Genomic DNA, 116,984 nt, shown 5'->3' on the forward strand with positions numbered 1-116,984 from the left:
AGCAGTTCGTGTTGCTAAAAACCTACTGACAGTCAGATAGATAGACAGACATAAAACAATTAAAAAATAAACAGGTGTACAAAGAAAGGAAGGAGATTAGCAAAGCATGAGAAAATCACAGGTAGGTTAAAGTGATTCTGCAAGATGTGTTTTGTGATTTTTTTATCAAACAAATGGTCGTATATGGAATAAATTAGGAAAGAGAAATGTTCCTTTTGCAATTGAGGCCTTGATATATACCAAAGTACACTTATTCACAGATTTACAAACCAATACCTGTCTATAGAGTAGGCTGATAAATCTCTTGGCTCATTGATTGTGTGTATAGTGAATACCAAGTCATGTGTGCTTGATCTGGGAAGGAGGAACAATTAGGTAATGTTATGACATGAATATGCAAAGATAACACTGAGTTAAGCATTACTGTAAGAATATTTGTTTATTTGGATTGTAGTCATAATTGTGCATTACCTTATCTCAGACTTAAAATAATAACATTCACTTACATATACAAGTAATTAATCAGATGAAAAAACCCTGTTAGGTTAACATCTCTAGAAACATTCCCAATGATCTTAATCGTTTATTTAATATTGTTCCACACACATGTCACTTAAAAGTCTGCTTCAGCTGTATTTGTAAAATTGGCTAATTTAAATATAATCACTTTCATGTCAATGTTAAAACAAACAAAAATAAATAAACCTGCATATTTTCTTTATGGGGTGCAAACAAAGGCGAATCTATAACAACAAGCCACTGTTTCATATTCACAGTCAAATATGTATGTTATTTTCCTGCAGATTTATGATAATAAACTACATTCATGTTGCCTTGTAACTCTGGCTTTTCCTATCTTACACTGCACATTTACACAGTCAAATATCTTTTATTACTGACAGGGGAAAATGCTAATGTGATTTGACATGTTATTTGATCTCATAGAACTATGCCTGTAGGGAGCTTTTTGATAGCTGACACATGAAAGCAGCAGTCAAGTTTATTACACAAGAGATATCTGTGCAATTAGCTTCACTGTGGATAGTGGCATATTTGGCCGACGTGCTCAAAATGTAGTTCCCGATTTAGAATATTTTCAATTCCATCAGGTAATCTGGGTTAAGGACTCTATATACCAAATATTTATAAATTATATGATAGACAGTGTAAAGATCTATGAAGAAGACTATTATATTACAGCCAATGTGTTGTTCTTTCTATGTTTGGTGGCTTCTTTCCTGAATTTGCAGCATCATAATCTAAATGCCAACACAGAGGGATGGGAAAGCAGGGGGCTTTGACCATTCTAGTCTACCTGACAGTTTGCCAAGGTAGGTAATGACAAAAAGTCATGCATGTAGGCAAGTATTGCTCCTGCTGATATATACAGATGGGTGACAAATTAAAGTAAAAACCTGAGCGGAGGAACATAACGAATGCAGATGCCTCCAAATAGGTGTACTGCATGATAAAATTAAGCAATTAACATCCTATCGTGCTCTGTGGCATGTATAAAAATGCTGAGCAGGCCCAGCTTACCTGGATTTTGGATCAAGATGGCAAGAGGAAAGGATCTAAGTGACTTTGAAAGAGGGGTCATTATTGGGGCACAAATGGCAGGAGCTTCAGTCACAAAAACTGCTTAACTGGCTAGTGTTTCAATAGGAACAGTGAGTAAAGTTACATCTGCATTTAGATCTATGGGAAAGACATCAGTAAATAGGGTTGGAAATTGGGGTCGAAAGCATACATTCGATGACTCTGATTCTTGAGCATTACTGTGATGTGTAAGGAAAAATAGAAGAGCAACTCTTCCCCAGGTGCCTGAGAATGTCAATGCAGGATGTGATCAGCAAGAACAGTCCGTTGAGAATGACACAGAGAGGGATATTATAGTAGGGCTGCAGTGCAGAAACCCCTCATTACAAAGACAAATGCACATTTGAGAGTTCAGTGGTGCAAAAACCATAGGCACTGGTCTACAGAGATGTGGAAAAAAGTGATCTGGTCATATGAGTCATCCTTCACCATATTCTCGACAAGTGGGCGAGTGCATTTGTGGCGACACCAAGAGAACGGTACAGGCCTGACTGCTTGACCCCTACAGTGAGGGGGTCCGGAGGCTCTGTTATGCTGTGGGGGGCATTTTCCTGGCATGGTTTGGGTCCACTTGTACCCTTATAGGGAAGGGTCACTGCAAATCATTACACAGTTATTCTGAATGATCACCTTTCTCCTATGGTGAAACATTTCTATCCTGATGGGAGTGGTCTCTTCCAGGATGACAATGCCCTCATCCACAGGGCACGAGGGCTCACTGAATGGTGTGATGAGTATGAAAATGATGTGAATCATATGCTATGGCCTTCACAGTCACCAGATCTCAACCCAATTGAACACCTATGAGAGATTTTGGACCGATGTGTTAGACAGCGCTCTCCACCACCATCATCAAAACCCCAAATGAGGGAATATCTTTTTGAGATGGTGAATGGTGATCATCCCTCCAGTAGAGTCCAGAGACTCGTAGAATCTGTGCCAAGAGTATTGAAGCTGTTCTGGTGGCTCGTGGTGCCCAACACCTTACTGAGACACTTTATGTTGGTTTTTCCTTTAATTTGTCACCCGTCTGTATGTCAGAATTATGTTTACAGAATTACTATAAAATAAAACGATAATATCAAAACCTCAAGGCACAAACTAAATCACTGTACTTTGCTACTAATTTCACCGGGCCTTAATGACCTTCTATCTAGTGTACCTTTTTTTGACACAACACAATATACATTTATTTTTGGTTAATGAGCTTCATTCTAACAGCATCCCCTAGCAATGTGCAGAATACAAAACCGGAAAGCAAAGCTCACGGGCATGGTGAAACTGTATTTTAACTAGGGAAAATGTTGTGCTGTACAAAAATATGTTTTCACTAGTCCTGCGTATTCAGCACGGGTTGTGAACATTGTGTGTTTGAACAAAAATACAAGCTGCATTACAGAAATTTGACCTTGAACTTGTTGACAAACTCAGAGTGTTCATTTGGCCTTCCGTCGCCCCATTGAGAGATAAACAAATACGTATTAACATTGTAAAGATGGGGTATACATACATGACTCAGTGACATCATCAGAACGCGTGACATTTAAGTGCTTTAAATTGAATTTAAACTGATTTACTCTTAAAAACACTGACATGTATCCGGGTGAGGTTTATCTTAGAGTTGACTGCACTCATAAATAAAAGTGTGATTTGGTACAAGATTTTAATTTATCATTCTTGGCCAATGTCTTGGAAAACCAATAAATCTGCATCTCTTGATGTAAGTATCTTTATGTGACATGTACAATACGTAGCTTTTGGCAACAGGATTGCCCACATTTATTATGGTCTTTGGACTTGGCCACTATTATTCAGCTTGGCTCGTCACTACGACCAAAATGCATCTGCTGCATTTTATATTCCAGAGAGCAAACATTGGGAGCTATTTTCAATGTGATACAGAACATGCTATTTACTCCATGAAATGTTCCAGAATGAGAACTACAAAACATATTCTGAAGTAAGAGCACAATAAAGCACAACCTTAACTTTCAATTCCACACTGAAGTTGTTTTTACCTTTTTTTGTGATCAAATGTTTATTTAAATAAGCGCAGGATTGTAGTTACAACAACTTGAACCCCACAGACCATCTCTCATCTCCCCCTCTTTAGTCTGTCCTAATTTTACCCAAGGGACCTTATATATATTATCATATATAGTGATACAAAATAAATAAATGTATAAATACCTAGAATAATAAATACATAAATAAACACATATTCAACAAGAAACAATGCCAGAATGTAAACAACGATGTGATCTACCAGGTGTGAGGTGTGAGTTCAAGAGTTCCATGGTTTTAAATAGCATGTCTGCTTGTGCTATGTCCATTGAGGAGTTTTATTTTAGTTTATCCTTAAGGAAATGCTAGCCCCACTTCAAATCACCACCCCATTTATTTTCTGAGCAGTAGAGGAAAATTGCATTGACAAATAACGTGCTAGAAACACTAGTGGCTTGAACTGTTTCCTGAGACAGGCTGCCACCTAGGGTACACAAGAGGTGGTCTACAAAATCTTTTAATGATTCCTTCTGTAGCTTCATTTATTTTTACATCTGAAATCAGACATTCCAACAGTTTGATCACATGTCTGGCAGCCTAAACAAATAAAGACCACTGTTCTAGAACACTCTGTGAAATAATTGCCTTGTTATTTGAACAACTTTCACATCCTTCCTTTTTAACAGAATCCCAATCCCTTTTTAGAACATCGAAAACATTTGCAACAAATTCCTAATAATCTCCACAAGATTGCGAGAAAGACAGCTGAAAACCTTAAGCTTTGATTTGGCTCCAGCAAAATATTGTCTATAAAGGAAATGTTCTGGAACCAACGGCAGCTAATATTATGAATCACCAGTTGCTTTTCTCTATATAATACATTGCTGATGAATGAATCATTGAATGTTGTTTTAAAAGGACATGATTAAGAATAGTTTAAGAACCCTTTTAAATAGCATTTAAATAGAGCATCTGTTCTAACTTTTCATGCTTTCATTTCTAGGTTCTCAAGTTTTAAAAAAGGATTTCCCAAAATGCAACCAGAAAGCCTTTGACAGGCAAGTCAGTCATTATTGTATTCCTATGTTCAATGACACTATGGAAGCTTTGAACTATGAAGTGAAATGTCCCTGGCCTACCCCCAAAACGTGAGTATGGTTTTTATCATTTGCATATTTTGCATTTATACAAACATATATGCACACATGATGGACAACCCAATATATCAACAAAGTTCCTGACACTTAACTTATGTATCAGATATTCCTAATTAAAAGCCTATGCTTGCTGACCTTCAGTATGTGTGTTGTTTCTCACAGTTCTTACAGTGCTTTAATGAAGTGTATGGATGATGCTGCCAGCGCCACAAAGTGCATAGACCCCCTGCTGATGAACACAATCTTCCTCAAGCTGCATCAGCAGTTTTTCTCCCTCTGTCCTTCCAAACCAGAAGACCCAGACCTTCACATCGTCTTACTGTTAGTGCTTCCTTGTGTAGTCAGCAGCCTTCTTTTCCCATTCTTTTGTATCTGCCTTATACTTAAGACCGCAAATGAAGGCTGCATTTAACCCAAAGCCTCTGACACAAACAAAGCACCCGGTCCTCTGCCTCCTCTTCCTCATTGTGGAACACTGACCTCATGTATCCTTTAATGACCCATCCATGAGCAAGGTACCTATGAACATTTTCTTTTAAAACAAATATATCTAATATATATATATATATATCTAATATATATATATATATATATATATATATACACTCACCTAAAGGATTATTAGGAACACCATACTAATACTGTGTTTGACCCCCTTTCGCCTTCAGAACTGCCTTAATTCTACGTGGCATTGATTCAACAAGGTGCTGAAAGCATTCTTTAGAAATGTTGGCCCATATTGATAGGATAGCATCTTGCAGTTGATGGAGATTTGTGGGATGCACATCCAGGGCACGAAGCTCCCGTTCCACCACATCCCAAAGATGCTCTATTGGGTTGAGATCTGGTGACTGTGGGGGCCAGTTTAGTACAGTGAACTCATTGTCATGTTCAAGAAACCAATTTGAAATGAGTCGACCTTTGTGACATGGTGCATTATCCTGCTGGAAGTAGCCATCAGAGGATGGGTACATGGTGGTCATAAAGGGATGGACATGGTCAGAAACAATGCTCAGGTAGGCCGTGGCATTTAAACGATGCCCAATTGGCACTAAGGGGCCTAAAGTGTGCCAAGAAAACATCCCCCACACCATTACACCACCACCACCAGCCTGCACAGTGGTAACAAGGCATGATGGATCCATGTTCTCATTCTGTTTACGCCAAATTCTGACTCTACCATCTGAATGTCTCAACAGAAATCGAGACTCATCAGACCAGGCAACATTTTTCCAGTCTTCAACTGTCCAATTTTGGTGAGCTTGTGCAAATTGTAGCCTCTTTTTCCTATTTGTAGTGGAGATGAGTGGTACCCGGTGGGGTCTTCTGCTGTTGTAGCCCATCCGCCTCAAGGTTGTACGTGTTGTGGCTTCACAAATACTTTGCTGCATACCTCGGTTGTAACGAGTGGTTATTTCAGTCAAAGTTGCTCTTCTATCAGCTTGAATCAGTCGGCCCATTCTCCTCTGACCTCTAGCATCAACAAGGCATTTTCGCCCACAGGACTGCCGCATACTGGATGTTTTTCCCTTTTCACACCATTCTTTGTAAACCCTAGAAATGGTTGTGCGTGAAAATCCCAGTAACTGAGCAGATTGTGAAATACTCAGACCGGCCTGTCTGGCACCAACAACCATGCCACGCTCAAAATTGCTTAAATCACCTTTCTTTCCCATTCAGACATTCAGTTTGGAGTTCAGGAGATTGTCTTGACCAGGACCACACCCCTAAATGCCTCTGTGTTTCTTAAGCCCACGCCTGAGATCCCCAGCACCGGGTCCAACCCACCACAGTGTCACGTGTATTAATGATTCAAGGGAATCTAAAATAAGTGTCACAATTATTGGCACCCTTGTTTGGAAAACATATTGAAAGGAATCTTATACCATTCCTCCAGACAGAATCTTTCCAGATCCTTAAAATCCAGGGGTCTGCGCTTATGGACTGCCCTTTTCAATTTCAAACCAGAAGTTTTTGAGTCCAGAGACTGTGATGACCATTGTAAAATGTTGATTTTGTGGCCAATTAACCATTTCCTTGTGGCTTTGGATGTGTTATTTGGGTCATTGTCTTGATGGAAGATCCACTTGCACCCAAGTTTCAGGATCCTGGCAGAGGCAACCAGGCTTCTGGCTGAAATGTCCTGGTACTTAGTAGAGGTCATAATGCCGTTGACCATAACAAGGGCCCCAGGACCAGTGGAAGAAAAACAGACTCATAGCTTCAAAGATCCACCAACATATTTTACAGTCGGTATGAAGTATTTTGGAGATGCCTTTATATATAATACATTTATGTACTTTCATATTTCTGCTTTCTTTAAAATCAAGATTAAAAACAGGTTTTATGAAATGCAGCAAAAGAATGGTCGTGAAAGGTATAGTTGAAACACAATAAATATTTATTTTGAAACTGAAAAATAACTAATTTACTTTACAATAGATTGTAAACCCTCTTTAGAATAACAGCAATTATAACTGCTATTTAAAATACCCAGTGGATAATATCATACTGTGTATTGCTAATCCTAATGTAATACAACTATTTTTACCATATATGACCCACACAAAAATGCATGTCTTTTTTCTGATAGAGAAAACACAAAATTCCTTGTTATGTGAAGATTGGAGTTGAAACAGCAATTCTGAGTGTCACGTGGGTCTTAAACGGTCCATTCTGACATTAATTAACTAACATATTGCATATATACACTTTCAAACATATAGAAGAAAAGGAAACTCCAAAATTTGTGTCATCTTTAAAAAAAAAAAAAAAAAGTCTTCATATACGTACTAACTCAGGGTTGTCTAAATTCTGATTTCAGAGGCCACAGTTTTCTACATTCCACATGTAACTTTAACTCAGCTGCTTAAATCTTGTATATGGGGTAAATTAACAGTTCAGAAAATAAACAGAGCAGCTAAATAATCCTACAACAACACTAAAGAAACTCTTAGGCCCTCAGAGACAGAATTTGGACAGCCCTGCACTAACCGATGCCGCAATTAAAACATCTGTGATTGTCACGGGGTTCAGAGCCCATCCAAAACCCATAGCAAAACATTACGATTTTTTTGTTTAGTTTTTTGTCAGAAACATACCGGACATTAAACAGGCAAACAAACATAGAAAACAAACATCCAAGTCTTGCAAATTCAAGTCCAGACATCTACATAGATCTATTGTCCCTTACAATAATGGAAAAAAGGAGGTTGGGTCTGCCAATGTTGCCGTTTTATGTTGTCAATGTTAGCAAAACAGAGCCGGTATAAGAATATTGTATTCTTGGATGGTTGCTGCTTTTTTAAATAGGTAAGCTGTAATTTGCTTTGTTTTTGCTCCAAAATGTGAGACACCAAAGACAGAAAGGGAGATGACCAATGCTTAAATCTGTATCAACTAGGAAGCTCAGGTATAACTCAGATCAATACTTCCTGTTTGGGGAAATACATGGTCTTGGTCTCTATGTAAAATTAGATTTGGGTTGTATTTCTCTTTCCAAATCAGTATGCATCTGTTCTGGTTCGCACACATAAGCACAAGTGCATTCTCAAACACAAAGATCTTTTGAGCTCCGCAGCGAGCACGAACGTCTGCCTTTGGAATGTCACATTTTGGGGCAACAACATGTCTGCTGCCATGGCAACTGCCAACACCAGACAGGCCAGTTCCATTGCCAGTAGTTGCCACTCAGACAGAGGAAGCCCAGTTGAGCTTTCCACTGTCAAGCGTCAGTTCATACCGACTTAAGTCAGTTCTTGCAATCGTGGATGGATGAAGCCAATATATGAGAGCACAGCTAAATGGGCACACCCAATTAAATTTGGTACTGCTTGGTTCTTACAATACAACATTCTTCCAGTTGAATATTCAGAAATGTGAAATCCCATAAACTCTGAAAGAAATCTAAATAAAACAACATTTGCAGATTAATCTCTGAAAGTATACATTCAATATGTCAAAGAACTGCAATGTAGTTGAGCTGATTGGTGAACTGCTTCAGAAATTCAGTACGTGAAAATATATTGCTGCTATGTATAAATTGCATTGCTTTATTCAGTGTTTAAAGAACATCAAATCAGTAGTGTTTTCCAAATGTGTTTATGCTAAAGATTCAGGTTAAATTAAGCAGCATGCTTTCATTGCTGTCAGATGTAATTATGTAATTAATTGATAATGTGTGTTAAGCTGATCAGATTAATGTTTTAATAAAATGGGAAATGTAGCAGGTGACTATGGAAGTTGGTTGATTTTTTACCACTGGGGGTCTGTATTTTAGATCATCATGTAAAGGAGCGACAGATAAATATTATGCTACTGTTTTCTCTTGCACAGAAAATATGAACAAAGACTCATGAAGTAGTTCAAAAGGAAAGATAGACAATTCTTAAGGAAAACCATACTTTAATTCTGAAGTTATGTATTTGTACCAATAATAAAATCAAATAAAATGGGAAAAATTTAGATTTGTTCTTGGGACTTACATAAGGACTTTTTTACAGCTTAAATATATTCTTCCCAGTATCAGTAATCAGTGCTCCTAATTTCTTGAACTGATCTGAGTCATGTTTAACAGTCTGGTTATGACACCTGGAGATTTAGGAATACATTAAGACATTGGATTTGTTTTTCTTAATTTACACCAATACTGAATTTAATGGCCAGCAGGCAAAGGTATCAAGATAGAATTAGACTTTATGGGAACTCAAACTGAACTCTCTTCTATAACAGCTGTGTATTCAACAAATGAATACAAAAAGCAATATCCTGGATAGAAAAATGTTAGAAATACAGACTCTTTGTACTACATTCGCATACAAACAAAGTATATAATCTAAACTTCCTGACAATGTCAGTTTGTATCAAAGAGGGCTTTTTATTGTACATAACCCCATTAGAAACACTTGCAACAAACAAACAGGCGTTTGTGCTGTGTACGGTGTAAAACTCTATTCTGCTACATTCCCCAGCTTATAAAAAGGAGAGTGACCTGCCAGTGTTACTAGACAAAAACCGTAACGATGAACCAGTGACAGAGTTAACAGGCTTAAGGTACAGCCTCCGTTTTGTAAAAGTAACAGGTTTATTTTTCTCTCAAAAAAGACTGTACAATTTGGCTTAAGTGGTCAATAAATCTGCCCTTATGTGCTACTGTGCCTTCAATAGGACCATTTAAATTGCATTATGAAACCAGTGTGAGATTACTGGCAGTCCAGTATAACTTTGCCACGATCTTGCCATTCTGTAAATGAACAATCTTGTGTTCTCATGAAATTCCATGTTGCATTTCTTAGGTCCATCAACATATTAAATTCTTATTTAAAGACAACAGCAAATCAGTTGATAAATCTGCATTAAAAAAAGGTTTCAATACACAATTATAAGACCAGTATTTCCAAGAATATATTTTTAGGCACAATTTGTAAATATTGAACACAATAGATTGATTTAAGCTGATTCCATTCCCTATGTTTTACATTGGGTAACTCCAATACATTGACATTAATGGTAAGTGATGGCTTTTAATTTATCATATCAAGTAGTATGTTTGCTTGGGTTTATGAGAACTTACTGATGACCACTATGCTGTCTAATATACCTGATCATTGTCCTAAACACAGTGCATGAATGTACTGCCATTTAAAATGTAATAAAATACAGCTGTTTTCATCAGAGCACTCAACATTTTAAGTTCCTATTGTGATTTACGAATAGACTGCCTGTCATTTTGTATCATATTCTTTCATCTTGAAAGAAATCAGGACTAAACAGTTGATAAATAACCACAAATCGCCATGGTTCTGTCACTGACATGACTAAATGTGTTCAGTGTTCAATAAATACGAAATAAATTATTCATCAAAGGGTAACAATAAAAATAATGGTAACACTTCATTTAAGTGGTCACTTTAAAACAAATTATATATTATAAATCAATCACGCAATTGTTTCTGTATTAAATTATTCCATTTCTACATCCAAAACATCATACATTATTCACTTTTATGGACTGTACATCGTAAAATCTACCTCATAAAAATATCTTTCTATACCTCATGCAGTTTTCAGTGCATTATATTGGGTCGACTGCATTCTACCAGGAGTTTGAAATGGACTGAACAATAATAAAATTCACTCAAGTAAATCTCTACCTTCAGCTGGAATAAGTATGTCAGCCACCCTGCTTCAAATGCAATGTACATAATATCATTGCATACTACATTTTTCTCCATACCGAAACTAGAAAGTTTATAATTGGTTACAGTGTATTTATGGCCACTGAAATGAAGTATTACCAGAACATGTATACTCAAGCTGGCAACACATACAGTACTGAATTAATAAGGTAAACTGTATATATAATACAGTTTCAATTTCGATTTTCGATTTTGAAAAATCCTCTATTTCTGACTGCCATCAAATGATCTCCTGGTCAGAGTGGACCTACTGGACTGTCTACATGCTTTAATTGTCTTCATTGCACTTGTGCCCAGTATGCATATGGAGTTTCCTTGGGATGGAAGTGGATTCTTTTTAGTAGTTGTGCACCTAGGAGTCTTCATTAGTCAGTCAAAGTTGCAACAAACATTTGAGGTGGAGGTTGACGTCCCTGGAAAAATGTTGAGCCGAAACCAGCGTTCTAGGCATTCAATGTCAGAACATCTCTCACACATACAGGTACAGAAGTGTACAAATATACAGTCCCTGCATTGGTATCACCTAATATTTTCAAACACACACAAATCACTTTGTCAGTTTGCTATCTCTTCCCCACCAGTGTCTGACACATACCCACATCCCACTAATTGTTCTCCACTGGTCTCTCTCCATTTGCTTAGCTGAAATGTGTTGCTGTGTTCACATTACCTCTGAAAGTTTGTTATAGTCTATACAGGCATGTGCAGCTCGTTGTATTCGTCCTGACCATCCTCATCAAAATTTGGAGAACCTTCATCGGAGTCCAGCTGAAAAATGAAAATATATCAAATCAGGATGAGCTTATCCTTACACCATATCACTTGCTTTAATTTAGTTTTCATCCCCAGAGGTTGTCTTTTAAATGTCTTTTAAATCTCTGAGCTCAGATGGGAAGTTCATGCAGTTTCAGCAGTTTCATACAAATGCAATTCATAAATCCAACACTCACAGCCTTAAGCTCTCTGTCTTCAAAGATTCGGGTAAGGATGAAGCGTCTGAGGGGGACGGTCATGATCAGGACAAAGGGAAAGGCCAAGGAAGCCACTGTAGATTTCACGACCCACAGAACAATGATGCACCCCAGCTGGATGCAGGTGAACAGGTTCATGCGCCGCGTCTTCACCTGCAGAGCACGGGACGAAAACATGGAGCTGCAACTCATATCATTTTGCTACATACTGTTTTACTTTCTGATCCGTTTATTTATTTTCACCAGAAACATCAAGTATGCAAACTACTCCAGTTTCTGGGGGGAGAAAAAAGATGGTCTGGGCACCATCTAGTGGATACTCCTAAGAACAAACGTGACTCTTCTACTAAGCACAGTGGAAGAAGATATCACCACCCTGACCTTGGCTGCTATGGGAGTAAATTGTAAACAAAGATGCCTTTAAAACCTTCATAATTACAATAAGGTAAACCACTGTGTAAAAGCAAAGGACCTGGCTATACTATACACATTGTGCACACACTATGATATAAATAAGAGCCTTATTAATCTTTTTTTAATTTAATTTTGCTGCTAGGATGTCGTCTGCTTCTATGACATCTTTATAGTTTATACATTTGTATTTCCTCAACGTTAATACAGACTACAGTTCAGAGGCACGTCTGGCCAGGGAGGAGCAATACCTTGGTGACGTAGATGTGGTCGGGATGGTGTTTGGACGGAGTGACCATAAGCATGATGCGTTCATAAAGCTGGATCCCCGTGAGGGAGGTGATACCCATGTACAGAAAGATCCCGAAGAGCACAGCCAGTGGGATCAGACGCAGGACGTCCGCCATGACAATAGAGAGGCCTGCGAGCAAAGCAACATGGCAGCGTTTTTAACTTTCTTGACTTTTCAGGCACACTTTTAACGTGAATAATTATGTCAATGTATAAGTGTCTAACTAATATAATAAAGTTCTGGGGTTAGTTTGAATTGGATCCATGTATTTGTTTTGCAATATTAGCAGTACAAGGGAATTAGGAGGAATGACTAGGCAAAAATAAGTACATAAATAAAAACTATTTCCCTGTGTTGGACTTGCTCCAGGATTTAATTAAGTTAATCTAATACTCTAATAGGCAAAGTCAATATTAGTTCCATTCATTATTGCCACATATCAACTCGTTTAGAATAACCTTTTGTGACTCATAATAGTTTATTTATGCATCAATTTCCCTAAATGTGAAAGGTCATTCAAAGTTTGCTCCATAACTTCTCAAAACAGATGAAAGCTAATGTATAATTAAACTCACAAGAGGACAAAACGATACTACTGGAGACGCAGATACATTCCAGTTTCATGCTGCAATGGAAACCTTATCCAAATCACATCCATCTGTACTGTCAGGCACAGGATTCAAGAGGGGTCTTACCCACGAGCACTGCCACCATCATGCCCGTCACTCTCTGTTCCTTCACCTCTCTGATTCGGGGTTTCTCCCCAGGGGCGGTTGCTTTACTCATCACTGTCAGGGCATTGACGTGAGTGACAGAGCGGACTGTGGCAGCTGTCAGCCAGGGCAGCCCAAAAAGGGGGCAGATCCCCCCCATAGTGACAATCAGTAGTAGATCCAGGTGGAACCCTGACCCCTTGACCAGACGGCGCTCCTTCTTACTGACAATCAGGCTAAACAGGGGTCAAACATACACATTTAATAGCCATGCCAGATCTTTACCACAAAACCTGAGTAAAATGGGATTGTGTTCATTTTTAAGCTATTCAAATTTGTCTGAGCTAAAAAGTAGTTGAAAAGGACTAATCAAGTACATTGCTTAAATTAAGTTATTAAGAGCTCATCTGGAATATATAATATTAATATGCAGTGTGGTAACATTGACATTAACAGAAGGCTTCGTGGAAAGCAGGGTTGTCTTATACACTCACGTGGTGATCTGAGTCTCCATGAAGATGAGAATGAACACCAACAGGGCTGGAATTGCAGAGGCAAACATCATCCAAATGGGGAAAGGCTGTTTGTTCCCCATTGGGTTAATAAACCACTCTCGCTTTTCTGGGGAGGTAACGGAGAAACCAGAGGGCACATTCAGCTTCTGTAACCAGAGAATAAAAAAATAAAAAACACACACAGTGTGACACCAAGTGGATGGATTAAACAGACCTAAACAAATCTACAGGATCTGGTCCTCAGGGAAGGTACTCTGTGTAGGAGATGTTGTTATTCTACATTTAAACATGTCATGTTAAGGAAAGACATCTTCAGTTTATTGTTTAGGTTGTGTAAATGGATGTGTGATTTTCAAATCAGTAATTGCTAGTCAGGATGTTTCAAACACTTTGTTTTGGAAAATAAATACCAGTTATCTTCCAAACTGGGGGGTTAATATCTTCATTGTATTTCTGATAATTTATTAAAACATTTGACATATTTATGAACATTGTTACCTGTGTATAAGTGTCTGTAATGGAGTAGTCCACAAACACCATAAAAAGGATTGAAATTGGGATTCCGAAGTCTCCAATTATTCTTCTAGCCTTAAATAGACCAAAAAATAGTTATGTCAAAAAAACATGATATTGTAACAGAAGAGGCAATAAACACTGCAGTTGTGAAGGACATGATTGGTGTCACTGTGACATTTATTTCTAGGCTATGCTGGAAGCACCACTGCAAATTAGGATGATCAAAAATAAGAATTTTCTAATCAATGTCTTTTCGGTGCAGTCAGAATGTGGAAGTACATTTTCCCAAAATCTGCATTGAGCTCTTCCAATGATCTTATGCAAGTTTACTTTTAGTTTCAAACATATGACCTTCTGCATTCTGATTACAAATCATACTGATGGGGAGAAGGCAATTCTACCACCCCTCCTATGAAAATGAGAAAACACTGTCAGTCCAATGCATTGGCCACCCTATCTGTTTGACCAGGAGAGAAATACCTCCCTACCTTCCCTCCCAGGAACCTGCTGTTTCTGAACTTCCTGAGGAAGAAGGCGATGAAGAATGTGCCCAGCATGAGCACCAGGGACAGCAGAGCGGTGTTGGGCTGCATCCCCACGAGTGACTCCGTGGTACTGGCCACCTGGGACAGGTTGATTGACCCCAGGGAAGACTGCGAGTTCGGAGGGTAGGAGCTCAACAGTGGGTGGTCGCTGAACACCTGCAAACATAACCTTACTCTGTAACAGCACTTTCTTCACAGCTGTGCGACTACATGTACATCACCACTGATACAATCACACAGGTGCATTAGATGTGAACCCAGCAGTGTCATTCACTGGATGACAATATCAACATGGTCTCCTAACAATATACTAGCATTTACCATTGAGAAACTAATGCAAACTAATATGAAAACTATAATAATAAAGGTATTTGCTGAAATATATAGTGAAATGAAATGCAAGCGACCAGCACCAGCACTTTACCTTGAAGAGTTTATAGAACGTTTCGTAAATGAAGATGAGGGAGATGAGGAAGGCGAAGACTTCCTGGGTGAAAGGAGAAATGTAGCGAACCAGGAAGCTGCCCTCTGCCGCCACAATGACAAACACGATGAACACCAGCCAGAAGCCGATCCACACACGGCCTGTGAGGTACTCAAAATCCTGGGCCTGGCAGAACTGAGAAAGGACAAACTCACTGCAGTTAACCTGAGTGAAGTAATGGCAGTTTAGATGTATAATACTTTGATTATTTAATTCAAAACTGGATCTCCAGTCTGCCAAAATGCAACAACCATTTAAAAATAATTAATAAAAGTACATGGCAGAACAAGATCATAATACAATATAATTGTGTAATATTTCAGCACACTTTCTAAAAACATACAAATATATTTGTGGTTCTGTATAATAGATTCAAACACGCTGTAGTTCTGGTCTTACTTTATAGAAGGCTTCCTCAAACACCAAGAGAGGTCCAGAGAAGCCAATAATCAGCAAAGGCTGTCCACCAAAGAGCGCGAACAGGACACCCAGAGTAGAGGTAGCGATAATCAGCTCAGAAACTCCCATCATGCCCTCTGTCTTTTCTCCTGGGTAAAGGCAGACAACCAAAAGTTGAACACCTAGACTTGGAACATGTACCTCCACTTATTACAGTCAATTTTTTCTAGTATTATGATCTCCAGATCTCCAGCTAAAGAATATACTAGATGCAGGTTTTTTGATACCTTGAGTCTGTATGTGTGTGTGTTCATTTTGGAGGAAATGTACAAATTCTAGTAACCATCCCTGCAATACAATTGTGAACTACAGGTGTCCCGACTCACCCAGTAGCCCTCCGAAGGTGATGGCAGGCGAGAGAGCAGCGAAGTAGATGAAGACAATGGCAGCCAGGCATTGTGTGTGAACAGCGTCTCGCAGGTCACTCAGGTAGCGGGGGTACCGTCGGCGGATATCGTGTATGAGCCCCCCAAAAGGGATTCCAGATCGCTTCAGGGGATCGTCCTCAACCTCCTCCGGCCGCTCCTCCACACTCACTTCTAAAAAAAAAAAAAAAAAACACACGCTTTCATACGTCGGGCTGTCCAAACTTGCTTTTCCTACAAACAAATGGATGCAAACACCAATATGTATCCATTTAGCTACATAAATTAAATTCCAAATGAAAAAAACAACATTCATATATATTTCCCACATATTGAAATATAAACATGGTAGTAGTTCTTAATGAAGTTCTGAACTATATCACTGATTCTCTCCTAGCTGTACTGCACACTCACTCAATCAATGAATAATAGAGCACGTGTCCAAGAACTCACCTTTTACCTCAGGGACAAGGCCAGTCGTCACATTTTGCCCAGACTTATTATTCTCCCTCTGCTTTCTCTTTCGCAGCATCTCTTTCTGGAAGGACGCAACGGACTTGAGCAGGTCCTTGCCTTCCACTTCAGAAGGAGGGATGACAATGCTACAATCTAAGAACTCATTAATACCATTCAAAAGGTCCTGGCGGTCGTCCGCAGAGTAGGCAGCTTCGTGGAAATGCTGTGGGAGACAAGGGGTTGGGTTTAAGTTGTTTTCGATCTACGGGGATATGAAAATGATTTAAGTAAATCCCTCAAATCATCCCGAGGACTCGCGGACCTTGTCAGACATAAGGGTAGAGATGGAGCGTCCGATTTCATGGTAGTCTATGTTGCACTGGCTGGGTCCCAACAGCACAAACATGAATCGGACAGGAATGGGTACCTCCAGGACCGACTCGAGGAAAACAGCTTCGTTGAGTCGCACAAACGCCATAGCTGGCTGCTCCAGAAAGTCAACACAGCCTGCAAGACAGACACAGTCAGAACACAGATTTCAGTCTCATATCACAGATAAAACATCCTATCTGAACTGTAACTGTGTGTTAATAAAAAGGGCTGTACACTCTGTTGTGGTACCGCAAAGTACAAATAATCACTTCCCACAACCTAATTCATGCAAAATGACAAAAAGGTCTCCTAAGCTCACAACAATATACATTTGTGCAACAAATTTATTAAAAAAAAAAAATCTTCAGAATGTGTTCACAGACTTTCAGGATTGAAAAATAATTCACAGGCACTGAACACGGTCTGTAGACTCCGTGGACAGGTATTGATTTTCCTGTTTACACCTATTCCACAAGAGGTTACAGCTTACCCACTAAGACCACTGTAGCTTCAGCATCGTCTGGTATCTTTTCCAGCAGTTTTATGCATTTGGTCTTATGCAAGTCTGAGCTATGATGATGTATTGATTTCTATGGAAAGAAACAACAACAACAAAAAAAACATGAATCCACTGTGCCTAGGAAGGAGCAATTCTATAGAGTAAATTTGGAGAGAGAAAGAGGCTGCAGTTCAGTAAAAGAACAGCAGACATCGGCCCAGACTCATTTGGCCAAAAGTAAATACAAATAGATTCTGAACACATAGGCATAGAAGCCTGGATTCTGTAATTATTATGATTTTATTGATTTCCACAGTCTTCTGCCTGTGATCTGGAAATAGCCACCAGTTCTTATGCCCGCCCCCCAAACAAACCCATATAAACTCAATTAAATGCTTAAAGATAATAATAATAAATTTTATTTATAGAGCTCTGTACATCAGCAACAATTAGTTCAGTTAATAATAATAAACAATTGAAAATAAAGACTAGACAATAAGAATCAAAACCTAATATAGAAAAGACAAAAGAAACCACAATTTTTGTTTAAAGAAAAAGGCATGTTTTAATTCGAGTTAGAAAGAAGTCTTTGATCATCGGACTGAAGTAGACGAAGAGACTGCTTGGAACTCAGATGCTCACTAAGATCATGAGGACCAATGGCATAAAGTACTTTAAAAACTAAAAAAAGGATAAAGGATTTTGTACTTAATCCTAAAATTGATGGAAAGGGATGTGAAGCCAGTGAAGGGAAGCTAATACAGGGGTGATGTGATCAAATGTCTTAGTTCCAGTGATGACTCTAGCAGCACTATTGTGAAATTATGTGCAAAGTGAAAAAATGAAAAAGTACCTCTTTGTTTGATTCCTGGGATTTGGTTTCATGAAGTTCGATTCTGTCCTCTCCGACCAAGGGCAGGCAGGTCTCTGGCGTGTGGTTGTGGTTGTGATGGAGGCTGGTCTGGACTGAAGTCATGCTGGAGCTCGAATGGTTGCGTGGGAAGAACCCATCCTTCTCATCATTGGGGTGACTGAAAACATTGTTGCAAGACACAACATTTGTTTATAACTGTACAATTTCATCCAGCTTACTTACTTACCAGTATAGTGTATGTTAAAAATTCCCCATGCATAAGGGAGTAAAACAATGCCTATTAGAATGACTTAATACCAATGAAAGTCCTTTTATTTTTTGGGGGCTTGTTCTAAGTCAGTAAGTACAATTATAGTTTTTGGTTTTCAATATTACATATGGAATATGGAAAATTACATCAGATGGGGACATGTCTCTGAAAACCACCATTCAGCACAACTCACAATGGTGTAGGCTGAGGTAAAAATAAATATATAAATACTACCTTTGTAATTTAGCTGCATGTTCACCTTTACATTTCAGATCAAATAATCTTAGTCATCACATGTCAGATTGAAACAACCCTCTCTGAATGAGAAGAAGCATCACCATCTGCTCCATCATACTGTTCGGAAAATGTCACAGCAAAAACACACCAATCCGTCAAATTGCCTTTATATCTCTGTGTATTGCAGCACCATGATTGAATGGATGATGTACGCCTGATAAAGCACAAAGCAGTAGTGCATTGCCATCTGTATTTTCTCCACTGTCCCCTGTTTTATTATGAGCTGTTCTGTGTGATTCTGGGTTTATGTCTGTTAGGATTTGTACTTGCTGGGCTCATTAAAAATAAAACTTTATAATGCCAGCAAGCTCACAGCTGCAGTAAAGCCATACTTTGTGCAGCAGTAAAAGGTAGCCAGCCTAGAATTATATAGTCAAAGCTACAGTACCATATAGACGTTAATCACTGCAAAAACTGCTAGCCAAATAATGACGTCTTTCAGATCCTCTGCAGCAGGAATGAATGCCAAATTGTTTGGATGGCAGTCTGAAGTTATATCAGGTAGTCCATTGTTCAGTTTTAAAAACTGCCACGAGGCATCTACTTTATCAATTTTGAAATACAATTTGAATTTAGCTGCCAAATATATCTCAAAGTGTAGCCCAGTGCCATTCGATGAACTACATAGTTTTTTTTGTATCGATCATTTGCTGTTTCGGTCAATATGAAGGTCGAGAAATACTCAAGAGTTCAATTAAAACTTAATGGCTTTATGCTGTTAAGTTTCAATATTTATTGAGGACAAAGTTAAATAGCTTGATAGCACACATTACTATTTTGTCAAAAAGCAATGCAGTTATTTGTATCTAATCTATTTCATTCCCACTAGCAGCATACAAGCTTTATGTGAAGGTTTTCAAAGGCTCAGCAAATGGAGAAACACACACATTTACTAGCCAGCTAGACAGTGTATTTTTAACAAACACTAAGTAGTCTCAGGTCATAATATTGTTATACAACACACAGCAGACTTGCTCAAATAAAAATGTACTATTTTGTCTAACATGGGTTAAATTCCCCATCTCCCTACTTAAAATTGCAAACCTGATACACAAAATGTTTGTAACAAAATATTTTGTCTATATCGCGGTCACAGTAGGAACACTGACTGGTTTAGATTTCACAGTGAAATTAAACAGGTGCAATTATAACAAAGACAACATGCAAGATTAAGCGTGTTAATGTTTGAACATGATACCATTCTGATTTTACAGGGAAGTCCCGAGGAGTTGCTAGAGTAATGGGTTGATGGGAGCTGGAAGGGAAAAAATCAGTAATTTGCCTTGGAAAGTGGATGATCTGTACACTGACATTAGCAAACAGACTTGGTAATGGTGATTGATATGAAATTGATGAGAACTCTTACGAAATCCATCAACTGCTAAAGCTATTTGTCGCAGCATCATTAAAAATATAAAAAGCCTAAGGTACAAAATAAGGTATGGTCTGTCTATACTGCAGCTTAAACACAACATGTTTTATTTACTGTACTGACATTGGAAATAATTCAGTTAATTGTGTTGCAGCATTAAATACAATATAATACTATATTACTTTAGTTTTTTAACATAATCTGTGATGTTCTACTCCACGCCTTAGTGATGCTGATTAAGAAGCTAAACAGATTCCATTCTTATGAAGATACTCACAAAAAGGTAAATAACATGTTAACATTTTCTTGAACACAGAGACAGCTGTTACTTCGTTATCCTCTTTCTGCTGTGTCTATGTTAACTCTGGTTTCACTGCCACGTTAGTGATAGTAGTATCTGTTTCTGAGGGTGCGTGATCTTTACCTGTGCTTCAGCATCAGAGCCCGCAAGACATTGGCTCTGTCCTCGGCCTTGATCTGATCAGAGATGATCATGGTCTCCACCACAAGGTGTGCGATACCGGGCAAGGTTGTCTGTTCGAGGTCAAGCAGGACGGCCCCTAGAGAAATTCAGAAATATCAAGCACTTGTGTAGGCCACCAGATTAATTGATTATCCTTGACTCCACTGAGTTCACCGACTTTAATATCATGCGATGTTCTCATAAAACAAAACAGCTTGAGGAACTAGCAAAAGTGTGGCTTAAAAGTAAATGAGAAAATGTTCAAAATATACTGAAGCCAATTAGTGAAGTATTGTGTGACACTAGATTTCCTCCCCACAAAATGTGCCCTTTTTGAGGAAAATTAAAGCCCAGTCTGTTGATCTATATTATCTGAAGTATGGACCTGAAAGAAGCCAATGTGACCAACAAGTGACACCCTATATTTTCTAATGGAAGTTAATCTTTGAAAAGAACACAGTGGGAATTCTCTCCATTCCTGTCCCATCAGTGTGCCCTTGCAACTTCACTAAGCATAGCAAATAAACGGAAACAACGAAGACAGCAGCTCATTCAGTCACAATTCTCTCTCACCGTGGGTGATGGTTCTCCTGAGTTCCAGAAGGCTCCGGAACGTGAGGGAGGCTACGTGTGGTTTCCCCCAGCGGTCCGTCTCCTCTTCCACATCTTCCTCAAACTTGATCCAGCGCGCCGTCTCCTTCCAGCGCATGTCCTGGTTCTTGTCCACGATCAGCTCATTCAGCTCCACAAACACCTGGAAACCAGCAGCCCAGACACAAAAATAAAAAAGTTAGAAATAGAAGAAACAGAGACTCAATTATTCTTCTCAGTTGTTTTAACTAATCTGAAGTTATAGGACAAGAGAATCTGACTAAAGGGGTTAATTAGATGAAGGTAAAAGTTTCCAATTAGTTATTTTAGGTTGAATTCAATAGATTTTTCCAAGAAACAGCTTGATGGGAGTTCTTGGATCAATAAGCAACTTTTAGATAGATGGTCATGAGGGGCTGAATGACCTCCTTGTGTTTCCAACATGTCATAAAGTTTTATGTCCAATATGAAATTGTATTGTTTGTTTTTGTTTATCAATATTTGTATTATATAAATTGAAGCAAGTGGAAACATCTTGGGGAGGCCTCCATCTAGTAGTGGATTGATGGTGATGGTGATATTTGTGTGTGTGTGTGTGTGTGTATTGGTTGTGAAGCTTGAGACCTAACTTCTCCTCACAGGGCTGACACGAGGCCTTGTTCTCACCTCATGGGGCTTCTTGTCAATCTTCTTCTTTTTCTTGAGGCTAGATGAAGAAGGGGAGCTGTTGCTTGTGCGAGTTATTTGGTTGCGAGATGGTTTCTTTACTAGGTGTCTCCGCACTCCAGGGTTATCTTCAAATCGGTGACCTTACAAAGAACACAGAGTGCAACTGAGAAAGAGCAAGAGCCACGGAGAAGATCCCCCAGATAAAAGATTTACCATTACATCATAATCTGGAGAGTCATTTGGATTTTCCTTACATATTCAGACTATGTAGGCTATTCACTGAGGAACGAATTCATTCAGGTAACTTAATATACATTGAAATAAAGCAGAAACACACATACACACATATATATATATATATATATATATACACGTAAATAAACACAGTACCCAAAAGTTAATTTACTGAGTGTCTCATACTTCATACTGAAGGTGCATTAAAGAAAAACCTTGATTTAAAAACAGTGCTGCATACAGTGATTCTTTGAAAAGCAAAGCAAAAAAAAAATCTGACTTCACTAACAACTATATAATTTCAGAAAAATAAAAGCTATCTAGCAGACCTTAGAATGTTATCTTCGGTTTTGGGTTCAAGGCTGTTTGAGGAGAATTGAGAATACATTATAGTCTAATGGATCCAAAATATGTTGTTACTGCACCCAAAATGTAATTAAAACAATGTTTCCATTAATCTCTATTTACACAACACTGAGCAGGGACCGGCATTGGCAATTTTCCAGGAATAAAACAGACCCAATTAGTGCTTCAACCCATCATGTTTCGATTCTGTTATCTCAGAGGCTATAATTGTGCCTGAACTGACTCAAGTCATTTCCTTTGACCATTGTGGTGCCTTTGCTATCCACACACATGAAATGGCCCTTGTAAAAAGTACCAGTGGATCAAGTAATGCTTTGAGATGAACCTAATGCAGACTGAAGTAAGAAAAGGATATTATTCTGACTCACCTTTTGTAGGCTCCATGGAGTAAGTTTATTCTTGCAAAGGCCCATCACTGAACACTTTCATTTGAAATATGCTCCAGCCTGACACATTTGTTAGTCCTGTATTTTAATATGTTCCTTTACAAAATTCATAAATATGTAGATTGAAGCTCCACAGTTGTATGCCTCTGTCTGTGGCAGTTACCAAGAGGCACCAACCTCTGTGGTTTTCCTTATTTCTACAGAACAGCTATATTTTTTTGTAATAGTTATCATGCCCTTACTTCCTGGAAACATTTTTGTTCCATTTGTAATTCATTTTTTACATCGGGCTTAACTAGACATGTAAGGGAAAAAGCCAAGTGTGGTGCAGATTAATGACAATATGGAAGCACAGTGCCAAACAGATGAAGTTCCTAGTGAAGCAAGATTTCATTACTAACTGATTAATTAAGAAATGCTGGGAACAAGGCCCCACTGTCAGGCAGAAGGTCCATGATAGTCAAAGTTCATGCAAATAGAGCAGTGGCTGAGGAGCAAGAATTATTGATCTAATACAAGAGTTCAAAAAGTGCAGAAGTATGATTTTAAATAATTCAGTTCAGTATTTATGGCCAAATAAACACTGGTTTCACTGAGTTTCCACAAACTAAGTCTCAAGCTGCCATACTCTGCAGTTAAGTGGTCTGTTTCGAGGGGCTCTCAAAAGCAACCCATGCCAGCCTGGCTTTATCTCCAGCTGTTTTCTGTTATCATTGAGACTGCACTCTATTTAATTGAAAGCGGTAAACAAAGTCTAGAAATAACTTGTTTTTGTAACTGTTGCCAATTCACTTGCTGTTTTGACCTCGGATCCATTTTTTGTATAGTTTTAATATGTGCTTATAGTTATTAGTGCTTAGTGATTAATTACATCTGTGCCAGTATCCATTTCATAGGAATACCTTGACATTTAAAACAGTAAATGTGAGCTCCAAATATAACAATGTAACTGTGAGAAAAGGATACACAATTAATTACACACAATACACTCAACATTGTGTCACATTAAAGCTTTCCCCTTGCTTAATTAAATACAAAAGGTTTGTGTCAAATTGATGTCTATAGACTATCTCTTGCACTAAAAAGCTAATTGCGCCTGAATGCATTTACTTTTTGAATGTATTTTTCCCCATTCTCATTTAACCTTGGCGTCAGCAGCAGAAGTGATTTCTGTGAGTGTTCGACAGATCACATGCAGAACACATCACATTGCTCCTTGTAAAGAACAGATCCAAACAGAGGTGCAGGACCTATAGACAAGTCCACACACTCACACTAATTGCCTGGTCAGAGGGGAAGCTGCCCACTGTTTGTCACCCTTCATACTAAGGGCACAAAGCAAGAGAAGAGCAGCCATTTGGGTTATCATTTCTTCCACTTCGTAAGCAAAACTCCCCATTGCCAAAAAACATTTAGTGGTTTTAAGCTATGCTGAACATGGAATATTATTAATCTTGAAAATTACAAAAAGTTATCAAAGGAAAAATTGTTTCTTTAGGTGGAAAAAAAGGCCTCATAAATCTGACCAAATGTGTCTTATTTAGTTAAGGAGTTAAGGATTAGACATCCCTTTTTTTTTCCCTTAATTAAGAGATACTGGTTAATGGAATACCTCCACATGGGTATAGTTATTGCTATGGGCCAAACCCAGGGCTATATAGGGACACCCTATTTTTTGGGGACAGGCACAGCAATGTAATTTTACCTGGGGCAGTTTTCGATTGTTGCAACACCAAAGCAGGGAATAGATTTGACATTAATTAACTAGTGGGTCCTTACATAATCAATGGCACAGTATGATTCACAATCCCCAAATCAATTGGCAATGTCAGGCCTATCTGTAGGGGGTAAATTATTTTTGTGCTTTTAGAGGCTACGAAGACAACTGTATTTGAAAACTATAAATCAACCATGAGAAGAAGAGAGAATTCACATCAAATTGATCTGCTGTGAGAACAAACTTTTGAGTAATTGTTCTTTCTCTATGAATAATGCAGTTTTTGTTCCTTGACATGTCATTTGAAGTATTTTAAAACAGATTCTAGTATTTCAAGAACAAAACACAAAACTAGATGTGTTTTAAATGTATTTGTTTCTTCTCTTTCTGAAATGATTTTGCAGGGTAACTATCTATAACTAGGTAGAGCATTGGGTGTAACCAGAAGCAAAAAAAACTTTAAGGAGTAGTTAAATCTATGTGGGTAGGATCATCATAACCTCATATTTAAGTACAAATCATGTGTCGAGTCTGAGCTGGAGACATCTTAAGTAGCTGCCTAATAGATACACCTTTCCACAGCTCAAGGAAAATCAGAGAGAACAGAATATTTTAATATTTTTTTGGAGGCATTCAGAAACTTAAATGTCAGTGCAAGGAGTACCTTAAAGGTGCAGTGGCCTATGTAAATGATCATCATAATTTCGATTTTCTTCGCTAATCCTAACTTACTGAACACCTTTCTCACAGCCAAGTCCCGCTCCATGCAACTTCATCAATATGTATTCAGAATCTAAAAACTGAACAGGAATAGTTTTATTTCTAAGCTCTCAGATATTTCTTGCCAGTTCTGTGATAAACATTTACTTTCCTACAAATAAATAAATAAAATCAAACCCAATTAGAACCCAAATCACACTCCACTCCCGTAATAAAACCCTCTGGAAATTCGATGCCACTTACGAGAGGTTAAGCCAGCGCAACCCATGTGTGCCCGAATAGATTCCAAAAGGTCATAGTCCTCCAAATCCAAGACAAACTCTTCAAAGTCTTCTAAGCTGTCTAAGGAGAAACAGCCATGCTCTGCCTCTTCTTTTTCATCTCCCTCGTCTCGGTTCCCACCCACAAGGGCCTCCCGCTCCTCCGTGATCACCATCATCCTCTCCCCTGGCACCTCCGCAGAGCCGCCGGCAGGTTGGGGGCAGGGCTCATCCAGCGTTCCGGCTCTTTGCGGACCCTCTCAGACCTGCAGTTGCCCAATTCTGGGATACCTGAAGCCGGTGTCAGCAAACAAAAAAGCCTCCGCACTCCATGAAGGATCCTTCTTTTGCCCTTAATTTAATCGTGACAAATAAATACTAACTAAAATGCAATGCAATATTCCCAAAAGTGCTCTTCAGGGAAACATCCAATCCTGCAGTCCCAGTGTGACAATCCTTTCCCTGTATGACACCCTGTTATTCAAAAGCCTAACATGCTGTAAAACCTCTCTGTTCAGACCTCTTTCCTGCTTTCTGCTTTCAGTCTGGTTTTGTGTAACTAAATTGAGCAACGAATGATAAGAATCTAAGATCGAAAAGCTGCTTTGTAAGCAGTGGACAAGAAAAAAAAAACACGTCTCTTCTTCACTTGAGCGTTAAATGTTTCTGCTGAGGCAAACCATCATCAAAGAACAATAACAACAAAAATAAAAGGTCAGGAGAAATTAATGGAAAAGTTGGCTGAACCCACAGGTTCCTCCCCACCGTCAGAATAAAGAGTACTTCCAGGTTGGAGAATTGTTAGGAATATAGGATTCACTGGCTGAACAGGACCTTTCTTCGTAGGTAAGACAGATCTGGAGTCAAAAATGCTGCAGACTATTACGTGAGCAGAACCAGACTGTTTGATTCTCTGCTGTTACAATGAGAAATGTCTGGTCAAAGCTGTGACTGATTTAACTATGACAGTGAAGTTAGTTTCTGAGTTGGCGGAGCTCTTCACACGACTGATCTGTTGTTTTTTCCCCCAGCTGATGTATTGGATTGCTGGATGCTTCTTTGTCCAGGGGGGCAACATTAATTTCCATGACGTTACTCATCGATCCAATCACAACCAGCAGAGCATGATTAAAAGGGACAAGGAGGATTTTGTTTCAGATACTTGACTGGTTTTTAAATAATGTATATGATGAATTCCGTGGGCATTTTACAGCTGACTGCAGTTAAAGCCTGTCACCTCATAGTTCAGAGAGGATCAGCTAGGCAGAGTGTGGAAAGGATGAGGGATTGGGCAGCAATGCCAGTGAAACCTTTGGCCAGTGACCATTTCCCAAGGAGGATCATTGTGGTCTAGGTTTACTATGTATATTTGACGACACCAATATACTTTTCTATGTAGTAGTCATAGCTTGCAGGTGTAGCCTATATTGTCTGGTACCAAATCAAAGTTTTATTTTGTTTTTCTTTTAGCAATATACAAGTTTAAAAGTTTAATAAGCATTATTAAACAGGATTCACTAAATCTGCAATTTCTGCTAAATGTTGTTCAAATGTACTTCCTGTTGCTGTTTCTCAACCTATTGAGGACTTGTGAACCTGTATTTGGGCATTTTATGACATCATAAGCCATCATTATTGTTACTTTTTATTTTCAATGCATTAGTTTGTCATGTCCATTTCAAAGTGTACAGAATAACAGTAGGGAAAGAAAAACTATTTAAAGATAATGAATTGGATTAGATACTTAATTTAGACAATGCTTCATTGAGAGATCTTTTATCAGCACAGTCCTTCAAGCAATCCTCCACACTTTTCAGTAGTTATTTTAGATTTGTATGTGAACTCTTAGCAAACTTGTATAGATTCTCAACTCAGATCACTAAGTAAATGTTACAGTAATGTATTTTAATGTAATGACACCAAATAATGGAAAAACTCTTAATATATTTTGGAGTAAAAGACAAAAAATATACTTTATAACATTGCTTCCCAAACTGCTTCCCAAACATAGCTTCACCGATATGATTTTGGTTTTATGTCATCTTGAACTAGGGGTCTCTATAATAAATGATGTGCTGAGTACCCCACCCAGCCAGGATAGTTGAAATTGCTTCTGTTTTGCAAAGATAGCTTCAATGCAACCACAGCCGTCACCGAATGCATGGGCTTATAAAGAGCCAAAAGAAAAGAGCAATACTGGTCAATGACTAGTGAACAGTTCTCTGTTACAGTAAATCAGTAAGTCTTTTTAAAGCTAGAAGTACACAAAGCGTTGACATTAACTTAGAGACATGCAGCTTCTTTGATTGATTTTGTTGGGGACTATGAAAAAAAACTAAACTTTCCCTATCGACTTTGTCACCACCTCATGAACACTACAACCAGCTTCACAAATCGACAAACAAGCAATGCTTTTGTTTTTTCCAACGGACTGTATTCTCATTTTATTTTGTTTTTGTTTCACTGTTTCATGGGTCACATCTGTATGTAAAATGTACCCTGAAAATGGAGGCAAGCCAGTGCAATGCAACAAAATCGGAAGCAAAATATGACCAGCATAGAATAAGTGATCTCTGTGACTAATAAAAATCCAATTTCTCGTTCCAGTCAAAAGCTCATTTCTGATTCAGCTGTGTCCAGTGTTCGATGATTTCCATGCTTTAAAAGCAGGAAAGGCCACAGGCAGAGTTGCTGGTAAAGAAAATCCATTAGGGTGGATATGTTAATTACATCAGAGAGAAAAACAACTGCAGTCCGGTCACCTCGGTTTAATCGCTCTAACAGGGTCCAGCAAATGGCAAAAATAGATATAGGTTTCTCAACAGGTCACAGCATACTGACAATAATGGAAACAGAACAGTTTCACCACAGCTGACTAGGGATAATATGTACAGTTCTGCTATAATTAGTACATTCATTTAAAGTTTTACTTAATGATACATGCTGAAATATAATTAATTCGGGTGAGGCTCATAGAGTACATGTAACTTCTTCCATTGATTAGTACACAGAGAGGAGTTAAATTTCCACATGCCTGAAAAGGGGGAAACATAAAATCAATTTGTCCTACCTTTACTGATATTGGCTGGTGGAGTGCATCAGCACTATTTACGGATATTTTCAATCTGGACTGCCAATACTACACATCCATTCACACACTCAGTTCAGAACCAGGCAATTAGCTTATTGACAGGACCAATATTGCTAAACATATGAATGTCAAATCAGGCAACTCTGATACAAATTAACAAAACTAAGTTCAAGGTAATTAACAAAACAACCACGGGAAAACACATTCATAGATTGTCTACTAAACTATCTTTGATTTCCAATGTGTTAAAACGTTGTGTAATATATAAATATATAATACACAATATTATACTGCATGTGCATTAAATATGAATAGTAATTCACTGAAATCATACTGGAGCACACTTCATAAAAAAAAAAAACACAGGTCTTCATCTCCAAACATCAGCCTAGCCTTATATAAGGGCATTATAAAAAAAAGGACAGAAGCGAGTGGTGATTGGATCATCCTCCAGAGCGAGACCTTCCGAGAGCCAGGGATTCTGGGAAAGTCACTGCAATGACGTTCCAAATACAAAAGGAATGTCACCCCTCTTTTACTACATCAAATGTTGGTCACCCTTAACAAAACACTGCCGTCTTGACATTATTCCAGAAAGCATTTAAATTGGTCATGGCTGATACATGATGGTACTTGTGCCTTATAATGTGCTGGAGTCTTTTCTTTAGAAACCTAAAAATGTCCCCCAGTGTAATTGAACACCAATGTGAGTGTCAGACCCACTTGACACCAGCTTTGTCGCCCTTGACAATGCAAGTAGGCAAGCTATGCTGCCATTTTTTACCTGATGTAACAGCTGGTGATGAACAACATCAGGTTCTCCCAGCGACATTCACATTATATCGCCACACAAGGCTCTCTCATCTAATGCTTACTTTTCATGTCGTCCAGGTCCGCGCTGGCCAGCATCTGGGCCTCAGCCTCATCTGTGGGGACTTTCTGGTAGACAGCAGTCTCCATGGCCGTCATGCTCCCGATGCAGATCCTTTCTCGAAGGTCATAGCTCGCTCTTTGGCCCCCTGTGAGCCGGTGAAGAGGCTTCCTCCTAAACCAGCCTCTCTTGGTCACTTCTGGGGGATCCAGGGGTCTTGAGAACCTACAACAAACCCAGAGTCACTGAATCAGCAATATAATTTTCACGAATACCAGATTTGTGTGTGAGCAAATGTTAATTCTGTGGTAAATTCTAAACTAGTTTTTTAAGGCCTTTTTGCACACTGGGTCCAATGCATTTTTACATGTGTGAAAAGACTAGTGTGTGCATTCCTATCTCACATTATCGTATGATGGTGATATGCCAATTTTGGAATCAAAACAAGTTCGATTCTATCCAATTGTACGTGCATTAAAAATGACATTGACCAATTAAAAACATCAGGAAGACATGTGGGTTGAAGGAAAAGTTTATCTGTGTATCTAACCATGAAGAATTGTACAACAGAGCAAATAAAGAATACAAGGACATCTAGAAGAAAGGCATTATATAAAAAGCTATCACTGAGGAGCTGGGAATGAAAGGTACCTATTGATGTAGCTAGAATTCTCCTAGAAAGTCTGGTTAGCATAGTGTAACAACACAAAGGTGACTCATGTTATTTATAACGATTAGCACTTTGTAATAAATAGTTTAATGTTGAACCATGCACTCTGCTTTTGAATCTTTATTGTGAGATGTAGTTAGTGTGCGATAAGGTTTTTCTTTTTACATATGATTGTAGTTGAGGAGGTACAGAAACAGTGGCGTAGCTTGCGAGACACACACAAGCACAAGCAGGGGGAAGGATGTGTACCTTGTATGGTTTAAATGGGCATGGACCACCCCCTGACAATGAGCTAGAGTTACAAATCAGCATTAGACTTGAGCAAGCAAGTATTTTTACATTTCTGAAATATTGTATGTGGATACAGACATTTAACCTATTCACATAAGCCCTGCTAAACTGTAAATAAGCATTACACTTTTTTTATGTGCAGACTGAGACGAGCAGATGAGACTGTATATTAGCTTTGAAGTAATTCAACACAATAACCAGCAGGTGGGGCTATACTCAATAGAAATAAATGTAAAGCAATTGCCTCACTTATCTAATACTCATTTTATATGCTTACAGACCTATAGTGCCAAACCAATAATATGGAAATGTCAACAGCTACTGCATATATTTGCACAACAGATATATTTTGTTTCTGGTAAAACCCTTAATAAAGAAGACAGCAACCTGAATATCTGTAATTTACACAACGCTAAGTATCAAATGAACGTCAAATATTTACATTATAACTGTCAAGTATGTGTTCTGAAGCAGCTGTGGTTTATGATGAAGCAAAAGAAAACGGGCCAGGAGTCATAATTTGTAGTTTTGTTTTTCCCACACATTTAGATCGACGATAGAATTCAACATGATATAATAATACAAACTTAATAGGCAATAAGGGCAAAGTTTTCTACTTCTATCACAATACAGCATCTCTAGAAAGAGTTAGTTTAATAAGCTATTTAATCACAGTTAAGCACGAAGAACATAAAAATACAGTGTTGGCCATTATACAACAAAATGGGGGATACAATTATTTTATTCATAGGTTGGAATGTATTTAATTACCTTACAAATATAAATTATAAATTGAGGAATTCCTACAAATGTTGAACTTTAAGCAGTGTTATCTCTAACATACGTCTTCTGTGAAAGTTGGTAACACATCACAAAGATCCCACTCAGTTATGAACTATTTACAGGAACAACTGGTTTCACTGCCATATCCTCTGGACAGAAGAATGCCTACCTGCTCAAAACCTCCTCCTCCTCCTCCTCCTCCTGTCCCTGGTCCTTGCCCTCAAGGTCTGCACTGCCACAGGGAACCTCCTTGGGGGTCGGGGGGCACTCACTCTCTATGTGGAAACTCATGAAGGGCAGGGGGGGTGCAAAATCGTCTTCGCTGCCGAGGCTAAACTGAAAGGATTAGATGCGTTCAAAGAAACCATCAAAGCTCCAGTTCAGTTGTTATTTTTTTCTCCAGTTTACAATGAAAAGGGACATATAAATGTGCACCTTTTCACAGTAAAAGGAGATGGTGGACAAAACAGTTACTCTGAGATAATGTGGGGATGCATCATCAGTCAAAATTGATCTATTCTAAGGAGTATATGCAGATTCTGAAGAGGCTGTTTTGTGGAGTTTCTGGGGAGTACGTTGTCTATGAGTCATGTCTGAATAATTACGAAGGTGAGCGCCAGTTTGAGACTGCTTTCAGTGAATGTTCTTTTTTTTTTAGATGCAGATTTATCCTGGCATACACAGCGACACCCTCCCAATCATCCTGAATTATCTGCTCGTTCATCGTGGGTATATTTTCCAGTCCGCTTGACGGTTGTGAAATTAATTCTATGGAGATGCACTCGCACACTCTCCCACATGAAAAAAAGTCTAGGTGATGCATTAAGAAGCCTTAGTTTACCTATGTAATCGTTAATAATGATTTAATATTTTCCAACAGTCTAACAGGTCAGCTCTCTTGACTTGCACTACATTTCTGAGCGGGCATTGAAACAAATATTTATTTTTGTCTCAGATGCCTATTATCTCATAGTACACACTTGATTTAAGGGGGTGGGGGGAAGTTGAGGCCTAATGAAAATTGATCCATCTTTATGACAGCTCCCCCCCCCTTCAAGCATCCGCTATATCCATTGTGTGGTTACTGTGGTCAGAGTTAAGATTACATTAATAATACAGTCATTGTATTGCACAAAAAGCAATTAGTTGTATTCTGAAAAGCTCCTGTAAAAGTAAATTATACTTGAGATGTATTTAACTGCAGTTACTGTAAATATGTTGAGTTTGTGCATTTTATGTTGATAGTTTTTGCCCCAAAATCATAGATGCCAATGTAAAAAATCAGAAGGGTATCAAAATACAAAATATTGGTTATTTGTCCCATCAGCCCCTACTTACCTTTGATTTGTCGTCTGCCTGTTCGGTGGGTGTGGCTACCTGGCCCTGCCCCTCCGTCTCAGACTCCGCCTCCTCCTCATCTACTTCCTGGATTGTTGGCGTGATGTCAGAGGGAGGGATGGACGTCTTTTTTTTCTTGCGTTTCTTCTTTTTGCGGCGATCCAGGCAAAACACCCTCTTCCGAAACCGTAGCGTTGGAGGGAGGTGGGTGGACAAGGGGTGGTGAGTGTGATGGAAGGTGTGACGGTGATCTGCGAGCAACACAGGCAGAAAACATGATCTCCAGGCAATGATCTTTTTATCATTAATAGTATCTGCCACTTCTGCCAGTGTTTGGGGGTATCATGTTCCTTGAAAAAGCTGAATTTTCTAAAGCAATTATGTAAGTGACATTTCCAAGGATTACCAAATTAAGCTAATAAAACTGCAGTAATAAGCTCTGTCTTATAACACGTACTCCTTGTATGGTTTGTTGATATGTTATTTGATAGTGGCCTATTTCCATTAATTAAATGTAAAGTCATGACAATGCTACAAAGCAAACCTTTATATTGGCTTTTTAAACCTCAACTTATTTTAAGTAATCAGTCTAGCTTTCTTAGGATTCTTTAGTGTCTAAGTTCAGAAATAGTTCACAATGTTCAGATATGTTTACTTCACTCGACAGACTTAGAACAATGCTTCATTACGATGCCAATAATTGTTTCTCAGTTAAGCGCCATGTCCTCTTTGACAGACTTCCTGGCTTTGGGAGGAATATTTTAATCTTACAATAATGTCCAAAAGAATACACTGCATTTATGTAATGCTTTACATCACAAACAGCTCTATAGTCAGTATAGTATGGGGTGTAATTTAATCTCTCTCTTAACTACAGCACCACAGCACATTTACTGATTAAAAAACTACAGGAAATATAAGCACGCCAGACTAGGAAGGCTACTATTGTCTCAGATAGTATCACGGCTCTTTAGTGACCAGAAATAGTCAGACCCTTTAGTTTATAGTTTAATCCATCACCTCCTAAAACCAACTGTCCCCTGTCACCAATTGATTATGTTTTGATGCCTCTTGTCCAAGTACTGATCAGGCATGGCTTGGTTTGGTGGCTGAGATTTGACAAGATCAGGTTTTCAAGGTGCTACAGGTCCCGGCAATCTATCAGCACTGTGAGGCAGAGCCAGCTGTTGTCTTAGTTTATTTTAATGCTATATTTGAGCTGGCCTATAAATACCTCAGTCGATAGGGAGATTCATTAATGTGGCAGCAGACAGATTCTTATTGAATGGGCACTTTTGATAAGGAGAACAGTTGTATTACTGGTGAGAAGATCAGTGGTTAAATGTCATGGAAAGTGTCAGATTACTGAGAAACATCAAACTGTGCTCTTCACCATGGCACAAAGAAAACATAGGGCAATCACCATTTCTCTATGCTCTCAAGGGTTTGGGGATTATGGTAAATGGTGGCAGTTTCCATGTCATGACAATGCCTCCCCAGCACATTCTGTCAATGCTACTTTTATTAACTTGTAAATGCAATCTATTCTGCTCACCAACAAAAGTTTAATTTAGATGCCAAGCATGCTAATGTTTTTTTGACTAAAAATCATCTGACATTTACAGAAAGACCTGAGGTCATGTATTATTCATTGTTTGTTAGGTTGAATGAAGAAAAAAACCAAAGGCAGAAGTTTAGATTTTTTAACCTTGGAAAGTTTTTTACCTCTCTGATTATACATTCTCCCCGACTATTCCCGAGACATTTTGATACGACTTCTCAAAGCATAATACGAATTAAAAACAGAACTGTGGGAATCTCTCTTGTAATGCGACTCTTCTCTTTGTTAGTCTAGCTGAAAAGGGCCCTTTCTTCTCAACGGGTGTGGTTAACACTTCGATATGTCTTAAAGTTGGGAAAGTGATACGTACACTCAAAGTCCCTCTCATTGTAGCAGCGGCCCATTTTCTCAGCGTTTCGCGAGCTGGATTCCAAAATGATATCCCCGAATCGTTCCACAGACAAGGCCTTCTCCCAGTTTTCTTCCTCCTGTCCATTCGAGGAGCTCTTCTCAACGTCATCTAGAACCTGGAGGGCACAACTGGAGGAGCTGAATGATTCTGCCAGGATGATAATAGTCAATAAATGTCATCATCGTTCAGTGTTCAATAATACTGTCCAGTAATCACAGTCCACTCTGCTAAAAGCCTCTGTCTGAAGTGCAGGATGGCCCTGCAGCTTGGTGGTTTAGCCAACCTGCTGTGTTAGAGATCCACAAAGAGGGTGGCATACACACTACACAACTAAGTGCTGCTGAAACAACTCAGCAGAGACCCTGTTTATGTATTGGGTGCCTGTGACACGCAGTTCAGTCAGTAAGGCCTGGGCCGTTTGCACTGCAGTATCATGGTGTGAAATCTAACTTGACAAGTCTACTGGGCTCATATGATATCATGTGATGCACCAGTGAGAAACAATTTCCAGCCCAGATCACTGGTGCATCACATGACATCATATGAGCCCAGTATGTCAAAGGGGAATACTATTTTTTAATAATTATAATTAACATACCAAGTAGTGCAGAGAAAGAAAATAAAAAATAGCTGATAATAAAGAGTATTTTCAAGATTGCATGTATTGGGTGATATCAGACTTGGTTGCATGTATAATGGTCCTTTAATAATCCTTGTTCATATACTGCAGATTACCGAGGACTACATGGAGGTACAGTACTTTGCATTAGTCATTGTAGACATCAGATCTACTGCCTGTCATTACTTTCTGTTGATCCCACCTGTCACAAGACATCTCCTGCCGCCCAGATGATTTACCCCGCTAATGATGCTACACAGCCTTCCCATCACGCTCACGAAACAGCAGCACAGCCTGCCGCGTGGCTCAGCCCCTCCCCATGGCACCCTGATAACCTTGTAGTTGGCTGCTTGTTTTGTGACCTCTTTTATGTGGGCTTTGAAGTGAGTGGCGTCAGTACCAGGCGCGGTGCCAGCGCGGGACCGGCAGCTCGGTGACGGCAGATAAAATGACAGGAGACAGAGGATGAGACAGAGGAAATGTCACTCTCCCAGCTGGAAAGCAAAGCCGGAGCCCAACCCCGCTTTGAGACCTTAACACCAGCTTTAATACAGAGTTAAACCACAATGATGCGGGTACATTATAAATTAACATAAGGGCTATTACTTTACAGGCATTTCCTAATTGAGGATTCTAGTGTTTTTCTCCACAGAAACACAGACTTATTAAAATGTTGAAGCTGTCCAAATAAGTTCACATTGTATCACTGTAAATTCATGTAGTCCTCAAAAAAGTTTTATCACCGCTGTACACTGACAAAGAGGATTGATGGCAACTTACGCACTGCTAAATTATCACAAAACTACACAAATAAAAAAAATGCATCCATCTCCTGTGAAATATTTTATTTATCTCAAACATTTTGATTAAAAAACTGCAGATTGGCATACTTTTCTCATTTCAAGTTTTATATAACACCATTCATTATAATTATATTAATGAGAAAAAAAAAAAACAATGTAAAAACAGGAATAGCAGTCTGCATTTTTGGTGTGTGTTTGTGTAATCAGACCCAGATTCAAACCAGCATCTTAGGCCCACCTCTGTGAGTCCCATCTGTGAAGCCCAAAGAAACTGAAAAAGCGGTCTCCCTGAAGGCCAGGTTTTATAGACTCCAGGGACTTCAGCGGAGCATCACTGTCACACATTGTTACACATCCTGTTCAACTGCCATTCTTAAACTGTGTGAGTCCAAGACCCCTGCAAATATGTTAACAACACCCTGTGAATGCCAGGGTTAAATTGTGACTGCATTTAGGTTCTCAAAATGATTATGTAATCTACATTAAAGACTTTTTGTTAAGATGCAAATGAAATGTGCAACATCATCTGATATTATCTAGGAAATCCCTAATTGCGATACACTTCCTGTGTAAATAGAAGTTCAAAGACCTTGAAATGTTCCCCAGCTCCCTTAAGCTGCCCTGGTTCAAAACATGACAAAACAAGAAAGCTATAGAAGTAAAATAAGTCTTAAATAAAAATGGTATTACTTTTGGTGGTTTTGTCTTTGTCCTTTTCTCTTGTCTAAATGGTTTCTGTTTTAAATAACTGACCTTTGGTATGAAAAAATCGACTTTTAAGTCAGTATCTGAATGTTAGCAGTGAACAAAATATTGTACTAGACTAATTATTCAAAATAGGCCTGCTACAAAGTAAGCTCTCCACTTCTCATTGCAAAGACAGACAAACTGTGATGTGATATTAAAAAATAGAACGGGATTGTTAAGCCTGCAGCAGGGATCCCATATGCTGCTTTTACAATACAGAAAAAGAAAACAACTGATCAGCACCCAAGTCTTATAATGGCCAGCACTCATTCCCCCGGCTGCAATTTTGTTTACAGAGGGTAAAAAATGTAATCTATTATCAACTGCGAAAAACAACTTAATTCGCAATAGTAATGTGGCTTCATCCTAGAGCCGAAGATTGCTGATCTCGTCCGTATTGTGTATAAATGTCATTTCTTACAGGAACTCTACTAGTGTGACTGCACAATAAATGAAGTCTAATAATGGCATGCATTTTAATTACAGAAACCATGTTCTGATTATATGATATGACCATAACTACAGATGTGCATCTTTTTTATCCTATAGCGATAGCAGGATTGAGTGTTTACTGTCAGTTTTCACTTGCAACTATTCCTCCACCACAATGATGTATAAAAAGGAAAACAAAATGAAATCATTAATTTCTCAATTGGGTTGTAGTTTGCATTATAGAAATGGTAATTCTGTTTCAAGCCCTGTGAATACATCAAGACTGCAGCTGATAACCCATTTGGCCTTTAGAGTCTCTCTGCTAGCTATATAAAAAAAGTGCTTTCAGTGAGAAAACAGAAAGGCTACACAGATGTGTTTGCTCCCTCTTTCTGAATGATCTGTGTAAACTGAAGATAAACTTGCAGACGTCAGTATGAGCAGCAGCCTTTGAGCCCTGAGTCCAAATTGAGCCTTTTTCAGCCCCTTCAAATTTCGATCCCACAAACTGGTCTTCACTTCAAAGCAAGAAGGGAAACTGTTGCTATAATTTCCTGTGAGTTATGGCTTATCTGGGTCACATCCAGTCAGTATTAAAGAGTAAACAGATTGCACATGATGCTCTGAGGGTAGTGTCATTTGGAGACGGGTATTGGACAAAATATTTACACACATTATTTGGTGTACTTTTAGGCTATTCCAAATTAGAGATTGTGTCTACATGAATAAGCTTTATTGGAGTTTGGATTCATGCAATCAACAGAAAGTATGCATGAATTAACATAAACTGCAAGTACTAGGACACATAACTAACATTCATGAGGCCGGTAGTAGCTTTCAAATGCTTTTGGGTCATAGCAATTCAAAACGGACCATTAGGAGTGCTGACAGTGTTGGCTCATCTGTGACACACTAGCATTCTTTGTTTGTTTGTGAAAACAGACACCGCTCAGTCTACCATAAACCATAACATTAAAACTAGCCTAGACCTGGATTAATCTGAGCAACACTGCTATCACTGAACCACAGTGACTGGACACTATTTAGCTGAGCCAAAATAATCCCATCACGCAACTAGCCTACATAGCAAAGGGCAATGAGTCAACATTATGGTAAAACAGCATAGGTTATTTGGGTACTAAGGACCAGTACCTTGATCCTTATGCTACTTTTTAAATTAATTCTTAATGAACCAAGGGAGGCTAAGAACCCTCACCTCAGAGAGCTCCTCCGTTCATCCTTAAATCTGTGCTGATGAAGCTTATTTGGACTGAAGTGCCCATGCAACCGCTTGCTTTTAGAGTGAGAGTAATACACATTAGGTGACAGCTAAAATCTGTGAGAAATGCACAACTCCGACAAGACCAAATTGTCTACATTTCCAAACTCATAAACCATAACAGATAGAAGTGATATTTGGGAGGGGAAAAAAATTCACAGAAACAACAGGTAATGGTGTGAAGCCTGATGTTTCAGCAACTATAAAAGCAGAGAAAAAGACCAAGCATGGAAAATCCCCAGAATTGAAGCACTCATAATATCAGCCTTGATTTGAGTCCTTTCCTCTTTAAAACCTGGTCAGCTACAGAAAGGCTGCTTTCCATTAGCGATAACAGCAGTTTGGGGATATAAAAAAAGAGAGAAAATGTGCAACACTGTTTGTCAAGTCATTAGCTAGTTAATGTAAGCTGATTCAGGGAACATCATTAAACACTGATACGTAACTGAGTCAACCGGAGAGAAGAGCCAAGAGACTCGTATCCAAGGCCTGCTGACTGATGTGAATATATATATTGTGTTTTTCATTAGCATTTGAAATACGGGGCCGGTGCAAAGGACCTGAATATTCCTAGAGAATGTCTGCATGAGTCATAGTCATAAAAAATAATCAAACATACACATGCACTTATTTTACTCTACAACATTTAAGGAAGACTTCATTATAAATATTTAATATGTAAAGCGGATTACACACCAAAATGCGACATATGCAAATGTACTTAAAACAAACTTAGGCAAGGCAGAGACTAACCTGCAATATAAAGGAAAAATAAGAATTTTCTTATTAAATGTGTTTTATGGCTCTGAAATTGATTGCCAGAGGCTGTTTCTAATGCCCTGGGAGATCATATAAAAGTAAGTCGAGATCTGGGAAGAAGAGCTGAAGAAGGACATGTGACTGAGACAATACGAAAAAATACACAACCATACGATTTTGTTCATTCACATGATAAAAAAAACTAGATTTCATTAAAAACATCCCTTCCTTTCTATAAGTACGCCTTTTGATAGATTAGCATTAAATACACCCAAAAGTAGAAGTTTCCTTTAAGATAATTGCCCATTAAGAGTCAAGCTTAAAAATGTAATAAGATATATTACAGGATTTTAAAACGTCCCCATGGAATAACTCTACAAGGTCTTATGAGGGCTAGAGCAGCATAAATGGAGTAACTTCATCTTATTGGATATTTTTAAAAAGTCTTCAGCCCAATAAAGAGCAATGCAACAATGCCACAGGGAATACTAATAGAAGAATGCAATCAATCAATCATGTCTCTTTCCCTTCAAAACCTGCATCTCCCTTCAGATAATCAGCTCATCTGGACAGAAACACTGAGAATCCAACATTATGGACAAGAAGTAGCATCATTGGATTATTCATTCATATAGGGAAATGGAAAAAGGTATCTGCTTTCCTCTTTCCACTTCCCTGATGGATAGTTTCTATTTTGCACAAATAGGAAATGTGTCCCATTGCAGAAAAAAGTGCTAGCCATCATTCCAGAATATTTAGGCTAACTGTTTATAAAAGGTAGTCTGTAATCTACATTTCTAACACAGTGTGGAGGAAATTAAACCATTTTCTAGTGAGGAACAGGCTTCTTTTTTATGACACCATAGCGTACAGTATATTTCCAAGCTCTTCTATGTCAGGAATTACCAAGTAAAGCCTTTTGAGAAATATCAGCATAACCAAATCATGCACAGGTACAAGATACTGAGAGGGGGGGAAATAATATGGGGAAGGGGAGAAGAATAACAAGACAAGAGTCATTGCAGATGTAAATTTCAAAAACTTTTGGGAAATGCAGGGTGTTTAATCTGAATCAAAATGTTTTCCCTTCATATTCTACTGTACAGTATATATATATATATATATATATATATATATATATATATATATAAATATTTTGAGATGACCTATAAAAATCATTCCCACTGCTGTCAGCTTCAATTTTGTGAAACGCAACAACATGTGTCAGGCAGCACCGGGCTGTGGCACCACATCAATAAGTCTCTTCTGCTGTGTCACTTCTAGATGCTTCCATTGCATTAAGGAAACAGTTCTAACTCTCTATATAGCAGTCCATTTTGTTTCTTTAAATGCCAGTGTTGGTCTCTGAACCTTTTGGTGTTATACAGCCACCTTATTTTACTGTCTATGATGTTGAAGAAATGTTTGATTTTGGTGATTCATGAATAAACTGTACTCCAGTTGTCAAAATCTGGTTGAAATTAAGTCAGAGTACTTTAAAATCATTTAGTACCACAAAACTGAATTCGCATTAGTTTAAAATCTGCTTTCATTTCTTAAAAAAAAAAAAAATGTTTTAAGTCTATTGATCAATTCATCATGCTGGATAAAATAATGTTCATTACTATCAAATTATGTATATTACCATACATAGGTTTACTCGGAAGTTAATGTAAATGTTTGTCTGCAATTATGTTATTTGAATGCATGGGTTTGCTGAGCTTTGTTATATTTGCCACACCTCCACCTTCACTGCTCCTATCCCATGTTGTTTTAGCAGGGTTCATTTGGCTGCTGTTTGAATATCATTTAGCCACATATTTGCCACCTCAGCCCTCAGTGCGCTCAGCTGTGTATGAATTAGTTCTTGGGGAATAAACTCATCACTGCGGGGCTGTTTCTGTTGTACAAGACAAAAGCACACAGTCTGCATGGCTCCCCTGCGCGAGAGCAAGCCTTACCTGTCACAGACACTAAAATTAGAGTGTTGTGCAAAGGGATGTGGGGCTTTGGCCAGTCATGACAATATGCTGAGCTTTTTTGCTGCACTGCATGTAACACAGACGTACTGAACATTTCTACTGTACTGTTAATATACTGAGCTTTAGACCTTATTTTATGACTATACAAAAACAACATAGCAAATTATAGAATATAGAATACACTATAAATATTAACAGAAAAGGTATTTGCGTTCTTTTCAAAGGCTATTTCTTACAGAGTGTACCATATTACAAATATCCAACCAGAAATTCAAGGCCCTAACTCAATTTGTCTTGTTCTCTTTCAAGACCTGTTAACATCATTTGAACCCTGGAGAAGAATTACCTCTTTGTATTTTGCCTTGCAGTTCATGTAGGCTAAGGTTACATTTAAAATGTATACTGCATGTTGGCAAAACAAGCTGCCATTGTGTCTCGGCTCGTTTCCTCCTCAAGCACAGTGGTTGTCAGATGGCAACGGTTTTCCTTAAGTCTTTTTTTTCTTCATTACCAGAATGATTAATAAAGATACGCTTTTCTTTCTAGTCACCACCCAGCCGCTATACGATCATGTGACTGACTGACATTCTGAAGACTCTGCTTTGATTTTCTTTTAAATCACCAGATCAATAGGAGTTCTGCTATTACTGTGTCTGCCCTGTTTTCTGCACAGATTAAGTTTTATGTCAGAAAATAATACATATGTCATAGTTTTTGTTTGTGATGATTTACTCTTTTTTTATTAAGTCACTGAATAATATGCTTTATTATTCCAGTATAATTCTAATATTTATACTCTTTTCACAACATATTTTGCCACCTTCTTCCCCAGAACACAACAGGGACACAACAAGGCAGTCCTAATCCACTCCTCTATGATTAAGCACATCAGCAGGCTATGGATTTTGTCCTAAAAACGACAGTAAACTCATACATTTGAATGCCCTATTTCCAGTCCCCAGTGTGAGTGACTTCCTTACGAATTTCTGCTGTGTCCCATGTGCCGATACATATTGCTCTATGTTCTGTGCCACTTTCAAGTTTGTTGACTTTCTGTTGTTGTTACACTTTGTTTCCGGATAAATATATTTGAATTCACCATTTCCCCTAATCTTTCCTAACATAAGTCATAATTATTATCCAGAAGTCAGTCTTTGTAGTACAACATTCATATATACATACACTTCCTTTTTTCAGCAGCACAGTAACCATCTTGTCTGTATTTCATGCCAAGCACTGCTCTGTTGCAACTTGGCACAGCAATTGGCAAAGTTTTTGATCTGCTACCCACAATACTCATGAGAGGTCTAATAACAATGAATCTGTCATCACTGCCACAAACACATGATTCCCAAAGTTTATTTCATCAGGCACCAATGAGCAGAGATGTTTACACCTGTTCCAATTCCATGCTATTCACTGACAGTACAATTAGACAGCACAGTCTGTTTTACATTATATTCCCCTGTTGCAGCACATTATTTGGTCAATTATGGACAGTTTCTTTTGCATGCGCCAGCTCTGCATGAGCATTTTTTAAATTGTACTCTTTGACACAGAGTTAATACTATTTGCAAGAGCAACATAAAAGAAGATGATCACTTATAAACAAAACCAAACCCAACAATCTGCTGCAAATTCTTATTCTGCTTAAGCTAAGGTGCTTTGCTTGTCAATACCCTTTGTTTGCAAAGCATGAGCTTGGTCTTTGCCAAGGTGGTACATTGACAGGTGGATATATGAGGCCTGGGCACTTCATCTCACTCCACCTGTTACTTCAAACTACGCTGAGCAGGGAAAAAGCAAGGGCACAGGGAACCTCGTAGGAAAAGTGTGCATTCTGATAGGCCGAGTGGCCTGTTCATTCATAAATAGTATAATCTTAAGAGTGAAAGACACACGAGTTGTAGCTTTAATGGGGTTTAAAATATGTGCATGTTCAGAAGTCACAATTCATCAGCAACTACTCAGGACTTGCTAGAAATGTACTGCACATCAGACAACTGTGTTGTTGCTTGTCTGTTACACCAATGCCACATGATGTACAGACACAATTGTCAGCATCTTTGAACTGTACAAGACAGTTACAGACCAGGTATGCTATTCAGGGTGCCAAACTGTCCCCAGACATCTTCAAAATTAATTTGTAATAATTTGTTCTTTGTTTTTCCTTGGGCTTCTTGTTGTATGAAGTCAGTAGAAGGCAAGCTGAATTGAGTATTGTTGTAAACAACATATCAGATCGATGTTACATACTTTCTAAAATGGATAGCTATCTGTTTTTGCTTTCAGAGGGCTGACAAAGCATTATTATGTTCAACACATAAAGGCACACCTTGTATTTAACTCCCCAAGACATGGCACAGCTGTACTGTCCTTTACTAAGCTGTTGCTAAGATACAGCATAGCAACCAAGTCTTACTAAAAGTATTAATGTGGTTCCTAATAATCAAATAAGACATTTATGCCCTTTAGATTATTTAAGATAACAATTATTTTGACAGAGACCCTTTGTCATGCATGAAAATACTATTTTAAAGTTCTAACCTTTGCACAGAATGTCAATTAGGCTGAGGAGATTAATAACCCCTATTTAAAAAAAATCCTCCAGCTTCATGGAATTGTCTGTCACTGATGTTTTAAACCAAATCTGGTTGAATAATTAGTCAATTAGTCAACAGGACTTAATTACATGAACCTATACAGGTAACTCTGTACAAGCTTACACAAACTGTGGCAATTTATTTGAGATATATTTATCTTAGGAACTATAGCAAAAAGGGAGTGTGTGATTTTTCCACTTAATTTAATTCTGCTTTCTTCATTCCCAAACTAAAGTGTGATATGTTTCTAATGAGTGCCTTACATCATAAAGGGTTTGTGAATTCTGACTCGTATTCACAGCTGATGTACCAGTTATATGATTGTTTTTCTTATCATGCTCACCCAGAGACAGAAAACAGAAACATAGTAGACAGCCTGAAGTGGCAGGGAGGTTCTGATACCTGATGCAGGTTGATAAACACATCACTCCCGGGGGCCGCACCTCCTGCCGCCATGCTTAGACAGGGGACACCAGGGGAAGCGCGGAGTCCTGGGATCAGCCCTTCTCTTTCACTGTTGGGTTTCCAGTGAACCTGTGGGGTGGCATAACCTGCTGACAGAGACAGACAGAGGTTAAATAAAACTTGCTTTTGTAGCTAGAGGTTTGGTGCCTTGAGTGAGAGCCTAAAAATCTCTCCATCTTTCTTTCTATGAAGAAATGACTTATTAAACCAAGGAGTATTACGTAGAGCTCCATTTCCACTCCAGCAGGGAAGACACACTAATATCACCCCCCACAAACACACACACCTCCCTTGAAAACCTAAACAGCTTTTCCATCACATAATTAGCTCAGATAAAGGTCTTATATACTCCTTGTTCTTTTCTTAAAATTGTTTATAATTTCATCAACATGTTTTTGTGTTCTAATGGATTCAATTATAAAAAATACATAAAAACATGGAAAATGTTCTTACAAACAAATAGAAAAATATGTAGTCCTAATCACAAAGAGGAGTTTTATTTTTTAGTGAAGCTAACTGTGCTTGTGACAAGGCACCATTGGTAGCATCCTAAGCTAGCCTTTAATATTACATCCTCTTACATCCTCTCTTTCCACTCCATTTCAAAAGACGGCATGGAGGAGAATGTAGATCTTTCAGTCGATTCATATTACTTGAGGTCTGGGCTCCTCAACTGAGCAGACTTTTAAACATTGTCCTATGTAATCACATTAGTTATTTCTGTTTTCTGCAAAGTTTTCCAGTGTTGTTATACATCCTAAACTAGAGCAAGCAAACAGCAGATGGGCACAGTATCACTTGAGAGTTTAGAAAGTGACTTTAGAACCTCTTAAATTTTGACTTGTTGATCTGCAAATTCAAGCAGATTAGTTTTGCACAAAATCAGCATCTTCAAGGCTGCCTATTCTAGCCTGTTTTCCAAAAACTGTTAAGACCACATCTGACTTTTTGGATTTTGCATTATGATTAATAAACAAATGCATCTTTATTTGACAGATCGTCATGTTTTTCCCATTTACTTACCTGTCAACAGATACCTTGTTGGGGTAACTGTACGGCATTGTTGCCAACAGCTGCTGTCACTATGCAACTAAAGCAAATGAGCTTAGATCAGTAAGTGACACTTCAGCTTCATTGGAGATACAACAAATACAAAAGATGCTAATGCAAACTACACACATCTTGTATTTGCCATGGCCATGGATTGGTAAGTATCCTTACTACGAGCAAACTTTGCTACATCCCATATCATTGTTGTACCAGTAAGTGCAGAGAACATATACTGTATAACAGATTATACCATATGTAAACATTTTAGTAAACCACTTACAGTATGTGCATTCTACTAACAGATGTAAAATGAGTGCAGTCAAGTGTTATATTTGAACCATTATTCCTAAATGTCCACAAGTGTTCGGTATCTATACCAAAATAACATTATAACTCAACACCTTATTAACATTCAATTATAGGCTTCTCCGTTCAAAGGAAGCTGCTTAATTAGTATTTTAATCATTGCAAACTGAGAAGTGGGAAGTAAATATCTACAGCATTGCACATTCTTCTTTCGAAATTTGACAGAAGAGAAAAAAATATTTTTACTCTGAAAAACGTGGGATGCTCATGATAAACTGCTTTTTAAAAGGTATATGTATTTTATGTAGCCTACTAGTACTACAAATGTTACCCATATGAAAAACCCATACATACAATAATGCGATTTGGTATATATTTGTAATTTAGAAAACAATATAAATATACACCCTATATTATAAATATGCCAGTTTTCCATGTGGGTAGAACATGGCTAAGAATAACCTGCTGGGAACTGTTTGTGCAGTTTATAGAAAGCCATTCTCCAACCCCTTCTACTGTAATCTGTCATTAGTTTTAAGTAGGAAAAACACCCATTAAAATTACCTTGCTACATCTGCTTCTTGAGAATAATGAATAATTCTTACCTTACAAAATTACAGTAGTCGATTGGTTCCTGCTTATAAAAAGCAACAGGTGTTTTTTCATCCTTTTATAAACGCATTACATAAACTACTTCTGGCAGCTAAAAAATAAAAATAAAAAGTACTGAGAAAGAAAATCTCTTGGAAATCATCCAGAATCTAGACACTAGGCTTTTAAACTGGTGGTCTATTTAACTTGTGTTCTATTATGTTCAGTTACCTTGTGGCTCATTAAACTTCATTCAAACAACGAGGTACAGAAATTAGTCAGAATGAATACTCCTTTGTTTCAGAATATTGTGCCAACCAAGTCACAGAACAACAACAGCTGTTTCTCCATTTGCTTTCTTAATCTTGTCATTGCCAGAGCCTGAAGTTATAGATTTCACTGAGCCATTAAAGCACTGCGAGCATAATTTACAGCTGCTGCCACAAAAAGTTTTGATGAGGATTTAGTCTGCAAGACTGATGCTAGCTTGCAAACAATGACCTTTGCTCACAGAGGGGAAGAAACATGGATTTATTGAAAAAGAAAGAAAATAATATTTCCTTGTTCAAACATTACTAAAAGAGCAGGACTTTTCAAGGTGCATTATTTTCCTGAAATCCATGTCAGAACAGATATGAATCATGAATTATGTACCAAGCTGGAGAAAAGTGATTGCAGCAGGAAATATTTTGAGTCATGCAATTGAAAAAGACAGACGTTTGATTTAATTTGGAATTGGAAACGCATTCGAAAATCTAACCAGCGGTACAAACTTCTTTGGTTATAAAGACTATAAGTCAATATTCAAATCAGGCTTTCTCACAAGAAACAAAAAAAATATATTTGTAGTGTTTTCGCGATTACTTGTATCATTCTGCATGTATCTGTCTCTGTCTCTGTCTGAAGCCAGAGATGCATCACAGATCATGTCACTTACTATTGTCAACACATCTGAGCAACTTGACAAATAATCACTGCATTCCATTAGAACACCAGAAGTGATATCACCTGAGTAAAGACAGATACAGAACATTTTTCATATGGATATCTGTGGTTACTTTACACACTGTGCTAAGATCGTAATAAGAGATAATACCACACAAATAAATGCAACAAACAACTCAAAAACAATCACACATAGGCAGGCATCCATTGACATTTACAGTAAGATGTGGTAAACATTGATAAGACATTTCATGCTTCCGATCCTTCAGAAGTTTCTTTGACTTTGGACATTCCTGTCTAGGACATGCATGCTCCGTTCAACGCTAACACAAGGCCAAACTGTTTTCAGCAGGACGACAACTAGCCACTTAACACAAAGAACTGAAATATAAACAAATTATTTACCGATCCCATCTGCCTATATAAAAATAGCAATTGTAGCAGTAGCAGTAGTAGTAGTATTTATTAGATCTTTTTCATACCAAGAAATGTTGTTTTTAACCCTACTTTTCAAAAATAAAGCTGTCACGTCTACTTGATCTACATCTGCTACTCCTAATCCCTGGCATGTGGCAAACAACAGCCCCCATAGAGCTATATAAAGCAATTTCAAGTATGCCTGAACTCCAAGATCAAACATCCTACCTTTTCCAAGAATCTACCAGCAGCTCCAACATTAAATCAGTGCTTCCCCACCAAATGTAATTCCTCATGGTGTATCCCCACTCACACTCAGAAAGGAGTCAAACTCCTACCCGAGCAGATCCTACAGAACTCCTCTCTCATCTCCAAATTGGAGAAGAGGGCATGAGAGGGCTGTTGCCCCTCATAGTCTCTGCAAAGTTTCTGGCAGCTGTGGAATGGCCTCTGTAATAATGACACAAATCACAGTTTGGCACTGTGTCGCTCGGCATGACTCAGACGCCAAGGATGCCAATTGGTGGTGGAATGAAGAACGCTGAAGAGACTCCTATAATCGCCTCACTTTGCTAAATGCCATTAGTAGATTAATTTGGTCAGACAATTGAGCCATCAAATTTAACTGCCTTTTCTCGTGTGTTTTTTCTGCTTAATTTAAAATTCTAGCTTTATAGACTTTGCTGAATCATCTTACTGAGGACAATAGATCCTATGACTCTCTTTTCACTTTGTACAGTTTACCTCCAGTTTACTCCGACTGAGTTTCTGCTTCCAACATAGGGAATTAACTTTCTTAAAATAATCAGTGGCAATAAGAATAAAAAAAGTTTCAAGTAATGTTAACACCAGGGGAACACTGTTACTACAGTCCTGTTAATGACATAACCTGTATTCTTCTAAAGTTTATGTTATTTTCCATGTATCATCAGGAGCAGAAAGCAACCACACAATCATTCCCATTTGTTTCCACGAACCAAGTAATGCTATACCATTGGATTTCATCATTTGAGATCCAGTCATTTAGAGTGCAGATGTCTGTTTGGCACACTTAAATTCCTATTAGCAGCTATTTAGAAACATAAAGAAGCCTACAAAAAATAAACTCTATTGTGCCCCTTTGCTTTTTGGGCCGCATTTGGTTAATACTAATGTTATTAATGTAACTCTGGACAAGACAGGAATGATTAAACTAATCTTATTGGAAGTTGGACTGGCAGGGCTGAGTGGGCAGTGTCAGATGAGCAAGCTGTGTCACTTTATGAGTTTTAATTAACACACACTTCATGACATGACAGCTTTTTTTTTTATCTTTGGGTTAGTCATTGCAGATATTGACTGTAATATTTTCGAGAAACAGTATTAGCTCCATTTAACTTAGAATAGTCTAGAACTTTATGTCATAAAAACATGGAGATGTACGAGACACACAATATTCTTCACATAAACACCAAATGTGTAATGCTTCTATAACTGGAAGTTAAAATGTTCACTTCCATGCTAACTGATAACAAACTATGCTAACTGCACAGAATCTCCGAAGCAGTGTTATAGCAGGTGTTACTACTGATCGCACCACAAGTCTCTCCTTACATGTATGAAAAAAATACCTCCAGCTTACAAACTTTCAAACTGCATGTTTTCTCAGCTTCACTACAGAATATTGAAATCTAGGTAAAATGGCATAGATGAAGGTTTAGTGATTAATTAAACAAAAACCACAATCAACCATCAGTTATTTCTAAAATAAGTTACCTATACCTTTGTCAGCAGATTTGCACAGCTTACCTTACATTACAAAGTAAGTTATATGACTCTATGGGACTCACGTGGTACTGAAGTGTACAGATTTAAATTCAGGCTGAGCCACTTGCTGTGCCAAAAAATGTCTATGTATACTCAGGCAAGCATCAATAGAGCGAGGCAAGCTGTAATTCCTGCCACAGATGCACTCGTTTAACAAATCACTTTTTAACCTATTACCTTCTTTACTAAAATGCAGAATGAACGTTCCCCTCCATAGTTTATTTTCTGCTATTATTTCCATCTCCATCTCTTTTTTTGGCAGGGCAGCATGTCATCTACAGGTTAATTAGCTGGAACCCCATTATCTAGTAGCTGTGTTTGACAAAGGATCACAGAGATTCATGCATTTCTTCTTCAGAAACATCATTTTAAAAGGGGTTTAATGACATTCAGGGGGATAAGCCTTATTCTTGAAGTTTCATTTAAACAACACGCTTGAGGGATTGCAGTGGTGACCTGTCACCAAGCATGTTTTTCTATAAGCCTCAGGCACCAACTCTGTAAAAATATAACTAAGTAGTCATACATACAAATGTCACTATTTTTTTATTAAAAAAAGTAAAATACTGAAAGAAAAATATAATGCGTAATGCACCTGATTTTTATTTAGCCTACACTTTGAAATCTTTCTAAAAGTTATCTTGAGGCAGCTAAATGATTGAACTCTTCCCAAGAGCTTAATGAAACTTAAGAGATCCTGAGAAAGTGATCCCTTTGGCATTTATAATCATAAAAATCACAATACGCAATGAATACAGGTTGTTTGTGAGTTTGGTTTAATTTATGTTACTAAGTACTAATTTGTACTACTATTATGACTATATTATTATTATTATTATTATTATTATTATTATTATTATTACTGATGGCTAAGTCTCCATTAATACAGTCATGTATTTTCATAATAACTGCTTAGTCACTGTACAAATTATCTGTAATTATCATTCAAATGGAAATGAATGGATTCAAGAACAAACTAAAATATGTGACATCATTGAAAGAGTGAAAATGTTAAAATGGTAATGGGCCGGACACACTGCAAGAACAGATCAAAGACGGACAAAGGAAGCTATTGAATGGATACCAAGAGATGAAAAGACCTAGAAGACGACCACATAAAATAGGGGAAGATGAAATCATAAACTTTGCAGGCGTGACATGGAAAAGAGAAGCAAGTGGAAACATCTTGGGGAGCCTTTCATCCAGCAGTGAACTGATACACAGCTCTGGCAAAAATGAAGAGACCACTCCAAGTTCAGAAATCAATGTCAAGTGGTCTCTTCATTTTTTCCAGAGCCGTATAGGCTGATGGTGATGCTGACATACATTAAACTAAATTCGTGGCAATATATTATTCTTCATTATCATCATCATTATGGATATTATTACTGTTGCTATCACTTTATCTTACATTAGATTACACTATACCTAAACCTGGGGTAGACTCAATGTGTCCATTATATTTGGCTCCTGTACACCTGGTCAGATTTGCGCTCCTCCAGATGTTCCCAGACAGAGCTCAGACAAACGAAAGGTGTAATGAGCCACATGAATAACACGTCAGTCTATGGGTCTAATGCGAACAGTAAGCATTTACACCACTGCCTTCACGGAGAATAAACCTTATTACGCACAATCTTAGTTTCAGTTTTCCTTCCTGTAAATGGAAAGACTAGATACATATGGATTCATAATTGCACTAAGTTACACTTAACACATCTTACGCACAAGTCAGACACGGATCCTACATATGTAATGCCCTCTGCGCTGCTAACCTACTTTCGATCCACGTCCTCATCCCCGACATTAACCCCGCATCCATCCGGCAAGGCGACGTGTCTTCATCCTTGTTTCCTTTGTTCCGAGCCCCCCAAAAAAGCGCACCCACTGGCGGACTGTCCCCCCGCGGCACACGTCTTGCTGGACAGGCGCACACACGGGGGTGTAACAGGCTTATTGAGACACAAACACGAAGCAGCCGCGCTTCCCGACGCCTGGCACCAAATCAGCCTTAACGCACCGCCGCCGCCCCCGCCGCACCGAGCGCATCACCTGCTTACTATTCCACAGGCATCCCGCCGTATACTGCCAGCGTGCGTGCCGTGCGGGGAAACCAGTTGCAATGCTCTCTTCTTCATCCGAATCATCATCCTCTCTAAAAGGGGGATAAAAAGGTGAGACCCCCCCCCCCCCCTCCCTCCCCATGTATGTTGTGTCCCCCTTCAGCTACAACAAGACACCCTGCCAGTAGAGACCTTGCCTTGGAAGAAAGCGCTTCCTCCGTTGAGGGAGGCAGCATGCCCCGGCTGAGCGAGCTGGACAGCCGCCCTGCACCGCTCTGCTGGGGGGAGCTTTGCGAGGCTTGTTCCCCTCTCCCTGACGTTGTGCGCCGGGGGGGTCAGTGACCGACTGAAGTGAAGTCGCCTACCTGTGCGCTGGGAGAGCTGTCCGGGTGGAGGGTGTGCGCAGTCTCCGCCGCCGCCGCCGCCGCCGCGATGCTCCACACTGCCGCCCCCCCGCCGCTCCGGCCACGTGACGCCGGGCCCACCCTCCCCTCCGCACGCGCGAGACGAGCCCGGGGCAGGGTGCGGGGCGGGGTGCGGGGCAGGGTGCGGGGCGGGGCGGGGTGCGGGGCGGGGCAGGGTGCGGGGCGGGGCAGGGGCAGGGTGCGGGGCAGGGTGCGGGGCAGGGTGCGGGGAGAGGAGCCGGTCCTACATTGCCTCCCTACAATCCTATGTGTGATGCTTTTCCCTGCAGAGTCTGACAGACTGAAATCAAGCTGTTTTGCAAAGCACACATCCTGAACCAGCTTGGACACTTGTGCCAAATGCACGACCTGGGCCAAGCCATTTCTAAGCAATGAGGGCAGTTTCATTCTGCAACATTTGGTAATAGTTGTAATATAGAATGATACCGATCAGGTTACCGTGGCAATGCAAGTCTTGTGTTTGTGGCACAGAGAGAAAAATTGCGACTGTGGCCTTCCTACTGCCCTCTGCTCTGTGACAGGAGGGCTGTGCCGGTGTCAGATTGTTGGTGTCGATATACCGTTGAAGAATCGATATTACCGTGTGGGGGCGGGGCTATTCTGAAAAAGAAGTAGGAGGAGTCAAACAAACAGTTGCTACACCAAAACAAAATGAAGGTAATATTAATCGTTATTAATAAATACACAAGACAAACAGAATAAAATAAAGATTTAAAAGAATGTTGTGCCAGTTACATTGCAAATTGTTTTCTTAAGTGTTATGACTTAAAATCCCGACTTTAAAAGGAGCATTTGAAGTAGACTTTTTAGATTCTGATACATATTTTAAAGAAGTATATGTTCATTAATCCGTTTGAATGTTTTTAAGTGTTACAAACGTGTGATTTCAGTTATGATTCCGTGCCAAACATACCAACATGACAGCGGGCTTTAATGATGATTGCAATGTTTCACTATTCGTTTGAAAAACACTATATAAATGGAGAAGGTACCTGTCCATGTGTTATGCACTTTTCATCACGAGTTTTTAATTACAATCAATAAGGCCACAGACAAAAGATTTTCATCAACAAGTTTTCTTTTGGAAATCACCACTTAAGCTGTGCAAATAGCGCTATAATAAATCATACATTACACAGTCAGTACGTATTCACATACAAATTACATAAATAAAACCTAAACAGACTATTAATAAGTCATACTTAACAGATACAATAAGTATTCAATTCAGTAGCTATAAATGATATTGCACCGCGGTGAGGCGGTATACCGTTTACCGACACAGCCCTATTTGATATACAAGTCCTCTCATTCTAAAACTACCAACTTCTGCTCACATGTTCCTCTGCTCTCTGATCACCCTTGGCTGGCTTCTTGGTTATAGTCGCATAGTTTCACACTCGTTCTCACCAACTAGAAGTCACCTATTCCTACTGCACCTGTGGATTATGTGACCCAACTCTCTGCTGTGCGACCTGTAAACTGTAATCACCAGAACTGTACTGCTTTTTATGTATTTGTTTATTATTTATTTAGTAGTCGTAGTAGTATTCATCATCATCATATATTTCTGTATAATGTCAATTTCCATTTGAATGTGTTTATTTTTACTTTATTTCACAAGTGTACAGAAATCATAGTTTACAATTTTGCACTTGCAACACTGCATCTATCTCACTCTGTCTCTGAACATGCACAGTTGTTATATTTCAGTATAATTTTTAACTAATGAGCCAAAATGTGTCTCATGAATACTGCAGATAATAAATAAATAAATCTGCAATTGATAAACATTAAAGGGGCTGTTATGGAGAGGAATGGCAACCCCATTGCTTCTGTGGCTGTTGATCATACATTATTAATATTATGTAGAAGCAATCTGTGTCTTCATGACCCATAATACATTAGGGGACATGTATGGACACATTTGGAAGGAAAGGTTTTTCGGGGAGGGGGGGGGAATGTGAATCTAACGGCTATGAGAGCTGATCTTTCTAACAGAATTGTAGTTTCTCAAATGCACAGAAATGGCATTGTAAATCTCTCCTCACCAGCTGTGAATCATTTTCACCTCATCTGGGTCGTGCACTCAGGCACACAAAAAATCAACACAAGAAAAAGACATAAATGCCCTACAATGCTTTCATGGGCAGATAGGCAGGGGTCATGAAATCAGATAAGACACAACGCATTAGCCATTTCTGTAGTTCCTTTAATGCACTCAAATATTCAGCTTTGTAAATAATTAAAAAGATATGCTCTTCAAAAATGCTGTAATTGGAAGATTCAGAGAGCATTTTCCCCAGCCACAGACACTCACCTGTTTTCTCCTAAATACTCACTTGCTTTAAAAAAAGACAGACACATATCTGGGACAACATCCATCTGGAAGTCAAGTCTCCCATTCATGACATTAGCAGGTTCTGAACCAGCCCCTGTGTTTCTGCAATGTGACCCAGCCAAACCAATCCAATTGCTGCTCCTGGATGACCGAGAATGGAGTTTAAATAAATAGTTTAAGCAGAGTATTCCATTTTCCAGTTTATATAATTGACAATTCTGCTTTGAGAACAAAGATCATCTGTTAACTTGTACCCAGGTTCAAAAATAATGATTATAGCTGACATTAGGGTACAGTTTACACCCCATTTACAATACCACACAATTCTCCCTGTTTCATTTTTATGATTGTCACTTGTGTTCTTTAGGTTTCTTACAGGGACTTCCTTTTTTTTCCGGCACCAGTTTCATAATACCAGTTTGAGTTTTCATTTATTCAAGAAAGTAACATAAACTATGAACTCTTTCTTTCTATCAAAATAAACAGTCACTTTTGTAAATGTGGTTGCCTTTTAGTTGCCTTCACCTACTACACCACAGTGAACTCTGTAGTAAAGTTTAGTATACAGCAAAAACAAGAAGGGTACTTCCTGATAACAACTTCCCTTTTCTCTTAGTGTAGTTCATGCCCTCTCTCATGAATTTAACATTAGCAAGACACTAATTAAATATTTCTCTCTAGATAATAATAATAATAATAATAATAATAATAATAATAATAATAATAATAATAATAATAGATTATCTAACTGTTAGTTAATCTGACAAATTGTATAAACGTATAATGCTGTGCAGTTTGTATTATTAATTGGTGTAAAACATTTAAATTCATATAGTATGTTTGGTAGATCACCTGGAGTTTTAATTTTAATTTTGATATACGCATAAAACACATTTCATAAGCCAACGAGGGCATATCGTTTCCCTATATTCCGTTTATGAATGATGACCTTTCATTTTCATTCAGCTGTAATATATCATACCACTGAAATACAGAAAAATGAGAATAAACATTTTTTTATTAAAACAAAATCGCTCATGCATGCGAGAATCTCCCTCACATTGCAAAATATATATTACTCAGTATGTAAATAGAAAAATAAATACAGTATACAAATAAGAAATACATAATCATTACATTTTTTAGTTTATAATATAATTTATTGCGGATTTAATTGTTAGATGTAATACATTAATTACATTATTTTTATTCAATTTTATAATTACATTTAAAAATGATTGAATTAAAATGGTTTTATTGATTTTGGATTCTGATAGCCCTGATAATAGTACTTCCATTTGACCTCCGCACCACGAGAGGGCGCTGTAATTGTTCAGCCCTAAACTGAAAGACTAAAGGTAAGTTCATATTGTTTTCTACATTTTTATATAAAGAATGTCATTCAACGAATTAAATAAAACGAAAGGATAAGACTAATACACGGCGAGGCTAATTCGATAACTCTGTATGTATGTGTTGTATCGCATATCGTGTTGCTGAATGCACGGCCAGTGAAGGGTTAATGTGAGCAGGTCGGGCGGTCTGTGTCCGGAAGTGAAGGCCGGCTCATGTGACTCTTAAAATGTCAACAATTTGAAGAAGGGAAAGTTAAGAAATCGGTTTCCTAACAAGGTGCATTATATGCATCGCAAGTGGAATAGTATTGACTGGAGGGAATATCTTTTCACTTTCCGGCGGCTTTAATACAGGTAGGCCAAGTCGGTAATCGGAGCAATGCAGGTGGTGTTCAAATAGGACATGAAGGAAAAAATAAGTGTTTCACAAGCGATTGAAGATGAATGTGTTGAAGATGACCGTGTTAACGAAACATATGATGCGGATATGCATTGTTTCAGTTGTCTTTGAAGCCAGTGTTGGCACAGATAGCAAACGATTTTAATAGTTCAACATCAATATCAAAATAGTCAACTAATCAGTAGCTACAATACGTATAAAAACAATATGCTGTGGGGTTTGATGCCTGAGCCTGACAGGGAGTCGTTTAAATGCCCGATCATAGTCTCTGGGTTGCAAAACAAGTCCACGACTTTGCCAGCTGTTTTTCACTTGTTGTACTTGGCAAAGCTTTGTGGGCTGCCCGCGGTACCAGCCAGGATGAAGACCTCGTATGTAATAAAGTCAGGGGCAGCTGCTCATTTAATGTGAAATGTGTGTATGTGTATGTATTTTCTTTTTTCACACAGAATGCTAAAATCTGCATGTAGTTTAGCTTTATATATACAAAGATACGGTTCTGTGGCTAATTATGACTGCTTTAGTTTAGCAATAACAGTGAAACTATGGCATTGCAATATTCTGATCTCTTGGTATACATGGCTAGGGAAAAAAAAAAAACTATATTCACACACATATGTATTTATCCTAATTGTTTTTTGTTGTTGTTTTTGGCTGTTGACAACATTTTGATGTCTTTACATGTGGTGTCAATAAGCATGCCTTGCTGTTCATCAGTGTAATAACAGATTATGATGTCAGTATTCCAGCCTAATTTAGCAAGTAAACTTCATCAGGCTGAGACTGATATAGACCAAGTCAGGTTATACATTTCTGTTGTAGACATAATAAAGAAATCCCTGTATGCTCTGGTGGCTGCCTGCCGACACCATTAATAATAGAACAATAGAAAGCTATTAAATTATATTCTGAAGCAAAATGTGCCTGCCTTTGATGCAGAGCAGTTAATTAAATCAACATATTCAGGGGAAACAGCGAGGTTTCGTTTTAGTGTAGTGACAAGCTGTGGCAGCTGCAGTCTAATGCTCATTTAACCATGGATTTTTGCTTGTGTGTGTCTGTGTTTGTATGTGTATGTTTAAGCCAGTACTTATCCAAACACACCATATGTAGTCTTTTCTCTTTTTTTAATAGTAGATCTCAATAAATACAACAGTTAGCTTGAGTAGCAGCCCAAACCACAGAAAGGTATATAGGGCAGTACCTCCACTTTAAATTAATTAATTAATTAATGTTAATTGGTGGTAATTTTTAAATGAACCTTCTGTCACCTTGACGTCTCTTTCACAGGATGTCAGGACCCCAGTGTGGAAGATTGACCCTTGTGCAGAGTCTGGCCAGCCTGCTGAGGAACAATGGTACCTTCACCTCTTTCCATACAATATTCAGCAATATAGCACTTTATTTAGTATTTATTTATTTATTTACTACTCACTGCTTTTTATTAATTTACATTATTTAACCTACAGTGCTTTCCTTATATTATATTTTATTGCTTAGAGTAAAAAGCACTTGCCACATGAAAATAATTGACAAGCGTTCAAAAGCAACAACTAAAATTTAGTATTTTTTATGTATTTATAACTATTTATCCATGGCAGCTTACAAGGTTTCGATGAGCACAATTTAATCAGTATACAATGTAGTGTGGACAGATGTGAAGATGACAGGTTTGTCAGATGATGTTTGTGTCAGGGGTTTGAGGTCAACTCTGGTGTGTGACTTGTGTGTTGTTCATGGGAAGGGGATTCTGTTCTGGATGGCACCAGCACCTTGACGCTGAGGGCGGTCAGCCTGCAGCACCTGACCCGGCTGTTCGAACAGTACCTCGTGACCCGGACGCACCAGCACGGCTTCCTGGCCCTGCCGTCCCACCCTGCAGACACTGTGTCCCTCCTGCAGGTCCAGTTCCTCTTTGACATGCTTCAGAAGACAATTTCCCTGAAGGTAAGCGTTACACTTCCACATTCACCAATCCCAGTCTACAGCTCAAATCAAGTGTCAAGTTAATCTCAGCTTCAATGTGTTATTTATGTATTTATTCGGAACTGATTGTGCTGTTAGTTAAGCTTAAATATATTCATTAGCGGCTGGTTTCACCCTTGAACACCTCACATTCCTGTTTGATATCTATGGAGTGCCCCCAAGGTTTTCCTTATGCCTTAGTTTTACAATCCAGTAAATAACAAAACCCATTTGACCAGAATAGTTTGGGTCTCACATTGGACCATCATGATTTTGATGACTAAAATGAGTGACAAGTTCTTTAGAGAAAGATTCTGGAACTGCCAGCAGGTGGGGCAATTGTTCTCAACATTTCAAGGAAGGATAGAATTCTACCCATATATTTTATTTTATTTGTATTTATTTATGTATGTATTTATTTATACAGCTAATTAATCCTCCTGGAACAAAACTTCAGTCACCAGTCAAGATCTTCCCATTCAAATCTCTGAAATACTTGGAGGTAAGGTTTTAAACTTGCTTGAAATGCCTGTGATACTAAAACAGGAAAATATAAATATAAGATACACAAATAAATACATGTAATCAGTGCATAAGATATAGGCAGTTGTTAAACATCTTCAATTAATGTAAGTGGATATCTTGGAATGTGCATTCACTTACCGACCTATGGAAATATGAATATATAATATTGTGTCTAACTAGTCGGTGTGTCCTCTGTGTTGTGTCATAGTTGAAGCGTGTTCCCCCACAATGCCTGGAGGGGCTGAGGGCTGTCTACTCCCAACTTGAGGCGTTCACCTGCTCCAAAAGTCTCCACTCTGTGGCGGTAAGAGTAATCCTGGAGTAATCCTGGAGTAATCTTTAAATTAGCCATTTAGATGTTTTAAAAAGCATCGAAGACACTCTTCCAGTTTATTTTTGGTTTTTGGTCTTATATCTTCTGTGTTGATTGGTGTGTTTTCAAAGACTCAGGAGTAAATCATAGAATATATTAAATTGGAAAATGAACGGTTTTAATCAAAATAAAAACTAAATACAATAATGGTGGCTGTTTATGTATAATTTAAATTAATTGTCCACTGCACTATCTAATTCAGCCCACTTACTGATCACTTACACACCTATTGCTTGTTCCCTCTCTCTGACAGGAGCTCATCTCCTTGTGTGGGGGGGATCTTAGTTCAGCCCTGCCCTGGCTCGAGTTGAAAACTTTAAACTTCAGCTACAACTCAATAACTTCTCTTGACAACTCCTTGGTAAGACATCCTGCTCTATAATAATTAACCCAGGTGAAAGAAAAACAGGCCAAAAAGTGTACAACATGTATATTCTGTTTTAATGTTTGAATCAAGTTCAGTTATCTACGATCTCAACTACCATCTCAAGTTGTATTTTTAATTGACTTAAATAATGTTGTCTGAACTAAAATGTCGTGCATGGATAAGGATGAAGAGGAGTGACTGGCTTTGTTAAAGTACATTGATCTTTTGTTCACTGTTATAAGACGTTGTTGAATGTCCTGAAGTCCCTGAACCTGAGCCACAATAAAATCCAGGACTGCGCTGAGTTTCTGCTGGTGAGTATTAAAACGGGTAAAACATAATAAACGAGAACGATATCCTCTTGTATTTGAACAGTTATTGTTACAAATCAGCAAATGAAGCATAACGGTTGGCATTGAGAACAATGATTCATTGAGAAATTGTCCCTGGGTACAGCTTTTTCTAAGTAGGGTTTCCAAGAATATCTTGCCATTACACTGTTGCACTGTGTTACTTCCTCTGTGGGACTTCCCTGGGTATAAAAAAGTCACTAATTTCCTGGGCAACTGTTACACTTCCTCAAACACCTTTTAGCACTTTCCATTTTTTAAGGAACAATTTCTAAGTTCTAAGACTTTGAACTCAAGTAAAGAATATTCTCATTGTATGTAGAAAGTACATAATTTGTTTTTCACATTTGAAATCTCTCTCTCTCTGTCACTGGTGTTTTTACACCAATATTTCATACCAGTGATTTGCTTTCTCACATACGAGATGAGTGTGACATTGTTATTAGCAATTGCACTTTGTGTTCCTTACTGTTCATAATATTGTTAAGATCTCATTACTTGGAGGGGATCTTATTCAGTGAAAAATATAACAAACACTTCCCTACCTGTGTTTTGTGCGAATTAGCTCCAGAAAGGAAGAGAGAGATTCTAGGTAGGATCAGGGTGTCTTTGCTTAATTTATGCAGTTTCTTACATTGCTGACAACTAAAATTCAGTGAGATTCGTGCAACAGCTTTTACTAGAGAAACAGTGAAGGCTTTCCTCCAAGGAGAATCTCAAGAGCATGCCTTCTAGACATTTTTAAAATTGAAGAAAGTCTCTAATATTTTGTTCTTGTTAGTTTTGTAATGGAAAATCTGTTCCTGAAAGATTTGAAGTGGTTTGCTCTTTGTGTTTACAATCATTTTCATCCTTGGGCAGCCTCTCACGGAGCTGGACCACCTGAATCTGGGATACAACTTTCTGCAGACAGTGCCAGCGCTCAGTGTGAGTGGCAGAGCCAAGCTGGTGACCCTCATTCTCAAGAACAATGAGCTGGAGACCATTAATGGTAAGAGTGGCACTAGATGAGCTTGACACTTGACACAAATGTTTCTCATTTAAGAATTACATTTCTTAAACTTTAAGGACAAGTTAGAATTCAATAATAATAATAAAAAACACATACCAATTGGTACATATTCAGATTACAGCTATATTATTCTTGTTTACCAACAGAAGAACAGTACTGATCTGGAGAAAATAAACAGTACAATGTTTTTTTATTTCCAGGATCCTTACAAAAACAATTGATCATCATTGCCTTAGCTACTGGTCTTACAACAAACTGAAACGCACTGTTTGACTGCATGGGTTTAGTCAATCTCCACTGTTTGTGTATTCAAAACCATGTCTACTGGCCATGGATCTCCAGTATTACTCCCACTTGCACCCTACAAAATTAATGATTTTCTTAACCATTAAACATTAACAACACATACCCCCATACACCCACCATGTACGACTGGGCAGGCAAGTTACGATCATTGTGAGTTTTCTGTTTTTACCAGAACTCTCCAATGGTCTCCAAGGTTTTTTACTGCTAGAGGAAATTGATAAATATTCAGAATATCTGGCTCTGTCACGTGCACAAACGATCTTCACTGAAACATGCATTCCTAATTTCATGGAAAAAGAAAACAATATATATGGACTGATACAACATTGGCAGACCATTTCCTGTGTCCAGACTACAATGTGATCAATCTCTTGTTTCTGAAGGATATTATAGCTTGAGGAACACATGGTTTGAATTGCAGTCGTCTCAAAGACATCAATGGCATGATTTCAACTTTTAATGTTGAAAGATCTTGGAAATGTAAAGCATTTTTATATGCTCATTTTTCATGCGTTGTCCTTTAAGCACTCCGCTAGAATGGCCACATGCTGGCAGTCTCCTGCTTTGCTTCCAGTGAAGAAATACTAATACTCATGATATGTACTAAAGCCACTGTTGCTTTTGGATGTACCATTCTGAGACCAAGTGAGAGATTTGACTTCATCTGTGATCGGCCTTCAGATTTCAGAGTGACTGACACTGCTTGTTTGTTTTGGGTGACATGAAATCCGCAGCCCACTGGCAGTATTGAGTTTGAACTTTAGCAGGGAGCAGGCAGAAGTAGGTTAGAGTTACCTTTCTGGAACTGTTTGTTTTCTTCTATTTTGTAAAAAAAAAAATATAAATAAATAAAAAGACATTGCATGAATAAAAATGTCAAAAATGGTTTTTTTTGTTTCTTTTTGCGGCTCCTTCTGTTACCTTTAATATAAGTTATAGTACGTTATAACTTCAGTATCATCTAAATAGATTTGAAGGCGATTTAAGTAATAAATTCTTATGGATAACAAAGTAACAATTGTGGCTTTATATTACATTTCCGGAGTCTGGAATTGTTGGCCTTTGCCAGGGAGAGCTGAGACTGAACAGCAATTAAAGTTCATGTGGCAGTTTAAGAGTCCAGCAAGGTGACAGCCTTCTTCCTGTAATATAATGTGACTATTTTTCAAACTTCCTGTCCAACACTACACTAATGAGCAGCTTGAATATATATAGCACAGAAAGCCATGTCTTGTGCCCAATCCATATTCCCCTCCTTATTATATGACTATTAGAAGGCATCTTCTGTTTTCTGTTCTCAGGAGTGGAGCACCTTTCCTCTCTCCAGCGTCTGGACCTGGCTTACAATCTCCTGATGGAGCACTCCCAGCTGGCCCCCCTGTCCCAGCTGCACTCTCTCAGCGTGGTGGGTGGCATCCTGCCCCATCCCAACACTGCCCTCTAGGGGCAAACCCCTAGAGAATGAAAATCCCATGTTTAGAATGCATGAAGTTGTGCCATTTAATTGCAGTCACCCATGGACCCATGGGTATTTATGTTGATATTTTGTTTTTAACAAGACAATAGACATCTTTTCTGATGGCTTTTTTAAAGATTGGCCTACTAATCTGTGTATCTTTTATAAATCTATCAGCTCAATCTAGAGGGCAACCCACTGTTCTTCCATCCAGACCACCGAGTGTCAACAGTCAGGCACATCTCTCCAAAGGCAGCGTTTCTCAAAGTAAGTGTATAACTCTAGTGCATTGAATTGAGTTCAGCCTGTGTCTAGCTATTCACTGAATTCCCAGCTCTGCCCACCTGGCTGTGACCCAGGCTAATGGTGTGGGATGTAACTAGAATCAACTGTCTACTCATCTGTGATCTCTGCGCTCGATTTGGAGACCTGCCAAGAACCAGATTGGCCAATTAATGTGGCTCTGTGTTGTGAGGTTATTTACATCTGATCTTCACATCACTCAAGCAGCCTGCATTATGTAACCTGCTCAATCCATTGCCCCTGGGTTCCCAAGAGCTATGGATGCATTTCTTTGAATTCCTCTTATCATTTGTAACAGATTTTCTCATGCCAAGTGCTTTGCTTGATTTCCTTTCAGCTCACTCTAGATGGGTGCCTTCTGTCATCCTCTGAATTAGCCGTAAGTGTTTATTTTCTATCATTACCTCTGGTAAATTAGACACCGTTATAGGTCAAACTGTCTTTGGTCTTGGACAAGGTATTATGGCTTTGCCTGCTGATCTCAGACTCACAGGTCTTTCACAGGTCCTTCCAAAACCAGGCCAGCTGATTGGTCAGGCTGCTCAAAGCTCCGTCCCTGAAGTGGTTCTGTCTGAGCGTGTGATCCAGGAAGCGTCCAGTGGAGGAGGGGAGCTGAGTGACAGTTTGTCCCTCAGTGAAACTAGGGCCGCTCGCCTCCACAGGAAGAAATCTAAGGTAACTACATCAGCCCTTATTGATTTTCTAGTTATCTGTTTATCCAGAGGACCTAACACCTGACTAAGCTGATTAAAACACACTTGGGCTTTAGATTACATTGGTGTCTGCATTAAATGACAAACTTTCTTTCAGAGTAAGATCAAAGTGAGAAGAGCCAGCATTTCTGAGCCCAGTGACACTGACCATGAACCCAGGGCCCAATATACCTCACTTGGTAAGCTTTATAAAGAAAACATGATGGTCTATCACTAAAGGCATCTGTATAACAGTTTCTTGCTATATAACAGTTTCTTTAACTTCCACAGCTATTGTGTTGCGTCATCAGAAGGAGATCGAGAGGATGGACAGTTTCCGCGACCAGCTGGGAGAAGACTGGCTACGCTACAAACACCACTTGGAGGGAATGCAGGCCCCCGAGGGGTCCGAGGTGCCCGTCGTGAGGGCGAACGCTGTCAAGACTTCGAGCCACAGTGATTCCAATGCTGGTTCACAGTTACTACAGGTGGAGACGCATGTTGGCCCGGTCTTAACGTCCGAGCCAAAAGAGGAGGAATGTGGACTAGACGAAACTGAATCTACGCTACAGTGGACAGTCCACAGCCAGGAGGGCACTGCCTTAGACTGGAGCGAGCACACCCTTGAGGTGTCCCCCCATGACATGCAGGGAGAAGGAGCGGCAGACGCCCAGAAAGGGGTGCAGGTGGAGGAAGAGGAAGATGATTTAGAAGGTTAGCACTGAGGTCCTCCACTAGACCTTTTTGGGATTTAACAGTTATTCAGGTGATGGATTGACTCAAACAGGCTGGTCTCTGCTTCACATGAGTTCGTTGGCCAGTACCATCTTAATGAACCTCTCTTCCTCTCTGTCTCAGTGGACCTGTGCTTGCCCCTGGTGGTGGGTGTGTTGCCGGGGGATGAGAGCACGAAGGAGGCGATTTCCCGCCGGTTCCTGCGAGTGAAGCCGGGCTGTGTGATGGAGGTGGACCTGCACAGTGGCCAGGTTCTGGCCAGGCTAGAGCTGGACATTCTGCAAGAGGTCATCACCTCCCAGGCCTCTTGGACAGAAAAGGTCAGGCACTAGCACACAGTGGACAAACGCATGACGATCCACCACATAATTACATGGTCATTAAACCTAGTACGCCCTTTGTGGTATGCTTATTAGTAGAGTGCTTTGTGATGTATTGCATAAGCACTGAAAGTTGTGTTCAATCAAAATCTGCATGATCATTTACATATCATGTCCCTCATGTGCTTTATTTTCTACCTGTGGCCCCAGGGTGTGGAGCAGTCCCTTCCAGCACTAGAACTGCACTTCAGTTACATCAGCCGAGCCCGGCAGAGACGGCGATACGTCATGTTGGATGAGAATCCACAGCAGGCCTTGCAGGTAGGAAAAAAACAAAATGGTAATGGCCCGGAAAAGAACACTATCACTGCGATTTTGGCATTAACTTGGCTTTTTTCTCTTTCATCGCAGCATGCAAAAAACTGGTTTGATTACATATATCTAGGCAAATCCCTACAGGCCTTAGAGAGCAATGTAGCCTGGAGTCACACAAATGTGGAACACAGTTTTGAACAACGGCCAGACAAAGGGTTTTGATTAACATAAAATATTCTTGTCAACAGATTCATCAACCCATTGTACTCAGTCACTATTATTTAGCCTTATGAATCATTGAACTTGTTCAATCTCGTCCCATAAAATAAGCTACTGTCATGCTAAATCAGAGAAGGCCCTTTAACACAATATGACCATGGACTTAAATTAATAAATACAACAGAGATGGGTATGTGTGCTGTTTGTTTTGGAGCTTCACAAAAATGACAAAACTGGATTTTTAATCTATGTCTTCAATGCGTACTCATATTATTTAATTTTTTCTATGACCTGAAACAAAATCTTTATAAATGCAAAAACAAAGACATTTCGAAGTCCAATATAAATATACAATTACATTTTTGTCTCAGCTTACCCTTAATTCTAGCAACATGGAGAATTTATTGATGTCTGTTTCTGTGAATAATATTTTGGAGCATATTCCTTTTTTATTATCTCATTAAGTAAGGTAATATATTGGTTATATCTAGGCAAGTTTCAAGGCACTTAAATAAACAAGATTTGCAGAACAGAAACCACCTGTACTCGTCCTAAACGAGTTGGACAGATGAGAATGTATTTGCAAATATCTAGATACTTAAATGAAGAAAACAAACCTCTGCTCTTTTGAAAAAAGAACAAGGATGACTTCATGCCGGCATGTCGCTAGTGGGATTTGTGTATTTATTTTACCCAGTGACCCGGCACATAAGTGTGTCTTATTTATTTATGTTTCCTGCCGCAGGTCTTAGCCGAGGTCCTGTGCCGAATCGCGGGGGAGAATGTGCAGAAGGTCTCGGAGGGGCGGCCGCGGCGTGTGCGTCTGCAGTGCCTGAAGTGTAAACTGGAGTTTCAGCAGCAGGAAGACGAGGACCGGGGGAGGCTTCTCTCTCGACGTACTGGCCACATGGAGGAGGAGGAGGAGGAGGAAGGAGGACGGGACACAGCTGGTAAGCGAGCTACACTTTCGAGAGACCTGGTCTGGTGCTTTCCCCTCCACGTAGCTGATCTGGACTAACCCCAGCTGCCACGCGTCACATACCGGATGGAGAAAGAGGAACGGCCTAGAAAGCACTGGGGAGCAGTAGGTGATAGATGGACAAAGTAGAGATGGTTGTAAAGGAGCTGTTGATGGTGTTTGTCACGTATAATGGGCACTTTCTGATTGTGAGATTGTAATCCAGTTTTCACAGTTGTTTGCCACCAAGGAGCAGACTTTATCCCAGACCATTTCTTCATCTCCCATCGAAGCAAGCAATAACATCAGTCTGTCAGGGCAGTGGTTCTCAATCCTGGTCTTGGAGGACTCCCTACCCTGCAGGTTTTTATTCCAGCCACACTCTAAATTACTTAATTGAATCATTCAATTAAGTCATTTGATTACATTTGACCCTTTAAATTGTGTAACTGATAAAAAGTTGACTCTTTAATAAGAGAATAAGTTCCTTATACAATTTTATACTTAACTTAAAACCTTAAAAAGGCTCTGATTTAGGATTTTTTTTTTTTCTTAACAGTTCAATTAAGTAACTGAAAGCTCGGTTGGAACAAAAAACAGCAGGGTAGGGGGTTGAGAACCACTGCTCTAGTGCTGTGACCAGACCTATAATATCTTGTAACAGGCATGGATTTTATGGCATGTTTGAACAATTCATTTCAGTTACAGCTACTATCTCTGCTTGTTATAAAGATGAATTAATGATTATAAGGCAACATGTCCATTAACAGACCTTTTCAATATTGAATAAAAGGCCAAGTCCACTAGTTACTGATTTTGTTTTTTGGGAGAGTATGTCATCAACTTATATAACCAGCAGAGGGCACTGCTAAAATCACTGTAATGTCAATCGGTTAAGTTGGCTCTCCATAAGGAAGGTAGACTGAATAATAGATGGGGGGCTGTCATGACAGCAAATGATGCTTTGGATACTAGACATTTTATTTTTAATGTTGATAACAACCATGTTAATTATTTTCTTGTAATCCGAACCTAATCAACTAATTCCTATGTTTTGCATTTTCTTGTCATTTCATGTTGTTTATGTATTTTTTACTGTATTTCCTTCCCAGAATTCCATCTTGTTGTATGCTTGGGGAAAGTAACAGTACTGCACAAAACTGTCTGGACTAATACTGAAGTCACACAAGATTAAAAAAACAATAACATAATAACCTTATTACACCATTAAGGAAAAAACCACCCCCTTTAGCTAGTGTTTGTCATAGTTTCTGTATGGAATTCAAATGTAAATCGAGGTATTGCTCAGTGTGATAAAGAAAAGCCCAAAATTATTATACCTGCACTGCAGTATTAGTCTTTGGCTGACTTGGAAGAGGGGATCACTTTTTAACACTTTCAGATTTTAATTAAGAGAGCTCTCTATTTGGAGAATGAGGTGCCTCCATTAAAAGCTTTCTCTGCTTTAGTTCCTCCATTATCCTTAGAAACTAATCTTCTGTGTCCTGAAAAAAAGCAAAGTTTTTAACAATGGCTAGGGCTGAGTGCTTTTAACTCCCTGCTGAGTATTTGGGCTGCAGTAAGGCTTGAAGTTTGAAGGCTTTGAAGTCACCGTGGTATCACTGGCTTTTAGACCAGAAGACCTACCTTTTTACACTCCAGGTGTGTTATCCAGTTAGTGGGTCTATTAGATATCCAATAACAGGGTAAATAGATAATTGCTAAATAAACCCACAGCAAAGTATTATCTTGTCCCCCCTTTCTCCAGCACAGCATTGCATCAAAACCATTGCTTCAGATTTTCTGGAATATAGAGTATTTATTCAGCTGGTGTGCAATCCTCGCACAGCAGTCTTCAAACAAAATATTATGATCAACTGCAAGATCCTAACGGGCTGAGCTGAGTTTGTGAAATATGTGGGGTAGTTTGAAAACACAAGGAAGGCCCAGTTCTCATTCCCAGTACACTGCATGTTTAAGTTATTATTATGGACAAGATATGCCAAAGACACGGTAATCACCTTCTCATAAACACTTAATTTGTTTTTATTATTAAAAATCTCATTTAAAACCCTAACACAGCTCCATACGAATTGTTGCAGCGTTAAATAATACATTAATCTTTTTTCTTTAGCTTGAAATGAAGCCAATGCATGTGTAATTTGGTGATTAATTGACTTCAAGTATAGAAAATCGAACCAATAATATGCGGAACCAAAAAGTGTTACTGATTAGGCGGCCCTCATACTAATTCAGTTGAGACATCTTGAACAGTTAGTTGTAGTTGTTGACCCTGTTGAGGTGGAGTAATGCCTGTTCATATGCACTACCTGTTTTCAGAAAGTGTTTGTGTGTGTCTTCTATGAGCATGAACAGATGTAATATGCATTCTGAAATATTGTTCCAAAAGTATGTTAATTTCAATGATAAGGTCTGAGAATAGGACAAAAAGCAGTTCAGGAAATGGGTTTTCTTTTGGAAATGTTTTTATTTTCTCACTTGACTTCTCTCATTTGATGCAGTGTTGTCTAGACAAACTTATAATGTAACTTTTACTTTCAGTGATTCAGTGTGAGAATAGGATGCAGCAGTTCATATATTAGTCACTTAGTGCCTGTGCTGTAAACAATGCCCATCAAGTTTAACATATACATGCTGGATAATACCATGTTTCTCCTAGACTTAGATTCACTGTGATGCAATTGAATTTGTCTTCCCTAACTTCCAGACTCTAGAATGCTTCCCTTGACAAGAATTAACCTCCTCTTTGGTTTTCATGGTTCTACCCCATCAGTATATTCATATTGAAAGTGAGGTCTATCTTCCCTTGCTATACCTTTTGTTTTCCTATTCCAGACTCTACAGCAAAAGCTCTCGTCTGCCCAGAATGCAGCAGTGACCATGTCGTGCAGATTTCTAGCCAGTCGGATCCATGTACCAGTACGCCCATCCCTTGTCCTCAAGGAAAACATCCCAGCATTCTGCACATCCCCTTTGGTGCCCGTCACACAGGTTCACAGGTCAGTGTGAGCCAACCCCTGTTATTGATCAATCTGGTATTCATGAGACTGTAGAACTATAGACCTAAATAAGTAGAGCACTCTGGAAAACTGGTAGTTGATACAGTTTTTCCTTATCTATGGTAGTTTGGTGTTTTCTAATACTATGATTTAAACTAGGTGTTTTAAAGGTTTTCCTGGAGAGTTGTGCTAAAACTAATTATTTTTCCACCATTATCTTGGTTTTACAAATAATCAATTCTCAGTTCATCCAAGGGCTAATTTCATTATCCCTCACAGATGTATTTATTATTCTGAAGTAAGTCCAGGGTCTGCTGTCAAGACCACCAAGCTTTTGTCTTTGATGATCTATTCCAGACCATTGTTTTTGGCACTTCCATTACATGCGCATTTCACACTCTTCTGTGAGTGGTTTTCAGAAGAGTGTGATGTCTCGGTGCTCAGTCCTGTAGTTTACATCCTAAGTTTACAGCCTGGGTTTTTCATTTATAACAACTAATTCAATAAGTTCTTTATATGTTGTGGGTTTAAGGAATGGGTTGTAAACCTGTAATAAAACACATTGATCCAAAATGTAAACCTAGTTATAACTAACCACCGCATGACAATGTCTTCCATAAGAAGTATATAAAGCAAAATTTAAATTATGTATTGTTGCCATTGCTTAATTGAATATGTATTATCAGAGGTGGAAAGAGTGCTGAAAAATCCTACTCAAGTAGAAGTACTGTTAATTTGGTGAAATTGTACTCAAGTAGAAGTAAACGTACTGGTATAAAAAACTACTCAAGTAAAAGTAAAAAGTAGCTCATTTAGAAAGTACTCGGAGTACAAGTTACATAGTTACTTTGAACAAAGAATTGTCACATGATCCCCAAGCAAACATTACCACTATACACCAATCAGCCATAACATTATGACCACTGAGAGGTGAAGTGAATAACACTCACGTAATCTCGTTATCATGGCACCTGTCAGTGGGTGGGATATATTAGGCAGCAAGTGAACATTTTGTCCTCAAAGTTGATGTGTTAGAAGCAGGAAAAATGGGCAAGCGTAAGGATCTGAGCGACTTTGACAAGGGCCAAATTGTGATGGCTAGACGACTGGGTCAGAGCATCTCCAAAACTGCAGCTCTTGTGGGGTGTTCCCGGTCTGCAGTGGTCAGTACCTATCAAAAGTGGTCCAAGGAAGGAAAAGCGGTGAACCGGGTACAGGGTCATGGGCGGCCAAGGCTCATTGATGCAAGTGGGGAGCGAAGGCTGGCCCGTGTGGTCCAATCCAACAGACAAGCTACTGTAGCTCAAATTGCTGAAAAAGTTAATGCTGGTTCTGATAGAAAGGTGTCAGAACACACACTGCATCGCAGTTTGTTGTGTATGGGGCTGCGTAGCCGCAGACCAGTCAGGGTGCCCATGCTGACCCCTGTCCACTGCCGAAAGCGCCTACAATGGGCACGTGAGCATCAGAACTGGACCACGGAGCAATGGAAGAGGGTGGCCTGGTCTGATGAATCACAAGTTCAAGGTGTTGACTTGGCCTCCAAATTCCCCAGATCTCAATCCAATTGAGCATCTGTAAGTCGCAACTTACAGGACTTAAAGGATCTGCTGCTAACGTTTTGGTGCCAGATACCACAGCACACCTTCAGAGGTCTAGTGGAGTCCATGCCTCGATGGGTCAGAGCTGTTTTGGCGGCAAAAGGGGAACCTACACAATATTAGGCAGGTGGTCATAATGTTATGGCTGATCGGTGTATATATAATATATATACACATACACACACAGACATGTGACAAAATTAAGGAACAACCTGAATAAATGATTAGAGGAACATGATAATGAATGTAGATGCCTCCAAACAGATGTACTGCATGATACAATTAAGCAGTTAACATCCTACCATGCTCTGTGGCATGTACAGTGAGGGAAAAAAGTATTTGATCCCCTGCTGATTTTGTACGTTTGCCCACTGACAAAGAAATGATCAGTCTATAATTTTAATGGTAGGTGTATTTTAACAGTGAGAGACAGAATAACAACAAAACAATCCAGAAAAACGCATTTCAAAAAAGTTATAAATTGATTTGCATGTTAATGAGGGAAATAACTATTTGACCCCTTCGACTTAGTACTTCGTGGCAAAACCCTTGTTGGCAATCACAGAGGTCAGACGTTTCTTGTAGTTGGCCACCAGGTTTGCACACATCTCAGGAGGGATTTTGTCCCACTCCTCTTTGCAGATCCTCTCCAAGTCATTAAGGTTTCGAGGCTGACGTTTGGCAACTTGAACCTTCAGCTCCCTCCACAGATTTTCGATGGGATTAAGGTCTGGAGACTGGCTAGGCCACTTCAGGACCTTAATGTGCTTCTTCTTGAGCCACTCCTTTGTTGCCTTGGCTGTGTGTTTTGGGTCATTGTCATGCTGGATTACCCATCCATGACCCATTTTCAATGCCCTGGCTGAGGGAAGGAGGTTCTCACCCAAGATTTGAAGGTGCATGGCCCCGTCCATCGTCCCTTTGATGCGGTGCAGTTGTCCTGTCCCCTTAGCAGAAAAACCCCCCCAAAGCATAATGTTTCCACCTCCATGTTTGACGGTGGGGATGGTGTTCTTGGGGTCATTCCTCCTCCTCCAAACACGACAAGTTGAGTTGATGCCAAAGAGCTCGATTTTGGTCTCATCTGACCACAACACTCCTCTGAATCATTCAGATGTTCATTGGCAAACTTCAGACGGGCCTGTACATGTGCTTTCTTGAGCAGGGGGACCTTGCGGGCGCTGCAGGATTTCAGTCCTTCACGGCGTAGTGTGTTACCAATTGTTTTCTTGGTGACTATGGTCCCAGCTGCCTTGAGATCATTAACAAGATCCTCCCGTGTAGTTCTGGGCTGATTCCTCACCGTTCTCATGATCATTGAAACTCCACGAGGTGAGATCTTGCATGGAGCCCCAGACCGAGGGAGACTGACAGTTATTTTGTGTTTCTTCCATTTGCGAATAATCGCACCAACTGTTGTCACCTTCTCACCAAGCTGCTTGGCGATGGTCTTGTAGCCCATTCCAGCCTTGTGTAGGTCTACAATCTTGTCCCTGACATCCTTGGACAGCTCTTTGGTCTTGGCCATGGTGGAGAGTTTGGAATCTGATTGATTGATTGCTTCTGTGGACAGGTGTCTTTTATACAGGTAACAAGCTGAAATTAGGGGCACTCCCTTTAAGAGAGACACCTGGGAGCCAGAAATCTTGCTGATTGATAGGGGATCAAATAGTTATTTCCCTCATTAACATGCAAATCAATGTATAACTTTTTTGAAATGCGTTTTTCTGGATTATTTTGTTGTTATTCTGTCTCTCACTGTTAAAATACAACTACCATTAAAATTATAGACTGATAATTTCTTTGTCAGTGGGCAAACGTACAAAATCAGCAGGGGATCAAATACTTTTTTCCCTCATTGTATAAAAGTGCTGAGTAGGCCCAGTTGACCTCGATTTTGGATCAAGATGGCAAGAGGAAAGGATCTAAGTGCCTTTGAAAGAGGGGTCATTATTGGGGCACTATAGGCACTGGTCTACAGAGATGAGTCATCTGAGGTGGGACAGTGCCCTGTCTAAATGCCAAATATATTATATTCGCACCATTGTTGCAGTAAGATTGTGTAACCCATGTATGAATTTAATCTTTGTGTATCACTCCGGAGAGGCCAGCTGCAGTAGTTCTGTGTAGCTGATTTTTAGAAAAACATTTTCATCCAAGGCCATAGAGAGAACAGAAGACAAAGGCTATTATGCTCTGGTGGGGGTGGCATTCTCCTGGCATGGTTTGGGTCCACTTGTCCCCTTAGAATAACTTTGTCATGATTTGCAGTGACCCTTCCCTCTGAGTGATCACCTTTATCCTATGGTGATACAAGAGTCATCATAGGTATGAAAATGATGTGAATCATATGCTATGGCCTTCGCAGTCACTAGATCTCAACCCAATTGAACACCTATGAGAGATTTTGGACCGACGTGTTAGACAGTGCTCTCCACCACCATCGAAACCCCAAATGAGGGAATATCTTTTGGAAGAATGGTGTTCATCCCTCCAGTAGAGTTCAGAGACTCGTACAATCTGTGCCAAGAGCATTGAAGCTGTTCTGGTGGCTCATGGTGCCCAACACCTTACTGAGACACTTTATGTTGGTTTTTCCTTTAATTTGTCACCTGACTTTATGTAGATATATATTTTTATATGAGGTGATTTAAAAGAACGCATATTCAGGGTTTTAGGATTCCTGTGTGGGATTTGGAGATATAGACCGTCCTTCTGTTTTCCCCATTGTAGTCTATGGGCATTCCATTTTGTCATTCGTTTTAGTTTGTCCCCTGTATTTTATAGAAACATCTCTTTCCAAAAACCAAATTGCTATTAAGTACGGGTTTGTAATGTGTGATATTGTCTAATATTTTGTAATCATTGCTGAATGATGTATCCATTGTGATCGTGTGAACGTTTACCATTTCAGAGATCAGTCCTATTTTGAAAACGAGCGCGATGCTGATTGGCCAAAATGGATATATTGCATTTTGATAAAAATCAGGAATGTCAAATGTGGCGTTTTGGAAGAAAAAACAAACAAATAGTTTTTAGCATTGGGATTACAAGACATATAACTCGTTTTAGCTTATTAAACTGTGTATACTACGTGAAAAGGGTACCCTCTAGAAGATATATCCATAAAAATAACTTGAATTATGTGTGGAACTGGCTTTTATCACATTTTGCCATGAAGCTCTTTAAATGTTTGCTCACTAATAGGGGTGTAACGATTCCACAACTTTCAATTTTATTTGTTATTTTTCTTCACACACTTGTCTCCAAATTAATAACCTTTTTTGACAGAAATTGAACAATTATTTTAATGCAATAAACGTGCTTTTCAACACTACACTGCCCTATAATATAACATAATTAGCATTCATGATCAAACAGGTGGCTGATCAAGGCATTGATTCAGAGACCTGTGTTTGCAACGAGATTAAGAAGGAAAATTAGAAACGTGCTGAGCCGGTCAGAGGACAGGCAGACGAGAGGTGCAAATATGCTAAAACAATATTAATGACAATATATGACTTGTAGAAAATCACGTTTCAGGAATCAACACGATTATAACTCTTTCACAATGACTAATGTTTATTACAAATCCCAGATTGTTGGCTATATTGTATTCAGTATATCCTACTGCATAAACTGCAGGTTCTGTGTTTGAAGAAAATGTTTATAACTTATTCAATGTTAGGAGTTCACAGCTGAAGTGCTGTATAGGTATTTCATTCAAATATTTCGTAACATATAAGGAAGCGGGAGAAATTCACACACACAGATATTTAGTGTGTGTTAATAATCAAATCAAATAAATAAATAAATCACGACCACATCTTTACATTTGATGGTAGAAATTAAACGCTTGTTTTGATCGATCGTCGATTTCAATTAAACAATATAAACCCCTACTTACTTACTGCTTACTCCTTACTGCTGGGCTGAAGGACTGACTTCAAACTTTGATGAATGGACTGACCAGCCGTAACATCACAACACACACTATGATTGGCCTGCTAAGTGTTTTGGGCAGGATGCTTGACAATTGAGTGTATTGCTCCTTAATTTATTGGTCTTTTTGTCTGTCTGTCACCCACGTTTATTTTAGTTTTTTCGTGACAGCCTACAAAATTTTTACTCTGTAACGAAAGCCTTTTTAAAAGTAGCAAAGTACAATGCATAACTCAAAACATACTTATGTAAAAGTGAAATTACCAAATTTGAAAAATACTCGAAAAAGTACACGAAAAAGCTACTGAATTGGAGAAGCGAGAGTAGTTGTAATTCGTTACTTTCCACCCCTGTGTATTATATGTTGTTACAATGCATCTCATCCTAGATTATAATGTTACAGATCCCAAACCTTTTTGGTTATACAAATATAAATTTATATTCAGGGCAGAAATATTGGGGGTCTAATGAATACATCATGATCTATATGAGGGACTTTGTCAGCAGAATATGAATATGTCTGAGATGCACCTGAGGTCTCTGAGGCAGAGGGAAAGCCCCTTAGTGACGCTGGCAGAAATCCAGTTCGGCAAAGTAAATCATAGCTCATCTCAATTTTTCTTGCAGGAATCTCCTGTCAGCTGCAGCCCTCGTACTGGCACACCGACAGCAAACCAAGAGCTAGAGGGAGCGGAACAGACGGCCCAGTACGACTCTACGACGGAAAGCTTCTCAACTCCCAAAAATGGGACGTTTTATATTGGAGAGGGCTCAGGGGTAGAAGGACAGAGCTGGGGGGACAACACTGACTCACAGCTGGCCAGTTTCCATACCACCGACGTGGACACCCCGGCAAGCACAGACGTTTCCTTTTCCAGCAGGCTGGCGGTGGAGATCAATTCAAAAGGAGAAGATCTAGCTGGGAGCTATTGCTACAGCACAGCCAAGACACCTCAGACGCAACCGGAGAGCAATGAGGAATCAAGTCTTCGTGAGTTCGGGAGCGATGGGGCTGGAGTGGAAGGTGGTAGGGGGTTAAATTGGACAAAAAAGGAGCTGTTTGGATCTGGCCTTAATCCCTAAAATAATTAGAATCTTAGAATCTTTTGTAACAAACCTGCTACGATTTGCTCTCTGCATTACAAACTTTGTCAAGACATGAGGCGTGAGATTTACCAGTACAAGCAGAAATGGGAGGAGTGGGGAATAAGGAGAGACAACTGCTGACAAAAGCGTGTTCTGTGGTTTCCTGAGTCAGATTTTAAAACTGAAGAGGTAGCTCTTGTAGGTCAATTATCGACATTGTTGCTGTGATGGTAGTCCACCTTTGTCATCCGGTTTTGTTGTTTGTCTCCCCACTTCAAATATAAGAAACGTGATGCAGTGTTTAGGAACCATACAATTTAAAAAAAAAAAATTGGCCTGCTTTTCAATTTCTATTTTGTAACTCATTTATAAACTGATCCGAGGTGTGGCACTGGAAAAACTGAATGCCCTTTTGTATGATGATGCATGATGGTGGAATGCATCTCTAGGGAGTAAGGACAGACTGGGCTTTATAGTCTATAGCAGGAACCCGTGACTCTTTTCTTACCTTTCTGTTCACTTATTTATTTGTTAGTTTTCTCCACATGTTGACTAACATCTTTTATAACGTGCCTAATCTCATATAACTGTTCACTGACACATCTGTAAGAAATATAACGAGGTTCAGTACTACAGTAAAAGAAGGAAAAAATAAATCGACATCTTCAGCCAATACATATGTTTCCAGTTTTGCAGCATAAAAGTGACTTTAAAGTGGTTAAAACCAATTTATTGTAATGACTGCTTGTCTGGCTGAATCTAACACATGGTGTTCATGGATTAAATAGGTCCTTCAGTTCAGAATGATATTGATTTGCAGTATACATACAAAATCTGAATACTCAGAAGGGTGGAATATAGCACTGCACATTTCCATGTATGTGGAGTGAAAGAGCAATGTCTTCTTTCTTAGAATCCACATAGAATTAACCCATAATTTGCTTGCGGTGGTTTAATTTCAACTCAATCTAGAGAGTTCTTCCAAAGAAGCTTTGCTCTGACTAACTCACACCTCCAGGTTTCTTCATACACCCATAATTATATGGCGTGCCAAGGCAATGCCTCTGCTGGTATGCATTCCTAGGGTTTACTTTCCTCTGTATTTAATCACTGCACTTGCTGAAGCAATGAATCTGTTTTCATTTTTGTTTTTTTGCCCCCAGTTGAGTACAACCTGTTCATAGAGGACTTCCAGGCCGTGGACCACCGTCTCAAGCTGTTCTTTGATGTTGATGTGTTTGAGGAGGACTCAGAGGAGCTACAGTTATTCCTGAAGGCAAGAAACCCATTTGACAAAAAGTTATGGATTCTGTGAAAAACACTTACAAACCAGTTTGATGTGTTGTTCTATTAGTATTCATCTTGAACCAAATGGTCTTTGTCTGCTGCTGCTTTAGCTAATGTCAGAGGTTAAGTAACCTTACTTGTCAAGTTTACTGTGAAAAATATTAATTAGTCTAGGTTAAAACAACCTTCAACCCACTCACCTGATGCCCAAAGGCTGCTTTTTGTTTGCTACACACTAAAATGTGTAAATGATGGTGAGGTCAAAGTTTTTATGTAATTTGGCCTATTGGTATTCAGGGCATTTTTTTCCAGTCCTGACATTAATGTGTAACTAAGTAATAAGCCTCATTTAATTATTTTTAACATATTTTTTATATATATATATATATATATATATATATATATATATATATATATATATACACTGTATATAATAGTTTCATTATTATTATTATTATTATTATTATTTATTTATTGGCAGACACCCTTATCCAGGGCGACTTACAAAACAAACGCAATACAAATTGCAAAAATACAGTTCAGTAAAAGGCATCAGACATTACAAATTCAGATTTACATAATACAAAGCAATTCAAAGCATAATACATTTTACAAATTCCAATTTACACAAGTGAATACAATAAATTAGGTCTTACATTCTGGATAGTAAAAGCTAAGTGCGGACAAGATGTTAGGTCATACTCAAGGGCTACGGGAAAGGGAGCAAAGGGGAAATCAAAATAATACGAGTACAAGTAATGCAAGAAGCATGTTAAAATTTAAAGTGTGATCCTACAGGAGATTAAAGGACTAAAATTACAAGTATTGTCTGAAAAGATGTGTAAGTGCCGGAAGGAGGTGCCCAGATGTATTGTTGGTCTCATTGTGAACTGATTCAATAGATGTTGCTTTTGTTTTATTTCTTTCCCGCTGTTCCTCCAATGCGCTGATGAACTCTTCTAAGGATTGTATTTGTGGAAACTGCTCCAATGGAGAATGGTATACATTTTGACATGTAACCCGGTGAATTGAAGTGCAAGAACAAAATCTCTGTGGGATCTCGCAATTTAATGCTTGCCAGATACTTCATCCTAACAAATATGGGGACACCAACCTTAAAGGGACACTTGTGTGTGATGATAGCGCAAAACAACTCACTTTAAATACAGATTTGAATATATTTATGCAGGTGTTTCAGAAGTAGTGATCAATTTGTCGATGCAATGCCAGATTAACAAAACACACACAGTGTTCTCTTCTCTTCTCTAGGTACTATCTTATGTTTGCCTAATTCAACCAGTGTATAAAATCTCACTGACTACATGCCACCAAACATATGCACTCTGGAAAGCTCTCTTTTTCTGAAAGTCTGAAATATATTCTGTTTTGGAAATTCAGACCTAATTTGTATATATAATGTATTGTATGTCAAATAGTTTGAGAGATTTAATTCAGGAAGCTTTTATGTGGATGTAATTGAGCTTTTACAATGCAATTTCAAAACAATAGAAGAAACATTCCCCTTCATACAAACAATAGCCAGCTGTTGATGATTGAAAATTGAAGAAACAAATTCTTTAGACCTTGGTAATCCCTTAATTACAGTGTATATGTCTAGCATTGGAAAATGCTATATCGTTGATATGTATATTTCGTTAGTTTCTTCTGCTGCCACAGACAAAATCGAATGCCATTTATTCTTTAATGTGATTGAAAAAGTATATTCTCTTGTTATCTCAGCTCTCACGTCTAAGCCAGTTTTATTTCTTTGTTCACGTTTCAGATGTCAACAGTAAAGTTCGGAGACCCTGGAGAGTTTCCTTCACTCTTGGTGGTGTCAGACCAGTGGCTTTACATTTTGGAAATCACCTCAGAAACACAGTAAGAATTGACATTGTTCTACATTGGAATTCACTGTTCCTTCCAAGCTGGGCATGTATAACAAAACACTTTTCTTCAGCATCAGTTTTACACGCCAAAGATTGACCTGAAATATGGACTTAAAAATGATTGTGGTTTTTGTGCTTATTTTTCAATTCCTTTAACTTTAGGTTCTTAACAGTAGGGGTATTTGTATACCAAGGGAGTTGCATGACAGTACAGGTTTGCAGGTCTGGTTGTGTAATTATTAGCCATGCGATGCAGTTTATGTTGTAGTTAACCACAGCAACAGCCCAGACTATGTCGGATTTGCGACTGATGTGGGTTATTAATTTCAGGCCGACTCCCTCAGTAATGAAGGAACATGTTCTGTTTCTGATTATATCATCTTGGCTCACACAGTATCAGACTGTTTTTGTGCGGTATATTGTAATTTTAAGTTTCACCTTAATTTCTAATTTCATATCTTATTCTCACGAAACAGAGGACATAAAGCCCATATCTTGGTCTTCTTTGAATTGGGTTCAGATTGACTAACACGAGTTGTGCACGCTATTTAACTTGCTGTTCAGTCCAGTTCATCTGAATCATCTTCATTCAGAGACCAAAAAAAAAAACATCCCAACTTAGCAGCTTAAAACTTGACGTTATGGTCACAGTGTATGTAACTTGAGAAAAAAAATTAATCCTTTAGTAAACAAAACCTTGGTAGTTTAAACTGCAGCTTATTAGGGTTTAGACTTTTTAAACAGTCTTATAGCGTATTTCTCAAGACCTTAAATAAATATATATATATATATATTTTTTCACATTTGTTTATTTCTTCTTTCCTTAATTTTTAAACAGGCTCACGTCAAGAAAAATAACTTCCTAGGTATTTTGTATAAACCCCACTACCCAAGGGTTTGAGACAACTTACAAATAAAATAATATAGCTGTTCAGAATCAATTTAATTGACTTTTTAGAGCCTAGTTTGAGGACCACTGATCTACGGTGGCTGGTGTGTTATGTTACCCGTGTCTCTCTCCCTACAGAGGGCAGCCGTCTGATTGGCTGAGGAAGCGAGAGAGCCATCAGGTGTCTGATCTGGGTTACCTGGAGGTGGGCCTGGGCTCCCAAAGCATTCACATGGAGTTTGAAGAAGGTGGAAGTGCCTACACCCTGCTCATTCGGGACAGCACTCGTTGCGAACACGTCTTCAGTCTTCTCACAGGCAGGTCTCGCCTCCATTCAAGCACACTGGCTCGGCTTCAAAAGACTTGCTTGACTTGCTTTCTCCTTTTTTTTTTTTTAGATGCAACAGTATCTCATTCCAACTATATTCACTTGTGGTTTCCGCTCGGAAGTTTTGAAGCATGAAAGCCTTTTTTTCATCCTTGCCCTAAATACAAGAAGTGTACAAAAATATCACCTTCCAGTCTGATCTGCTCCAAATCAACAACTTACAAAGCTCCTTCATGAAATAATCCTTAAAGATACCTAAAATAATGCAAGTTTCAACATATTTGTTAGCTGACTAGAGTTTTTCTTTTAACTTGAAGGCTGTTCTGAACTCAAACACAAAATGTCTCTAGTGTACATCGTATTATAAAATAAAATTATATTCACATCTATACGGCTTAAGGGCAGTTGTTTGAAGTCCGTATAATACAATTTATTAGACTTGCAACATTTATTGAAAAACTGCAGTTTATTAGTTATTCCCGCTGCTAATTTTCAATTAAGCTGTCATGGTTATTGGAGAGTATATGAGGATATGATGACAGTCCATCTGGTTTTACAGAAAATGTTGTCTGTTTTTGTTTTCTTTGAAACGTAAGTTTTACAATGAAAAAGCAATTCTAAAATTGAGCCCATGCATATCACAAATGTTGGAATTAATTTCTTGCAACAGCAGTTTCAGTCAATCGGCTTTATTTTCGAACCAATTCACACGGAGACCCTGCGTCTGGTTCGGACCACAAGGCATATTGATTCCCTGGTTACAGAAGGCAGTCCCCTCTCTTCCATTAGGAGCAAGCAGTGATACAGTTGCCCAGTTTTGTATAATATTGAAGGTCTGGGAAGGTTTCACAACTTGCTTACGTCTTCTACTGGAGCCATTTATCTAGTCCCAAAATATAGAAGTTGCTTAATACCTGGTTTCAAGGTCTTGTTCCCACTGAATTCAGTGGGATCTCAGTTAAACTTGGCAGTAACAAATACTCACAAGATAGTGAACAATAGGATAGTATTCTCCTTGCACGTAAGCATAATTAATCTCACAAACAGAAAGAAAAGCAATGATTAAATGTATTCAGAAAGCATTTATCATATTATAAGCAATGGTATATGCCGATCAGCCATAACATTTTGACCACTGACAGGTGAAGTGAATAACACTGATAATCTCATTATCATGGCACCTGTCAGTGGGTGGGATATATTAGGTAGCAAGTGAACATTTTGTCCTCAAAGTTGATGTGTTAGAAGCAGGAAAAATGGGCAAGTGTAAGGATCTGAGCGACTCTGACAAGGGCCACATTGTGATGGCTAGACGACTGGGTCAGAGCATCTCCAAAACTGCAGCTCTTGTGGGGTGTTCCCGGTCTGCAGTGGTCAGTACCTATCAAAAGTGGTCCAAGGAAGGAAAAGCGCTGAACCGGCAACAGGGTCATGGGCAGCCAAGGCTCATTGATGCACGTGGGGATCGAAGGCTGGCCCGTGTGGTCCGTGTGCTCTGTTAAAGTGCACAGCACGGCACGGCACTGGACGAGTTTATTCAGTTTATGATTTATTTTGTTTCACGTTGTATGTTGTTATTTAGGTATTATATGAAGTATTTTATTGTTAAGATCACAGAACCAGCTAGGATGCACAGGAACTATTTGTAATTTACATGGATTTATCTTAAATTTGGATAGGATAACGTATTACTGCAAATGCAAACTATTGATAATGCTTTTCGTTATACTATGCCTGTGTTGCTGTTTTGCTTATTATGCTTTCATAAAAATATGTAATTATTAAATCGTATTTATTATCATTTTTATTAAAATGCGTATTTTCTACTCACGTCAAGTATCATTCTATTAAGGCTGCACACATATAAAAAATAAAAATCTTACCTCGAGAGTTTTTTAGATTTGAAGTTCAGTCCTTTAGAGCAGACCATACATTGTCCCGTGGTGGACACATTTTGCACTTTGTTCCATTTTCTTTCTTTGAAAGTGAACAATTGCCTGTACTTCAATGAGTTAAATCCCTGTTAACACAATGTTGCCACAATGTTGTAGAAACCTAATTTATGTTGGCACAACGTGGTACAACTACAACTGTTTGTTTCTTCCATTCTGCTGCCTGTGGCGCCGAATCAGCCGCTCTTTGGCCAGAGATGTGTAAATATAAACAATGTAGGAAAAATACTACCTGGGGGTCTCTTCAGATTCACGCAATTTCCTTACACTTGTACACTTTCATGTAAATGATCTAGAAGTAATCAGTAATCTCTTTCTCTTTTAAAAAAATATCAGTAATCAGAATACTCGTCTGGCACGAGTAACTGTAACCGGAATACTGGTATCAAAATTCTGTAATCTGATTACGTAACGCCGCTACTTGTTTTCCGTTACTCCCCAACCCTGTAGACACCACAGCACACCTTCAGAGGTCTAGTTGGAGTCCATGCCTCAACAGGTCAGGGCTGTTTTGGCGGCAAAAGGGGGACCTACACAATATTAGGCAGGTGGTCATAGTGTTATGGCTGATCGGTGTATATATGAATGATCATTGCTTTTCTTCAATATTAACCCTTCAACAAGCATTAAGAGATTTCTCCTGTTCCTCATCATTATCTTAATAGTAATCATGTCTTTGTGATTTACAATTAAAAACCTATAGTTTTACAAAGTGTATATTTCTGTCCTTAATAATAGCTGCTTTTCATTTGTCATGGATGTCATTTTGGTCTGCTGTCAGAAGTTCAGCCATAGCCCTCGAAATCCATTACACCTTTGAAGTGGCGAGATGAAAAGCAGGGCCTATGCTCCTGAGATTACTGTGCTCTGCTCTGTAGGAATGTGTCCTGCTTGCCCGGGTGCTGATAGGAAATTTCACTGCATGATGTCATTGCCAGGCAGTTTTAATCTATAAAACCAAAACAAAGGAGTTGTCTTTCTGGCACAGGCATTTACACGCAGCTTGTATGGTCAGTGAGTAAAGATAACATGTCAAATACAGTATAACCATTCAAGACATTTCGATCAGTTACAATTCTTTTTGTATCGGTGTATTTGGATGTCCGGTTTTGTCAGAAAGATGTTTATTATTATTACCATTATTTATTTATTAGCAGACACCCTTATCCAATTTATGTTAATGTTTATTGTGTTTATAATAGCAGCAGTGCCTAAATGTTAAAACAATACACTTCCTCAGGCTGAGATGATTATGAATTTGAAAATGTTTGCAGAGCCCTTTGCATTACGATTAAGTATTCTGCTTTTTGAATGGTACCTCCTGAACCCAAACAGTTAAGTATTTTCGCAGAGACGTTCTGCCGTGGTGTGTGGAGCTTTGGCACTCTGCAGTTAACTCTGCCCCCTAGGAAATTAAAGCAATTTATTACGTGAAAAGCAGTGTATTTACCAAGGTTTGTGTTGCGATAAAACAGCTGTTATAATATTTGTCTGTGAGAAGCACCAAAGGATAACTTTACCATAACAAAACAATTATTCAGACCAAACCAGCTTTACACGACACGTAACAGATGTTGCTCAATATTATACACACTGGCAGGAAAGAAGGATTTACATTAGAATGGCTGTAGGTGCTGGTTTTACACCATATTATGTTTGTGTGTTGTTGTTTTTGTTTTACTTCTGTGGTTTATATACTTTTTATGGTTTGGTCAAAGTCTTCAGCTGGGAGAAAACGCAGAATGTCAGTGCCAATAGTTGGACAGGACGTTAACAGCTGACTCTATTCAACGTGTATAACAGTACAGAAGAGCACAAGAAAGGTCACCCGGCTGTAAGGAGCTCATTGATCCAACAACTTTGACAAGACTTTAATGCCTCCAGGACTCAGCCTACACAACATGACTTGGCAGTTTGTTCCATACACCCACACACACACACCTCCCGGTCCCCTTCATAGTGAATTGTGATGCAGCAGTGATTTGTCCTTGTTTGTGTGTTGCTTCAGTTCACGCCACGTTACCAGAAAATAAAAACGAAAAAACTTGGTTTTGCTGAGCAGGAAATAACTAAGAAAAGCAGTACTGGTATGAAGTTTCCTTTAATTGCAGATGCAGGGACGTTGAATAAGAATAAGAGCGAATAAAGAGAGATTTTTATCCAAGAGCTGAATTCCTCAAAGGTAACCACACACTCGGTGTGCTCTTGTTACCTGATCCTGGTATGTACCTCGAGGGAAGTAACTTACCTTCTGTGCAAACAAAGACCAGTTTCTGTTTTCAGTGTCTGTCTGCGACTGCAGCGTCTGTCAATCAGGTACTATAGGCACCATTACAGCAAAAGTAACCAGCCTCCATGTGATTCAGATATAATCCCCCAGACTGCAGAGTCCTTGCCATGTTTTTACTTCAAATTAAGTTGACTTAGTACATTTCATAATATGCTTGTCTCCCACCCACCATCTTAAGTACAAAATTCTGGAAGGGAATATTAATATTTCTCCCAAAACCTGCCTTGGTCCAAATACGCAATTTTAAAATAAACTGAATTACAGCTTTCTCCTTGCAGTTTTATGGATCTCGCACAACGGGGAATATATTACATAAATACAGAGAAGTCCCAGTCCCTCCGAGATACCGATATACACGGAATGTGTTGTGGCTATAGTAATGGAGTGACTCCTGATTTCCATAGAGATTACTCCTCAGTGTGGCTATACAACTCCTTTAACCTTGTGTTCCCATTTTTGCTCGTTCTAGGTGGGAATGTTTAGTTTTGTTTGGTTCCAAAAACACTTTGGTTTAGTAGAGAAATAATCTGGGCAGGTTTGCAATGAAAAGAATGAAAAGGGCTTTGCAGACTATACTGAAGTTAAGAACTCGTCAAATTAATTCAGGAGATAAGAGGTTAACGGCTTTTCCTATAGCTGTTCATTTACGTGAACCCTCTGTGTGATATTTAGTGCAAAGGGATCAGTTTCATAGGCTGAGAAAACAGAAGAAATGAAAGAATGAGATCATCCTAATGTATGGATGTGTTTGTTCTTCTTTGGTCCTTTTGTAGTTTGACCAAAGGAACTTTTTTTACATTATTTTCTTGTCATGATGGGGGTGGTGTTGGTTCAAAACTGATCAACGTTTAAAGGCACCGTTGCAAGTCAATGAAAATGTCATCTCTGGGAAGCGGATTTGCCAGCATCCTTTTCTCGGTCACATCTAGGCAAGATTTAGACTAGACGTCAGTTGTTTTGTCAGTAATCTAACTCAGCCAAGGACTTCTATTTCTCCCTTTCTTTGTATACTGTGCCACAAAGTGGAAATAGAAATCCTGCAACTAAACCTTCATATTGGATCCAAGTTAATATCATGTTCATATCAAAAAATGAAAATAAAGTTTAAAAGTATTCTTCGTTACCTGCTCTGCATTTGCATGTTATTCTTACATATTTGCTTTCAGATCATTTGAATGTTCTGTCATTCATATGTCACTGGTTGTTAATCAGCCACAACATCGCGACCAAAATAACTTTTCAACTCCAGATCTTGTGCTTGGAGAATTTCTCCAGTTTCCCTCACAATCGCCTGTATTGTTGAAATGAAAAGGCCAGGGGAGAGGTGGGGTTGGGGATTGGTTCAATGAATAGCAAAGGCATTTCGAATACACGCTGTGATTTTCATAAAAACCCATTCCCCCAACAGAGGTCCAGTGGTGAGCTTTTCCGCTGCATTCGTATTAACTTTGAAATACTTCCCTGCCCTGAAGATGTGATTACTAACCTGCAGTGATACAGTATTAACCAAGCCCTGATGCACAAAATATAATTGGTAAATCACTACCACCTTTTTAAGGTGTAGTATAGTTCTTTCCCAAGCATTTTTCTGTAAGTGAATATGTACTCCTATTGTTCTGTATAAACAATATTATAACTAGCATTTTTAATGTATATTTTAGCATAACTGAAAATAAAAACAAAAACTTGCCTAGGGATGCTAAGGTTATAGCTTTTGAACCTTAGCATAACGATTCATATTGTTGGAGGTCAAATTAGAGGCATAAACTGGGCAAGACCTTAAGGACAGGAAAGCACATTTCAGGAAATTAGGAGGAATGGGTGGGTCAGTCTAAGGGTCTGACTAAGTCTGACTGGGTCTAAATGTCAATGAGAAGACGTGACATTTCCCCTGAAGAAGCTGGATTTGTATCTAATCAGCTTCCTGGTTTTAACTTAAGACAATGTGAATATGTACAGTATTTTATATTATTGTTAGGTTACTTTGAATTACTTATTTTTATTGTTAAAGTCTATATTTTTTATACCTTCCACTTTGATGAAACCAGAATATAAAACAATGTAGATGGTCTCAGTTTCCACTAAATATGCAGTGTGGTAAATAATGTTTTCCAGATCATTGGGTAGATGATTTTTGGAAAACTATTTCTGTGGTGAGTGAGAGTGTATTCATCATTATCAGGCATGCTGAAAAGCCCACTCCAGAGACTTGCGTTTTGTGGTTTTAAGTTGTTTTTTAATGAACTGCCTTCAGAAACCACTTCAGAGGCACTAAATTTGTGTTTGGTAACTCCCACAGAAATCGTCCGCAAACTTGCTCCAAAGTCGGACAGCAAACTGAAATCAATATCCACCATCAGACTTGATCCACAACATCACCTCTGGTAAGTATTCTCATTCACGAATTGTGAAACTATGGTGATCTTGCAGTTTAATTAAAAGTAATTTAAAAAGTCTTTTAAACAGCAATTTTATTATCTTTTTTTTGTTTAGTTTTGGTACTGACTGATGAATTTGAAAGTAATCTAAATTGTTGTAAAACTTTGCTGTTATTTATTTTTTTCTTAACTCTTTTCTTGATAAATGATGTCTTCCTACTAGTAAACTGACACATTTCAATTATTTATTTACTCATCCATATATTGAATAAAACATATTGGTAATAAAGGGATGCATGACTAAATAAATGTCTGTCGCTGCTGCTGCTTAATCAATGTGCCAGTGTGCATTAATAGAATGAGTAATTGAGATGATTAAAGGAATCGGGAGATTATTAATCATTAAGTGGTTTAATTAAGCAGACTGCATGACCACCTTGACCACCATATGGAAGGAATAAAGTGCTAAGAAAGCTGGTTGAGTAAAACACAGGGCCCTATTCATAGCAAACTGTGCTGCTGCTCATTAGACACTATTTTTTTTTATGAGTGAAACAGATGCGGTGTTTGTCTGAGAAGCATGCGATCGTTTAGAAATGTATATATTATTTCAAAGTATTATTATAATAATCATAATCACAAGAATAATAATAGCTTAATTGTTAGATCATGAAATGCAGCAGCACAATCCTTTCTTTCTGAAGTTTATGATTGTAAATGTTTTAATTTCATTGTAATATTTTAGAGACAAAGTAATGTAAATATTTTTACTATTATACAATACCATTGATGTTGGCACCGAGCTTCTTCCCTGATGTTTTACTTTGTGGTAAAGTTTTTTCTTCCTGTGATTAGAAACAACAAAACAAAACAAAAACGAACTTATGGTTGGATTAAGCAAGACTTTGACTCACCCGCTAATAGCAAAGTATAAATGTTTAATTGATAGTGGTTATATTTTTGAATAGAAGGACAAAAAAATGAAATCCACCATTGAGTAGAAATCTGTAGTTGGCTCTTAGCTGGGGGGTCAACGTTTTGTTTCCATAAGCCCCTCGGACTAAATTTCTTAAAAGTCTGATAACGGGGTCCTTGTGTAGGTAAATGCCAGAGCCTCCTTATGTAAACACACTCGGCTTACATTAGGGAAACAAATACTCAGTGTAGACATTTATATATATATATATATATATATATATATATATATATATATACTAGTTAAGAGGTTTCAACTACTATTCAAGGTTTTTGTTTTTTAACTCAATAAAAGGGCGATTGGGGAAAAAAAAAATCAGCTCAGTAAGAGACACATTGTAAAAATAGTTAAGCCTGCCTAATAATTCTGCACAATTTTTACATGATGATAACAAGTAACACTCAAAACCAATAATGAGCAGGATTGCATCTTTCAGGACCTTTAACACATTTGCTGCTTGCTTAAAATAACTCGATGCCTTCAGGCTCATAGCTATCAAATAAAACAACCTGCTTAATCCTCCTCTGTGCTCATTATTTCTGTTTATAAAGTTCTTCGTTCTAAATGAATACATAACTAGATGCACAATATCCATTTTAAACAATTATGCTTATCCTTCATTAATTTAATTACCCAACATGCCTCTTGGCACATAGTGCAGTGACACAATTATAAAATTAGAAACTTGTCTTTCGCAATTTCCTCTACAGTGCACCAAGATGGTCTCATCAGTGGTTATGTCTAGGAAATGAAGTCATCATCCCTCTGTGTTTGATTTACAGGCCTCTGATTGGAGAGAACGCTGATATGGACGGCTCTGAAGACTACCAACTTAAATTCTTCTATCTCTTGGCATTTTTACTACAAGGTATGTTATCATGAGGACGAAAGAGGACCATATGTGGCCAGCTTTGTATATTTAACAGAAACCTAACATGGGGTAATATGTAGAATATAAAAACATATATCTGCCAAAAATATATATCTATTGTAGTCACTATACACATATGTGGAAACACAAGAATGATGATTTGCATGGACCAGAATACTGTTAGATAAAGGAAAGTAAGACAGACGTGTAATTAATTTGAAAGTATTTCTTACAGTGCGTAGTTGATCATGTCTAATCTTTCAGGTAAACCTTTAGATTTTATATTAATTTAAATACAAAAATCTAATAAAACCTAATAAGATTCAAGACTCTTCCAATAATGACAATGCAAGACGTGGCTTTAATTTCTTAGTCCCTGTTCTCCCTGATGTTAAGCAAGAGCTGTGTGCTCAGATGTTCATCCTTCCCTGTTCACATCCTGCTGCTTTAGTGAATGTAAGCAAACCTAAACCCAAACCCGCAAAGTCTCTTAAAGAAAAAAACACGCCGTGCCAAGCCAGCCAGCTCCACAGCTCCCTGATGCTGCGATAAATGAATCCAAATGTGCAAAATGCCTTGAGACCCCAGTGCTTGGCCTGAAAGATTAAAAGAAAGAAAAAACTAAAACAAATAACACTGTATTCAATGTTGGACCACGGTGTCAAACCTGATTAAAATAGTCAGGGGAACTACATTCTGAAATTAGACCACTAAATATCTGTAATATTATAGTACGAATCTGATTATTTAAGCACTGTTCTGCGGTAGAACTTCAAAGCGCCTCTCCATAGCTTTGATACCAGTAGTTGAAAGCGAAAGAAGGTCTTGTAAATCTGTTGTGTTTTTAGGTGAGAATATGACCCCGGTAACTGTGTTGGTCACTCGGGACACACTATACCTGCTCAACGAAGACCACCAATGGAGCAAGAGTGTCCCCAGCCAGACATCCAATGGGAATACAGAGTCCTTTGACAGGAGGGTTCAAGTGCAGGAGACCCAGCCAATAAGCTGCGTCAGCTCCGTCCATCTGTTCTCGGCAGCACCACGCCGAGTGAACATAAAACTTTACGACGAGGTGAGAGCAGCAAAGCAGACGCCGCAGATGGGCATTCTTTAGATTCTCCTGTCGCGCAGGGAAAGTCAAAGTTAATGTGGCGCAAGTGTGGACACTGTAACTACAAATGAAATCCCTTTGCTGGTCACTGTTTAGAAACCCAATAATATCTTTCTGCTTTCCTAGATCGCCAAGGATGAGAAGACATGGCAGCTGCAGACAGACAGCCCCGATCTACTGACCGGGCTGGTGGATTGGATCCGGACGCAGTGGGAGGCCATGTTTGGAGTCAAACTGACCACTTGCCTCCAGGAAACAGGCTCCTGAGACAAATCTAGTCTTTTTGTTGACGTTAAATCCCTTTTTTTGTCTCTGATGTAATGCGGCAGGAGTGGGATAGTGTCCGCAAAGTCCCTTTTCTCAAAAGCACTGAAATTTAATTGTCCTGTTTGTTTGTTTTTTAGTTCATGCTCAGTGGACGCTCTGGACATAAGATACAACAGGAGCTGGTTTTTAAATCTGCTTTATGCACTTCTTCAGACCTACAGAAACAAGGTCAATTTTAACATTTTGGAAGCAGTAGATGTTAAATTATTTTGTGAGAAAGGGAAATTGTGGATCCCAGTGGAATAACCACTAACCAAGCAGTGAATCCTTCAGAAACTGCACTAAACTGTGACTTCGGGGGCCACGTAACCGTGCACTGTCTCTTCATCTTTTAAAAATGGCACTTTTTGAATTCTATTCTTTGGTTAATGTTTTTTATGATTGTTTTTTTTTTTTTTTTTTTTTTTAATCCACAGGATTTTATATGAATACTACCTGATAATGAAAAGCTAGTGCTATCCAATAAAGGAGACATCTGTTTCAAGGATTAGAAATTGCTAATGGTGCCGTCCCAGTATCAGTTACACGTGTAAAGATCAATCATGGAGACGATACCTCACAAGAAAGAGAATGAAAGCCATCGTTGTTGTTGCACTTTTTTCAGTTCACGTTCAGCATTGGAATTGATTTGTAGAGTATACATATATAATTATATGTTCATGAAATGTCACTTTATGCTCTATTTGTATTAAGTTGTGATTTTTTTTTTATGTTGCTATGTGAATAAAAAGTTCTCCATTGAGCACCTGTTGTGTCATTTATTTAGACATCATCTTATTTGACTATCAATAAACACTGATTTTGAAAATGGAATTCCACAGATATACACTCACCTAAAGGATTATTAGGTACACCTGTTCAATTTCTCATTAATGCAATTATCTAACCAACCAATCACATGGCAGTTGCTTCAATGCATTTAGGGGTGTGGTCCTGGTCAAGACAATCTCCTGAACTCCAAACTGAATGTCTGAATGGGAAAGAAAGGTGATTTAAGCAATTTTGAGCGTGGCATGGTTATTGGTGCCAGACGGGGCCCGTCTGAGTATTTCACAATCTGCTCAGTTACTGGGCTTTTCACGCACAACCATTTCTAGGGTTTACAAAGAATGGTGTGAAAAGGGAAAAACATCCAGTATGCGGCAGTCCTGTGGGCGAAAATGCCTTGTTGATGCTAGAGGTCAGAGGAGAATGGGCCGACTGATTCAAGCTGATAGAAGAGCAACTTTGACTGAAATAACCACTCGTTACAACCGAGGTAAGCAGCAAAGCATTTGTGAAGCCACAACACGTACAACCTTGAGGCGGATGGGCTACAACAGCAGAAGACCCCACTGGGTACCACTCATCTCCACTACAAATAGGAAAAAGAGGCTACAATTTGCACAAGCTCACCAAAATTGGACAGTTGGAGACTGGAAAAATGTTGCCTGGTCTGATGAGTCTCGATTTCTGTTGAGACATTCAGATGGTAGAGTCAGAATTTGGCGTAAACAGAATGAGAACATGGATCCATCATGCCTTGTTACCACTGTGCAGGCTGGTGGTGGTGGTGGTGTAATGGTGTGGGGGATGTTTTCTTGGCACACTTTAGGCCCCTTAGTGCCAATTGGGCATCGTTTAAATGCCACGGCCTACCTGAGCATTGTTTCTGACCATGTCCATCCCTTTATGACCACCATGTACCCATCCTCTGATGGCTACTTCCAGCAGGATAATGCACCATGTCACAAAGGTCGAATCATTTCAAATTGGTTTCTTGAACATGACAATGAGTTCACTGTACTAAACTGGCCCCCACAGTCACCAGATCTCAACCCAATAGAGCATCTTTGGGATGTGGTGGAACGGGAGCTTCGTGCCCTGGATGTGCATCCCACAAATCTCCATCAACTGCAAGATGCTATCCTATCAATATGGGCCAACATTTCTAAAGAATGCTTTCAGCACCTTGTTGAATCAATGCCACGTAGAATTAAGGCAGTTCTGAAGGCGAAAGGGGGTCAAACACAGTATTAGTATGGTGTTCCTAATAATCCTTTAGGTGAGTGTATATGTATTGTACTGAAATACATGCTTAACTATAATTGTTTAAAAAAAACGGTGTAACCAGACTGCTGGTCTGAAAGGCACCCATTGTAAGAAATGCTTGTCTATTTTCTTACACAGCCTGAACCAGTGACATGACCAGAAAGGTTATGTCAGTCTGATACACTTGCCCTTGTGATGAAAAGATTAGTCTGTCTGCCTTCAGGAGACCCACCGCAGGACAAGAAACTAGCTGAACCATTTCAGAGCGAGTGTTTTGATATCTGACACTGCTTGCCTTTTCTCGTTTAACTCAGACAGACTAAAGATGTCAAAATACCTGTCCTTTTTCTGCAAAACAAATGTATTGGTGGAGACTCAAGACTTGAGGCAACCGGTTTGAAGTGGATCTTTTCTATTTGACTGTTTCCATGCAGAGAGAGATTCGATATGAGATGAAGTGTCATAAAGGGAAGTGTTTGCTTTCAATTTTTTAACCAATCCCTTCTTCAAAGCCTTAACTTGATTTTTTACTAATTTACTAATTTTGTACTAATGTAATGTACTAATCTCCTTCTGCACAGTTTGAAAGTTGGAATGTATTAATTATTAAAACAATTCGAAAGGAGAATAAAATGCCTTGGTGATGAAAATGTGAACTTAACACAGTAACGTGCCTTGTAAATCATTTGTCTCCTGGGATATTGCACTGATGTATAAAACTATTCAGAAATCTGTTTAAGTGTGTGTGTCCATGCTGGCCTGCAACACGAGTGTGTCCTGTGCTTTGTTTGGACTGGACCTGCAATCCTGTTCAGTCTCCCAGAAGGAGTCCTAAGGAGTTTCGAGATCTGGCAGAGGAACAGACAAAAACATCATCTCGCAGGAGGGTGCGACTCCTGCAGCAGTGAAAATAATCCGATTCACAACAGCACTTAAAACAAGCTGCACTGAGGTAGGTGCTATGTTCCTCCAGTTCTTCAGAAATGGGCTCCGTGAAGACTTTAACAGATTTGTAATTTCCTACGCTTTGAAGGCAGATGTATACTAGGTGTCTGCTTCCTGTGCATTCAAGTTTATCACAGTGGTGCAGTGTGAGGGTAATGTCTCCCTTCCCACTTGGAGACGTTCAAAATGCCTTTTCAGCAGGGGTGTGATGGGTCAGCTTCTAATGTTATAGCACGTAAGCAAGAGTGACTTTTTTTTTGTATTTTTCTACAACCTCAGATTTTATTCTGCATTCAATGGTCATTTCAATTATTAAGAGGCAGTTTTCAATTAATCCCCCCAGCAGAATGGACTTCAAGAAACCACAAACAAACTTTTCCAGGTTTGAATACTCTGGTACCATGTCAGAATAAAGCATACTTGTGATCAAAATAGTTCCTATGAATGCCATTTTGTTTCCTTCACGTACTATCTTCTTAGCTGGGCCATATCTTCCTAATCCTCCTTGACAGTTGCCCGTATATCTCTTCATATCTTCCACTGGCCCTATGGACGCCCCATACCTTGTGTCCACAGACCATCTGCTCCCTCTGCCATTGGGAAGCCATGTGTAAAAAGCTGTCTGTTTCCATGGCAGCTCCCGCACTTTGGGGGGGGTTATCAGCCTTTGAGCCCACCACTCTCTGTATTGTATAACCTGACCAGACGCTGGTGTAGGCAATATCTCCTGGTGAAATATGAGACCCACCTAGCCCAGCCCCACCCCCAGCTTTCCTAGGTACCCTCTAAAAATAGTTCCCCTTAAAGGTCCCCCAACCCCACTGCGCTCCAATTTACACCAAAATGCCTTTATCTGCAGGGATCTCACGGGTGTTTTTGAGAACACATGGTAATCTCTTCAAGAATCTTTAGGGTCCTTATTTCGCCTCCCCCATTTCCCTTGTCTTAATTAAGGTTTTTGTTTGTAAAGTAGGCCTTTCTTACTTTAAACCTAGGACAATTCCTCACATGGTTAGTTAGTAAACACACTCCCGGATAGATTTAACACACATAGACAGGAAGACACAGCAGTATTCTTCAGCTGAAATCACTGTTATCTAGAAGCAACTCCCAAGATGTTGTATTCTGCATTCACTGATAATTTAAATGATTAAGAGGCAGCTGTTGCAGTTTCTCGATAGTCAGCATTTTCACATGAGTTGAAAGCTTGAATGGTTGCGTAGACCACAAAGAACTAAGCTTGGGATGTGAAATCGTTTACATGCAGGGACTTGTGCACATGGACATGGAGTTCTTGCAGATAAACGGCATGAGGACAATTAGTAAACGGCCTCGTGTCCCAGAAAAATGTTGTAATTCTAAAACCGGCTTATGAGGGTCATGAAGCTAAAACACGTCATGGTGGACTTTCACTTCCTCTGTGTAATGCACCTCAGTAAACTGCTGCTGAACAAAGACTATTGAAAGTGTGGACATGACAAAAAAAACTAAAATAAAGTGATGCCCAATGTAGTGTATTGAAACTCTCTGTTAAGAAATATATACAGTCAAATTAAATGCCGCTTTCATGCCCATTTTCCCATTTTACATTGCTACTGACTAGAAAATGAATCACTACCATGTCTGCAGACATAGTGCATCAACAGTCAATAGCGCCAAAGTAAATTCAATTTACTAATATATCAACAGCAACAACAATGTGTATTGAAATGTCTGCTTGTTTGACTAAGTTATATATATGTCGTGTGTTGTAATCTCTCACAGAGTTTTAGCTGCTGAATAAAATAAGGTTGGCATGGGATTTAAGTAGGTGACTGGCAAATACATTTTAAGACATTGAGAAAAGCTGGCAGTCTGCCCACCTGTCGCTTTAACAACAGCCCAGCATGCACAAAGAATTCTGCGGGCCATGCCAGAATGATGAATACTTTATTAGGAGAAATTAGTTCATATTTGTCAAGATATGACTGTGTTGCTTTAGCACTTTCCTACATAGTATTATACTCCAAGAGGATTTGGTACTTTATGCATATGATGTATAAATTCTAGTCACAGTTTTTAAAATATTGTATTTTGAAATTCTATGGTCAATACATAATGTTAATCAGTATGCTAATTCCTGTCCTGAGATGTAACACGTCTGTTAAGGGCATATACAATAAGCAGACACCGAAAGTGATGTAACAACAGAAATAATGGGCATCAGAAAAACACTGATAATCTTGTTATCATGGCACCTGTCAGTGGGTGGGATATATTAGGCAGCAAGTGAACATTTTGTCCTCAAAGTTGATGTGTTAGAAGCAGAAAAAATGGGCAAGGTGTATATTTCCCATACATATGATGGAAGTATCTCTAAATACATATGTCTTCCAACTACAGAACAATTGTGACAATAAATAGAAGGGCCATTATGGAAAGAAAAACAGAAAAGGTCTTAAACGCTTGAAAATAAATATCTAAATCAGAAATGTCTTATTTTAGTATTCACAGTAATATGACCTGAGAAAGCGAAATAGAAGAAAAAAATAATGGCCAAAGTAAATAATTTTTGGTCTGTATTGTGTTATTGGGAACTAGCATTATTAAAATCTTCACTGTCCACCACCTGTTATTCACATAAATGTGGAATGCAACAACTATTCAATTCCTCAGTTTAAAACAGCAGGCAATGCACACTTAACCTTTGTCTTCTTAATTAGCATAATAAAAGTACTGCTGTCTGTTCTCAGATTAAGAAAGAACCGTCTAACAATGATGTCAGCAAGTGCTGAACTTAAAGTTTTCAGATACTTGCTGTCATTTTCTGGTTACTGGGCAACTCATTCCATTACACAAAACGCACGTGAAAAACTGAAAAAGACCAAGTCAGACTGAGACTAGACTGCAACATGGCAGCCTAGGTCAAATGCAAATCCTACAGCCTGCTGTTTCTTAAGAAATGGTCACAGCTTTGCTTGACATGGACATTTTTGGACATTTGTTTTCCAAGAAACCTTAAATCTGATCAGGAACACACATCTGTTAACAAATGTTCGGTGTAATAGTCCACATCCTCATGTTGTTTTATGGTTGATTTATAAGTATTCATAGGTGTATGTCTCAGTGATTGAAACTTGCCAGGATACATCACTGTCAGCCTTCTGGCTCCTGCAGGAGATCCGAATCTCCGCTGTGATACTGAGTGGCGATATTTAAGTTTCACAGAAAAACACGCATACGTAATTTAATGGCCACAACTGTTGTATAATAAGGGAATGTAATAATTGAATTTTACAACAGCGCTGTATAACCAATATGCTTGTAAGTGAAAAGTGCACATTAGAAGGTAGAATCAAATAATAAAAAAACAGCTCTCTTACTCACAATGTGAAAACTATAAAACCTGCAAAAATTCTGTTCATCCAAAGTATTATGACTGAGAGTGTGAGGGACAATGACCGAGTTTCTATCTATCTGTGTCAGGGATGTGAATGAAAAAGCTGAATTTGTTCCATATCATTCCCATTAGTGTTGGTGCTCCTGCTATGATTGATGCATCTATCCATGTCTACTTTAACTCCAAATACAGGTAGAGTTTATTCCTATTTTTATTGTGTAACTGAGGCGGTATGCCATGTTAACCTAAGCCATACATTATATATCTATGAAATACTTGCATTTTGTGGACCTCTATACATTAAATGAAGCATGCACTGTCTCTAATGAGGTCACCTCATTTACATGGCTCTCTGCGATGTGTTTTTTGCCGCTAATCAGTGTATGCTCATTCAACACAATGGAAAAACAATAAAAAATAAAACTCAGCACGAGGGAGAAAAACAAAATTCCTATTAAGAGAATCTTCAACAATACAGACCAGATTCAATGCATTTTCATAAAGCTGCGACCCTCTCTGAAAAAATGGACTGATACATAAATAAATATTATTCCGTAGTAGAATTAATTATGAATTTGCAGCACTTATTTGTGACCCACTTATTCAACAATCTGGACAAGCATGGTACTGTTGTCATGCTGTTATACTGTTGTTGGTTGAGTGCAGAGTAATGGTACATCATATGCTTTAAAAAGACTAGTCTGCATATTATGACTGTAAGCTACATATTTTGATTCATGGAAACCGACATCTTGTATTTATCCCTGCCAAAAATAATGTATACAAATCGGTGAGATGTCCACTACCTCTGAACCAATGGCATGCTAAAAATGTGATGTTCTTGACTCCACTGTAGATCAGTTAAGCAGAGCAAGGAGCGTACAATGTGTTGTAAAATACACTTAGGTAAAACACAGTCCACAGAAGAGAGCCATAGGGGACTCCCCTCTCTCCAATGAAAGTGCAGCAGAGGAAAAGCCTCTAACAACAACAACTTCCGAACGGCATCTCGGACAGGAAGCGCATACGTTCAGGCACACGTTCGCCCCTTCACATATTGAAACGTTGCCATATATCTTAAATCAAGTGCCATGACAATGAATTAGGCTGGATAATAAACTGTAGCAGGGATGGTGATTGCTGTTAAATAAATCAATTAAACACACCCAGGGCAGATATGAATCTGTCTTTGCTGATGTGTCCCTTGTGAGGCTGAGACAGACAGCTGTGTGGTTTGGTGGTGTGCAATTGCTGCTGTACTTTATTTTAGATATGCCAGCACTTGTTTGTTTAGATGGGCCATCATCGTAAATACATTGTTGAATATGTAAACCTCGTAAAGTGCTAAACAAAGTTTACATTTGTTTTGAACTAATTTCTTGGGGGACAAAATGTGTTTGCATGTGAACTGTTAGGTTAAGATTTAAAAGTAATAATGCTGGGGGCAAAGCTGCCGTGAATGCAAAATTAAGCAAGATAGTAAACATCAATCTATTGTAATTCATATTATTTGGCTTATTTCAGTATGATAGGTTGGGTAGATTGCTAGAAAAGAGGCCATGACTTATGCAAAATACTTCCTTATCATAATAGCCACATAAATCCTGTATTTGTACATCTCGAGTGTAGGAGGATCTCTGGAGAGGCAAATGGTGGTATTTTAAATCCCTTCTCTCTACAGCCTCCCCTCTCGCCGCATTAGTGAAACACTGAATCTATTATGCGTCAGGCAAATATGTTACTTCATAGACAACTCACTCCTGCAGTGATATCTGCATCTCCACAAGAACTACAGCATGCTTAACAAATTATGTTATTTGGGGGAGGGTGGCTGTGACCTCATACCTAGTGCAAATAACTCCAAGATATCCATATTTGAACGATGACCTGTTTGCATATTTAGTTGGCATTTATAGAAAGGTTACTAGGTCACAACTGAGGAGGAATTAACCAAGTTATCATGAATTTTCACAGAAAGACAGGTCTTTGCCCCTCTCTGGGGAACGTAGAACCACAAAAACAAGTCTCAGTAAAAGGTAATGCATATAACTAATTACAAAATCTAAATGACATGTTTATTGCCTATCCATGAATGCTTATGTTTCTCATTCTATGTTTAATAAGCAGTGTGCTTATCCTAGGATTTAGATGTTTAGATAGATAGTAATATGAAGGTACATTGGGGATTTCATACTGTACAATAATGTTTTCATGGTGTACCAGCTGTTTACAGAGGTTGGAAGCTTTTTAACCTTCTTTTCATTTACTCTGCCAATAAAAATACATATCTAGTTCAGGAAATCCGCTGACATCAGTGTTGGCTGACATCGACGCTCTGTGGCAACCTTTAGTTTTAAATGTGTAAGCAACATTTTTGTGGGATGCAGATCTTCCATATTTACAAATAAAAAGGACTATCATATACATATTTCTTAGCCCCCAATCTCTGGCATCTGTTCCATTCCATTAATCACACACAAAGTTCAAGATATTTGTTTATGTTGCACAACCTCCTTAACATTTGGGAATTTGGTAGGAAGTGTCTCTTCCACTGGCTTAAAACATTCCCATCTTTCTCAAGTGCTTACTATGTGCAACTACATATGACAATAGAAAATAAGGAGCAGTTTAAGAAATATGTATTAAAGAGAGAAAGTGTATAATAGTTATCCACAATAAAATAATTGCATATGTAATGACCACATAGATGGGAAGATGACATGGAAAAGAGAAGCTGTAGATCGAAGCTAGTGGAAACACCTTGGGGAGCCTTCATCCAGCAATGGACTACATAACGAATATAGTAGTAATGCAGTAATAGAAACATCCTTTTTCTGATATGTCCTATTTTATTTGTTTATTTTTTTGTTACTCACAGTATTGCATAAGTATTGCCTATTCCATTGCTACACAGAACTGAGGTCAGAGGATGAGGTACAGAACAAGAATGCAGTCTTGGTTACACTGCGGCTGAGTGGGTTGACGCACAGAGTCTGTGTTTTCTAGTTGTGAGTAACACAGAACAATAAACTACTACTGGATTGTAAGGAAGGCAGTTGATCTCATTGCCTCTGGTTTCCTTTGTTTTAGAAACGTTTTGTCATTGAAATGGCAAGGAAGCCATCACAGATGATGAACTCTCATTTAAAATAGTCACATCCAATGAAACAAGTAACACAACATATTACGGTAAGTTGTAAACTTTTCAACAAAGTTATAAAACAAAACTACCCCAAACATAGGGGTACAGGTGGAATGTGGATTATAAAATAAATAAGGTTCAGTGTGCAACAAGAATCTGTTTACTGTCTTACATCACTGTGATCCAAAGACAATTTAATTTGAAATGCATTGTAGTATTACAAAAATGGGACATTCTGTGGAGAGGTAGCATCCTCAGCATTGTGGAAGTGGGTTCTCGTGCTGCTGGAACTGTCTGTATCTGTACGTCCAGAGTTTTCCTCTAGAAGTGATTCGACTGTGCTTCATGGCACACGGCCAATGTTATGCAGCTGCAAGGCAGCCAGCAAGGAATGTGTTTTATTACTTACTTTTTCCTCTCCATCTCCAAAGCCAATAAAGAGGGAGCTGTATCATATTCTCCCACACACACACACACACACATATAATTCTTTCATTTATTCCAGTGTCACTAGTTTCCAATATCACCATTTCCTTTACCATAATAGTTTTTTGGAATAAAAAAAAACTATAATTGTTTAAAGGAAATTAATACATTTGCAATAGATTAACTATAATAACAAAACAGTGTTGTTTAAAAATACATGTCATTTTAAAATACATTTTGAGCCCGTTATAAGTATAATATCTACAAATGGCTTTTTAAGTAGTAGTCTAAAAACTGTATTCAGAAGGCTAGAATTCTAGCTTTATAGTTTAATAAACCTGCACCAAAGAAATATTATTCCTAAGAAAAACTGAGAAAGCATACTTTTTCCCCCTGCTCCATTGAATACGTTTTATTTAGTACTAATTCAGTTTAATGAAAATGTATGAAGATTTGAACAAGAATAACAACAAAGACAAACAGATAAATGAAAACAAAAAAGTGCCTGTATTGTTCTGGATGAAGATAATAATAATAATAATAATAATAATAATAATAATAATAATAATATATTATTATTATTATTATTTGTGTGTACACATTTTATTTCAGCATTGTTTGGTGCAGTGTAGTTTTTCAAGCTCTTACAATATGCACCATCCTTCAGCCATAGCACATGCAGACTTAACTTGCAGAATAGAGCAGCACTGACTATTATGTTACCCAAAGTCTACAAATCTCAAACAAGACCTGCCTTTGATCTTTAAAGAAAATAACAAGTTCCATGTATGCTTGCCTAGGCTGCTCTAGGAAAATCATAGGATTTCATGAATGGCTGCATGCTTTGCAGTCCAAAAACAACCGAATTATGTATTACATCACCTAATAAACTTGTCTAGTTTGGTTGTTTTATTACAGTAATATTGAGAAAATGAGTTTTAGAAATGGGAGCTTTAGGTTTTGGCATTGGGAGATAGTAAGCAAACAAACGCACTGCAAATCCAAAGGCAGTTTGAGGAATATGTTTGCGTGATCACACACGGGCCTGCGCTGTGTGCTGGGTCTGTGGGTATATATGACACACATGACAGTTGCATGTTTTAAGGAGCATGTCTGAGACGGGATTGCATCAGGAAAGCTGGCAGGCAGGTCCGAGGGAGAGGGAGCGCGAAAAACAAAACAGATTAGCATCTCAGGTTTCATTTTGTGGGGCCCTTTAACAGGGGGGGGTGGAGTGGGCACAGACAGGGGGAGGAGGGAGGATTTTGGGAGATTTCTTTGTCTTGCCCTGGATCCAGGACCCCGACATGGAGCGGGAGGTCACGTGTTTCGAGGGGAGCCCTTTTGTCTGCTGAGGACACGGAGGGAGAGCGGCATTTGGGGGAAACCGCTGGAGCTGCCGGGCTCAACTGCACAGGGACGAGGAGGAGAAGTTTTTAAAGGTAAGGTCAACTGTGGCCGGCGGATGCGAGTTCATTGAAGGGTTTGTTCGCCTTTATAGTAGTGCTGACCCATACGAGCGCTCACTGAAGCTCGTTTAAGAGACCCCAATTGGGTCAACTTTTGCAGCATGGTAAGTTAGACATGGTTTATGTGAGCTTTACAGTGTAATGTTGTGTTTTTTGGTCGGGACGAGCCGTTTCAGGCAGACCGCACCGACAGCTGTTGTGGAAAATGAGATCGATCGAGAAAGCAGCCAGTGGGACCGGAGCTAAACTTTTGTGTTATTATTATGAACACTTTCTCCGAGAAGTAAATTTCAGTTTATTTTTACATTTGTATAGAGAGTGGGATCGGCAGGGCTGTAGCAATCAAATAAGTTTGTGTTTTCTATGCGAAGAGACCCATTTGCGGTAACGGGGTTCATGACGCGCTGCTCCGAGTCAAGCGACCTCCAAGGATGAGCGCAAACTGGTGAAAACGAATGGAGGACCGACGTTCACTGGTTAATAGTAGTTTTTTTTATGACGATACAAGATGTAAAGCTACTTTCACAAGCATCCTTGACTGTGTGTACTAGCGGGTCGTTATTGACCGACAATATGTAATGCACACAACCAAGATTTAAACGCCACATGGAGTGATTAAAACTCCGGGAAACTAATCAACTGGCGTCAAGGAGAAGTTCAATGGGCTTGCTGGCGGCCTCCCCCGGCCTCCTGTGCGCACTGGCAGGGTTTGTGGAGTCCAGGCTTGAATTAAACTAAAGTTGGGGAAGTCCTTCGCTAACGTCGAGCTAATTGGCTATAAATTGCAAATACTGTTAAAACATTTAATACCCACAACACAAGGAAGTTGTAAAACCTGTGTATTTTACAAGTGTGGTTTTTAATTGCAAACCGACAGCAGTAGGGGAGTTGAGCTTTTTTATTTTATTTATTAATTTGTATCCCTCATTTGGTGACCGTCGATACAGGATTTGCTAATGGTGCATACTTTCATATTCTAATATCCCATTGCTTGCTTGTTGGTGGACCTGTATTGTAATTTACCTGTATGAACGATACTAATTTCGTTTAATTAACCATTTTGTTACCTGTCCTCTAATGTGCTGGGAGGTAAGGTGGATCCCCGAGCTGTAGGCATCCTTCAGGGCAGCGGTATCCACACTGCGGCCCTAGAGTGATGGGGAGGATGTGTAGTAATTATTTAATTCAACATGCATTGAAACACCGAGGCACTTTTATAATACACACGCATGTGGAGGGTGTTAAATCAGGACGTGTGTCGCCTCCGACGCCTATCAATTGGCTACATTGTCCAGCGCTTTCGGAGTTGGCGAACTCTGTCGATTTGGAGTTGCGCAGATGTTCGCAGTTCTGCGCGGCTCCACCAATGGGGTCGGCGGGATTCTGCACATCTGCGCAGAACTGCGGAAATCTGCGCAGCTCTAACGCGACCTAACGTTTCGGACAAATTTCCCCCCCAAACAACCCACGTGGGGGTGCATGAGCTTCTAATCTAGATTTTTTTTTCTTTGTCTCAGCGTTTACATCTCCTTTTACGCAAAAGGAAATGTTTGAATGGGTGTTTCCCCCCCCCCCCTTAGTTCTACCTTTTAGAGAAAATATAACGACCTATATATAAGGACATTCAGGTCTAAGCAGCAGTTTCATGCCACTTATGCTGATGGTGTTCTGCCCTTTTTAAAAGTTTGGTGACTTCATCTATTTTAAGTTTAACTTCAGAATAGGATGGCTATTGCCCATACCCTTGCATTGAAAGCCCTGTGTGTAAAACCTGGCATGGCTGGATGCCTGCAGACAGTGGGTGTTTGTCAGGGGTCTCGGACTCCAAACACAGCCGCAGAGAAAATGGACAGGAAATGTACCATTTTCTTGGGGGGGGTTGAGGTCGAAGCTAACTGACCACGCTTTGTTTCCACTGCCTGTTTGAGGTGGTGAAATCATTGACGGGGAAAGTTGGCGTGTGGATTTAAACAGCAACTCTGTGCAGAAGGCTTTGGTAGTGTTCGGGCTAAATGCAGGACAATTTGGCCAAGTATCGTTCAGTGTCTAAATAGACATAATGTAAATGATAGCTTTCTGTTCTAAAATTTGACATTTGTCCACCTCCTCCACATCTAGTATTGTTGGTAACACATTTTAAAATTGGCATGCTAAGCTAGATCTCCTAGAATCCCACATTCGTCCTGTCAGGTGTTTTAGGCAGCGTCTAGCTGTGCATGTGACTGTGCTTTCGTTTGCAGAAAGTAAGTTTGCCGTAGGAATGGTATTCTGAATGGGCAACAAAGTTTTAATATGGGGAGTTAATGGAGATATTTGCTGCTAGTAGTATCTAGTGAGGATATCAGTTTGTGCAGTTGGAGTCAGATGTCAGTCTAGTTTCCTTCCTCTGATGCCATTGACAAATTGGAGGTTTATCACCTTCTAAACAGCCATTAGGTTTTTCACATTTGTTGGTCAAGAAAGGCTCCAGTTTCCTGTCTACCTTCAGTTTTCTCTGCCCTTCCTCCTCTAGCTCTATCTTCTGATGCCTGTCCTGTGATGAGTTATCCATGTGTAGCCTCTGTTTTTGTTACGACTCCTGCAACCCCCCCCCCACACACACACACACACACACACACACTTTTAAATTGAATTTGCTAGACCTTTGACACTACTGTTGCGGTTTTCCTCTACCTATAACATTCAGCTTTTTACACTGTGAAATGCATCGACTATCTTCTACATCTTGCATTTTCACATAAGGTAACCATAGCATGTATTTATCTTCCCCTATCTATCTCCGATCACTCTGGGGCTTCTGATGAAATGATACAAGCATATATTCCCGTAAAGTTGGCTGACACGGAGTCATGTGTGGAGAGTCCTAATGTTGTTTGTCTGACTTGCTACAGCTATGGCAGAACCTCTGTGAAATTGGATTTGCTGTAGAGTTGTAGACTAATATCCAATTAAATCCTATTTGAATGGTCACTTGTGGTTTTACTGGGTTTACTATTCCATCACTGGGATGCCCTGTGCAGCTGGTTTTCTCTGGCATCTCGGTTAATATTTTGAAATTTCATTCCTCTTGCCTGAAGCAAGAGTGAAAGAAGGCAACATGTCATGCTCCTAGACCTATTTAATAAAAACATTGATCTATTCAGTCGGAGCCAATTTCTTGTATGGAGTTTAATAACAGCTGTCTTCTACAGTTGTCACTATCTCTAGTGTGCTACTGTGGAGAGTACGCCTTGAATAAACTGCAAAACCACATTTTATTTCTGTACTCTTAGGATTTAAATAGCTGTTATTATTGATATCTTCTGAACTACTGCAGACTGCTTTAGATTTATTTGAATATCCTTTTGTTTTCATCTGAAATGGATCTCTCGGAAGTGGGATCTTGATGCTGGGATCTAAATACTCATACTTGTAGTCGAGTATTTATAGCTTTCTACTATTGCCAATGATGCATGTATATATCTCTGACATTGTCTCTTTATATAGCTTATATAGCTGCAAAGGACCATCCTTTCTGTAGTTTGATGTTTTCCCTTCTGAAAAATAATACTGGGATTGGTTTTGTTTGCGCAGAGTGGACAGGGTTCCCAAGGTTTCTGTTCACTAGTGCAGATTTCTTGGGCTTGAAGTGGAATGCTACACTTCATTTAGTCTGTTTAACAATCATCTTGTATGGAATTGATATACATTTTGGATGGACTTTCTCATTGAATAACTAACCTTTTCCATTGTAGAATCTGCTTTGTCCTATTGTCACGATGAGTAAACAATTGGGTGTGGATTTAAGTTATTTAACACGTTCATCTATTATCTGCGTTGGAGTAACTCCAGAACTCAGGCATGATGTAAGTGTACAGGAAGTTCTGCATCAACACAGCATTTTTAGTTCTTTTTGCCAAGATTTCATAATGCAAATTTTGCAGAAATTAAATAACTGGAAAGCTTTGCCATTTGGAAGAGGTTTCCTGCAGAATACTCCTACAGATTTCTTTTTAGATGGTTTTAAAATAAATCAAGCTTATCTTTTGTGCACAGAAATTTGGCTCCAGCTAAAGTAAATTTCCAATACATTTTGCTTATGATGCAGGATACTGCTTTCTGGAAGGGAAAAAAAAAACTATTCAATTCAAGACCAGAAAATGGGAGACAAAGGTGGTGTCTGATAATGTTTGGGGTACTTTAGTAATCTCATTGTCAATGTAGTAATTCAGCAACCAAAGCAGTAATGTTCTATATGATATGATTAAAAGCTTTAGATGAGTCTTCCAGACTCGCTCACTTTGGAGGATTTTTATGTTCCCCAGATTTTGGGTTAGTTGTTAAAGTCCAGCTTCATACTTTGCTCCTCTTGTTGCTTTCGAGAGCATCAGCCCAGTGATACCCTGGTTTAAAAGGTAAGGGAGTACAGTACTGTACTTCATTCTTTGATCTGAATGTCCTTTGACTTGGTGTACATGATTTCTGGTTTGAGCAGGCTACTACTGCACAACACTGTACAACACTGAATCTCTCAAGTTTCAGGAGTTTGTGCATAAATGTATGTTTGAAACCAGCTTTTCTAGTCTGGTCTAATTTTCAGTTCTTCTCCCCCAACACAAACATACTCTGTCACTTTATTGGGTTTTACACCTTCCTTCATAATATAACCCTCAGAATATATTTAGGATGTCTTGGCAGTTCACTTAGTGTTCACTTGTGTTTGTGTTTGAAAGGACAAAGCATAGGTATGGAAAGCCATGTAGTCAGTGTTTTTTGTAGATGTCTGTAGCTGCTGGTTTGTAAAACTCACGAGGTTTGATCTGGATTCTTTTAATGAGATTGAAGTACTCGAACCAGTTACCCTTCTCTAAATTAATAATTGTAACCTTCAAATAGTCAGGTGTACTTATTAAACTGGAGCGATGACTGACTTTAATGAGTTTCAGATGTCTTGCTGCAGTCACATAGTAGCTCTTTGAGCAGGAAGGAAATATTAATTGCACAGCTAGACTGGGAGATTTTTCAGGGTAGGATGAGCTCAAAGAATATTTTTTATTATTGCTGTGTGGGTTTAATTAATACTTCTGCATAGCTTAAATATTTTGAAATGGCCATTTTGGGGGTGGGAATTGTTCTAGTACAAGTTATTTCCTGATTTCCCCCCCACATTAAATCTTCAAGTGTTATATTCAATTTATTGATTAGGCTTAATATGAACAGAAAGTTAACAATTTAAATGCTCTTGCTCCCTGCATATTTATTTTTAGTTCTTCTCCAGAGCAACTAATGGGTGACACTTCCAGTACAGGTTTTCAAAAACTTCAGCCTTTTGTTCAAATTCCTTTTCTGGTAAATGCAAAAGTGTTTCTAATGTAATAGGCTTTGGAGTTAGTCATCTGTGCCGCCCAGTTAAACCTAAAATTAAACATAATACCTTGAACTTCTGTATCCTGAAGCTGTAGTTTTTAAGGTGTATTGTGTAGAGTAAGGTAGAACAGAGCCATTGCATGTCATTGCTTTTGTAGCAGAAAATTGCAGGTTTACATTCTACCTCCATCTGTGTAAAACTGAAGTGGTTGTTATTGACAGGATGGTGTCAACCTCTGTGTAACTGTTGGATCACTATTTGAGGATGCACAATTATAGTGTGGTGCATATGCATCCAAAGTACAAAATTGCACTCATGTGATCCTTACTAACCCCACAGCAGAACTTTAAATGTTTGAGGGATTCAGAAATGATCATTGTCTACTGATCCTGTTATTTACATTGAAAGGCAGTGTGTAATTTGGAGCAATGAAGTGTTAATTAATATCCAACCAAAATGTTCTTGCGCTTTATGTTGCATGGTAACCCTGACCCACAAGAATGCACCCCTCTTAGTATAAACCCCTGACGTTTGTGCCACTTAAACTTTTATTTTGGAGTATGTACTATTAGGCCTACATGCTCTTTTGTTTCTGCTCTGCAGTATTTGTACATTACTGATATCCCACCTTAAACAGGATACAGTGCAATCTAAAGTCTTGAAGCCCTTGGCATGTTGATGCAGGCTTATTTGCAGGAATGTTCATCATGTTCAAATCTTCTGTGTGTAGGGACAAGCCAACAAGATAGTTGTGATTGATGGCGATGGACAGTATTGATTGTGACACTTGTGTATGAGGTACACTGATATTTGCTTTAGATGGTTGTACAGCCTCTAATACTGAAGAATAAGTCAGGACTTAACATTTATCTTTGTGTAGTAGGACAGTTTTCAGTTGTGTCAGCTGTATGGAGCACAATTTGGGATTCTTTTGTTGGCAATTTATGAGTTTGGAGTGGGTTAATTTCATACAGCATTAAACAAGTGGCCCTTGAGCACTTACCTCCAGCAATCATAATGCACCCCTATACCTTAAGTTACAAATAGTTTATCCTTTATATTTGCAGCTCTTCATAGCTTCTGTCAGTGCTTACAGGCCTGTCAGAACTTGCAGAACATCTGTTGTGATCTGCTGCTAAGCACATTCAATTTGTGCAGCTAGAAACTACCAAAATATATGCATTGCCAAACCCAGAGCAGGGTGAAATTCCAGGTATGTTTGAGCTTTCAACAGTAGAGCCTATTCAGATGAAGAACCATTGCCTCCCAGCAGTAACTTGAATTTGTATGGAAGTCTATTTAAAGGGCTTGTTTCTCTACAGTAAGGTATAGCATCCCTAAAGCTGCCTGTTCAAGTACAATGGAAAAATGGCAGTAGACACGGTTCACTTCCAGAGCAGATTAAACTGTAGAGCAGTGTTATCTAAGGACAACATAGTTTTTGTTATTACTGTGTTGCTGCATTATCTTTTGTACCCCAGGGAATTTGAAAAGCAATGGGGAAGTGCAAGGCGATTATTTTCTCTGGCCCTTTGTCAAGCATAAGAGGGTCCAACTTGGATTCCTAGTTCCAATAGTTATTGTGAACCTGCAGTATGTCACCATCTTCATTGTTGATTTAAAAAATAACTGTTTAACCTTTCTCTGAAGTAGCTTGTGGTCGTTTTAAGAAAACAATACATGCTGCAATTTGAAACTTTAGAAATCGGTACCACATGCAGGCTTCATTTTTGTGATCATGCTGCCATCTTGTGGTGATCAGCCCTGTGGAAAATGTTTGATTGTTCAAGACTTGCCATATGTAACAGTTGCAGGACATGTTTTGACTTAACATTTTTGAAGTGTTTGTATAGATGAACATAATGGTAGCTTGTTTGTCATTTAGGCCTACTTCTGTGCACATTTTGACACAAAATTTGCTTCCCTCTGGTTCTTTCTGTAAAGAGTAATGTGGAATAATGAAATTGGTATCTGAAATACTGCTTGTAACCTCAATTGGCTTAAAGCTAATGATTAAAGCCAACATGGTGACTTTTTTTCATCCCCATAGAATTGAGTTCAAACTAGCAGTAGTGGTACATTGCAATAGCTGATAATGACTTTGGGTATTCACTTCTCCAGACACTCCTTTCCCCTTTGTCCCGACAATGATACAATGGTGGTGTTTGTGTGGCCCATGGTCCTGCCCCTATTGAGGTCAGGAGTGAGTGAAAAGCCTTATGGAGTGTGCACGACCTCCTGGGCCTAACATGGATTGTTTTTGCCCTTTCAGAAGCATAAGGAGATGGTAATTCCACAGTACTGAATCAGGCATCGTGCCCTTTCAGCAGAACAAAAAAATCTTCAGAATTGCTTATCAGTATCCTGCAATTATGAAAGGATGATTTGAATGTATTCTGCTATTGAAATGTTATCCTATTTTGCCAGCTGCACTATATTCAGTTCCTTTATGGGTCTATTTAATACACTTGAGATGAAGTGTAGGAAATTGAGAAACCAATAGAAGCTACTTTCAAAAGAACGTGCACTTATATTAAATACATTAGACAGCTGTCCAATTTATAGTAGAATATTATTACTCTTCTCCATCTAGGAGCTTCCTCTAACCCACCGAAGCAATTATACCTGAAATACCTTTTAGTTTTCTGTTCCTTATATTTATTCCTGAAACTGATTTAGATTTTTTTTTTTTTTAATTAAAAATTAGGTATATATATTTAACATGCTTCTCACTCTTCTGTTTTTTCTTCCAGTTTTGAGCACACCGATTTCAAATTGGCATCATGAGTTGGAGCTTCTTAACACGCTTGTTAGAGGAGATCCACAACCACTCCACATTCGTAGGGAAGGTGTGGCTCACAATCCTGGTTGTCTTCCGCATCGTACTGACAGCTGTCGGAGGGGAGTCCATCTACTATGATGAACAGAGCAAGTTTGTTTGCAATACCCACCAACCGGGGTGCGAGAACGTGTGTTACGATGCCTTTGCGCCCCTCTCCCACGTGAGATTCTGGGTCTTTCAGATCATCGTGATCTCCACTCCTTCCATCATGTACCTGGGTTTCGCCATCCACAAGATCACCCGGATGAACGATGACGACTACCGACCGAAGACCCGGAATCGCATGGTCATGGTCCGGCGAGGGGCCTGCAGGGATTACGAGGAAGCCGAGGACAACGGCGAGGAGGATCCCATGATCTTCGAGGAGATCGAACCTGAGAAAGACAAGAAGGACGAGAAGGACAAGAAGGCGGAGAAGCCGCCGGAGAAGAAACATGACGGGAGGCGAAGGATCAAGAAAGACGGTCTGATGAAGATCTATGTCATGCAGCTGTTGGCGCGTTCCATCTTTGAGGTGGCCTTCCTCTTTGGCCAGTACATCCTGTATGGCTTCGAGGTGGTCCCGTCTTACGTCTGCACCCGGAGCCCTTGCCCTCACACCGTGGACTGCTTCGTCTCCAGGCCCACCGAGAAGACCATCTTTCTTCTCATCATGTATGTGGTGAGTGGGCTCTGCTTGCTAATGGATATCTTCGAGATGTTCCACCTGGGTTTCGGGGCCATCCGTGACACCCTCCGGAAACGCTCCAGACGGCTTCCTGGGGGGGTGGGAACCCGGCCTCCCCTAAACAGGATGCCCTCTGCGCCCCCAGGCTACCACACCGCTCTCAACAAGGACCTCAAGATCAAGCCTGCTAAAGGGGAAAAGCCAGAATTCAGGGACAACCTGGGGGATTCTGGACGGGAGTCGTTCGGGGACGAGTCTTCATCTCGGGAGTTGGACAGGCTGCGCCGGCACCTAAAAATGGCCCAAGAGCATCTCGATCTGGCCTACCAGAATGAAACGGGCAGCCCCTCGCGAAGCAGCAGCCCGGAGTCCAACGGGACGGCCGCCGAGCAGAACAGACTGAATTTTGCTCAGGAGAAGCAGGGGGAATCTTGCGAGAAAGAAGGTACTGGATTCCACCTTTTTTTTTACCTCATTTTGTTAGTAAGGTCTATGATCTAACAATGTAGTTATTTTTAAATTTGAAATGCTTCTGGTATCCTAGTTTTGTCCAGATTTCAAGTTTGTAGATGTCTTTCTGTCATGGCTCTCCTTTTTCTCATTTTCTAGATGAAATGGTATTGCTTCAGCTTGGTTTGCTATATGGTGTAATTGCTAGCTATAAAAAATGATAAATGCTCAGTGACAGTGGTCTACTAATGTAGTTTGGTGTGAACAACATTTTTTAAAAGCAATCGATTTTCTTCTAGCAATTTGTACTACTGTTTTCAACCACCTCATTCAACCTGAATGAAATTCCAGATGGATTCATGTGAAACTGATTGATACTTGTTGAGTCACAGCCTTTTTAGTTTAAAATTTGAAAAGTATTATTTTCTGTATCTGATAATCCTGAAGAAATAATTCATTTGCAACGGTACTTACGTTTTTTCTTTTTTTTTTTTTTTCTTATTTCTCCTTAGGACTACGGGCCTGAACCTTTTCATACTGGATTTTGTAATAAAGCTTTTCCGTCGACAGAACTGAGACTTCAGATTGATGGTGGGGAAATCTGTGACTGAATCACCAAGACCTTTGTGTTGGGTGTTTGACTCGGTGGAGGGTTATAATGTGCCTAATATTATTATTAAGGCCAGTGGTTTTTAAGGAGAGCTGCACAGATTGGGTTCTGATTGAGCAAAATTTCTTGAGCACATTCAGCCGAAGTGCTTTCAAACTTCACCTACAATGTGTGCACTTCCTGCTTGTTGTGGATCTCAAACTGGAATGCTGTCAATTTACAAAGGTGATTTTACAGTTCTGTAACGTTATGCCACACTTCTGATTTTTGAAACCAGCTTGCAGTTCTTATTTTTCCCCTCCACCCTTGCATCTCAACATACTTGGCGTTTACATTCCAAATCATTCCAGAAAAAATAGACTGGCGTTTTCCATGTTAAACCTTTTATAGACCAATCTGTTTCCTAAGTCTATTTTTTCCTTTTCAATATATTTTTTGTCTAGTAAATTAGGTGAAAACAAACCACAACCATTTTTATAGCTGTGAAATCTGGCACTGGCCAGGGCTTGTCGAACATGTGTGAGACAGAAAAGGGGGAAACGATAGTCTTGTTTTTACTTGAAGTGCTGCAGTTTTAAGTAATGAGGGAACTTTATTTTTCCCTTCCCCCAAATGGTACAGCAGCCATATATACTTAGTTTAGTATGGCAGATTACTGCACAGGTTCTGCAGAGAGCAGAAGGCAACAAAAACAAGACTGGAGTTTATTCACTACTCGCTGCCTTGACACAGCTGACATCTGTTCACCACCTTAATGCCGAGATGTTACCGAGGCCAGAACCGTGCCTTTGTCCAAATTTAACAATGTAACCAACAAATAACCTGGGAAATGCTTGAAATGTCCTCATCTCGTGAATCTTATTGTACTTCATTGCTGTTTATTTACCATATTGTTTAAACTGTAAATTAAAACAATTTTTGGAGAAATCATCATTCTCTTGATTTAAGTCTTAGATTTATTGGTTTTGTAAAATCAAAATTTGTTTTAGTGTTTTGTTTTGAAGAGAAGTAATTTGGGAAAATTTCACAGAGCGTATACTCTTCCAACTTGCTGCTTTCAGAATGCAAAAGAGAAATCTTAAATGTTCAAGATATAACTTTTTGTTTTTTATATATATATATGTGTGTGTGTGTGTGTATATATATATGTGTGTATATATATATATGTGTGTGTGTGTATATATATATATATATATATATATATATATGTGTATATATTTTCTTAGGAAATGTTACTTGAGTCTTCCAGTGCTAGGGACCGGGTGGGAGGGAGGCGAGAGAGAGAGGGTGGGAGAGGTGTTACATTTCAGTCTTTTGGCAGTCACCTTTCTACAAATTCACTAATCTGTGTTCTTTACTTTTTGCTACAGTTGTCAGGAACAACATTAGCTTTCCATGGAATGTGTAGCTGAATTGATTTGACTGTTTGAGAACTATGCATACAAAATTAGAGGGATGATTTTGGATTTCTCTTTTTGAAGTACCTGTTAAAATAAATTCAATGTAATGGCTAAGTTATATTTTGGATTTATTTTTTTGCAATAAAGGTCACCTAGCAATAATGATTGTGGTGTTTTTATAAATGTCTAACCCTAAAGCATTGTTCAACAATCTTGTGTGATCCAGTTTTCTATAGCTGCCAAGAAATACAAAAATAGCTGAATTGTGAGTTCTTGGGCATTGGATCTTTGAGATTTGTGAGCAGTGCATTTTAAAATGGAAATCCGTTTGAAAAGTACATTTTTAGTTTAATTTGACATTGTTTGACCTTCCCATGGTAACTGCAAGAGGAGTGGTGATCGTCCTGATGACTATTCTGACTTTTCAGTTTATTCAAACGTCTTTCTGTAAAGCCTAAATATGGACCTCAACCACCCACCTCCCCTTTTCTAATGCAAGTGATTAATTCCCATTGGACCATGGACCTTCAAAACAAGACTAGTGAAACTACAATACATTTGACTAAGTTCTAATTGCAACAGTTGGTTTAAAAGCCTCTATTTACTAGAGCAGCTTGCATACCATCCAAATAAAGTAATGAATGCATGAAACTATCAATTCCATACCATTTATCATCCCTGCTTTTGATTCAGCTACACATTCCACTTTTGGATGCCACTAATTCATATTGTCTACCAAACTGGATGTTTTTCCTGGTGAAAAGTGAAATGTGACTGCAATTGATTTGTTCTTGTTTTACTTTTTATACTTTATATTTTGAAAAAAATTCTATACTTTTTTTTTTGTACCAATAGTATTTTTTTTCCTATTGAAAGTTTCATAGAAACAAAAATAAAGAAGTTTACAATGGTGTGAACTGGATCAAATGTACTGTCTTTATTTGGGAGGGAGGGGTACAGTGTGATGTCAATTATTGTATCTAGTGCTACCATTCACTAATGATGTGAATAAGGTAATATTGGTGAAATCTATAATCTCTGCAGTAAACCTGAAGCTAATTCCCAACAAATACTCATTAGTCTGCTAATAAATCTACTTTATTGTTTGGTAAAGTGTAATTTAAAGCCTTTAGCAAAGAAATTAAGATGAGAATTCTGTTTTTGACATGACATCCACATACACTCACCTAAAGGATTATTAGGAACACCTGTTCAATTTCTCATTAATGCAATTATCTAACCAACCAATCACATGGCAGTTGCTTCAATGCATTTAGGGGTGTGGTCCTGGTCAAGACAATCTCCTGAACTCCAAACTGAATGTCTGAATGGGAAAGAAAGGTGATTTAAGCAATTTTGAGCGTGGCATGGTTGTTGGTGCCAGACGGGCCGGTCTGAGTATTTCACAATCTGCTCAGTTACTGGGATTTTCACGCACAACCATTTCTAGGGTTTACAAAGAATGGTGTGAAAAGGGAAAAACATCCAGTATGCGGCAGTCCTGTGGGCGAAAATGCCTCGTTGATGCTAGAGGTCAGAGGAGAATGGGCCGACTGATTCAAGCTGATAGAAGAGCAACTTTGACTGAAATAACCACTCGTTACAACCGAGGTATGCAGCAAAGCATTTGTGAAGCCACAACACGTACAACCTTGAGGCGGATGGGCTACAACAGCAGAAGACCCCACCGGGTACCACTCATCTCCACTACAAATAGGAAAAAGAGGCTACAATTTGCACAAGCTCACCAAAATTGGACAGTTGAAGACTGGAAAAATGTTGCCTGGTCTGATGAGTCTCGATTTCTGTTGAGACATTCAGATGGTAGAGTCAGAATTTGGCGTAAACAGAATGAGAACATGGATCCATCATGCCTTGTTACCACTGTGCAGGCTGGTGGTGGTGGTGGTGTAATGGTGTGGGAAATGTTTTCTTGGCACACTTTAGGCCCCTTAGTGCCAATTGGGCATCGTTTAAATGCCACGGCCTACCTGAGCATTGTTTCTGACCATGTCCATCCCTTTATGACCACCATGTACCCATCCACTGATGGCTACTTCCAGCAGGATAATGCACCATGTCACAAAGGTCGAATCATTTCAAATTGGTTTCTTGAACATGACAATGAGTTCACTGTACTAAACTGGCCCCCACAGTCACCAGATCTCAACCCAATAGAGCATCTTTGGGATGTGGTGGAACGGGAGCTTCGTGCCCTGGATGTGCATCCCACAAATCTCCATCAACTGCAAGATGCTATCCTATCAATATGGGCCAACATTTCTAAAGAATGCTTTCAGCACCTTGTTGAATCAATGCCACGTAGAATTAAGGCAGTTCTGAAGGCGAAAGGGGGTCAAACACAGTATTAGTATGGTGTTCTTAATAATCCTTTAGGTGAGTGTATGTCAATTAGCATATATTAAATGTACAATGTTATACATCTTTTGCAAATGCCAGTATCTAGGGAGACTTAAAATTGTTGCAATATATCATGTATGTTTACACACAATTACCCATTGTTACAGCTGGCCCCAAGATTCATTAAACATCTGGAATCCAACCAAAGCTTTTGAAAATCCCCTTCACTGACACTGTGTATAAAATAAAAACTGGACAGTGAATGGTTGAATAATACCAAAATAAACCTGCCATTACATTAGGACCCTGGGCGGATGCAGGTACACCCTAATTGCCTGGTTATGGAGCCACGCCGGCCTGGCAGTTAATTGCACACAGCTGTGGCGGTGCAGGGTGTTATGGGTGGTGTGAGGTGCAATAAGGAAACGACACATTTTAACAGTGAAGGTGCTTTTTAATGGTGTGTTAAGTACAATAAATGGACATGTTCCAGCACTAGGTTTTGGAAGGGGTGATGATAATTTACTTCGCATTTCTGCCCCCAGAGGTGATATTTCGAGATTGTCTGCTTGTATTGACAGTTTAAATCGGCCTGGTTGCAGACTCGTTAATAATCATAAAACTAATGCAATAGACTTAAAATATGTAGCCGTGATTTTGATCTTCAAAAGTGAATCTGCAACAGGGTGACTCTTATGGAGAATTATAAGGGTCAACTTTAAAACTTTTTGTCTTCAATGAATTTATAAATGAATCCCCCAATTCATTAGGCCTAATACATTTTTTTAAATAATTGGTCACTTCAGTAATTTCATGGTTTGACAATTGATCTGTCAGTTTATGATTTAGGCTATCACATTAATTTATGAATTGAAGACTTAACTTATAAATTAATTTATGAATTGTCAAATTAAAAAATGGATATTTGATTTTGACTGTTATAATGCACCATAGACTCTAGTTTCCATTGAAACAGGTCTGTTTGATCATACAGAGTTGAATGACGTTTAATGACGTGTACTAAAACGTAATCTATGATAATGATGACGTTGAATTGGTTCAATTTCGGACCTGACTTTGTTTGTTTGACTTGTTTGTATTTGTTGTGGTACTTTAGAATCGATGGATGGGAGGCTTGCTTTTGAAGTGCACCTTAAATTATATTGTTTTAACGCCAAAAGCAATATAATTTAAGGTGCACTTCAAAAGCAAGCCTCCCATTCATCGATAATAATACTATGGTCGCGTTTGTGTAGCTCAGATTTGATCGAGTCTGGGGGGATCTGCGCGGCTCCACCAATGGGATCAGCGGAATTCTGCAGATCTGCGCAGAACTACGGAAATCTGCGCTATAAGACCATACATGATCTACGCCAGACATCCCTTATGAATATAAGTTTAACGATGAGTGCAATGCTACACAAACGGTAGTGCACAACTCCACCAACTGGTAATTTCTGACAGTTGTTTAGAGTAGATTAATTTCCCAGTATAGGCCTCCTTATATATTTTCTTAGCAGACGCCCTTATCCAGGGCAACTTACAATTGATACACGATATCACATTATATCACTTGTTACAGCTCCTTTGACAAAATAGGTAGGCTATGTGAAAAATATATATTAAAATAGATTATAAAGTAATACATGTATAACCATATATTATTACAGATGTGTATAAGGTGTTTCTCTTTAGTGCGCATGACCGTTTGCTTTCCTCCCGGCAACAGTGTCACCAGGACATTTTTTGAATTTAGTATATTGGAAACACTGCACGTCATATTAATAATATTAATAACCAGTTCGCTTTGGTAAGTAATGCTCGGTAAGGTCCGATTTGACTGAATAGACGACCTTCTGTCAGACAAAACACAAAAATCAGGTTAAAAAGTCAGGTTAAAATAGGTGCCT

General features: G+C 38.9%; 3 protein-coding genes across 5 annotated transcripts; 2 read left to right on the forward strand and 1 right to left on the reverse strand.

The window, feature by feature from the left end:
* Positions 1-7,138: 7,138 nt before the first annotated feature.
* slc4a3 (solute carrier family 4 member 3) lies at positions 7,139-44,543 on the reverse strand. 3 transcript variants are annotated; one of them, XM_066687387.1, is made up of 23 exons: positions 44,398-44,543; positions 34,730-34,886; positions 32,799-33,049; positions 31,630-31,796; positions 29,721-29,941; positions 22,069-22,211; positions 21,385-21,565; positions 20,773-20,908; positions 20,175-20,231; positions 18,409-18,586; positions 17,547-17,646; positions 17,007-17,191; positions 16,682-16,907; positions 16,190-16,402; positions 15,804-15,952; positions 15,345-15,539; positions 14,864-15,076; positions 14,358-14,447; positions 13,839-14,005; positions 13,327-13,580; positions 12,591-12,760; positions 11,908-12,081; positions 7,139-11,725 (listed from the first exon to the last, which is right to left on the reverse strand). In XM_066687387.1, exons 1-23 carry the CDS (start codon positions 44,449-44,451, stop codon positions 11,648-11,650), a joined length of 3,759 nt encoding a protein of 1,252 aa, XP_066543484.1. In that variant the 5' UTR covers positions 44,452-44,543; the 3' UTR covers positions 7,139-11,647. The 3 variants fall into 3 exon arrangements, with proteins under 3 accessions (XP_066543484.1, XP_066543485.1, XP_066543486.1); XM_066687388.1 differs by lacking the exon at positions 20,175-20,231; XM_066687389.1 differs by lacking the exons at positions 20,175-20,231; positions 29,721-29,941; positions 31,630-31,796; ... (1 more) ...; positions 34,730-34,886; positions 44,398-44,543 and adding an exon at positions 25,738-26,698.
* Positions 44,544-55,958: 11,415 nt separating this feature from the next.
* Positions 55,959-90,747, forward strand: stk11ip (serine/threonine kinase 11 interacting protein). The gene is made up of 26 exons (XM_066687572.1): positions 55,959-56,113; positions 57,450-57,517; positions 57,904-58,106; positions 58,552-58,626; positions 58,858-58,953; positions 59,276-59,383; positions 59,632-59,703; positions 60,601-60,730; positions 62,359-62,462; positions 62,691-62,780; positions 63,154-63,195; positions 63,321-63,491; positions 63,627-63,708; positions 63,800-64,222; positions 64,367-64,563; positions 64,774-64,884; positions 65,843-66,047; positions 68,912-69,075; positions 75,246-75,609; positions 76,868-76,980; positions 78,775-78,872; positions 79,908-80,086; positions 86,639-86,723; positions 88,476-88,561; positions 89,413-89,639; positions 89,805-90,747. Exons 2-26 carry the CDS (start codon positions 57,451-57,453, stop codon positions 89,943-89,945), a joined length of 3,633 nt encoding a protein of 1,210 aa, XP_066543669.1. The 5' UTR covers positions 55,959-56,113; position 57,450; the 3' UTR covers positions 89,946-90,747.
* A 10,458-nt stretch (positions 90,748-101,205) lies between these two features.
* LOC136711248 (gap junction gamma-1 protein) lies at positions 101,206-112,240 on the forward strand. Its single transcript, XM_066687365.1, has 3 exons — positions 101,206-101,370; positions 109,498-110,698; positions 111,216-112,240. Exons 2-3 carry the CDS (start codon positions 109,528-109,530, stop codon positions 111,227-111,229), a joined length of 1,185 nt encoding a protein of 394 aa, XP_066543462.1. The 5' UTR covers positions 101,206-101,370; positions 109,498-109,527; the 3' UTR covers positions 111,230-112,240.
* Positions 112,241-116,984: the final 4,744 nt, after the last annotated feature.

This window comes from Amia ocellicauda, chromosome 16 (assembly GCF_036373705.1).
Source record: "Amia ocellicauda isolate fAmiCal2 chromosome 16, fAmiCal2.hap1, whole genome shotgun sequence".
Lineage (NCBI taxonomy): Eukaryota > Metazoa > Chordata > Actinopteri > Amiiformes > Amiidae > Amia > Amia ocellicauda.

Excerpts from the sequence above, each read along its gene's own strand:
- stk11ip (XM_066687572.1), top strand. The coding sequence starts at position 57,451 with ATGTCAGGACCCCAGTGTGGAAGATTGACCCTTGTGCAGAGTCTGGCC. Across the intron at positions 66,048-68,911 it reads AGGAGGACGGGACACAGCTG|ACTCTACAGCAAAAGCTCTC; the intron begins GTAAGCGAGCTA and ends TTCCTATTCCAG. Across the intron at positions 86,724-88,475 it reads GATCCACAACATCACCTCTG|GCCTCTGATTGGAGAGAACG; the intron begins GTAAGTATTCTC and ends TTTGATTTACAG.
- slc4a3 (XM_066687387.1), bottom strand. The coding sequence starts at position 44,451 with ATGGCGGCAGGAGGTGCGGCCCCCGGGAGTGATGTGTTTATCAACCTG. Across the intron at positions 15,077-15,344 it reads CGTTCTATAAACTCTTCAAG|GTGTTCAGCGACCACCCACT; the intron begins GTAAAGTGCTGG and ends TTATGTTTGCAG. Across the intron at positions 12,082-12,590 it reads ACCACATCTACGTCACCAAG|GTGAAGACGCGGCGCATGAA; the intron begins GTATTGCTCCTC and ends CGTGCTCTGCAG.
- LOC136711248 (XM_066687365.1), top strand. The coding sequence starts at position 109,528 with ATGAGTTGGAGCTTCTTAACACGCTTGTTAGAGGAGATCCACAACCAC.